General features: G+C 34.7%; 14 protein-coding genes, 2 long non-coding RNA genes and 1 pseudogene across 35 annotated transcripts; 9 read left to right on the plus strand and 8 right to left on the minus strand.

Moving 5' to 3' along the window:
* Positions 1-5840: 5840 nt before the first annotated feature.
* Positions 5841-9440, plus strand: LOC113718922 (G-type lectin S-receptor-like serine/threonine-protein kinase SD2-5). Its single transcript, XM_027243853.2, has one exon. It carries the CDS (start codon positions 6727-6729, stop codon positions 9181-9183), a length of 2457 nt encoding a protein of 818 aa, XP_027099654.1. The 5' UTR covers positions 5841-6726; the 3' UTR covers positions 9184-9440.
* Positions 9441-11519: 2079 nt separating this feature from the next.
* LOC140021349 (uncharacterized) lies at positions 11520-12458 on the minus strand. Its single transcript, XM_072072106.1, has one exon. The coding sequence runs from the start codon at positions 12456-12458 to the stop codon at positions 11520-11522; it is 939 nt and encodes a 312-aa protein (XP_071928207.1).
* A 22072-nt stretch (positions 12459-34530) lies between these two features.
* On the minus strand, positions 34531-38661 carry LOC140021754 (uncharacterized). Its single transcript, XR_011825726.1, has 2 exons — positions 38321-38661; positions 34531-37750 (listed from the first exon to the last, which is right to left on the minus strand). It is a non-coding gene; the product is annotated as an uncharacterized lncRNA (long non-coding RNA).
* A 1572-nt stretch (positions 38662-40233) lies between these two features.
* LOC113718395 (flavonol 7-O-beta-glucosyltransferase UGT74F1-like) lies at positions 40234-40590 on the plus strand. Its single transcript, XM_027243302.1, has one exon. It carries the CDS (start codon positions 40234-40236, stop codon positions 40588-40590), a length of 357 nt encoding a protein of 118 aa, XP_027099103.1.
* Positions 40591-40822: 232 nt separating this feature from the next.
* Positions 40823-42962, plus strand: LOC140021351 (UDP-glycosyltransferase 74C1-like). Its single transcript, XM_072072107.1, has 3 exons — positions 40823-41029; positions 42230-42393; positions 42479-42962. Exons 1-3 carry the CDS (start codon positions 40823-40825, stop codon positions 42960-42962), a joined length of 855 nt encoding a protein of 284 aa, XP_071928208.1.
* A 2677-nt stretch (positions 42963-45639) lies between these two features.
* On the plus strand, positions 45640-50729 carry LOC113719119 (flavonol 7-O-beta-glucosyltransferase UGT74F1). Of its 5 annotated transcripts, none has more exons than XM_072072964.1 (4): positions 45641-45999; positions 47405-48089; positions 48745-49443; positions 50623-50729. In XM_072072964.1, exons 2-4 carry the CDS (start codon positions 47451-47453, stop codon positions 50653-50655), a joined length of 1371 nt encoding a protein of 456 aa, XP_071929065.1. In that variant the 5' UTR covers positions 45641-45999; positions 47405-47450; the 3' UTR covers positions 50656-50729. The 5 variants fall into 5 exon arrangements, with proteins under 5 accessions (XP_071929064.1, XP_071929065.1, XP_027099980.1 ...); XM_027244183.2 differs by lacking the exon at positions 50623-50729 and having other exon boundaries at positions 45646-45999; positions 47405-47749; positions 47845-48089; positions 48745-49529; XM_072072963.1 differs by lacking the exon at positions 50623-50729 and having other exon boundaries at positions 45640-45999; positions 47410-48089; positions 48745-49529.
* A 3412-nt stretch (positions 50730-54141) lies between these two features.
* LOC113718798 (UDP-glycosyltransferase 74F2-like) lies at positions 54142-70035 on the plus strand. 4 transcript variants are annotated; one of them, XM_072072988.1, is made up of 3 exons: positions 54142-54267; positions 67673-68338; positions 69212-70035. In XM_072072988.1, the coding sequence occupies exons 2-3, from the start codon at positions 67700-67702 to the stop codon at positions 69941-69943; spliced, it is 1371 nt and encodes a 456-aa protein (XP_071929089.1). In that variant the 5' UTR covers positions 54142-54267; positions 67673-67699; the 3' UTR covers positions 69944-70035. The 4 variants fall into 4 exon arrangements, with proteins under 4 accessions (XP_071929089.1, XP_071929091.1, XP_071929090.1 ...); XM_072072990.1 differs by lacking the exon at positions 54142-54267 and adding an exon at positions 65298-65440; XM_072072989.1 differs by lacking the exon at positions 54142-54267 and adding an exon at positions 65299-65428 and having other exon boundaries at positions 67588-68338.
* Positions 56829-57458, plus strand: LOC113718396 (flavonol 7-O-beta-glucosyltransferase UGT74F1-like). Its single transcript, XM_027243303.2, has one exon. The coding sequence runs from the start codon at positions 56829-56831 to the stop codon at positions 57456-57458; it is 630 nt and encodes a 209-aa protein (XP_027099104.2).
* LOC140003895 (UDP-glycosyltransferase 74C1-like) lies at positions 58882-63575 on the plus strand. 5 transcript variants are annotated; one of them, XM_027244184.2, is made up of 4 exons: positions 58890-59021; positions 61343-61656; positions 61752-61996; positions 62659-63575. In XM_027244184.2, coding segments are annotated over exons 2-4 (978 nt in total). In that variant the 5' UTR covers positions 58890-59021; positions 61343-61655; the 3' UTR covers positions 63391-63575. The 5 variants fall into 5 exon arrangements, with proteins under 5 accessions (XP_071928765.1, XP_027099985.2, XP_027099981.2 ...); XM_027244185.2 differs by having other exon boundaries at positions 58907-59021; positions 61317-61656; XM_072072664.1 differs by having other exon boundaries at positions 58882-59021; positions 61312-61996.
* Positions 70036-78420: 8385 nt separating the features above from the next.
* On the plus strand, positions 78421-81302 carry LOC113718397 (disease resistance protein RPM1-like; annotated as a pseudogene).
* Positions 81303-82774: 1472 nt separating this feature from the next.
* LOC113718398 (putative late blight resistance protein homolog R1A-3) lies at positions 82775-85570 on the minus strand. The gene has a single exon (XM_027243305.2). The coding sequence runs from the start codon at positions 85568-85570 to the stop codon at positions 82775-82777; it is 2796 nt and encodes a 931-aa protein (XP_027099106.2).
* Positions 85571-110924: 25354 nt separating this feature from the next.
* On the minus strand, positions 110925-112019 carry LOC113718399 (F-box protein At2g26160-like). Its single transcript, XM_027243306.1, has one exon. The coding sequence runs from the start codon at positions 112017-112019 to the stop codon at positions 110925-110927; it is 1095 nt and encodes a 364-aa protein (XP_027099107.1).
* A 3001-nt stretch (positions 112020-115020) lies between these two features.
* On the plus strand, positions 115021-117405 carry LOC113719671 (transmembrane 9 superfamily member 2). Its single transcript, XM_027244941.2, has 5 exons — positions 115021-115442; positions 115594-115725; positions 115828-115949; positions 116085-116469; positions 117255-117405. The coding sequence occupies exons 1-5, from the start codon at positions 115021-115023 to the stop codon at positions 117403-117405; spliced, it is 1212 nt and encodes a 403-aa protein (XP_027100742.2).
* Positions 117406-117896: 491 nt separating this feature from the next.
* Positions 117897-123415, minus strand: LOC113719669 (transmembrane 9 superfamily member 2-like). Of its 9 annotated transcripts, XM_027244933.2 has the most exons (10): positions 123011-123415; positions 121931-121963; positions 121546-121743; positions 121290-121470; positions 120702-120742; positions 120009-120585; positions 119774-119911; positions 119520-119676; positions 118927-119411; positions 117897-118342 (listed from the first exon to the last, which is right to left on the minus strand). In XM_027244933.2, exons 3-10 carry the CDS (start codon positions 121550-121552, stop codon positions 118126-118128), a joined length of 1803 nt encoding a protein of 600 aa, XP_027100734.1. In that variant the 5' UTR covers positions 121553-121743; positions 121931-121963; positions 123011-123415; the 3' UTR covers positions 117897-118125. The 9 variants fall into 9 exon arrangements, with proteins under 9 accessions (XP_027100734.1, XP_027100732.1, XP_027100738.1 ...); XM_027244931.2 differs by lacking the exon at positions 121931-121963; XM_027244937.2 differs by lacking the exon at positions 121931-121963 and having other exon boundaries at positions 121290-121442; positions 123011-123414.
* Positions 123416-123657: 242 nt separating this feature from the next.
* On the minus strand, positions 123658-125045 carry LOC113717692 (uncharacterized). Its single transcript, XR_003454483.2, has 3 exons — positions 124394-125045; positions 124190-124302; positions 123658-124103 (listed from the first exon to the last, which is right to left on the minus strand). It is a non-coding gene; the product is annotated as an uncharacterized lncRNA (long non-coding RNA).
* A 2563-nt stretch (positions 125046-127608) lies between these two features.
* LOC140021353 (uncharacterized) lies at positions 127609-128544 on the minus strand. Its single transcript, XM_072072108.1, has 2 exons — positions 128375-128544; positions 127609-128251 (listed from the first exon to the last, which is right to left on the minus strand). The coding sequence occupies exons 1-2, from the start codon at positions 128542-128544 to the stop codon at positions 127609-127611; spliced, it is 813 nt and encodes a 270-aa protein (XP_071928209.1).
* A 10343-nt stretch (positions 128545-138887) lies between these two features.
* Positions 138888-140777, minus strand: LOC140021354 (receptor-like protein EIX1). The gene has a single exon (XM_072072109.1). The coding sequence runs from the start codon at positions 140775-140777 to the stop codon at positions 138888-138890; it is 1890 nt and encodes a 629-aa protein (XP_071928210.1).
* Positions 140778-143888: the final 3111 nt, after the last annotated feature.

Raw genomic sequence — 143888 nt, forward strand, 5'->3', positions numbered from 1 at the left:
AAGCTTGTTCTTTACTTATCAACTTACTATTTACAGTTTTTACAAGTAACAAACTAACATAGTTTCCAATTAACAAATCTCCATAAAAATCTTAACAAAACTACTTGCTAACAAATTGACATAATTTTCTATTTAACAAATCCTAGCAAAAAAATTTGTTAACAACTGCATTTACAATAACTAACTAAATTATTCTATTACTAAATAAATGTAGAAAAATCTGCAAACATTGGCATATCTCAAATTTCTCACACTCTCACGAGACAAGCTTGATTGATGAATCAACAAGGTATATTCGAATTTTAATCTTTTTCTTTTCTCTACCTAAATCTTTGAATTGCAAAGATTAATTGTAGTTCTGGTAGTGGCACGTCCTTATAAGGGTGTGCTTCTAGATTTTCAAGATTTCATCAAAGGTATCTTTCTCTCTCTTCAACTTTTGAAAGTACTCATTTGATAGCTTGCATTTTGCATGCTTACTGGCGCCAATAAACTTAAGTGGTACCGTATAAGCCACAAAACCAATTTGTATCTTTTTTCTGAGTTTTTTCTTTATTTTTTATTTTTGGTTCAGTGCATTTCTCAAAGTTGGGACTGCATCTAAATCGGCATCATTTTTTTTCTAATGAGTGTTACAAGGTTTTTCCAATATTAAATAAATATTTATTTTCTATGAAAAGTTAATGATCTTAAAGTATTATAAGAAGGTATATAGTATATATTTTGTTAAAAAAATTAATAATCTTCTAGTTTTATTGGTGCTTCATGGTTTTGGGAATAGTCAATACAGAACTCAATTGGGATCAAGGATATTTGCCACTAACATATTTGTTACTAAGGTTGATGGTCTAGTGATGGCAATCAAATTGGGTTATCAAGGATAATTTATTTCATGTTAATATTTCTAATTCAAGAAATTTGGGATCAAGATTTTGAAGGATTGGAAAACTTACATATGTCAACAAGACTAGATAATGCAATTAGGCTAACCAATTGTGAACCAAACAACTACATGAGTACACATTTGGAGTTTTGGTGTTATTATTCTATATTTAGCTTTTGGGCTTGGCAAGATTATGTTAGATGAATGTATGATTTCTTGACAATTTTACACAATAATCAAGAAATGGTACTTGTCAAGCTATTCTGGTGGAAGAACCCCAAATGCAAAGAATATTTTGTGCTCCCTAAAAATGTCTTACAAAGAAAAACAATATTACAGAATTTATGCTAGCTTTCAGATACTAAAATGCTATGAATTCTCTATTTTTTGTTCACTTGTGATCTTAAATACCATATTATTACTAATAATATGTGTAAAATTAGTACAATTTTTAAAGATTATGGGATATTAATATCACTTTTAACACCTAGTATTATAAACATGTATATAATTACTACAATTTTTTTAAAAAAATTATACTACATTAATACCACTTTTAACTTTTACTCTTGTGTATTAGGCATTACATTTATTAAAACTTTGTCATCTGAATTTTAGTGCTATTTTGTGTATAACTAGAAAGATATATCATTATTATTATGTAATATTTTAAATTTTTTGAAAAGTTGAAGTACAATTCAAGAAGTATAATGCGCTAAAAGGTCATTGCATGTTTTATAAGGTTATGTGAAAAGTACAAGTATTTTTTGTACGTACCAAATATGGAAGTTTTTTCTTAGTTGTACTTTACAAACGTGTAGTAAATGCATATAGTACAATTACTTCCCGACTAAGAGAAACAATATATTCATATAATATTTCTGTTGGTTTTTTACTAGCAATTTTGAGTGCTACTTCTTAGTGAAAAACCTTGATATTTACATGTAATTAATTACTTTCCAAAGGATTTACATGTAGTAATTGTGCTGCACAGCAATAATTGAAGCATCCAGCAGGTTTAGTAGTAGTAACAGAAATTGACAATCAGTAACATGTAGTAATTCTTCAGACACTAGTACTTTTCTTTGTTATAGGCATGTATTAATTTGAAAGCTGATAAAGATTCTGGGCTGAATTTGTAATGTTTTTACATGTATATTATGCAGAATAAATGCTACCCTAATTCTCTTATCCCGGGACAGAATTTAATTTGCTTAATTTGTATAGAATTTAATTTGCTTCACTTGCAAATTTTTACTGTAATTGAAGGATAATGTAGAGTATATAAAAGTAAACATTGCGCTAGTATGTGGTGACTGGTGATGTTGTTCTCGACTTAATTTATCCCGACAAGTTTCTTTGGCTTCCTTGGCACTAAAACATAAAGCAGTGAATTCATATCAGATTATCTGTTTAGTAATCCTGAATATACGAGGTTTGAGGGAGACAAAAATTAACGTTATTTATTAACCTGTTTAATAATTCTTCTCTAGTAAAAGCTTTTGCAAATTTTTCTTGCATAATGTTTTAGCGACAAGTCTACCAGTACTGCTGGAAAACTATACAGGAAATACAGAGAATGGAAAGGCAAGGCACCCTTCAGTTACTTCTCATAAGTCGTAAACAAACCAGGTATGCGATTGTATGTGTTGGCTTGAGAAAGCTTAGAATGCAGCAGCATCTAAAGGTGAAGAGTTTAGTGAAATCAATAAAGAAAATAATCTGTTGAAAGATGAAATTAAGGTTTTAAGGTACCAACTTAATTGGTTTTCTGGTGGGATTTACATGTAGTGGTGCTATATGGCAGTACTGCTTCACGCAGCCAGGTGGTTTCCATTAGTAATCTCAAAATTAGGCAGATAGAAGAGTCGTCAAAGGATATAGACAATACTACTGTTTTTTTGTTATATACATCTGTCAGAACTTTTGCAAGCTCAGTTCGATTAATAAAAGCATCTGGACTCGTTAAGGGCTTTCACATTTATTTGGTATGCAATAATGCTCTGTTTTCCTTCCCCCATACACTAGTAAACTTGGACAGGTCTTCTCCCGTCCTACTATGGCAACCTAGAAGCGTCGCATCCAATTTTTAGGTCTTATTACTGTCCATCAATGTAGGGACTCCGACTGAAGGCTATAGTCAAGTCTGTCCACAAACTCAAGTAAAAGGGGAAATATTTAGGAGTTAGTTAAAACTCAGTTTAAAGTCAAGTTTGGCTTTTCATATTGATGGAGCAAAAGCTTTCTTTGATTTCAACTTTTGGGCATGTTCTAAATTTTTTATGTTTATCTTAAGTGAATTGTTATAGGCCAAAAAAGAAATTGTTTTACCCTGCAGATTTCTGTTGTTATTGAAGAATGATATGATATAGAACAAACTAAATCAAAAAAGGCTATTCGGAACTTTAGCCCTAAAAATCAATACATTAGGCTCTGTTTGTTGGGTATTCTAATAATAAAAAATGTCACATGTTTATTTTGAATTCAAACACAATAAATTACAAATTCTTTAATAAATTTTCAGCTATAAATTCAACCATTTAAAAGTATAATTTATGTTTTTAAAATAAGATTTATATCTTGAATTGTGTAACCTATGTAATGATTAGGTTTATGAATTCATTTAGTGAATTTTTACTGGTATACAATGCATATAGACCTTTTCAATTTGTAGATGAAAATATGAGTTATTTATTTCACTTAATATTGGTATTTTGATACTCCTAATTTCTCAGTCTGTAATAGAGGCTTCTATCAATCAAGTCTTACGCATGTTTTGCTATTTCTAAACAATCTTCTATTTTTCTTCCTCTCACTACTATTAGAGTTTATAAGGTAAAGAACGGTATTATATGAAATTTCTATCTTACTCAAATAGTGTAGATTGGAGTAGATTAGAGTGAGGAAAAGGCTGGGCTATTGTATCTTGGAGGCAACGTATTGAGACCTATTACACCAGAAAATACTTCGTAAGGCGCGAATCATATTAAAGAGAGCAACCTAATCTGCACCTCAACCCATGCCAATCGTATTTAATGGCATAAATTATTTGTATTTTTATATAATATTGAGATGAGGTGAATATTGTTAATTTCCTTGTTAAATTTAATTTGCCAAATATTTCTAACTAGTGTGATTATTTTAGCCCAGAACCAACACTGTTAATTAGTTTAATTTTGCTTAGCATATTTGTGATGTGGAACGCATTTTAGATGACTTTTGGGCCAAGATGAATCCTGAAAAGCATTCAGCCAAGGTTTTAGCTGATAGATTATCAGGCAGATACAAATTTCTCCTTTTGTTTGTCCAAACCCGTCTTTAGAGGCTTGGTTTGATGTCAACATGTTTCAACTGGTTAATAAACCGACGAGGTCTGTTGTTTATGCATAACAACTTGTGTGGGATTGGGCAGCGTTGGGAAAAGCGGATTGAGGAACTTGCTTGGACTTTGAAGGCTAGCCATTATTTTTTCTTATGGCTGGAAAAGGTATTTGAGAACCATTGGGCACTAGGTCGGGTTTAAACCCCGACCAGTGCCTCACAAGAAAGTATATTGCTTCCTTATTTTTTTTAAAAATTAGAGAATATAATAGCATACTTGTCTAATTTATTGATTTATCTTTCAACTCTCATATAAGTCTCTTTAGACTTCTCCTCCCCGATAATGTAGGAGTAGAATAAAATGTTATCGTAACAGAAAAAAAAAGGTATTTGAGGCAGAAAAATTGCTAGAAGTTATAAAAAACATTTAGTGGTTCACCTCTCAACCATATAAATCTTTTCAGATTCCCCCTCCCCCATAGAGTAGAAATAGAATAAATGTTGTCATAGCAGAGAAAAAAGAAAAGGATATTTGAGCCAGAAAATTTGCTAGAAGTCGTAAGAAACATTTGCTCAAGGCTTCGATTGCCGTAACGAGTCCACTGTTGGTATTACTATCCGCAAGACTTTAATATGCATTGGTCCACGGAGTCGTTAAATATCAACAATCAACAATTGAAGCATCGCGCTCAAATGCCAACTTTGTCAAGGACGTTTGGAGGGTTGACAGGAATAGTTAACGGAAATTCAGCACTGTACTCAGGAAGCATAGGAAGGAGAAAATGACATAAGCATGGATAAATTGACAGCAAAGGTGGAAGAGTCGGATAGAATTCTGAACAATGTTTTATAGATGGACTTGCATTCCCTCTAGCCCTTTATACAGCCCAATAGGATTTACTCGTTGTTGACAAATGATATTAAAAAAATGGACAAATTATACTTTATCCCCATGTGATTTAGTATTTTTCTACATAACTTTCATATAGTTTCAAAAGTTATACATAACTCCCTCATAGTTTGGATTAAAGTATTAAAATGACAGAAATAGTCATTCGTAACAGAACTTTTAAAAATATCGAAATTACCTTTATAAATACATGACACACTAATCTCATATGGATTTTTTTTTTTGGTTAGATAGGAGGGCTTTAGACCCATTACAAGGTAACTAAAGTAGGCGTATGGTTTTAATCTCATATGGATTTTATGTTTTACTGTATAACTCCCTTATGATTTAATGTTTTACCATTTAATCTCTTTATGATTTTTAAAATATACACATAACCCCCCTTGGTTAATAAATAATTTTTAACTTTACATAAGTGTATTTTTGATATTTTAGGTGACTCCGTTGCGAATGATCATTTTTGTTACTTTGACATTTTATTCTAAATTATGAGAGGGTTATCTATAATTTTTAAAATCATAAGGGAATTATATAAAAAAATACTAAATCATAGGAGGATAGAGTGTAATTTACCCTAAAAAAATACTCCACGGATCTTCCAACCCAATAGAGTAGGATAACATAGATAGTGATGATTGACCGAAAACAGCAAATCTCGTGTTACTACTATAATAGTAATAATAACACTCCTCAGGTGTCTGCACTTCCTTGACATAAGCCCGAAAAGTAGGTTCATTCAATCAAGAAAAGCTTGCCCACAAAACTTTCTTGTTTGCTTCTCCACGAGTCTTGAATCCTTCACGGCATGCCTTGCCCAACGAATAAATTCCTAGAGAATGTGAGTTTGTAATAAAGTAGGTAGTTTCTAAACCTTTTTCCAAAAGGTGAATAACGTATTCATCGAGTGTAATATTTCGTCAAAAGTTGCATTCAAAATGTGTTTTTTTGTTATTGTTTTAGGCATTTATTTCTCATAAATTACATTCACAGAACATGTTTTTTAAAGATTGCATTCACTAAATACGTTCTTTCAAAAGGCTCACTATTTGGGAACTTTTTTCCAAAAACCACCAACCCTTGGAAATGCTCCTTTTCCTGATGGTTGCTTACGTTTTCCAACTGAGTTCAATTTGATGGCTAGATAAATTCAGTAGTTAAACTACTCTTTTAGTGGTCTACGTTTCTGATGGTGTTTCTGGCATTGCAGTCAAATCGTTGTTAGTTAAATTTTCACTTTTTTCGAGTCCTTTGGCGATGATTTTCAGTCCGTGCATTATTTACCAAGAACTTGTGTTCTTGTTTAGTTCAGCTGGCAATTAGCTGAAGTTGGGTTTTTGGGCTGCCTGGATCTTGATTCTTCCCAAAACTGCCATCTTTGCTTTTTTTACTTGTAATTCAGTTCACATTTTACTTGTCTCTTCTAGCAGCTTTCTGCTTTAGGATTTTGAACTTTTCTGGCCAACCAAATTCCTGAATGTATTATTAATCCTTCCTTTTCATTTTTCCCTTGGCCTTTGGAAAAAATCGAAATTTCGTTCTTCATATATTTGCTTTCGATTCATATTCCTGAATTTCAATAGAGTTTCAAGTACTTGTTGATGAAGACGTAGTCATGGGAAAGTGGGAATTTCTGTCTATCAAAGTGGCTTTTTCCTTTTCTAGTCTGTTGTTGCTGCTTGAAACATGTATGGCCCGTATTCCGAATGTAGGCAGGCTGAATCTGGGATTTCAGGGGACGCTATTGAACTGGCTAGACTATGGGGGGCTGTTTCTTCTTTCCAACAATTCCGCTTTCGCATTGGGTTTCCGACCCAGTCAAGATGTCAATAAATTTCAACTTGTGGTTCTTCACAAGGGCAGCTCAACAATCATTTGGTCTGCTAATAGAAACAATCTGATTCAAAGTTCAGATTTCTTCACATTCGCTAGAAATGGGAATGCTTACTTGCAACGTGGTGGATCCACCATTTGGTCCACAGATACTGCTAACAAAGGAGTTGTAGCAATGGAATTGCTGGATTCAGGGAATTTGGTACTTGTTGGCAATGATAGCAGCATAATATGGCAGAGCTTTGGCCATCCCACTGATACCCTTGCGTCGAATCAGGAGTTCACTGAAGGAATGAAACTGGTAAGCAATCCCAACTCCAATAATTTGAGCTACTCTCTTGAGATGAAGTCTGGAGATATGATTCTATCAGCAAATTATCAGCCCCCACAGCCTTATTGGGCCATGGGAATGGATACCAGAAGAATCATTGACGCAGATGGAGGGAATGTTGTATCTGCAACTCTTGATGGCAATTCTTGGAAGTTTTATAATCAAGATAAAGTGTTACTTTGGCTTTTTGTTTTCTCTCATAATCATGATGAAAATACCATATGGGTGGCAGCTTTGGGAAATGATGGTTTCATCACTTTCAGCCTTCTTCCAGCTGATGGTAACTTCAGTGCCTCCTCGATACACATACCACAAGATCTGTGTAGTAGACCTGCAGCATGTGATCCGTATTTTGTTTGTGAGACAGGAAGCAGTTGCCTGTGCCCTTCGGCCCTTCACTCTTGCACGAAAAGTAGTTTCTCCTTCTGCGATAGGTCACAGGACTCTGTGGAGCTTGTTGATGCAGGGGACACTCTTAGTTACTCTGCTCTTGATATTATTCCACCCTCTTCTAAAACAGATTTAAATGGCTGCAAAGCCTCTTGCCAAGGAAACTGCTCTTGTTCTGTCATGTTCTTTCACCATTCAGGAAACTGTTTTTTGTTTGATCAGATAGGAAGTTTGCAGCACTCCAAAAATGGTACTCAATATGCTTCTTATATCAAAGTCTTGACCAATGCAAGCGGTGGGGCAAATCAAGGAGGTGGTGGAATTAACAAAACACGCTATGTGATTGTCATCGTGGTCATTATCTCCGCATTGCTCGCCATTTTTGGTCTCCTTTATGCAGGATATCAGCACCACCAGAAGAAAAACGAGGAATTGCCCGAATCCCCTGAAGAGTCTTCGGAGGAGCAAATTTTTTTGGAGAATTTATTGGGACTCCCAGTTCGTTTTAGCTACAATGATCTTCAGATTGCAACTAACAACTTCAACAAGAAGCTTGGTCAAGGTGGTTTTGGTTCAGTTTACCAGGGGATTCTCCCTGATGGAACTAGATTGGCTGTGAAGAAATTGGAAGGCATTGGTCAAGGGAAGAAAGAATTTCGAGCAGAAGTTAGCATTATTGGGAGCATTCATCATCTTCATTTGGTCAGGCTTAAAGGCTTCTGTGCTGAAGGAAATGACCGTCTTCTTGTGTACGAGTACATGGGAAATGGATCTCTTGATAGATGGCTTTTCCGGAAAAACAGAGGGGAATTCATGTTGGATTGGGAAACTAGATACCGCATTGCACTAGGAACAGCTAAAGGTCTGGCTTATCTCCATGAAGATTGTGATGTGAAGATAGTTCACTGTGACATAAAGCCTGAGAATGTACTTCTTGATGACCACTTTGTCGCAAAAGTCTCAGATTTTGGTCTTGCTAAGCTTATGACTCGAGAGGAGAGTAATGTTTTCACCACATTAAGGGGAACAAGGGGGTATCTTGCACCAGAATGGATCACAAACCGTGCCATATCAGAGAAGAGCGATGTTTACAGTTATGGCCTAGTGCTGCTTGAGATAATTGGTGGTAGAAAAGCCTTTGATCGCTCAGAGCCGTCAGAGAAATCCCATTTTCCTACTTATGCTTTTAAAATGATGGAAGAAGGAAAACTGAAGGACATCATTGATGGAAGTTTAAAGATAGATGAAAAGGACGACAGAGTTTCTACAGCAATTAAAGTTGCTTTCTGGTGCATACAGGATAAAATGTTCCTAAGACCATCAATGACCAAGGTAGTTCAGATGCTGGAAGGAATCTGCCCTGTCCCTCCGCCACCGCGCTGTTCGCAGCTAGGGTCACAACGTTATGCAGTTTTCTTCCGGTCAATGAGCAATGAGGGCGCTGGCGCCTCACCGGGGCCTCGAATGAGCAAAAATGATGCTCATCTTTTGGCTACAAGTCTTTCAGGGCCAAGATAGCAACCACAGAAGCTGAAGCAATTTCATTAAAATTGAGAGCACTAGTGGAGAAGCCTTCATATGTACACCATTTTCATGCTTTTCTTCCTCGTACATTCATTAGGTTTTGTTCATATTTGGAAGGTAGACATTTTGGTATTCTAGCATTCAGTAAAATTGATATGCTGTGTGCACATCTTGCCCTGCAGATCTACCAAACCTATCTTGAAGAATGTATACATGATTGGATTAGCAAAAATTTTTGTCATTGTCGTTGATGAACGGGCGTATGCACTGAAAAACATAATGCAATGACTCTCAATATTCTGATCACGGTTAGCCGAATCTTTTACTTTGGCTGCTGTCACCCTTTTCTTCTGGGACTAGGAAAATGCATGTGAAGATGAGTAATTCTTTCTAACCTTAATGTTTTGAACTTTTGAAATATACAAGTTGATGATTGATGTCACTCTAAGCAAGGAAAAAACAAAGCCATGAACTAAATGGGCTTAAAGTTGGACTGGTCCCATGATGTGGTCGTGTGAATAATCAAGAAAAGAAAGAAATCCGCTAATTTCTCTTAACATTGTCTCAACAAACATATCGCAAAAATGAGGAAAGTGGAGAGAGGTTTCTCTAGATAGATCACCCAATGTGTCTGGTAAAATAATTTTTGCGGTTATAGTGTATATAATGTCAGTGTATATAAGATCTTCCCTTAGACTATTTCCTGCATCGACTTTTGATGATCAAATTATTTTCATCTCAGTTTAACAACTCAGCTAATTAATCAGTATACCCGTGATCATTTCATTGAATTTTGCCCTTAATCTACAAAATAAACTAACATGTGCAAGTCAACTGTCAAAATTTAAGGGTAAATATGTCCACTGAGTTTCTTTTAACCAGTCAAATATATTTTTTTCAAGATAGTGATTGAACTCAAATATTCGGATCGTACATTTTGGCCAAAAGTTTCTTTTGTCAAAAGGAAACTCATTGATTTGAGTTCAATGACTATATTGATTTGAGTTGAATATAGTATGTATACTTTTGGCTAGAAGTGTGCTCAAATATTTTTTATTTCAATATAGTCATTGACGTCAAAACGATTTATTATATTGAAATCAAATCAATATAGTCATTCCGTCAAATGTTTCTGTTAATGTTAATAGAATGAGCACAATGTCCATTTCACATACCAAAAATAAGGACAATTTTGTAAGTCAATTTTTTAGATTTTTTCTAGCTAGAGTTTTAGATTTCTTAATTAGCAAATTATAGAATTTAAAATCTTTAATAGTTGCTTTAATATATTCTAATTTATAAGTTTTGACAAAAAATATAAATTATATACTCAAGTTCTTGTGATTTATTTCCAAGAACCCTGAAATTAAATGAAAATAGTACATCTAATGACAAAATTTGAATGAAAGCTCACTAACTTACTATTTTGCTGAGTTGAGTAGTCAATTTGAACGAAAGATCACTACAAAAATATATTGTTTGTACAATTCAATGGCTATTTAAGATTTTTGTCTCGTCTATTTAGACGAATTTATCTATGGTATTTGGCGTGTGCAGTGTAAATGCAACTCATTCCGTTAGATTTGACATTGAATTTGGACAGAATGGCTACTAATATACATATTTGTGAATTAAGTGGCCATTTTCAATCAAAAAATAATTGAGAGATTAAAGGTGTTCGATCATAACAGATTAGTAGTTGCTGAAATTTTTGATCTTCAAGTCGAGAGTTCAATGGACATATTTACTCTTAAATTTTGACACGTGATTTGCCCGTGTTAGGTTTATTTTGTAGATTAAGAGCAAAATCTGACGAAATGGCCACAGGTACACTGATTATTTAGTTGAGTGGCTGAATTGAGATAAAAAATAATTTGATGATCAAAAGTAGATACAGGAAATAGTTTAATAACTGTTGAGATTTTTTGCCTTTCTCGTAGGAACTATTTTGCAAGCCACCGTGCCTTTCTTCATTTTTTTTTTCCAGAAACGTTAGATAATTTCATTGATATGTTGTAAACTATACAATTGTTGAGCAAAGGTCCAAATAGACTTTACAAGTGCATCTTGGCACTAAGAGTGTAGCCATTCTTCATCAAAAGAAATGCTTAATGCATGCATACTAACTAAATCAACCCTTTCCTCCGTTAAGTTAGTGGACAAAACGAATGAGCATTCTATAAACGTTGAGCATAGATTTTTGATGTCCTCCAAGTGAGAGTGTATTGCCATGTCTTTAGAGTTACTAGTTTGGATCATTTTCAGCAACTGTTTCTGCTTAATCTTGATCTGAATCTTCTTCCATTCTTTCTCTCTTGCCATACATAAAGCTAATTTAGCAGCCACTGCTTGGTTCCTGAGTTTGTTACCATCAGAATTTGTTTGTTATCATCATCTGCTACTGTTCTAATCCCCATGTCCCAGCCTCCCATCCTCTGCTGTACTGCAATAGTTAGATAAATGGTGTCAGCACTCTCCTTCCTCTGTATCTGTGGTTCACCTGCTCTTGGTGTTTCCAGCATGCTCATCCTTCTCTCTTGATCCTTAGCTTCTTTGTATTCCATCCATTCATTCTGTGCTTTCTGTACTATCTTCAATGGATGTTGCTGCACATTGTTGAACATTCTGTCATTTCTTGCTTTCCAAGTCTGCCACAGGATATTAGCTATTAAGGTTATATGTTCCATACCCTCACTGCTGCACTTGGCTTCTGTTAGTGAGCTCCACCACTTCTTAAATTCTTCTCTCTGGTCTTCAATTCCATCCCAATGTAATTGAGCTAGATGCCATTTTTCTTTAGCTATCCTGCACTGGAAGAATAGGTGTTCAACAGTCTCAATACCTTCTCCACAACAATTACATATAGGTGATCCCGTTTTGATTCTACTATATATGATTTCATTCACAGGTAATGCAGTGCTTAAGCATTTCCACAAAAACATCTTTATCTTGTGTTTTAGATTGAGATTCCACAAGATTTTCCAGGGTTTGTTGTCTCTCAAACTTGTTCCTTCTTGCTGGCCTTCCCTTTGCTGATCATTCTTCACCAGTTCCTTATAGGCTGAGGCCACTGTATACTTCCTATTCCCATTGTGTGTCCAGAAGTGCCTATCTTCTTTATCAGCCAAATTGATGGGTATCCTCATAATTCTTTTAGCTTCTTCCTTCTTGAACAGCTTAAATAAGAAGGGTCTTTTCCATCTATAGTTTTGGATCAGCTCTTCCACTTTATTGACTATGCAGTGCTGTGGCTTTGCTGAAGTTGGCATTCCTTGGGAATTCCTTGGTATCTATTTGTCCTCCCATATCCTAGTGCTCTTGCCATTTCCAATTTTCCCAAAGGTTCCTTTTTCCACCAAGTCCCTTGCTCCCATCAGACTTTGACAAATCCAAGAAGAGTTTTGCTTGATTTTGCATCTGAATATTGACTCATATGGGTAATATTTGGCTTTTAGCACTTTAGATACTAGAGAATTAGGAGTTGTGACCATCCTCCATACTTGCTTTCCCAACAGAGCTCTATTGAAGCTTTGCAAGTTCTTAAATCCTAGCCCCTCTCTATCCTTTTGTTGTGTCATCTTCTTCCAGGAGCACTAGTGCATTTTCTTCTTCCCATTCTCTTCTCCCCATCAAAAGTTTGCCATCATAGTGCTCAATTCCTTGCATAATCTGACTGGCATCTTGAAGCAAGACATGGTATATGTAGGTAGTGCCATGGCCACTGCTTTGAGCAAAACTTCCTTCCCTGTAGTGCTGAGGAGATTATTCTTCCATTGCTTCATCCTTCTCTTACATTTATCCTTTATAAAACTAAAAATTTGCTGTTTTGTCCTTATGATGACCATCAAACCCCAAGTATTTCCCCTGAGTCACAATCTGTACACCACCAAGCTGTGAACTTATGCTTTCCTGTGTTTGTTGTGGTACATTCCTGCTAAAGAACACTGAAGATTTTTCCATATTGATCACCTGTCCTGAGCTTTTCTCATATCTTTTCAGAATCTATCTCAGCTCTTTTGCCTCCTTTGTGTCTGCCTTGCTGAAAATTAAGGTATCATCTGCAAAAAAGAGATGCATTATTGCTGGCCCTTGTCTACAGATCTTCAGTCCTATCATCCTTTTTTCCCTTTCTGCCTTCCTTAGTAGGTTGGAGAAGCCTTCAAAGCTCAGCAGAAACAGATAAGGAGATAATGGATCTCATTGTCTGATCTTCTTGTAGGTGTTACATAGCCTTTGAGGTCCCCATTGATGTTGAAAGAGTAGTTGACCGATGACACACAGCTCATTATCCATTTGATCCAAGTTTCGCAGAATCCCATCCTTCTCATGATTTCTTCCAAGAACTTCCACTCCACTCTATCATATGCTTTTGACATGTCTAACTTCAAGGCAAAAAATGCCTGGTCCTCTTGTCTCTTATTTTTTAGATAGTGCAAAAATTCATGAGAGATAATGACATTATCTATAATCTACCTAGTAGGTACAAAAGCAACCTAGTTCCTACTAATACAGACATTGAGGACTTTCTTAAGCCTGTTAGACAAGACTTTAGAGATGATTTTGTACAGGACTCTGCAAAGGCTTATAGGTCTGTACTGCTTCAAGTTGGTAGGGTTGTCCACTTTAGGAATTAAAGATCTGACAGTGTGGTTCAATGACCTGAGCATCAGACCCGTATGAAAGAAAGTTTGGATTGCTTGAACTATATCCCTTTTAATGATGTACCAGAATTTTTGAAAAAACAGAGGACTCATTCCGTCAATGCCAAGAGCTTTGTTAGGGTTCATAGAAAAGACAGTAGTTCTAATTTCCTCCTCCTCTACTCTCCTAGTTAGAGAGTCATTCATTTGTTGGGAGATGGTGTGTGGTATACATTCTAAAACATCCTCTAGCCCTTCTACCCCACAACTGTCAAACATTTGGACATAATAATTAGCTACTTCTTTTCGTATCTCATCTTCATCTCTTGTCCAAGAACCATCTTCTCTCTGTAGATTCTGGATTCTGTTCCTTTTCCTTCTCTCTTTAACACAAGGATGGAAGTATTGTGTATTTTTATCTGCCTCTCTAAGCCAGTTGCATCTTGCTTTTTGGCTCCAGTACAACTCTTCTTCTATATAAGCTTCTTTCAGCTTAGATTTTAGCTGCCTTAGCAGCTCTTTCCTATTTGCCTGAACAGTGTTCCCCACCTCTTCCATTTGCTGCTTGATATCATTGATCTTCTTCCTTGAATTGTTCTAAAATCTGTTTTTCCACTTAAGAAGAGCAGTTCTACAGTTAGCAATTTTCTTGGTGATCTTGAACATCCTTGAACCATCTACCTTAATGTCCCAAACATTTCTGATAACTTGGTGGATATCCTCATATTGCAACCATCTCTTGTCAAAGTAGAATAGCTTCTGTTTTCTCCTGCTCTCAGGGCTATTGTCAATCAGCAGCATGCTGTGATCTGAGCCATAGTTCTCCACATGCACACATTTTGCTTTGTCAAAAGTCTAGAACCAATCTAAGCTACTCATGTGCTCTATCTAGCCTTTGTCTCACCTCTCCTTCATTATCCCAATTGTTGCACCAGGACCATGGGTTCCCTTCAAACCCTATGTCTATGAGGTCATTTTCCTTAATGAAGTTCCTAAAGTCCCTAAAACTCCATTCCTCTCTTTCCTTACCTCCCCATTTCTCCTCATTGGAAGTAATATCGTTAAAGTCACCAGCAATCATCCATCTACTTCCCTATAAGGCTTTCCTCCTATTAATGACTTTCCATTGATTTCTTCTTATTATGTCCTGATAGCTTGCATAGATTCCTATCAACCACCAGTCCACCTGTGTTTCTGGATCAATGACATGTGCTTCAATGGTCAAAGCAGTCTGACAAATTTCCAAAATGTGGACCTCACTATTCCACATCAATGCCATTCCACCTAATCTTCCCACAGCATCCACAACAAAACATTCATCAAACTTCATCCTTTTTTTCACATTTTCCATAAAAGTGGTCCTGTTTTTTGTTTCACTCAAAAATATCATGTTGGGAGAGAGGAGGTTGCTAACCTCCTTCAACTGGGGAATTGTCAAGGGGCTCCCCACACCTTGACAATTCCACACTAGTATCACCTTGACAATTCCACACTAGTGTCCTCATATTGGATTTGGAGACCAAGTTGGGCTGGTCTCCACCCTCCCTTTCCTGCTGGCTCTCATATTATCCTGCTCCTCTACTTTATTCCTTTTCTGAATTTGATCCTCTACTTCGACTTCTACCTCTATCAAATCCTTATCTCTTAAGCTAAACTTCCTCTTCCTTTGTGCTTCCTGTTTGTTACCATTCTCATTTATCTCTTTCAGTGGCTGTCTATTTTTTGATGGGGATCTAATCAGCCTAGTCATCCTTCTTTCTTTTTCCTCACAGCCATCCTTACTTGTCCAGTATCTTCCCCATCTATCATTATCTTTTCTCTCTCTTCATCCTTACGTACCTCTTCCTTCCCTATTTGGTTTGCTTCACTTTCAACCTCTATATTAATTCTTCCCTGATTATGCTTATATTCCTGTTCCCTTCCCCTATCCTCACTTCCTGCAATATTGCTCCTAATATTCAAAACCTCTATTCCTTCCCAAATGAGACTTTTGCTAGATTTTTGTTTACCATTAGCCTCCTTTTGATTGGTCCCCTCATCTCTCTCCATTGATTGCTTCTGTTTCCCTTTCTTTTCCTATTTTCCTATTTTCCTATTCTCTCCTTTCCATCTGTAGAAGTAGTTGTCTCTTGCTTCTTTACAATCCTTTCGTTTACTGCTCCTTTCCTTATCTATCCTTTTTCACCTTGTCTTTCTTTCTCTAAAGGCTTTCTAGGCACTAGTTCCCCATCCTTAAAACCCCAAATTACTTTATCTTTATTATAAACACTTGCAGTTTGGGGCTTTTGGGGTGACTTTCTCCCTCCTACTCTCATCCAGGGGCCATATTGATTCTCTTGCTGTCCTCTTTCCACTATCAACTCCATCTTGCACCCTCTTTCACTGTGTCCAACAATACCACATTTATAGCAGAAATCAGGGCAATGTTCATATTTAAATTTAATCCATTTCATCACCCCATTGAGTTTCACTATTGTACCCCTCATTAATGGTTGTGATATGTTTGCCATCACCTATAGCTTTATATGTCTTCCTTCTTTTCCTTTGCTCTATGGGATGATGACTTCTTTAACTTCATTGAAGGCTGTCCCAATTTTCTTCCCCACCTCTTTTGACACCCAGTGGATTGGTAGGTTCCAAACTTGCACCCACCTCCTTTCTTCATGCTTTATTAGATTCTATCATTTCAAAGCTATGTTAAAGTGAATCTTGAATAGTGGAGTCTGGGTCAAGTGGGTAAGGAATCAAAGAAAGTGGGTAGAGCACGGAGGGCGGGAAAAAAAATTAAAAGCCGTTGCATCTGATAAACGCAGTGGCCGCCCAAAATGCACAATCTTGGCAAGCCGATACTTCCTTTTTCATGTTTTATCAGGGAAGCTATTATTAGCGGGGAAACTTTTTGGATAGTCATTAAACCATTTCCGTTGTATTGTTTTGGCCTTTCAACTATACATTGTCACAAACAACCGTTGAACAAAAAAAACATATTTAATTTAAGAACTTCCGTCAATTTTTATCGTCAGAGATGATAGAATTAGACGCCATTGACCAAACAAAAAAATTAACCCACGAAAACAATGTAAAAGATCTCATTGACTGATTATTTCATCAAATTAACGCTAGAGAAGGTAGAGGATGAAAGAAGAGGAAAAAACATTCAATTCTATGTTATTAGTTGACTTAGTATAGTTGATTTTCAATCAAATTGTAGGTTAGTTTTTCTAGTTGGTCAGTTTTGTCCCTAATTTTGTTACATTTAACACCTAAAATTGTTAGAAGTCCCTAAACTAAGTATTTTTTTTGTTCATGTGTTTATTTGCAACAATTTATAGTTGAGAGAGCAAAATCATGCAAAATGAATAGTTTAGGGGCCTATCAAAAAGTTTCCTCTCAGTTAGATTCTATTGTTTCAAAGCTATGATAAAGCGAATATGTAAAATTGGAGATGGGACAAGTGTTGTTAAACTCGAATCGAGCTAATTGGTCCGATCATGAACCAACCTTCTTCCCGATCTGGTTAGTAGTACAAAATTATTTTGGTCAAACACTAGTTAAAACCATCAAAAATCGGCCAAATCATTAAATCGATTCGACTACTTGACTCGGTTCTCAAATTTTCTTTGTTGTTTTTCCCAAACATAATTTGACTTACCTAAATTATAAATTTTCAATTATTAATAGGAATAAGGAAACACCACTCATTTAGTGTAAACATCAAAGTCAATCATTTTTCTAAATGATCTCTAAATCAAGAAGTTTTCATCTCTATCATTTCAGTAATATTATCATTAGTGATTCCAACTTGCAGTATAAAAGCCATATTCCCAACAAAAAGATCTCGAATTGAGTATGATTTGTTTTAATTTAGTTTTTCAAATAGTTTTAGAGAATGGACATATTTTAGACATGAATTCACAATTTTATATATAATTTTTATGTGTATATTTGATTGCAAACCTAATATTTTGGAACATTTTGTATGGTTAGTGGAATATAACTAAGAACTTAATTTCAATATTTCTGAAATTTATAAAAATATTAAATAATTATGACATTATGCTGAAATCAACGAAATTTTAAGAACGGTCGACTAATTCGACCAGTTAATCTCTAATCCAATAGTTTAGCCAAACTTGTTACCTAGTTCGAGTTTAACACTACTGTATGGGACCAACGCGTGCAATCATAATCTAGAAAGCTATGAGAATAGGAAGGGGAGATAGGGAATGTGGGGCCAAGGTGGAGAAACTTTTGATCACGGCCGTTCAGTAATGCCAAATTCTGGACACTGAAGGAGAGAAGGTTCAACCACTGCCGTTAGATTGTCAGTAGGGCCTACTATAAGGTTTTTGAAGTCATTCGTGACATGACGATTTAATATGTTCTATCATGTGTTCAATGCTTTAGGAATTTTAATGCGTGGTTAAAATGTAAAAAGTAAAAACAAAGAATAAACAAGGCCATGAAGTAAATGGGTGCTTAAAGTCGGACAGGTCCCACGATATGGTTGTGAGAATAATCAGGAAAAGAAAGAAATGCCGCTGCCAACTATGGCCATAGCTTATGGTTTAAAAGATGCAATTCACTAAGTCGATATTAAACCATCAAACTTCAAATTCTAAGCGAAAAGATCGAACTAAATTTTGCAAAGCCTTATTCTACTAACTAGTAAGGCTTGGTTGTGCGCAGTGCACACCTTGAAGGGTAGCAAAATTTGAAAGAATATTTTTGAATTGAGTGTCATGTGTAAATGTATACGTAAAATATATATATTACTAAAATGGAGAGAAATTGGATTATTAGCATTTAAAATGAACTTACTTTGCCACTTAATATATTATATGAGTTTCTTGTGAATTTTATTTTAATTCATTAATACATTAATATTTAGCGGAATTTTAAAATATTAGTGTCATTTAAACTTGTATAAACCAACTGAAATTACCACCAAACATGATATGAACTTTGCCTATCAAATTTTTTTTAATTCATTTATGAAGGCAATGAAACAGGAACAACGGTGCATGATCTATACACTGAACTTTTGATATTTTGGTCTTGGACTTGCAAGTTACAATTTGCTGGTATTGATTGACATAAAAATCTGTTGTTACATCCTTTATCAGCTGAGTGAAGAATTTTATTAACTTGTCTAATTCATTTTTTTTCTTTGTTTTGACTATCAAAATTTAGCTGATAATGAAATAGACATTCAATTAGCTTAGCTATCCGTCAAAGAAATAAGCAAGCATCTTCAACATGAACAATCTAAAAATGGTCACAAAAGCAAAAAAGCAGATCTAAATGGACTAAACAATTTCAAAGTTTGTTGCCAGAGTTTACAATCATAAGTCACACAGTATATATAATTCAATAGTAAGCAACTACCAGCAGTTTACTTACGAAACTTGGAAATATCAATTAAAGTTAACCAGCATTTATCAAAACATTATGTAGGCTAGTTATGAGTAATGTGACTAACCTGAAGTAAAGTGCTGGACAAAGAAAGTTTGTTGCTAGAGTTTACAATCATAAGTCACACAAAAAAATTGACAGGTGCCGAACCTGTACAATAATAAATACCTACTCGAGAAAAATACAGATTTTGTATATAGCGGTGAGTAGGGTCGAATCCACAGGGACTGGGGATAATTCGTTTCTTCTAGAGTTCAAAGTATGGGGGGTTTTGGATTAAATGCTAACTAAATAAATTAACTGCAGAAATAATTGATTAAGAGGAATAATTAAGGGAAAACTCTAGCTAAGGGTACACTTCAGAAATGGTTCAGGCACTGATCATTGATTCACAGATAATTCCACATTTATTAATAGATTAGTTATAGTTGTCATGCACGCGATAAACAACCAACCTTTCCTTAATTTCTCGATAGTTAAGGTACGACCGTTAACTATTTCTCTAACCCAAAAACAACCCTAGGTACGACCGTAGGATTTAATTTCTAGATTGCATTAATAATTAGAAAGGCACAATCCTAACTAACAAACACGCTACGAGGGTTTGTTTAAGCTAGATCGTATGCTCCCCTGACATAAATCCAATTACGCCAGTTGCTACTAAGATAGAGATAACGAACAATTACGGATTCAATTACCTCTATTTAGCAAAATAGCCTATATGAATAATTAATTATTGCGCACTAATCAATCATACATAAGGACTAAAACAATTAAAAACAGGAAACACATAAATACCAATAAATGAGGAAGCGATTAAAATAATTACGATCTCACAGTAATTGTTGAACCAAGTCTTCAGTTGTCCCCTTGACTAGAATTAAGAGGTTAGTCCTCCATTAATGGAGAACAACCATGCGAAAGAGCTAAGAAAAGAAATCTAAAACTATGCTAAAAGCCTAAACTAAAACTATTGATTGATAAGAGTTCTCTGTACGTTTGTCTCCTTTTTAAAGCCAACAATGACTAAAGCTTCTTATCCCTGTGGTCCCCGCTGGAATTGAGAATCAAACCAAAAGTGGGGCTCTACCGAATTCCTTGCTTTTAGTTTCCTATTGCCCGTAGGACTCCAATCTCCTAATCAGCAAAGGAAATGCAATCTCTTTGTAGCACCATGTGGGCCCGGTTGTTTGAAATCCCAATTATCTCCAAAAAGTCCCTCATTTTTGTAATTTTCTGTTTCACTTCCTGAAATTGAGTCCAATACCAAATATAAGTAAATATTAATAATTAAAAAAATATTTGGCAAGGATAAAGGGGAAAATTAACAATAAAATAACCAACAATTAACACCCTATCAGTCACACAGTATATATAATTCAATAGTAAGCAACTACCAGCAGTTTACTTACGAAACTTGGAAATATCAATTAAAGTTAACCAGCATTTATCAAAACATTATGTAGGCTAGTTATGAGTAATGTGACTAACCTGAAGTAAAGTGCTGGACAAAGCAAAAGTCTTGAATGCTGAAGGCAATGCTACAAAATCAAAACACAAATCATGTAAAAGAATCTATATCTTACTATAATAAGATATAAATGCATAGATATGGTGAAGAAAAAGCTAAGAAAAATAGTATTACCAAACGATGAGAAAGCAAGAAACTGAAGAAAGCTTTCTTTCTGCTATGTGGGAACGAAAAGCAAACAAAATAGCATGACAGTTGGTCGTGCATGTAGTAGTGTGTACAGTTGTTTATTGATAATAATTTCACTTAAAAGGTAGTCTATAAAAGCTAAGCTAATGTAATACTTTGTATTTCAATCTAATGGTTATGAAAAGATGAAGTACAACTGATAATTCATAAAAGGTTGACATTCTTGTGAAGGACAACCTAACTCTAAGGAAAAAGTAATTTTCTAATCTGATTAGGTAATTGTCAAAAAGTTGGAGTAGGTGAAGGATGCTTGCATCAATGGAAAGGAAAAATAGGAGAACCAAACAAACCGTAAGTTGCCTTGTTGAATAATCTAATAATACAACGGCTAAGAAAAATGTTATAATAAATAAGCTTATTAGATGGAACTTATAATAACTAAGCCTTATTGAATAATCTAATAATCTGATGGCAAAAAAAATAATGACAAAAATAAATGCAAATTTAACAGCTACCATTAAAATACAAAAAAAAAAAAAAAGAGAAGTGCATTTTAATGAAACATAATAAAGATATATATATATATATATTTGTTATTTAGGCGTTAATGCATTCCTTTGATTAATAAAGGAAAAAAACTTATAGTGATAAAAAGCAAATATTAATGTATAAATGAATTAAAAATAAAATTGATCCCAAAAATATATAATATCTTAAGTGACAATGTCAGTTCATTTCTATAACTTTAAATGCTAATAGAAATATGAATAAACAAAAAGTTAAAAGATACCAAATATTTTAATATGAACAAATTAAAATAAAATTTAAACAAAAAAATGCACATTGCATTAAGTAGCAATAATAATCTTTTTCTTTATAATAAGAAAATCTTTTGAAATAATCTTTTTCTTTAAATAATCTTTTGCATTACATTAACAAAATAGCAAAAAATCAAAAAATATAACATTTTGAAAAGATCAATGTAATTGTATAATTTTTAACAAGTGAATCTTATTTTGTCAAATATAATTTTAAATGATAATTCACATTGAAATAAATATAAATTCAAATAATAATAATAATAATGTTGTAGTTCGATTACATCTGACCAAGACATAAGTTAATTTGTCAAATATAGCCTCAAATGATAACATAAATAGTAATAAATGTAAATTCTAATTAAATTATATCTGTCCAAAGTGTTAAGATTGAAAAGTCAATTAAAAATAATTCAACCTTATGAAGGAATGCCAAATCCAGTCCAATTTAGGTCATTAAGTAGTGAAAGTTGCTGTAGTAACTTTAGACATTCAACCCATCCAAAGAGAAAGAAAAAATAAAAACTCAAAATTCACCCATATTACCACATGTCATTAAAGGAAGTTGCTATAGTAACTTTGGGCCTTATCTTATAATAAGACTAGAGGTACCTCGGCTGTGCAAGGCACAGCCAGGGCACTCTAGAACATTAGTTAAATATATAGTAACAAATGTTTTAGTACATAATGAATAGAAATATAGGAAAAAAATTAAGTATACAAACAATTAAAATTTGCTATGAAAAGAAATTCCATCTATAAAGTTAACCCCAATTTATTGTGATTTGGACAAAGAGATTTTAACCAATATTATGTGTTCGTAATGATACCAAAAAAGAAAAGAAAGCAAATCCATTATGAGTGCATTATCGGTTTAATAGCAGTATGGTTTTAGTTGTAATTAAATAACAAGTAGTCATAATGTTTCTAACATTTTAATAATTAGAAAAAATATAGAAAGCCACCAAAACCTATCACAATCTTCAACATCAATAAAAAACATACAAACTTGCATATTTTTCTTTCTTTTTTGAGAGAAAGAGTGAGTTAATCTATCCATTTAAATCATGCTTAATAGCATTACAAATAGATGAAAACATTATCTAACCAAATAGTTATAGAATACATATAGCAAGTTTAAATAAAAACATGAATTGCCATGTTTCTAAATCTACATATGCAAATTCAAAATCCAACAATTTGTTTGATTGCAAATATATCTTCTTAATCTAAATAGAATTTTCTAATAAAATTTTGTCGAGTGACACTCTAAGCTAAAAGCCTCAATGCTAACTTCCACCACCAAATGCATTCCTTTGACAACTGCAATCGTTTTAGCTAGTCAAATCGACAAAATATTATTAACTCTTTTAGCCAAATAGTAATGATATGTCCAGTTCCATGCCTAGCAATAATCTCAAACTCTAATTATATTATCTATCATTATGGGCAATAAAAAAGGATAAGGGTACAAAGTCATATAGAACCAGTTTAAGTAAAAGATTCTGAAATCTAATTTTACATTTCTTTTATTTTCAAGCTATCATTTGCTAAAATTAAAACCATGAAAATAAACTACCTATCATGGATACAAGCTAGTAATTCAAAATGTTGAATGAAGAGATACAAAATATTATCTTCACATTCTAAATTGCTAGCCCCAACAATTATTTTACACGTCATCCACATATCCAGTTTATAAGCACTTTTCACCATTAACAAACTTTATATAAATTAAAATATAATTACCTATCCATAAATTAAGAGATTCTGATTAATTTTTAATTTAATAGGCATCATTATTTTCTTCCTGATCATCGTTTACCTTGTATTTTCATTTATTAGATTTTTTCTCCTCTACTCTAGTACTATAACCCTATTATCAAATAACAATTTTAATAAATAAAAAACTAAAATTAGAATGAATCTGCATAATGGTGTTATTTATTTTATGGGGAAAAAGTAGCTACAATTCTTTCATTGTTAGCCTAAAAATTCTTCATGTAATCACCACCTGTCTTGTTATCAGCCTTAGGGAATTTTTTTTCCAAAAATAAAAAAATCAAAAAGTAGTTTTATAATAAATAAAATATAAAAAACTGAATAAAATGTTTCTTTAGATTTGGGGGAAAAATATTCACAGATCACATATCTCTTTTGGGCGGAAAAGAAAGTCAGATGAAGAAGGAAGAGGCGAGAAAAGCAATAAGCAAAGGTTTCTGATCAAGACGCAAAAAATGACAAAAAAAAATATCAAATAGTACATACCAAAGAGAGACAGTACAAGTAGAAGATCATGAATCATAATTATTGGACTATGGAAGAAAGGAAATATCAAACCCATTCTTGATCTCCGATAATGAAACCATTCATTTAGTTAATTATGGACAAAAATGAAAGAAAATGCATCAACTAATCCAATAGAGAAAAAATAGAATAGATGATTAGGATGATAGGGAAAAAAAAGAGTACAAAGTGGAAACTAAATAAGAAACCTGTAGTGTATATAAGGATTTGTTTAATTATGTTTAGCCAAAAAGGAGAAAGGAAATAAAGTGAACAAAAGAAAAAACAAAGCAAAATGAAGAAAAGAAAAGGAATGAACCACGTGTCAAAATGAGAGGAATCCACTTGGCAATCAGTGGCATTGCTATAGCAACTCCAATTTGAATTAAAATTAGAATGAATCTGCATAATGGTGTTATTTATTTTATAGGGGAAAAGTAGCTACAATTCTTTCATTGTTAGCCTAAAAATTCTTCATGTAATCACCACCTGTCTTGTTATCAGCCTTAGGGAATTTTTTTTCCAAAAATAAAAAGATCAAAAAGTAGTTTTAGAATAAATAAAATATTAAAAACTGAAAAAAAATGTTTCTTTAGATTTGGGGGAAAAATATTCACAGATCACATACCTCTTTTGGGCGGAAAAGAAAGTCAGATGAAGAAGGAAGAGGCGAGAAAAGCAATAAGCAAAGGTTTCTGATCAAGACGAAAAAAATGACAAAAAAAATATCAAATAGTACATACCAAAGAGAGACAGTAAAAGTAGAAGATCATGTATCATAATTATTGGACTATGGAAGAAAGGAAATATCAAACCCATTCTTGATCTCCGATAATTAAACCATTCATTTAGTTAATTATGGACAAAAATGAAAGGTAATGCATCAACTAATCCAATAGAGAAAAAATCGAATAAATGATTAGGATGATAGAGAAAAAAAAAAAGAGTACAAAGTGGAAACTAAATAAGAAACCTGCAGTGTATATGAGGATTTGTTTAATTATCTTTAGCCAAAAAGGAGAAAGGAAATAAAGTGAGCAAAAGAAAAAACAAAGCAAAATGAAGAAAAGAAAAGGAATGAACCACGTGTCAAAGTGAGAGGGATCCACTTGGAAATCATTGGCATTACTATAGCAACTCCACTTTCTTCTTATATAATAACAAAAGAAAAAACAAAGCAAAATGAAGAAAAGAAAAGGAATGAACCACGTGTCAAAGTGAGAGGGATCCACTTGGCAATCATTGGCATTGCTATAGCAACTCCACTTTCTTCTTATATAATAACAAACAAAAATGAAAGGTAATGTATCAACTAATCCAATAGAGAAAAAATAGAATAAATGATTAGGATGATAGAGAAAAAAAAAAGGAGTACAAAGTGGAAACTAAATAAGAAACCTGCAGTGTATATGAGGATTTGTTTAATTATCTTTAGCCAAAAAGGAGAAAGGAAATAAAGTGAGCAAAAGAAAAAACAAAGCAAAATGAAGAAAAGAAAAGGAATGAACCACGTGTCAAAGTGGAAGGGATCCACTTGGCAATCATTGGCATTGCTATAGCAACTCCACTTTCTTCTTATATAATAGGTAGATATCAAAGTTAGAGGAAATAATGAGAAGTTATGAATAATTACTTTTTTTTTTGACAATTCAAAGTGAAAAATTATGTATACACTGATAGACTATGTATTCATCAGTATTGCTATGTGTTATACTCACATATGTGAAAATTGAAGTTCAAATTTAAATTATATTGGGTGACATATATTCGTACCCTTCAAGTGTATACACTGCCCGTATACAAGAACAGCTATTTAAACATCTTATATTTCATTTTTGATTTATGCTGCCATTAACTCTGGTTTAGTGTAGAGAAAGAAAAAAAACAAAAGACCATTTACTTAGTTATCTTCTATTGTTTGATATCAATGAGACAACATGTAATTTTTTAACCGTGGCAGCTCATTACAAAATTACTAATTTTCCCAAATAATTTGTAAGATCCCACCGTAAATCCTGCCATAATTTATTACACCACCAACCCATAACTTAATGGCGAAGCTGGAGGTTTCATTGGCTCATACCTTCCCAGAAGCAAATGCTGTGGCGGATGCTTTAGTTTCATCGCAATTGTGTTCGGATGTCATCTTTTCATCTGAGATGGGACTTCCGTCTAAGGCCCGGTCCGCATTGCAATTGGATAGACTGTCAATTCCTTCTGTAAGGCTTTGTACTGTTGAGAAATAGTCCCACGTATATTAGTTTGATGCTGCATGTTTCCTTGGCTCTTTGTAATATTTGTCTTTGTTAGGTAATAAATTTTGGGACTGGCGTTTTCCCCTTAAACCTTAATATCGGCAAAGAATGTAAAATCCCATAACTTGTATTCTAGAGGTAGTTGTCCACCACATGTCTATTAAGGATTCAAATCTTATTTTTCATCAAAATTGCTATTTAATGTGACTTCTCTTAGATCTATATGGGTGCGTAATGTACCCGTATGGTCCGATAGCCCTATCGATTCCCGTGACCCTGTTGATCATCGCATGTCTGTTAAGGATTCAGACCGTACCTTCAATCAAAATTGCTACTTAATGTAACTTTTCTCAGATCTATATGAGTGCGTAATGCACCCGTATGGTTTGATGATGGTTTAGTTCCCATCGATTTCACGTGATCATGTTGGGTCACCCTCTTAGAATAGGTTAGAATAGGAGTAGGTATAGATGATGATAATTGACAAAAAAAAAAGAGCATGTTTTATCAATTGAGAATTTTATTGTAAATAAAAATTTAACCAATTCCGTCGAGGTGAAAATTACAAAACGATGTCAAATCTCAATTAAACTAATTCCGCCAGTGAAAATAGCCATATCGAAAGGACGAGGAAAATACAAAACCATGTCAAATCCGCATTATACAGGATCAATTTGGTCTGATGGCATAATTCTACTTCATAATACGAGGAGCCAAGTAAACATCATCATGTAATTCGAGAATGGCGACGTATTGACACGCGACAGCAATGTAAAAGAGCTACGTATTAGGCAATCTCTAAAATACTATATACTCCTTCCGCTGTGTTTGTTGTTTTTCGGAAATTCGACTTTTTAGGAATGACGTTTTAATTGTGATATTTGTACCTTTTTTTGGCAATGTTACTTCCTAAATTTCAAATTTTAAATTTGAATATAAAACATGTATAAATAAAGGAAAAGACAATATTGAAATTAAAATTTGAATATGAAATGTGTATAAATAGGCAAAAAGACATTATTGAAAATAGAGGTTGAAAATGATTTTGATTTTTGCAACATGATATCCCCAAATGAAATCAAGTGACAAAATTTTAAGTCAGACTAATCAATAGTTAACTATTCATCAATCATCTCCCGTCACTGTCACAACGGGGAATTTCAATTATTGATTATTGGGTTAAAAGCGTTAACCCTATGAATCTTATTCTCAATTACATTTTGCTTCCTCAACTTAATAAATAGACATTTTGACTCCTAATTTATATTTTAAGATAAAAGTATCTCTTTCATATTAATTATTATTTTATTTCTTTTTCTCCTTTTTTGCCATTTTCTACTTGTTCTTTTTCTTTATATGCTTAATTTTCCTCTCTTCTCTTAGTTGATCAACTATTTTTTTCTCTTTGCTATTATCATCAATAAATAAATAAAAGAAAGTAGTGGAAAAAGAAAATTATGGAAATGAATCAACAAATTAAACAAAACAAAATAGTAAAGGCACTTCTGTCTTAAAATATCAAATAGGGAGGCAAAGTACTTATCTAATTAGTTTAGCGGGCAAAGCAAAATTAAGGGTAAAGTTCAGGGTTGTTTAGTGCATTTAACCCATAATTTTATTTAACATCGTGTGCAAATCTGCTTTTCCATCCACGTGCCTTTAGCTTCTCAAAGGCCGACGAGCCGCAATTCTTTTGTCCAATCTTCGGATTTCATTCTCCTCTTTTGCCTTTTTCCAAAGTTGTATACCACATCTGCCTCGAAACACTCATACAAAAAACTGTGAGTTATGAAAGGGTATACCACATCTGCCTCGGATACCTTTATGGTAGGAACGCGTTGACCGTGCCTATGGTAGGAAGGCCTCCAGAGGCCGACACGTGTTGCAGGTGGATGGATTGCAAACGGAGATGTTAAATTGTTGGAGAACGCGTGAAGAGCAAATCTCAAATTTTGGTCTGTGGCCAGAAGCAAAAAAAGCACAAGTTCAGACTTCCGTTTTCCAAATCAGTAGGTTGGGGTAGGGAAGGGTAATTACACGTCAGAACCACTGGCATTTATGCATTTGCAGTTGTACCCGTTAGGAACGGAAAAATATTGGAAATGCCTTGGACAAAGAAATATGCGTAAAGAAGGTACTGAAGTTTTAACAAATAATAAATGTAAATGTCACATGTGTCAGGGATAATAACTTGAAAGAAGGAAAAGTGGAGCAGAGGTAAACGTAGTAGTTCAACAGCAACGCGAAACACAAAGATATTGAAGCCTTCATTATATTTATATACACATATAAATTTAGTACCCAAGGGTTCAGCTTAAGCATCCGGTAAAATGGTCTCATAACTATCGTTACGGTAAACAAAATAGTTTTAGACATGATGTAATTGGTTATAAAAATTTTAGCGACCATTTGATTACCCGTTAGACCTATCCACTTGAATAGGATTATAGGTAAAAATAAGGGATTAAATTTCTCATCTAAAATAGTAAATTAACGTAATAAATTAGTAAGTTTTGCAATCGAAAAGGTAAATTGTAAGTAATATGAAACATACTTTTTAAAGAGATAAATTACAAAAGTATATCGCAAATATACTTTTGAGGGTGTAAGTTTATTTGAAGTAAAAGTTTGTTTGTATACATAAATAGTGATTTTTACTGATAACATAGTTAATTTGATTAATGACAAAAATATGCTAATGTATGGCTAAAATATTGTATTATGCTTAAAAAACTTATACGAAGGCCATATTTTAGTGTTATTTGAAATAACACTAAAATGTATTATTAATGATTAAAACTGAGTACCTTACTTAGTATGTACTGTTAATATACTTGTATACATACTTGATCGTATATGAATAAATAAGTATTTTTGAAATTTGTAGGGAAATTAATTTTTTCTTTTGGAGTTTTAAAAGAAACAAAGCGAAAACATTTTTCCTCAGAGCACAAAAATCCACAAGTTAAAGTAGTTGGTATAAAAGGGAAAGAAACATTCTGAATATCATTATTTAAAGTACTCAATAAATGAGATGTAAAATGGTCGTTAAAAACAGGTGCATTGACATATAATAAAGGAAAGCCATAAAGAGCTAGCCATTTATAGGAAAAGTTATCATTCATAAAAATAGCAATGCTTCACGGTTTTCTTATCAGTCTTGCAACATATGAGCAAAGTGACAATAATTAAAATAGTATTTTTTTTCGATTTTTACATATTTAATTAATATTTTTTGCTTTTTAAAAAAATGAATGAAAATGTTCTATGAGAAAGCACATAAGTCAAAAGGAACGGTCTAAAAGGGAAAATAATAGTAGATACGTACAGTACTTGTAGTTCATGTTCGAAGGCTATAGTGCTGTTTTTAAAAAAATATCCCGAAAAATATCTAATCCAAACGGAACCGATTCTTCACTATTTTAAATGTCAAATCTGTGATTGTGTTTGAACTGTTATCCATTGGTATCATAAAGTATCATTTTTCCATCAAATACCACCTCTTTAACACCAATTTTCACATAAACAAATTTATTTATCGGATAAAAAGCATAAAAATTCGTTTTTGAATAAAACACTAGCTCTTTATGGCTTTGCTCCATTATAAGAACAGATTATCCATTTTTGCATAAACAAATTTATTTATCGGATGAAATAAAAATAAATCAATTTTTCAGTAAAATAGTAACTCATTATGGGTTTCCTCTATTATAAAAACAGAGTACCCATTTTAGCCCCTCTAAAATAAAATGTTGGCTTTGTCACTGACTGAAATGTTTGTAACTGAGATTTATCTATGGTGAATATATGAAACATAATTTTTTCACTGTATTGAAATTATATGATGAAAAATGAAATGGGTGAATTGGATTAGTGAGCATCAGTTTTGTAAATGATTGTGAGAGTAAACTATATTATGACTATAAAATACGTTGAATTGTGAAAATTATAATTGAAACATGCTCCTAAATTTTGGATATGTGACTTTCCTAGTTACGAATTTCTTAAATTAACAGTTAGTTATTACTATGAGTATTGTGGTAAGTGTGAGATGTGAATGTCAGTAATAACTGTTAGTTATTAGTCTCAGTAAAATCAGCAGTAAATGTGAGACATTAATTGGAATTTGCAGATATTATTTTACATGGGTAGTTATTATCTGTTAGTTAAAATTTAGGAGTTTTAATTTTATGGGTTAGGAGGGAAAACGTGAGGGAAATGTGGGACAAACATGAGCATGATTATAGGATTTGTACGACCAGTTATAGGATTAGTTGTTAGGTAAACATTTCTTAATTTTAGAAATGTAAAATTGTAATAAAATAGTATTCATACAACATGACAATTTGGAAAGCTCCTTATCCAAAATTCCTTCTGCAATACATATATATTAGTATTTTGACCCATGCTATGCACGGGATTATATTTCAAATTAAAATAATATTGTATATATTTATATATTGTGGTACAGAATAATATATATATATATATATATAGACTAAAAAGTTTAAAGAAGTGTATGTTTAACATGTTGAAAAAATTTTAATTTATAATGATTTATATGATAGAGAAATTGTTAACGCATTTAAGGAGAGGGTTAGGTTGGGTGGTAAGGTGAAAAGAGTTTTCTAAAAAAAAATCAATTTATCAGTACCCAACAAAACATATTATATCATACCCATATATCAAAATTTATAATATAAAAAAATAAATTATAACCAATTTATTTTCTTCCATTTTTAGAAAAAAAAATCTTTCTCCTGTCTTGTACCTCTAAAATTGTTGACTGCATTTAGATTAGCATTTTTTTTATAAACTTTAACGTATATTTAAAAATGTTAGGAAATTGGTTTAATTTCTTTTAAGTAGAATTCTTATTTTGTGTGGAAGTAACTAGTTTCCTAATTGGTTTTAGTTACTTGAAGTAGTAGCCAAGAAATATTCTATTTAGTTTAGAATTAGAAGTTATTCTATGTAAGTTTAGGAAATAGTATTGGTTTCCAATTGTTATTTGATTTTTTGGCAGTAATGTTCCCTATAAATAGATGGGTTGGCATACTACACAGAGAAACACACAAAAGAAACACACAAGGAGACACGAGGGGCATCATATAGCCTTATACATGGGGTGTGAGAGAGAATTCTTGGGAGATGAGAGATGGTATACAAGGGTTGGGATTGGTTCAAGTTGTATTCTTGTATAGGGTTTTCCTCTCATAATAAAGAACAGGTTTCTCTCCGTGGACGTAGGCTCAATGGTGGAGCCGAACCACGTTAAATATTGTGTGTCGTTTATCTTTCATGCTTGTGGCTTATTTGCCATTAAATTGTTGTGCACTTGATATCTCAATAGTTATTTATTCCGTGTTTGGATCCTAACAAAAAAAATCTCTGTAATATATATTTTAGAGTTCTCAAAATTATTAAAAATCACCATCATATCTCTCTTTTCTTATCCGTCAGCTAGTCATAAGATGCCTTCTACGACTTTCGTATCTTCTATCATGGTACCACTCTCTCTATTTTTTTTTTTTTGTCATTTCTGTCATATCCCTGCAATCCCCTTTCTTATTCTCTCCCTACTCTGCCCATCCTTGTAACCCACATTTCTTCTTCAACTTTTCTCGCCACTTTTCAACTCCTCACCATTTTCTTCCCTCCCTTCTCCTCCCATACCCAACTTCTAAATTCATATCTATGCACCCAATATATTTAACTTTACCTATCATAATGAAAATATAAAATTGAAAATTGATTACAATGGTTGCAATTATTAGTATCTAAAAATGGAAATGAAAAACTGATAATATCTATAATATTCTCAAGTACTACAATCAATATATATATATTTAACATAGCAAATACATATTTACATATGAAGACGGTAATAAGAATACATAAAATAATTAATGATACCAAAAGTTATCCTTAGTGTTTGGGTTTTACATTCTTATTCAAATCTAATCAGGGTCAAATTTGGGTTAGATATATACAAATTAAGTAGTATTTTAGAGTCGAATGTTCTATATTTTTTTCTTAAACTATAATGTTACTTTTTTTAAAAATTTTTGGTAGAATTGGTGTTGTTATTATCATATTTATCAAAAAAAAATTTCCACGTTAAAAGGCCAGTAGTACTTTTTTTTTAATTTAGTGATTTCATAATTTAGATTTCATGAATGGTACCATTCTTGATTTTTTAAATCCACGACATTATTTCCTTTTGTTTTCTGTATAATTTTGCTATTTTACTTAGGATTACTAAGTTAAAAGATAAAATATTATTTTTTACTTTTTTACTTTTACTAAGTTTGGTAATGTTTTCTCTTTATTTACCTTCCCACTAATAAATTTCAAACCAAATTCCTATATAAGTGGAGCCACTTCTTACTTATTTAAATTAGAAAGGCATGGAAGGCACTTCTTATTTAGAAAAATGTTATTTGCACTCCATTTTTTATTATTTGTAATTCCACCATTTGTTTTATCATATAGTCTAATTAATGAAAACTATATGATCAAAATGATTATTGAAGTGTGAATAACAAAAATATAGTGTAAATAATCTTACTTATTTAAATTAATAAGAAAGCATGAAAGGATGTCATATTTGTTATCTCTTGTTATGGTCTTATAGAAGTTTTAATTGGAGTAGAATCATAAATAACGCAAGGTAATCGAAAACGTGATAGGTTGAAGTACAAATAAGATAACATGCACATTAACCAACAATTTGAAATGAAATGATTTTAAAAAGTAACTAACAATTTCAAATGTGAAGAGTAGATGTGGAAGTTAAGAGAAATATATTTTATAAATTAAATTAAATGTGAAATGCTAGAAAAATAGAATTGGTAGTGGGAAGACGTGTGAAGGTTTGTTGCTAAAAATTCTTTCTCAAATTTATATAGATATAGATAGATATAGATGTCTTTTTTTTAGTGGTTCAATCTCATATTCGTGAACTATCTGTAGAAAAAAAAATTCTGGACTATACTAATTTTGTTATACCAACTCTGTTATTCTTATTAGTGTATTAATTGTTACGCTATTTCAGGATCTATTTTTATTTTATCCGATAAATAAAATTTTTGTATGCAAAAAATGGGTACTCTATTCTTATAATGGAGGAAAGTCAGGAAAAGCTAGTATTTTATAGAAAAATGTGTTTATTTTTAGTTTAGCCGATAAATAAAATTTTTTATTTATAGAAAAATGGGTACCCTGTTCTTATAATGGAAAAAAGTCATAAAAAGCTAGTGTTTTATTGAAAAACGGGTTTATTTTTATTTGATCCGATAAATAAAATTTTTTATGAGAAAAACGGGCACTGTGTTCTTATAATGGAGGAAAGTCATAAAGAGCTAGTGTTTTATTGAAAAATGGGTTTATGCAGAATTTTATTTTATCCATAAATTTTTTTTATGGAAAAATGTGTACTCTATTCTTATAATGGCGGAAAGCCATAAAGAGCTAGTGTTGTATTCAAAAACAGGTTTATTTTTATTTTATCCGATAAATAAATTTTTGTATGAATGTCTAGATAAAATTTATTGATCAGATTAAAAGAAAATTTATTTTAACACTCATTTTTTCAAAAACAAATTTTTTTTTCGAAAAAAAAAGAAAATAAGCCCGTTTTCTAATAAAACAGTCGCTGTTTATGGCTTTTCTGCATTATAAGGAAAGAGTACCCATTTTCTCAAAAACAAATTTATTTCTCGAAATAAAATAAACATAAAGGCGTTTTACAGTTAACCACCCACTATTTACGGCTTGCCTCCATAAATTATCCACTTCACTATTTTTCATAAGTTAATTTACTAGTTGGATAAAATTGGAATAAAATTAGGTTGAACAGCAAATTACCCTTTAGGATAAAATTGAAATATAGGAAAGTAACCTATAAAATTGTAATCAAATTGTTTTTGCAAACGCAAGAAGAATAATTCATAAAGTCTCAAGAAACCTTTACAACCGTTATGCAAAAGCAACTTATTCATTCTAAAATTTTAGCATCAATTTGATTACCTATTGGACGTATCAACGTCAATAAGATAATATGTATTTTCTGATACACGAGACATAATAAGAATTAAACTTGCATTAATGTAGACCTAACAAAATGAGAAAAGTGGCGTAACTAATAATACAATAATAAGAATAACATATTTGGTATAACAAATTTAGTATAGTCTAAAATTTTATTTTTTTTCTGCAGATAGTTCACGTATATAAGGTGCAACCACTAAAAAGAATGACATGCATATGTAATGTAAAAATGAATATAAAATGAATGTAGTTACATTGTGTCATCCGGTATTCGGGTCCATAGTGGAAGCCGAACTTCAATAATGGAAAGCCAAAGTTGAAGCTTACTTCAAACGCTATGGGGAAGAAGTGGGGTCACCAAATATTTGGTACAAAGGAAAGACTTGCAATAACATAGTACGGAAGTCAGTTTTCTGTTTGCTTCCATCTGTACACGCTTCTACTTGAATCCCTGTGCACGCGCTCTCCAACAATTTAACGTCTCCGTTTGGATCGTTTTGCCCCCAACACGTGTCGCTCTCAGCCGGCATTCCTACCATAGGCAGGTTCCTACCATAAAGGTTTCCCATCTATCTGGCTCTCCCTCCTTTGACTCAGCATCACTCAAACAGTCCATCAAATCAACAGCCATCAGAAGCCAGCTGAGCTCCAATGTAAGTATTTCTTTTATTATTTTAATTTGTGCGCGCGCGCGCGTGTGTGGTATTTAAGTAGCTTTTTCTGCTCCATGCAAGATTTCTTCTCCTTTTCTCCGTTGGTATCATCAATATCTCCTCTGTCCTTTTTGTAACTCTACCAATTTCATAGGGATAATTGTCACTTTGGTGTCCGATCACTTAGGGTACAATTTACAAACCATGGCTTTAGAAAACTAGCTTGGCCCAACAGTTAAACCCACATCTCCTCTGCCTTCCAATCTTACCAAGTGTATAATTGATAAGGTGAAAAATTGTTCGATTTTGATAAACTCAGAAGACCAAATTCGTAAAATTTGCCGAAATTACTCTCCGTTGCACGAATGACTAAGTTTGAATTACTTGCCTTACAATTGCACGCTTGTCTTCCACTAATTAAAGACACAGTTATTTCATTTATCTCACATCTCTCCTGTCGCGCCCCATTTTTTCGCGATGGAAAAGAAAGTGTTTATAAAGAAAGATGTGATTTATTAATAATAAATGAAAAAGGACCTAAAATGGGACTTAAAAGAATGCGACAATTTAGGTCCCAAAATTTAGTCTAAAAGGGTTTTTAAGAAAAAATAGGAGTCGCCACTTGGTATGGAGTTTTGGTGTACCAAGTCACCCAAAAAATATTTTTTGACAAAAATAAAATAAATCAAAACCCTTTTTGACAACTCCAGGTCTTTGAAAACAAGAGAAAATAGGTTCGGGAGTCACGGTTGAAGAAAGGGAAGGCAAAGGTTTAATTGACTCAAACCTAAGGCACCCTTTCAACCTAGTCTAAGTTAGTTGCGAGGTTTAGTCAAAATTTTCCTAATCTAACCCTTAATTTTATCATATTTGGATGTTTCCTACATGGATGCAAATCTAAATTTATAAAAACATCGAAAGGGACAAAATGTTCATTCAAGGGTTTGATTGAACCAATCGCATTAATTGCGAAGGCCAAAATAACTCCTTGAAGGTGTCACGAATATGCAAATGATGAATTTAAAGTAAAGAAAAGAAATTAGATTATATACATATATAAGTGATCAAAGAAAAAGGGAATGCAACATAAAGGGTACGGGAGGCAAAACTCGTGACATAATTTTCTTATACATGGATTAATAGGGTATTTAAACTAAAAAGTTATAATCACCCATTTCCCATGTTTGAAAAATAATTATCCTAACATAAACAAGCAAATGAACTAGCTTAAATGAGATGCAATTCTAAATGGCATGATTAGCACCTATAGCGGGTAAGAGATAATATAATAGGGAATATCATACAAATGAGAAAAGATCCTAAAAATAAAAACATGCATGGAAATGTAGTGAATAGCACACAAAGATGAATCTAGCGCAAGACAACCTAAATGGTCTAGCGTTGGACTAGCCCATTTCTAAAAATCCTTACTAGCGTTGGACTAGCAAGTAAATAGAGGGAAAAGCCACAACTAGCGTTGGACTAGTGTGGTGACGTCATGCATTAACAATTCATAGTGAAACAAATAAAACATAAATTAAAACAAATAAACACGTAAGAGCACGTAGCACATAACACGTAAACATAATATCTAGATGCCAAAATCCTAAGAAAAGCGGATAAAACACATAACACATAAGCCACATAAACACGCAACCTATCTATTACATCGGGGAATCTAACTACAATCTAAAATGGGAAAAATATGACAAAATAAAATTAGTTATCCTATCTATTACATTTTGAGGTATTTAAATGTCTCTCGAATCATTATAAAAATTAACTAAACAAATATAATATAAGAAAATTTAAATGAACATTTAAATGCAATAAATAAAACATATAAAAATATATAAACACATAGGAACACATAGGAGCACATAGGAGCACGTAATTGACATTGAAATAATAAAAATAGGGGTACCTCCCGTTTGAAATGGTGACTAAATGGAGTCAAATTGTCCTATTTATACTCACAATGAACAAAAGAATCATGGCACCACTTTAATTGAAGAAAATAATAATGTTAAAATACTAAATTCACATTAACATGTCAAACGCAAAGAAATTTAAGAAACATCTAAAAATTGCAAGTTAAATATATTCAAAAGTAACATAATTAGCTATTAAAGAAAAGAAACAATCACAATAAAAAGAGACAAAATTCACTAGGGACTGGATTGCAAAAATTGAAAAAAAACTTTTGGGGACAAAATTTATATTTTTCCAAAGTTCAGAGGTCAAAATTAAATAAAAGATAAAATTCAGGGACCAAAGTGCAATTACTATAAGGACCTACATGAAAGAAATTTAAAATGTTTTGAACCACAGTAAAACTACTCTAAAGATCAGGGGCTAAAGTGCAAGTTCGTTTCTGATTTGGGCAAGAAAAGGGCATCGGGCCTCCCTTGTTATTTTACTTGGGCCGAACCTACCTAAACCCAACTGAAAGCCCAAGCCAAAACACACAGGCCAGCCCGTCTTTTATCACTCAAACCCAGCCAAAAAAATACATAGGCTCCAACCTCCTAACCCAACCGAAACCCAAAAGAAAAATAAACCAAAGCCCATCCCCCAAAACCTAACAAAATAACCACAAACCCACCTTAAAAAACTCACCTTAGCCCAAACACCTTTTTTCTTTCTTTCTTTCTTTCCTTCTTTTCTTTTCTTCCTCCACTTCCAGCCGTTTCTTTTTTTCTTCTTCTTCGGCCAGCTGCTCCGGCGACCTCTCCGGTCACCAAAAATTTCTCAAAATACACCTCCCCACTCCATTTTTCGCCTAGATTCCATTTCCGGAGTTAGTTTTTACGAAAAATGAGCCAAAAATGGTCAAAATGCCAAGAAATCAGTTCAGTTTTTATTTTTTTAAAACCCTCACATCTTCACCAAAAATCATAAAAATTATGCCAAAACCTTCTTGATAACTTCTACAATACAACTATAATCTTAGTTTGACAAGTAAACAACAACAAAAGGATGCATTAAATCAAAACAGCCCCAAAAATGAAGAAAATTATTCTAATGCTTTTAAGGCTCAAAAACTCCCAAAATTTTGGATAACCAAGCATTTTCAGATCTTTGCTAGCTAATGGTCTTCCATTTAAGCAAAACATACACGCCAAATTCACTTCTTTGATTCATTTTTTCATTTAGACATTTTTTCAAACATTTGGCATGCATTCACAGCACCGTTTCTTTTTTTCTAATTTTGTTCAGTGACCCATCCCAAAATTTCATCCATACAACACCAGCAAAAACCAGCAAAAATAAGCAATAAAAAAGGTAACCACACATACATTCAATCTAGTTAATTAAAAAAAGAAAAGCTGGAAAAAAGGGAGATAAATACCTCAATGAAGAGTTTGGTCCCTTTGCCAAGATTTTTGATGAAATTGCCAAGCTCCAATCCAACCGAGTGCTCCCTTGTTGTGTGCAAATATGTTGGAAAAAATTTGGGAGAGAGGAGAGCCGAGAGGGAGAGAGGAGTTTTTCTCTCTTTTTTTTCCCTTCTTCTTTTCGGTCCAGCCCAGAGAGAGCCGAGAACCTCTTTTTTTTTGTGTCTTTTTTTTCTCCTTTTTTCAAGAGAGAGCCGAGAGGGACTTGTAACCAAAATGGAGCTTGTGTGTAGGATCTTTTTTCAAATGATGGCTTCTGCCAATGAAAAGAAAGGTGCATGGCAATTGAGTATGGAATGGGTTAATAGGGGTTTTGGTAGAGAAAATGATTATGATGATTTTATTATTTTTTTTTGTTTGTTTTTTTTTGTTGTTTTTGTTTGTTTGTTTTTCTTTTTCTTTTTTTTCCCTTTTTTTTTTAAAGCAAACCTGCAAAAATGAGAAAAATGCACATTAAAATGCTAGAAAATAAATAATTCATTAAATAGAAAAATCTTGAGAAAATATTAAAAATTGACAAAAATTTGGTGTCTACATCTCCCATGAATTCTTTACTTTCTTAAAAATCACTTAAACATTTAATTGTTTTTTCTAGTTTTCTGTCTAACCTGTCTTTTACCTTTCGGTAAGTAAAGCTACATCTATTTATTTTTTTTTAACAAATTTATTGCCTTTGCTGAGTTTGACCAATTGAATTCTAAGTACATATTTGGAAACATTGGAGTTATGTTATGTCTACTTGTCCTATCATTTTAGTCAAACAAGCTTTTCACAATGTTTTAAAAATCGGACCGTTAATTGAATCGGTGAAGTGAAAGGGTCGAGATTCAACCGGTCGGACCGGTTCAACCCCGATTCAATAAATTTTTAAAAAAATAATTTATATAAATATATATATGCACAAAATAAGACATGTAATGGACTAATTTAATACTTTATATGATGAAAAGTTTACTATTTTTTAATAACTTGGCTTTTTAAAAATAAATTTTTTAAATTATAAGTTAAAACAATAAATTTCATTTCAATTTCAATTATATCTAAATCCAACCCAAAAATATCACAATATTTTGAAATTATACAAAATTCACGTCTATGAGAATTTAGATATTGTGAACTTAAATTTTAATTTACGTTTTAGGATTTAGAGATTGCAATTTAAAAAAAGGAAGTTTGGAGTTCGAAGGAAGTCAAGAAAATCGAAAATAGAAATGTAAACTTGATAAGAAACAAAAATGAGATAAAAGTGAGTGGTTATGGCATTAAATAATTTGGGTTAAAGAAAAATAATTCTTTTTTAACTTTTTTCAATTTAATGGACAAAAACAAAATTAAAAGATGGAAGAAAACATCAATAAATTAAAAATAAAGAGGTTTGATTAAAAAGGGAGTCATAAAAGAAAAGAGGATAGAGAGAGAGAGATAGAGAGAGAAAGAGAGTTGAAGATTAAAAAGAAAGAGCCATGAGAGGATGAGATTTTGTAAGAAAAATGGAAAAAAGAAATATGAGTGTTTGTTTTATATAAATAAGTTATAAAAAAAAACTAATAAGATGTGATGGTGCAACGGTTGATACATTGGTTTTCTATTACAAAGGTTTTGAGTTCGAATCTTGATAGCTGCATTTTGCAAAACTTTATTAAAAAAAAAGGGGGGGAAGTTGAAAACCGGGAAACTGCCGGTTCAATCCGGTTCAGCGGTTTTCACGGTTCAACCGAGTTTTGACTGGTTTTCTGGCAAAATCAACAATGGCATAGAACTGGACCGGTGTCATGACCAGTTCGCGATTCAATCGATCGAACCGGTCGGTCCGGTCCGATTTTCAAAACATTGGCTTTTCAGTGCAAAAAGGTGAACAGCGAAGGAGATGGGAAACGGAGAGAAACAATACAAAGCTCATCTTTTGGCTATTCCATATCAAAGTGTGGGCCGCATAAATCCTATGCTTCAGTTATGTAAGAAACTCGTACGCAAAGGGCTGAATGCCACACTAGCCATCACCTCCAAAGTTTCGTATCCAAAATCAGACATAGTCCAGATTGACATAATATCCGATGGCTATGATGAAGGTGGCTTCTTCATAGCTGACCCTGTCCCAATCTCCATGGCTCGCTTTAAAGAAGTTGGCTCACAATCAATTCTTGAACCCCTGAAGAAGTATGAATCCTTAGGGACTCCAATTGATTTCATCATCTACGATTCATTGACACTGTTTGGATTGTAAATTATTTGCCAAAATTTATTTGCTTATATCATCATTACAATTTCCAACACACATTTTTATCTTCCCAATTACCTTTTTATCTCACATACATCACATCACAAAAGGTAGCTCTGTTTGGATTGTAAATTATTTGAGATATTTTTACTTGCTACCTTTTGTGCTTGATTTTTGTAAAGAAATTGGTTTACCTGGAGTGGCTTCCTTCACTCATCAATGTGGTGTTAACTACATAATGCACCAGTTTTATCATGGAAAGTTGACTAATCGGGTCACTGAGTTTCCAGTCTCGAGTCAAGGATTGCCGACACTTGAACATCAAGATCTTCCTCATTTTGGTAGTAATATACCATATCATTTTGCGTATGTGGCTGAGCAGTTTTCAAATGTGGATCAGGCGGATTATGTCCTTGTCAACACATTTTATGAGCTGGAAAAGGAGGTGCGTCTTTGGTTCAGTTTCTTTGGACTTACATTTGTATCTCTCTGTGGCTCCATCACTTCTTTTCTAAGATGTCCTGTTTCCATTTTACCAGTAAATTACCTTTTACCTCCCTATGCTTTAGTGCTTTATCACATAACCTTTCTATGGTTTAAAAACCTATATATAACTTCCTTATGGTTTAGGTTAAAGTATCACCTTTAATTTTTTTTCATTGAAACTAATTGTCAATGGTAAAAAGTCAAAATCAAACTAATAAATTGACAAATTTACTCTTTTATTACTTCTTTTTTCCCCCTCCAAACATAAGAAATAAGAAATTGAAATAAAAAATAGATAAATAAGAACTAGAAAATACCATCAATAATTTGGTTTAAAAACCTATAATGATATTTGCGGTCAAAAAACATTTGGAATTTTTTATTTCTTATTTATTTGTTTTATATTGTCCTTCCATTTTTTTTTGCTTAAAAAAAGAGAGAAAGAAACGGGCTGAAAAGGAAAAAAAAAGTAGTGAAAGGGTGAATTTGTCAATTTATTAGTTTAATTTTGATTTTTTACCGTTAACGGTTAGTTTTAATGAAAAAAATTAATGGTGACACTTTAGCCCATATCAGGAGGGGTTTTATGTAGGTTTTTAAACCATAGGGGGTACTCATGAATATTTTGGTTTATACATGTCTCCGTGTATGAACTAAGTTTCAGTATTTCTCATAAGATAAACTAAATATTCAGAACAAAACCATTTGTCTGTTAACAAAGACATGTACTTTGTTGAATTTTTCCAATATGAACGGCGGGCTTGATTTATTTTTGTACTGGAAATAGCACAAGGCAGCTCCAGAAAAATGCAGGTGGGCTTTTTACTGCTTTTCAATGAGTTCCTAGTTAGACCATAAACAGAATCTTTTGACTAGTTGAAGCCGCTAACTGGTACTACTTAGTGAGGAGGTCCATTAAGTGAAAATTTTGCAACTAAAATCATAATTTTCAGACATACTATATCAAGCACAGGACGCAGATCGTTGGTAGAGTTAGTGATGAATTTGTGATTTTGATTTAACTTAGCTTCACGGAATGAAGATGTATGAATGGTTTGACATTATCCTTCATCGCTCATCTAACTCATTTAACGCAGAATAATGTTGAAGCTACAAATATTTGTAAAATTTGATCACCTCTCTGTTTTATTTGGCACAGGTGGTGGATGAATTTTCCAAGCACTTGCCAGTTCTGACAGTAGGACCAACAATTCCCACTTTCTACCTGGATAGGAGAGTTGTGGATGACAAAGAATATGGAATCATTTCAGCAGACAATGACCCCTCAACATGTTTAAATTGGCTAAATAATAAACCAGCCAGGTCAGTTGTTTACGCATCGTTAAGTTGTGTGATTTTTGCCAGTTTTGACGAAAAGCAATTAGAGGAACTTGCTTTGGCTTTGAAGAACAGCAACTACTACCTCTTTTGGTCTGTCAAATCTTTTGAGGCTGAAAAGTTGCCAAAAAATTTTTAAAGATGAAGCATCTGATAAAGGCCTCGTTGTACCATGGACTCCACAATTGGAAGTACTATCGAGCGAGGCTGTAGGATGCATTTTTTCACATTGTGGTTGGAATTCAACACTTGAAGCCTTGAGCCTAGGAGTGCCAATAGTGGCAATGCCACAATTTGCTGATCAACAACCACATGCTAAGTTTATCCAGGATGTTTGGAAGGTGGGGATTAGAGTGAAGCATGATAAGAATGGACTCGCAACAAAGGAAGAAATTGGACGATGCATTAAGGAGGTAATGGAAGGAGAAACAGGCAAAGAAATAAAGGAAAATGCTATGAAGGTTTCCAATTTGGCTAAAGCGGCAGTTAGTGAGGGTGGAAGTTCAGATACAAGTCTCGATTACTTTATAAGCAAGATAACAAGTTCCTCTTGATCATCTTGTCCTTGAGAACCCTATGTTGGTTGTGTTGTTTGTCCTCTAGTTGTGTTGTTTGTTTTCTAGTTATATGAAGAAGCAAAACGATAGAAGGGGGTGGCATTATCGAGCTCTGAGTTTTAGGGGAATTACCAAAAGTGTGTGCGAGGCTGTGAGTTTCTTTGAGTATTGTTGTACGTTCAATAAGTTAGCAAATTAAGTATTTCTTCCGTCCAATGGAAGTGTTATATTTTTCTTTAAGTAAGTATTATTGTATGTTCAATAAGTTAGCAAATTAAGTACTCCCTCTCTTTCCGATAGAAGTGTCATATTTTTTATTTTGAGATGTCTCAAAACATTTGTCATGTTGAAAAAGTTAAAACACTTTTTAATCTCTCTTTCCAATATAGTCATTTTTTTCTAATCATATATATGTTACCATTCAAATTTAAATTTTGAATTTATGGAGGTAAAATTGAAAAAAAGAAAAAGAAAAAAGCACAAGCATCACAATCAAACCACTATTCTTAAAAAGTTGGATTTTCGGAACATGACTAAATAATTGGGATGAAGAGTAATATATCTTCTACTTAAAATTTTGTGTACAAGTTTACTCGGTCTTGTTCTATTCAAATATAAGCAAATTCTGTTGTCAAACTAGTTTAATAGGAAAAAAAACCACTTGATACATTATTCTTAAGTATTTGATGAGACGTGGTTATCAACATCTCTAAATTTGGAAATTTACACTAATCCAAAACACAGTAGTAACATGAATACATGGATAATCTAAAACTTGATACTTTTTATGGGATAGGTAGACAATAGAGTTATCAATGGATCAGATCTTGGCCTAAACCCGATTTGTTTTTCCAGATTCAAAATTGGTAGTAGATCCGTTTACGGGATGCGTGGACAATAGAGTAATCAATGGATTGGGTCTTGATCTAAACCCGATCTATTTTTCCAAATTCGGAACAGGTAATAGATCCATTTACTTCAATTGGTTTTATTTATAAGCTAAATGGACAGGATATGAATATATATGTTGTCACCCGTTTGGATCTGGATTCAATTAGTATAAATATTTAATTAAAAAATTATAACATTCATTAAAATTTATTAATAATCCACTCATTTATTTACTGAAAGAGATTTTCTATAAAGCAAATAATTATTAGAATTAATCCAATCGTATTGTTAATGTTGTGCTAATAAAGTTTATGTTGAAATAAAACCTTGAAATTATATGAAATTAATTTCAAAATCTAGATACACTGGACCTGGATCTGGATCTAGCCAAGTACAGATCCTAAATTATATATCGAGACCCGTCTATATCCAGCTCCAGCTCCACATCGTTTTATTACATGTTGAAATCGAGTCCGAAATTACGTCACGAACTAAAACTATTAGCTAAGAAAAGTGCAGAAATGAATTATCTGGATTTGTTAGTAGAATAAAGGGAAAGAATTATGAAGATGAATAAGAAGAGCAATAGGGAGAAGGGGAAAAGAAAAGACCTGGAAAAGAGACAGGAATTTGGTATTGAAGATCGGGAAGAAAGATGCAAATTCGGTTACAACTTCGCTATCCTTTCCTACCAACTGACAATGGGTATTTAAAGACCAATCCCATAACTACACGTGGTTTCTTCCACTAATAACTATTATAATGATCAAAACGCATCCCTTATTACTCCAAACGACACCCTCTCCTTCTAATTTATGACAAATTATTAATTCCGACTCGAATCCAACCCTTGACATCCCTAATAGGCAGTAAATCACTAGATCCTTAAAAAATACCAAACAATTTAAAGAGTGGCTTGTTCTATTCTGTACCCTTAAGACACAATATAAAACAATTTAAAGAGGTGGGATTGAGCGTTGTTCGAAAAAGTTTAAAATTTTTTAGCTAAGGTTTCCTGAATTTAGAGGGAGATAATAATGTTTAAAATTTAAAGTGAATTCATTATTTATACTTTGTATGCTTATCCTATGCCCTAAAAGTAGATAACAGAAAAACCTTAAAGAGTTAAACTAACCATACTAAAATAATAACATCTCTAATTTCCATGATTCATGAAACATTAGTATCTCTTTCTTCTATTTTAATTAAACGATATTAACATCTCTAATCTCTATGCTTTCACTTTCTTTGTTTCGAAGTAAATACTCCCTCCGTCCCGTTTTGTTAGTCTTGGTTTTTTTTTCACACAGATTAAGAAAGTGTAATTAATTTGGTTGGAAACATAAATTTAGATTAATAATTTCCTAAAATACCCTTATGCTAATCACGAAGAGTGCCAATTAATATCAGTTACAGCTAATGGTGCCAATAAATATCAGTTACCGCCAATAGTGCACCCTGATTGTTTCAATTACCGCCAATAGTGCCAATAAATAACAAAGATAGACTTTTCATTTATCTATGTATTGGAAAAGCTCAATGTATTCAATGTAGTAGGTTAGTATTTAATAACAATGTATTAATAACAAGATATTTAATAAGGGTATTTTAGACAATTTGAAAGATTACTTCATTCCTTAATGGGAAAGTGGATTACAATTTGGGACAAACAAAAAAGAAAAACAAGACTAACAAAACGGGACGGAGGGAGTATTATTTAACTCGAGAATGATGACGCATAGGTATGCGAGAGCAAACCAAAAGAGCTGTTAATCAATCTCTAAAAATACTATATAGTACCTCTAATCTCTGGGATTTATTTATTTAACTATATCGTGCCTCTCTTTCTAATTAGTCAAACTAATCAGCCGTTAAAAATTCATCAGCCATCTGATTGGAAATCGTGTGAAAATTTGATTCTGAAACCCCCACAAATCACATCTCGTTTCTTCTGTCAAATGACTCTAATCTTCTTATTCCAATCTTCCCAACTTTTGCTATAAATACCACATCTCCCAAAACCCGCCACCCGGGCCCCCCGGAGTCTTATCTTCATCACTGGAAGACCGATCCAACTCACAAGCCTGAGACAAAAGGAGTTGCTGATTTCCACCCATCAAAAGCTAGCCAGCTGAGCTCCGATGTAAGTCTTTTCCGGTGTTCATTTTTTGTTTTTTGGTGTGGTATTTTACGTTGCTGCATGGAAGATTATTTCTCCTTTTCTCCTTTTTAAATTTTCCGCTAAATTTATGGAAGATGCGCTATTTTTGGCCGAATCTGCTGTTTCTGTTTTTAGTAATTTGTATTGGTGAATAAAGGAGAAGGGCAGAGTTAGTTTTAGGCTAAGAATAGAAAAGCATTGCGGCAGTTGAGTTGAATTGAGTTGAGTCAGATTGTTGGCGGTCCGGGTTGGGTTGTGGTTCACCTGAAATGATCTGAACTGTTTATCTAAGCTGCTATATATTTGAATAGAATCCGGTTTGATAAGAGTTAATCCAAATTTAATTCGGTGACTAATTAAACCAAAATTAAATAGAACTTTGTGTTTGGTAAACTTTCAAATTCCTTGAGCTTGATTTTATTGGCATAAAATAGAATTTACAAGTAAAAATTACAAGTTACTTGAGTTTGATTTAATAAGAGTTTGATTTGAAAAACATTTTAAAATAATCAAACAAACTTGAATATTATTCTGTTCCACTTTAGATAAATCTACAGGTGAGTTATGTGGCTATGTTAAAACCTTAGAGGAGGCCATCTAGCATATGTAAAGTCATAGGAGGTACAAGTAATTTACCCAAAATTTAATGATTTCATTTTCGTTTACTGATCACTAGGTAATTAGGTATAGGTATCCTTAATTTTAATATACACTGTCGATCCTTAGACCCATTTACCAAAATGAACAATCTTGCTTCCAGCTCAAAATGAGCAACCTTTGTTGGTATCATCATTATTATGTCCTTTGCCCTTCTGTAACTCTACCAAATTTTTTCAAATAATTGTTATTTTGGACTCCAATCATTTGGGGTGCAAACCCTGGTTTGGAACCTAGCTTGGCCCAACCAGTTAAACCCTCAACTCCTCTGCCTTGAAAAATTGTTCATCAATTTTGGTAAACTCGGAAGAACCGCTGCTGGTTCAGCTGTTAACCTGATTGAACCGAGATGATTTGTAGTGAATTAATCAGGTCAATGGCCCAATGCAATGAAGAAAAAATTCCTTAAAATTTGCTGAAATTACTCTTCGTTGCATGAATGACTAAGTTTGAATTGTATGCCTTACCGGTGCATGCTTGTCTTCCACTAATTAAGGACACAATTATTTAGTTTACCTTACCATTTCTCCCAGGAATTCTCTACCTAGAAATCGCTTGAACTTTTCTTTGTTTTTTCAAATTTCTATCTAACTTGTCCTTTACTTTTAGGTAAGTAAATACATCTATTGATTTTTGTTAATTTATTCCCTTTGCTTGTTTTTCAATTTTGACCAATTGAAATCTACATATTTGACAACATTGGAGTTATGTTATTTTCTGCTTGTTCCAGTTTAGTCAAATAGCTTTTGCGTGCAAAAGAGTGAATTGCAAAGGAGATGGAAAACAGAGAGAAACAGTACAAAGCTCATGTTTTGGCTATTCCATTTCAAACTGCGGGCCACATAAATCCTATGCTTCAGTTATGTAATAAACTCGTACGTAAAGGGCTGAAAGCCACACTAGCCGTCACCAAACACACCTCCAAAGTTAGGTGTCCAAAATCGGACAAAGTCCAGATTGACATAATATCCGATGGCTATGATGAAGGTGGCTTCTTCATAGTTGACCCTGTCCCAGTCTCCATGGCTCGCTTTAAAGAAGTTGGCTCACAATCAATTCTTGAACTCCTGAAGAAGTATGAATCCTTAGGGACTCCAATTGATTTCATCATCTATGATTCACAGCTACCTTTTGTGCTTGATCTTTGTAAAGAAATTGGTTTACCTGCAGTGGCTTCCTTCACTCATCAATGTGGTGTAAACTACATAATGCACCAGTTCACTCATGGAAAGCTGACTAATCCAGTCACAGAGTTTCCAGTCTTGATTCCAGGATTGCCACCACTTGAACATCAAGATCTTCCTTATTTTGGCAGTAATATACCATATCAGTTTGCACACATATGTACGCAGTTCTCAAATGTAAACCAGGCGGATTATGTTCTTGTCAACACATTTTATGAGCTGGAAAAGGAGGTGAGTCTTGTAATCAGAAATTTTGTTTGATTCAGGTTCCTTTGTACTTGTATTTGTATCTCTCTGTGGCTCCATCACTTTCTTTTCTTCTGTATGTTGAAACATAAATGTCTGCTTGTTGTCTTCTTTAAGGTAACCAATCTTAGATGTCTCGGTGTATGAACTAAATTCAGTATTTCTCATGAGAAAGACTAAATATTCAGAACAAAACCATTTGTGGCTTAACAAAGACATGTACTTTGTTGAATTTCTTCAATCTGAAGGGTGTGCTTGATTTATTTCTGTACTGGAAATTGCACAAGGCAGTTCCAGAGAAATGCAGGTGGGCTTTTTTACTGCTTTTCAATGGGTTCCTAGTTAGGCCGTAAACAGAATCTTTTGACTAGTTGAAGCCGCTGACTGATACTACTTACTAAGGAGGTTCATTAAGTGAAAATTTTGCAACTAAAATCAGACAAAGTTTTCAGACATACTATATCAAGCATAGGACGCAGATCATTGGTAGTCTTTAGAGTATCCAGAAGTTCATGGAATGATGATGTATGAATGGTCTGACATTATCCTTCGTCGCTCATCTAACTCATTTAATGTGGAATAAGGTTGAAGCTACAAATAATTGTAAAATTTGATCACCTCTCTGTATTATTTGGCGCAGGTGGTGGATGAATTTTCCAAACACTTGCCAGTTCTGACAGTAGGGCCAACAGTTCCCACTTTCTACCTGGATAGGAGAGTTGTAGATGACAAAGAATATGGAATCGCTCCAGCAGACAATGACCCCTCAATATGTTTAAATTGGCTAAATAGCAAACCAGCCAGGTCAGTTATTTACGCATCGTTAAGTAGTATAAGGTCTGCCAGTTTTGGCGAAAAGCAATTAGAGGAACTTGCTTTGGCTTTGAAGAACAGCAACTACTACTTCTTATGGGGTGTCAAACATTTTGAGGCTGAAAAGTTGCCAAAAAATTTTAAAGAAGAAGCATCTGATACAGGCCTTCTCGTCCCATGGACTCCGCAATTGGAAGTACTTTCGAGCGAGGCTGTGGGGTGCATTCTCTCACATTGTGGTTGGAACTCAACACTTGAAGCTATAAGCCTAGGAGTGCCAATAGTGGCAATGCCACAATTTTTAGATCAACAACCAAATGCTAAGTTTATCCAGGATGTTTGGAAGGTGGGGATCAGAGTGAAGCATGATAGGAATGGACTTGCAACAAGGGAAGAAATTGGACGATGCATCAAGGAGGTAATGGAAGGAGAGACGGGAAAAGAAATAAAGGAAAATGCTATGAAGTTTTCCAATTTGGCTAAAGCGGCAGTTAGTGAGGGTGGAAGTTCAGATGCAAATCTCAATTACTTTGTAGGAATAATTGCAGAAATCTCCCCTGAGATTTCTAACATTTGCACTGACCTCCCCTATCAATTTTGAAATTGCATTAACCTCCCCTAGAAAAAGTTGGAACTAATTTAAAAGGTAAAAGTGTGTGAAATTACTAGAGTACCCCTATTGGATTTGACTTTACAAGATGAAAGGTTTGAGTACTTTCGTCAAAACCAATGTTTAATTTGTTAAATAAATTAAACTAATCAAACTATTTTTGCATACTTAAATTAATTATCTAATTATCTAATTAACTAATTATCTAATTAACTAATTATCTAATTAATTAATTATCTAATTAACTAATCAAACTATTTCTTCATAGTTAAACTAATAACTAATTATCTAATTGTTAATAGTTATTAACTAATCAAACTATTTCTGCATAGTTAAACTAATTAACTATTAACTAATTATCTAATTAACTATTAACTAATTAATTAATTAATTAATTAACTAATTTTTATTTATCTAATTAACTAATTTCTATTTATCTAATTAACTAATTAAATAATTATCTAATTAACTAAAGCTGTTGTCTGTCCGAAACTAACAAACTATTTGCATGTTAAACTAATTAACTAATTAACTGCTTAACTAATTAACTAACTAATTATCTAATTAATTAATTAACTAATTTTTGTTTATCTAATTAACTAATTGTCTAATTATCTAATTAACTAAAGCTGTTGTCTATCCGAAACTAATAAACTATTCGCATGTTAAACTAATTAACTAATTAACTGCTTAACTAATTAACTAACTAATTATCTAATTAATTAATTAACTAATTAACTAATTTCTATTTATCTAATTTACTAATTATCTAATTAACTAATTAACTAAAACTGTTGTTTGTCTGAAACTAACAAACTATTTGCATGATAAACTAATTAACTAATTAACTGCTTAACTAATTAACTAACTAACTGATTAACAGACTATTTGCATGTTAAATTATATGCAGTACGCATTACCTATTTAAAGTATCGGCTCTTTATGGGTATTTTACTTTCAAACATTTAATTTATGATAAAAATATCAATATTTGTAAGTAAAATTCAAAAAGTGTTACAGTAATATTCTTACAAAAAGGGAGGGGAGGTCAGTGCAAATGTCAGAAATCTCAGGGGAGGTTTCTGCAATTATCCCTACTTTGTAAGCAAGATGACGAGTTCCTCTTGATCATCTTGTCCTTGAGAACCCTATGTTGGTTGTATTGTTTATCTATTTAATCTTCATTGACTTGTATTTCGTGATATTTACTATGAATGAATTTTAGCTATCATTTTTGTCGGACTAGCAATGAGCATCTGCATTGCACATGTTAGTCAAGACATAATGCGCAACAGGTCTTTTGTCTTATTTCTGTTTTATTTTTTGTCTCACTTTTTATTATATTGCTATTTTTCCTTCATAAATATCGTATTTTAATTCTTTTTTTATTTTCTTAATATTCAATAACTGTTAACTGAGCAATGAGATTTTTTTATAAATTTAACAAAATTAAAAAATCGAAATGCACAGAAAAATGAGATTTTTTTAATGATTTTTTTGCTGTATTTTGTGATTTCCTATTATATATTTGCTTTTTAGAAATCATTGTATTTTTTTACTGTGTTAGCAGTTATTTGATAATAAGAAAACAAAAAAAAATGATATTTATGAAAGCGAAATACCAATATACTAAAAAGCGGGATACAGAGCGGATACAAAGTGAGATAGAAGATTCATTACACAATATCAAGAGTTGAATTTTAGGGGAATTACCAAAGGTGTGTGAAAGCTTTTTTGAGCGAGTATTATTGTACATTCAACAATTTAACAAATCAAATATACCTTCCACTTAAAATTTTGTACACAAATTGAGTCAGTCATATTGTAATCAAATGTAAGCAAATTTAATTATGAATCCAGTCTAACCAAAAAAAAAAAGCACTGAACATTATCTCTAAGTATTTAATGAGGTTATCAAACACCTCTAAATTTTGAAGTTTTCACTGTAATCCAAAACACAAGTTAGTAGTAATATGAATACATGGATAGTATACTCTAAAACATGATGCTTTTATGAGATGCATGGGCTGTAAGACTGTCAACAGATTGGGCCTTAACTTAGATTCGATCCGTTTTTTAGGTTATAAATAGATAGTACATCCATTTACTCGAACTTGTTTTGTTTATAAGTTGAACGCGCAGGTTATGGATTTATATATTTCGATCCATTTTGAATCAGGATTCGATCAGTATAAATATTTTAATTAAAATACTATATATTAATTAAATTTTATTACTAATCCACTCATTTTTTCTAAAAAAGATTTTCTAGAAATCGAATAATTGTTAGAATTAATCCGATTGTATTGTTTATATTTAAATAAAACTTTAAAATTATTAAAGAATTATTGTATTAAATTAATCTAAAAATCCAAAAATGCCTAACCTAGATCCTGATCCAGCCAAGTTTGAATTCTAAACTATATATTGAGAATTGTCTTGGTTTGGTTCCCAATCATTTTATTACATGTCGGATCCAAATGTGGAATTACCAATTTCAACTTGAATCCGACCCCTTGACACCTTTAGTGGGTAAAAATCAATATATCCTTAAATAATGCCAAAAAAAATTATAAAAGTAAATTAACGATAGTAAAATAATAACATCTCTAATCTCCATGATTCGTAAAATATTAGTATCTCTCTTTTTAAAAAAAAAAATTGAACAATATTAACATCTCTAATATCCATCATTTTATTCGAGAATGATGACTCATTGGCATGTGAGAGCATACTAAAAGAGCTACTATTAGTCAATCTCTAAAATCCTAGATACTTAACTATCTATACTCTTTTGGATTTAACTATTATTGGCCCCTGTCGGGGTTTCTATCCCACATCGGCTTTGGGGGGGTTGGGATTTGGGTAGTTAAGTCCCTGGGAGCAATCCAAGAGTTGCCGGCTTTTGGGCAATGTTTTAAAACCCGGACCGTCAATTGAATCGGTGAGGTGAAAGGGTCGAGGTTCAACCGGTCGGACCGGTTCAACCTCGATTCAATGAATTTTTTTAAAAATAATTTATATAAATATATATATGCACAAAATAAGACATGCAATGGACTAATTTAAAACTTTATATGATGAAAAGTTCACTATTTTTGAATAATTTGGATTTTCAAAAATAAATTATTTAAATTATAAGTTAAAATAAATAAATTTCATCTCAATTTCAATTATATCTATCAAAAAAATCTTAAATCCAACCCAAAAATATCACAATATTTTGAAATTATACAAATTCACGTCTATGAGAATTTGATATTGTGAACTTAAATTTTAATTTACGTCTTTGAGATTTAAAGATTGTAATTTAAAAAAGAAAGTTTGGAGTTCGAAAGAAGTTAAGAGAATTGAAAATAGAAATGCAAACTTGATAAGAAACAAAAAATGAGATAAAAGTGAGTGGTTGTGGCATTAAATAATTTGGGTTAAAGAAAAATAATTCTTTTTTAACTTTTTCCAATTTAATGGGCAAAAACAAAATTAAAAGATAGAAGAAAACATCAATAAATTAGAACTAATGAGGTTTGATTAAAAATGGAGTGACAAAAGAAAAGATGAGGGAGAAAAGAAAGAGTTGAAGATTAAAAAGAAATAGTCATGAGAGGATGAGATTTTGTAAGAAAAATGGAAAAATGAAATATAGATGTTTGTTTTATATAAATAAGTTATCAAAAAAAGCAAATAAGATGTGATGGTGCAATGGTTACTACATTGGTCTTCTATTACAAAGGTTTTGAGTTCAAATCTTGATAGAAGCATTTTGCAAAAAGTAAAAAAAATAAAATAAAATAAAATAAAATAAAAATAGGAAAACTCAAAAACCGGTTCGATCCGGTTCAACACGGTTCACCGGTTTTCCCGATTTTTACCGGGTTTGACCGGTTCTCTGGCAAAGTCAACCAGAGCATAGAACCGGACCGGTGCCATGGCCGGTTCGCGGTTCAACCGGTCGAACCGGCCGGTCCGGTCCGGTTTTCAAAACATTGCTTTTGGGTTGACTTCTGGGATTAGGTTTAATTAGTCAAATTTTCGTTTCTCGAAAGAAGGATTTAACTATTATTTTCTCGAAGTATAGGTCACTTATATCGGGTCTCTTTCTAATTAATCAAACTAATCAATTGTTAAAAAAATCATCAGCCATCACCTTCACAGTAGGCTCCACTGACTGTTGATGATTCAAAATCGTGTGCAAATTTGATTCTAAAAGCCCCACCAATCACATTTCTTCTGTGGCCACTGGCCATTTGGTCCGATGGTCATCACCCTCTTTGGTGATGCTGGAGGTCAAGGATTCAACCCCTGCCTCTCACAAATTTGCCACTTTATGTGGCTGGTCTTCTGCCCCCACGGGATAGCTCGAGCGGTCCGCTCCCCCTCCTTAGGGTATGGCGACCTTCCTGGTTTGTCCAGGATTCGAGTCTCGCTGTTAACGTGCTCAGTGTGGAGTGGGACCTCCTCTCCCGGGTCGCAGGGGATTAGTCGAACCCCGTAAGAATTGACCCGGACACCCTGTGTTGACAAAAAATAAATAAATAAAAAATCACATTTCTTCTGTCAAATGACACTAATCTTCTGATTCCATTCTTCCCAACTTTTCCTTTAGATACCACATCATCTCCCCGCCTCTCTCCCCTGAGTCTTCATCACTGAAAAACCCGATCCAAACTCACAAGGCTGAGACAAAAAAGGAGTTGCTGTATTGTTTTCACAACCATCAGAAGCTAGCTGAGCTCCGATGTAAGTCTTTATATAGCTCAATGGAAGATTACTTCTTTTCTTTTCTTCCCTTTAAATATTCTGCTAAATTTATGGAAGATGCTATTTTTGGTCGAAGCTGCCGTTTCTGGTTTTAGTAATTTGTGTTGGTGAAGAAAGGAGAAGAGCAGATTTTTGTTTTAGGCTAAGAATAGAAAAGGTACAGGTATTGCGACAGTTGAGTTAGTTTGCGTCAGATTGTTGGCGGTCCGGATTGGGCTGTGGTTCACGCGAAAAAACAAAAAATTCTGAACCATTTATCTTTTGTTTTCGGTGGGGGTTAAAAAAATGAGTTAAGTTACTCCATATTTGAATCGAGTTCGATTTAATAAGAATTAGTTTGAATTTGGTTTGTTAATTAATTAAACCAAACTTACATAATGTTTTGTGTTTTATAAATTTTCAAACTCGATTCGAACTTGATTTTATTAGCATTTTTATGCTAATTTTATTAACATGAAATGATAATTTATAAGTAAAAATTACAAGCTACTTGAGCTCAATTTGATCTCGATTCGATAAAAGCTGGTCCAAGTTTGGTTTGAAAAATTAATAAGCTAAACTTGAACACATTTTCAACATTATTAGAATAATCAAACAAATTTAAATATTAAATTGTTGTACATGGTTAGACTCAGTTGTAGTGCTACATTTGAGAGTCATCTAAGTTGGGCCACATTTGGTGCGACCCATTTAGGCCCAGATCAGAGTGATCTGGAGGTTTTTATATTTTTTCGTCTCCCTAAGACCGGATTCTATTTAGCTTTGGGCCACTTTTGGCTAAGTCTTGACATACAGACAACGCTTGAAAGTTCAATTCTCCTATTCCTAATATTTTGATTAGTCCTTATTAGGTGTTTGGTTCGTATTTCGGAATCAAAATTGGAGCCTCAATTATAAACCTCATCATGGATGTGGTTTTTGTTCATCTGCCCTCACGATTTGGCATTGGAATGGGTTTCATTCCACTGAAGAGTTTATCAACTTTTTTATTTCGAAGCAAGAGTTAATCAACTTGAAGCGCAAGTGGGACACGATAAAAGATAAAATCTATTACTTTCATTACCATTTAATGATTTCCATTTTGGTCTACCGAACAATAGGCATAGGTATCCTTAACTTTAATATATACCGATAGAGATAGCAATTAGGGCGGGTGCCCATTGAGGGCTAATGGAGCAGGGGCGAATTTTTTCCCAATTTAGAAATGGGCCCGGGGGGGGGGGGAGTATACCCCCATCCTATCCCCCACCCAGCCATCAGTTTAAAAAATTAATAAATACACATATATGTATATAATTATATATAATATTTAACTTAATTAGTTACAAACTTATAATAATGATATTATTAGTTATATGCATTATATATTGTATATTAGTATTTGTAATATAATTGATATTAGTAATTATACTAATAATTATACATGTCTACTAATAGAAATTATTAAGTAGCTATAATAAATTTATTAATACATTTATATTAAATTCCTAATTACACTTGACACAATAACACTTTTTCTTAAAAAAATACAATAATGATTTAGTGATTGTATTTATATCAAAAGTGAAAACTTGACTACTTTGGTTGTATTTATTCTATCATGTTGGATTGTATTCAAATAACTTTTGTTTGATTATTTTTATGAGTTTCAATTGTGAAATTATAATAGATCATAACTTTGTGATGTGTTAATATCTTAGTACTTGATTATTTGTTAAAATTTGACTGTAATAAAATTATATAACAAATTTTTATTAGCTCCATGGAGAAAGTAAGACTAGACGGGGAGAGCGGGGGATGGGGGCGAGGGGAACTAATGGGCAGCGGGGAGGGTGGCGGGGGAGGGATCCCCCACCCGAACCCCGCCCGATTGCCATCCCTAATTATCGACACTTAGACTAATTTACCAAAATGAGCACTCTTAATTCCAGTACAATTTTGTCCTTTTGTAACTTTACCAATTTTTAGGGATAATTGTTTATATTGGACTCCAATCATTTGGGCTGCAAACCATGGTTGGGAGCCTCGCTTGGTCCAACCAGTTAAACCCTCAACTCCTCTGCCTTCCAGTCTTGGTAAGTACAAAACCTGATGGGGTTAAAAATTGTTCAATTTGGGTAAACTCAGAAGGACCGGTGCTAGTTCAGCCATTAACCTATTGAACCAAGATTATTTGTAATGAATTTGGTATTGATCCCATTAAGTTTAAGTCGGAATTATATGCCTTACCAGTGGATGCTTGTCGTCCACTAATTAAAAAGACAATCATTTTATTTATCTTGTGATTTCTCTCGCGAATTCTTTACGTCGCTAGAAATCGTTTAAACTTTTATTTGTCTTTTTTAGTTTTCAATCTAGCTTGTCTTTTACTTTTTAAGTGGGTAAAGATACATCTATTTATTTTTACTAATTTATTTCCTTTGCTTGTTATTCAGTTTTGACCAATTGCAATCTACACATTTGACTACATTGGACTTGTGTTAGACCTATTTATCCTAACATTCCAGTCATTACTTACAAAAAAGTGAACAGCACAAGAGATGGAAAACAGGGAGAAAGACTACAAAGCTCATGTTTTGGCTATTCCATTTCAAAGTCCGGGCCACATAAATCCTATGCTTCAGTTACGTAAGAAATTCATACGTAAAGGTCTGAAAGCCACACTAGCCATCACCAAATTCACCTCCAACGTTATGTATACAAAATCAGACATAGTCCAGATTGACATAATATCAGATGGCTATGATGAAGGTGGCTTCTTTGTCGCTGACCCTGTCCCAATCTCCATGGCTCGCTTTAAAGAAGTTGGCTCACGATCAATCATTGAACTCATGACGAAGTATGAATCCTTAGGGACTCCAATTGACTTCATCGTTTATGATTCCTTGCTACCTTTTGTGCTTGAATTCTGTAAAGAAGTTGGTTTACCTGGAGTGGCTTTCTTGACTCAACAATGTGGTGTTAACTACATAATGCACCAGTTTTATCATGGAAAGTTGTCTAATCCGGTGTCTGAGTTTCCAATCTCGATTCAAGGATTGCCGCCAATTGAATCTGCAGATCTTCCTTATTTTGAGCTGGAAAAAGAGGTAACCATTCTTAGATGCTTTGTTTTCTTGTTATTGACCACTGCAAAGTTTAGTTCATTGACAATAAACTGGTACTCATGAGTATTTTGGTGCATATGTGTCTCGGTGTATGAACTAAGTTCAGTATTTCTTGTTAAATAAACAAAATATTCAGAGCAAAAACAATTTTGGGGGTAAACAATTTTTCTCATACAAGCTGGATCTAGCCAAGTACAGATCCTAAATTACATATCGAGACCCGTCTATATCCATCTCCTAATCGTTTTATTATTGAGTCCGAAATTATGTCATGAACTAAATCTATTAGCTAAGGAAAGTGCAGAAATGAATTATCTGGATTTGTTAGTAGGAGAAAGGGAAATAATTATGAAGATGAATAAGAAGAACAATAGGGAGAAGTAGAAAAGATCTGGAAAAGAGACGGGAATTTGTTATTGAAGATCAGGAAGAAAGATACCAATTCGGTTACAACTTCCCTATCCTTTCGGAACAATATGACTTGATTCGAGCCGAGCTCGTGCTCGAAAAAAATAAAAAATAAAAATTGTTTTTTAAAAAATAAATAAAATAATATTTTTTTATTAATAAATAATAAAATAATAAGGATATATATGTAATTTTACTATTAAAATTTAAAAAATAAAAAATATATATATAATTATAATAAAAAAAATAAAAAAATAAAAAATATATATACTTAAAATAAAAAAATAAAAAATATATATACTCGTGCTCGCGAGCCTAACGAGCTTAATATTTTGAGCTCAAGTTCGAGATCGATTTCGACTCGAGCCAGCTCGAACTCGACTCGAGCTGGTCGCGAGCGGCTCGATTCATTTGCAGCCCTAGTTATTCTATTCTGTACTCTTAAGGCATAATATAAAACAATTTAAAGAGGTGGAATTGGTTGTTCAGAAAAGTTAAAAATTTTTTTTTTTGGCTAAAGTTTCCCGAATTTAGAGGGAGATGATAATGTTCAAAATTTAAGCTCAGTCAATTTCTTATATTTTGTATGCTTATCATGTGTCCTAAGAGGACATAATACGAAAAAAACCTTCAAGAATTAAACTAACCATACTAAAATAATAACATCTCTAATTTCCATGATTCATGAAACATTAGTATCTCTCTCTTCTATTTTAATTAAACAATATTAACATCTCCAATCTCTATGCTTTCACTTTCTTTCTTTCGAAATAAATATTATTTAACTCGAGAATGATGACGCATAGGCATGCGAGAGCAAACCAAAAGAGCTGTTAATCAATCTCTAAAAATACTATATAGTACCTCTAATCTCTGGGATTTATTTATTTAACTATGTCGTGTCTCTCTTTCTAATTAGTCAAACTAATCAGCTGTTAAAAATTCATCAGCCATCTGATTGGAAATCGTGTGAAAATTTGATTCTGAAACCCCCACAAATCACATCTCGTTTCTTCTGTCAAATGACTCTAATCTTCTTATTCCAATCTTCCCAACTTTTGCTATAAATACCACATCTCCCAAAGGCCAAAACCCACCACCCGGGCCCCCCGGGAGTCTTATCTTCATCACTGGAAGAAGACCGATCCAACTCACAAGCCTAAGACAAAAGGAGTTGCTGTTTTCCACCCATCAAAAGCTAGCCAGCTGAGCTCCGATGTAAGTCTTTTCCGGTGTTCATTTTTTGTTTTTTTGGTGTGGTATTTTACATGGCTCCATGGAAGATTACTTCTCCTTTTCTTCTTCTTAAATTTTCCGCTAATTTTATCGAAGATGCTATTTTTGGCCGAATCTGCTGTTTCTGTTTTTAGTAATTTGTATTGGTGAATAAAGGAGAAGGGCAGATTTTAGTTTTAGGGTAAGAATAGAAAAAGCATTGCGGCAGTTGAGTTGAGTTGAGTTAGTTTGCGTCAGATTGTTGGCGGTCCGGGTTGGGTTGTGGTTCACCTGATATGATCTGAACCGTTTATCTAAGCTACTCTATATTTGAATAGAATCCGGTTTGATAAGAATTAATCCAAATGTAGTTCGCTAACTAATTAAACCAAAATTAAATAGAACTTTGTGTTTGGTAAACTTTCAAATTCCTTGAGCTTGATTTTATTGGCATAAAATAGAATTTACAAGTAAAAATTACAAGTTACTAGAGCTTGGTTCAATCTCGATTCAATAAGAGTTTGATTCGAGTTTGATTTCACAAAATTTTAAAATAATCAAACAAACTTAAATATTAGGATGTTGAATTTGACTAGGCTTGTTTATAGCTCTAATTATAAGAGTTATCTGGGTTGGGCCACTTAGGTTCGCCCCATTTTAGGCACAGATCGGATTACTTAATGCTTATTGTTGGTTTGTGAATTTTAGTGTAAAGAGTGATCTGGAGTTTTTTTTTTTTTTTTTGTGCCTCCTTTGGACCAGATCCTATTTATGTTTGGTACACATATGGTTAAGGCTTGATGGGTTATTTTCTTATGTGGAAAAAAATAATGGGTATCCTATTCCTAATATTTTGATTAGTCCTAAATACGGGTTTGCTTTGTTTCTTCGGAATCAAAATTGGAACCTGAATTCTAAACCTCATTATGGATATGGTCTTTCGTCATCTCCCCTCATTTGTTTGGTTTGGCATTGGAATGGATTTCATTCTATTGAAGAGTTAAATCAAGTTGAAACATAAGTGGGAAATGATAAGGGATAAAATTCAAGGGTAAATTACATATAATCCCCTTATGGTTTCGTCTATTACCATGTAATCCCCCTAATGTTTCAAAATATCCACTTCACTTCCCTATGATTTTATATAAAGTGGAAAATTAACAAAAAAATAGCCTATGTAATATCATTAATTGAAATATCAATAGTGTCTTTACTTAAATGCTAGATCAATCGATGGTTTAACTATCTTGTATAAAAGTATAGGAGGATTATGTGGATAAATGCAAAAATTACAGAGGGATAAAGTGGATATTTATACAAAATCATAAGAGGGGCTACAAGGAGATTAAGATTTTACCACACATGCTTTTAGAGCGTATTTAATATAAATGTCGTAACTGATTATGCATTCTGTCCATTTTTCACTTTACATAAATCTATAGGTGAGTTATGTGGCTATTTTAAAACCTTAAAGGAGGCCATCTAGCATTATGTAAAATCGTAGGAGGTATAAGTAATTTACCCAAAATTTAATGATTTCATTTTGGTTTACCGATCACTAGGTAATTAGGTATAGGAATCCTTAATTTTAATATACACTGTCGATCCTTAGACCCTAAATGAACAATCTTGCTTCCAGCTCAAAATGAGCAACCTTTGTTGGTATCATCATTATTATGTCCTTTGCCCTGCTGTAACTCTACCAATTTTTTTCAAATAATTGTTATTTTGGACGCCAATCATTTGGGGTGCAAACCATGGTTTGGAACCTAGCTTGGCCCAACCAGTTAAACCCTCAACTCCTTTGCCTTCCAATCTTGGGAAGTGTAAAACCTGATATGGTGAAAAATTGTTCATCAATTTTGGTAAACTAGGAAGAACCGCTGCTGGTTCAGCGGTTAACCTGATTGAACCGAGATGATTTGTAGTGAATTAATCAGGTCAATGGCCCAATGCAATTAGTTCCTTAAAAATTGGCTGAAATTACTCTTCATTGCATGAATGACTAAGTTTGAATTGTATACCTTACCGGTGGATGCTTGTCTTCCACTAATTAAAGACACAATTATTTAGTTTACCATACCATTTCTCCTGTGAATTCTCTACCTAGAAATCGCTTGAACTTTTCTTTGTTTTTTCAAATTTTCTATCTAACTTGTCCTTTACTTTTAGGTAAGTAAATACATCTATTGATTTTTGTTAATTTATTCCCTTTGCTTGTTTTTCAATTTTGACCAATTGAAATCTACATATTTGACAACATTGGAGTTATGTTATTTTCTGCTTGTTCCAGTTTAGTCAAATAGCTTTTGCGTGCAAAAGAGTGAACTGCAAAGGAGATGGAAAACAGAGAGAAACAGTACAAAGCTCATGTTTTGGCTATTCCATTTCAAAGTGCGGGCCACATAAATCCTATGCTTCAGTTATGTAAGAAACTCGTACGTAAAGGGCTGAAAGCCACACTAGCCATCACCAAATTCACCTCCAAAGTTTCGTTTCCAAAATCAGACAAAGTCCAGATTGACATAATATCAGATGGCTATGATGAAGGTGGCTTCTTTTTCACTGACCCTGTCCCAATCTCCATGGCTCGCTTTAAAGAAGTTGGCTCACAATCAATTCTTGAACTCCTGAAGAAGTATGAATCCTTGGGGACTCCAATTGATTTCATCATCTATGATTCATTGCTACCTTTTGTGCTTGATCTTTGTAAAGAAATTGGTTTACCTGCAGTGGCTTCCTTCACTCATCAATGTGGTGTAAACTACATAATGCACCAGTTTTCTCATGGAAAGCTGACTAATCCAGTCACTGAGTTTCCAGTCTTGATTCCAGGATTGCCGCCACTTGAACATCAAGATCTTCCTTATTTTGGCAGTAATATACCATATCATTTTGCATACGTATGTACGCAGTTCTCAAATGTAAATCAGGCGGATTATGTCCTTGTCAACACATTTTATGAGCTGGAAAAGAAGGTGAGTCTTGTAATCAGAAATTTTGTTTGATTGAGGTTCCTTTGTACTTGTATTTGTATCTCTCTGTGGCTCCATCACTTTCTTTTCTACTTTATGTTAAACACTTTCTTAGATGTCTCGGTGTATGAACTAAATTCAGCATTTCTCATGAGATAGACTAAATACTCAGAACAAAACAATTTGTGGCTTAACAAAGACATGTTCTTTGTTGAATTTCTTCAATCTGATGGGTGTGCTTGATTTATTTCTGTACTGGAAATTGCACAAGGCAGTTCCAGAGAAATGCAGGTGGGCTTTTTACTGCTTTTCAATGGGTTCCTAGTTAGGCCATAAACAGAATCTTTTGACTAGTTGAAGCTGCTGACGGATACTACTTACTAAGGAGGTTCATTAAGTGAAAATTTTGCAACTAAAATCAGACAAAGTTTTCAAACATACTATGTCAAGCATAGGACGCAGATCATTCATAGTCTTTAGAGTATCCAGAAGTTCATCTAGACTGATGAATTTGTGATTTTGATATTCCTTAGCTTCATGGAATGATGATGTATGAATGGTTTGACATTATCCTTCGTTGCTTATCTAACTCATTCAACGCAGAATCATGTTGAAGCTACAAATAATTGTAAAATTTGATCCCCCCTCTGTTTTATTTGGCACAGGTGGTGGATGAATTTTCCAAACACTTGCCAGTTCTGACAGTAGGGCCAACAGTTCCCACTTTCTACCTGGACAGGAGAGTTGTAGATGACAAAGAATATGGAATCGCTTCAGCAGACAATGACCCCTCAACATGTTTAAATTGGCTAAATAGCAAACCAGCCAGGTCAGTTATTTACGCATCGTTAAGTAGCGTGAGGTCTGCCAGTTTCGGCGAAAAGCAATTAGAGGAACTTGCTTTGGCTTTGAAGAACAGCAACTACTACTTCTTATGGGGTGTCAAACATTTTGAGGCTGAAAAGTTGCCAAAAAATTTCAAAGAAGAAGCATCTGATACAGGCCTTCTCGTCCCATGGACTCCGCAATTGGAAGTACTTTCGAGCGAGGCTGTGGGGTGCATTCTCTCACATTGTGGTTGGAACTCAACACTTGAAGCTATAAGCCTAGGAGTGCCAATAGTGGCAATGCCACAATTTATAGATCAACAACCAAATGCTAAGTTTATCCAGGATGTTTGGAAGGTGGGGATCAGAGTGAAGCATGATAGCAATGGACTTGCAACACGGGAAGAAATTGGACGATGCATTAAGGAGGTAATGGAAGGAGAGACAGGAAAAGAAATAAAGGAAAATGCTATGAAGTTTTCCAATTTGGCTAAAGCGGCAGTTAGTGAGGGTGGAAGTTCAGATACAAATCTCAATTACTTTGTAAGCAAGATGACGAGTTCCTCTTGATCATCTTGTCCTTGAGAACCCTATGTGGGTTGTATTGTTTATCTATTTAATCTTCATTGACTTGTATTTCGTGATATTTACTATGAATGAATTTTAGCTAGCATTTTTGTCGGACTAGCAATGAGCATGTGCATTGCCATGTTAGTCAAGGCATAATGCGCAATGGGTCTTCTGCTTTACTCTTATTCCATTCTTTGTCTCATTTTTTGTTATATTGCGAGGTTTTCTTTATAAACATCATATTTTAATTCTTTTTTATTTTATTAAGATCCAATAATTGTTAACTGAGTAGTGAAATTTTTTTAATGAATTTAACAAAGTTAAAAAATCAAATTACACAAAAAAAATGAGTTTTTTAAAGCATTTTCTGCTATATTTTGTGATTTCCTATTATATATTGCCTTTTGAAACCGTTGTATTTTTTTACTGTGTTAGTAGTTATTTGATAATAAAATAACAAAACAGAATTAAAATATGATATTTATGAAAGAGAAATACCAATATACTATAAAAAAGTAGGACATAGAATGGAATACGAAGTGAGATAGAAGATCCATTACACATCATCAAGAGCTGAATTTTAGGGGAATCACGAAAGGTGTGTGAGAGCTTTTTTGAGCGAATATTATTGTATGTTCAACAATTTAGCAAATTAAATATACCTTCCACTTAAAATTTTGTATACAAATTGAGTCAGTCATATATTGTAATCAAATGTAAGCAAATTCGATTATGAATCCAATCTAACCAAAAAAAAAAAAAAAAAATCACTGAATGCATTACGTCTAAGTATTTAATGAGATTATCAAACACTTCTAAATTTTGAAATTTTCACTTTAATCCAAAACACAAGTTAGTAGTAATATGAATACATGGATAGTATACTCTAAAACTTGATGCTTTTTATGAGATGCATGGGCTGTAAGGCTATCAACAGATTGGGCCTTAACCTAGATTCGATCCCTTTTTTTAGGTTACAAATAGGTAGCATATCCATTTACTCGAATTTGTTTTGTTTATAAGCTGAATGCGCTGGTTATGGATTTATATATTCCGATTTATTTTGAATCAGGATTCGATTAGTATAAATATTTTAATTAAAATACTATGTATTAATTAATTTTTATTACTAATCCACTCATTTTTTCTAAAAAAGATTTCTATAAATCAAATAATTGTTTGAATTAATCCGATTGTATTGCTTATATTTAAATAAAACTTTAAAATTATTAAAGAATTATTGCATTAAATTAATTTCAAAATCCGAAAATACCTAACCTGAATCCCGATCAAGCCAAGTTTGAATTCTAAACTATATATTGAGACTTGTGTTGGTTTGGTTCCCAATCATTTTATTACATGTCGGATCCAAATTTGGAATTACCAATTTCAACTTGAATCCGACCCCTTGACACCTTTAGTGGGTAAAAATCAATATATCCTTAAATAATGCCAAAAAAATTATAAAAGTAAATTAACGATAGTAAAATAATAACATCTCTAATCTCCATGATTCGTAAAATATTAGTATCTCTCTTTTTTAAAAAAAAAAAAAATTGAACAATATTAACATCTCTAATATCCATCATTTTATTCGAGAATGATGACTCATTGGCATGTGAGAGCATACTAAAAGAGCTACTATTAGTCAATCTCTAAAATCCTAGATACTTAACTATCTATACTCTTTTGGATTTAACTATTGTTTTCTCGAAGTATAGGTCACTTATATCGGGTCTCTTTCTAATTAATCAAATTGTTAAAAAAATCATCAGCCATCACCTTCACAGTGGAGTCCGCTGACCATTGATGATTCAAAATCGCGTGCAAATTTGATCTAAAAGCCCCACCAATCACATTTCTTCTGTCAAATGACACTAATCTTCTGATTCCATTCTTCCCAACTTTTCCTTTAAATACCACATCATCTTCCCGACTCTCTCCCCTGACTCTTCATCACTGAATAAACCGATCCAAACTCACAAGGCTGAGACAAAAAGGGAGTTGCTGAATTGTTTTCACAACCATCAGAAGCTAGGTGAGCTCCGATGTAAGTCTTTATATAGCTCAATGGAAGATTACTTCTCCTTTTCTTTTCTTCCTTTTAAATATTCTGCTAAATTTATGGAAGATGCTATTTTTGGCCGAAGCTGCTGTTTCTGTTTTTACTACTAATTTGTGTTGGTGAATAAAAGAGGAGCAGATTTTAGTTTTAGGCTAAGAATAGAAAAGGTATTGCGACAGTTTGTCGGCGGTCCGGATTGGGTTGTGGTTCACGCGAAAAAAAAAAATGAACCATTTATCTTTTGTTTTAGGTGGGGGTTAAAAAATTGAGTTAAGTTACTCCATATTTGAATCGAGTTCGATTTAATAAGAATTAATTTGAATTTGATTTGCTAATTAATCAAACCAAACTTACATAATGTTTTGTATTTTATAAATTTTCGAATTCGACTCGAGCTTGATTTTATTAGCATTTTTATGCTAATTTTATTAACATGAAATGAGAATTTATAAGTAAAAATTACAAGTTACTTGAGCTCGATTTGATCTCGATAAAAGTTGGTCTAAGTTTGGTTTGAAAAATTAATAAGCTAAACTTGAACACATTTTCAACATTATTAGAATAATCAAATAAATTTATACATTAAATTGTTGTACTTGGTTGGTTAGACTCATTTATAGTGCTACTTTTGAGAGTCATCTAAGTTGGGCCACATTTGGTGCGACCGATTTTAGGCCCAGATCAGATTGATCTGGAGGTTTTTATATTTTTTCGTCTCCCTAAGACGGGATTCTATTGAGCTTTGGGCCACATTTGGCTAAGTCTTGATAACCATAATGGGTATCTGCGTACAGACAATGCTTGAAAGTCCCATTATCCTATTCCTAATATTTTGATTAGTCCTTATTAGAGTGTTTGGTTTGTATTTCGGAATCCTATTCCCAATGGGGCAGGGGCGAATTGTTTCCCCCGTTTAGAAATGGGGCCGGGGCCCTATCCCCCACCCAGCCACCAGTTTAAAAAATTAATAAATATACATATATGTATATAATTATATATAATATTTAACTTAATTAGTTACAAACTTATAATAATGATATTATTAGTTATATGCATTATATATTGTATATTAGTATCTGTAATATAATTGATATTAGTAATTATACTAATAATTATACATGTCTACTAATAGAAATTATTAAGTAGTTATAATAAATTTACTAATACATTTATATTAAATTCCTAATTACACTTGACACAATAACACTTTTTTTTTAAAAAATACAATAATGATTTAGTGATTGTATTTATATCAAAAGTGAAAACTTGACTACTTTAGTTGTATTTGTTTTGTCATGTTGGATTGTATTCAAATAACTTTTGTTTGATTGTTTTTATAGTTTCAATTGTGAAATTATAATAGATAATAACTTTGTGATGTGTTAATATTTTAGTACTTGATTATTTGTTAAAATTTAACTGTAATAAAATTATATAACAAATTTTTATTAGCCCCGCGGTGAAAGCAGGGCTAGACGGGGAGAGCAGGGGATGGGGGTGAGGGGAATTAATGGGCAGCGAGGAGGGTGGCGGGGGAGGGGTCCCCCACCCGAACCCCGCCCGATTGCCATCCCTAATTATCGACCCTTAGACTAATTTACCAAAATGAGCACTCTTAATTCCAGTACAATTTTGTCCCTGTGTAACTTTACCAATTTTTAGGGATAATTGTTTATATTGGACTCCAATCATTTGGGCTGCAAACCATGGTTGGGAGCCTCCCTTGGTCCAACCAGTTAAACCCTCAACTCCGCTGCCTTCCAGTCTTGGTAAGTACAAAACCTGATAGGGTTAAAAATTGTTCAATTTGGGTAAACTCAGAAGGACTGTTGCTAGTTCAGCCATTAACCTATTGAACCAAGATTATTTGTAATGAATTTGGTATTGAACGTCTGATCCCATTAAGTTTAAGTCGGAATTATATGCCTTACCAGTGCATGCTTGTCTTCCACTAATCAAAAAGACAATTATTTTATTTATCTTGTGATTTCTCTTGCAAATTCTCTACACTAAAAATCGCTTAAACTTTTATTTGTCTTTTTCAGTTTTCAATCTAGCTTTTCTTTTACTTTAAGTGTATAAAGATACATCTATTTATTTTTACTAATTTATTTCCTTTGCTTGTTTTTCAGTTTTGACCAATTGAAATCTAAACATTTGACTACATTGGACTTGTGTTAGACCTACTTATCCTAACATTCCAGTCATTACTTTTAGAGTACAAAAAAGTGAACAGCAAAGGAGATGGAAAACAGGGAGAAAGACTACAAAGCTCATGTTTTGGCTATTCCATTTCAAAGTCCGGGCCACATAAATCCTATGCTTCAGTTATGTAAGAAATTCATACGTAAAGGTCTGAAAACCACACTAGCCATCACCAAATTCACCTCCAACGTTATGTATACAAAATCAGACAAAGTCCAGATTGACATAATATCAGATGGCTATGATGAAGGTGGCTTCTTTGTCGCTGACCCTGTCCCAATCTCCATGGCTCGCTTTAAAGAAGTTGGCTCACGATCAATCATTGAACTCATGACGAAGTATGAATCCTTAGGGACTCCAATTGACTTCATCGTTTATGATTCCCTGCTACCTTTTGTGCTTGAATTCTGTAAAGAAGTTGGTTTACCTGGAGTGGCTTTCTTGACTCAACAATGTGGTGTTAACTACATAATGCACCAGTTTTATCATGGAAAGTTGTCTAATCCGGTGTCTGAGTTTCCAATCTCGATTCAAGGATTGCCGCCAATTGAATCTGCAGATCTTCCTTATTTTGGTAGTAATGTACCATACCATTTTGCATTGGTAGCTGCGCAGTTCTCAAATATAACTCAGGCAGATTGTGTCCTTGTCAACACATACTATGAGCTGGAAAAGGAGGTGAATCTTGTAATCAGAATTTTTGTTTGATTCAGGTTCTTTTGTGCTTGCGTTTTTGTCTCTCTGTGGCTCCATCACTTCTTTTCTTCTTTAATACTAATCATAAATGTCTTTTTGTTTTCTGTTTTAAGGTAACCATTCTTAGATGCTTTGTTTTCTTGTTGTTGACCACTGCAAAGTTTAGTTCATTGACAATAAACTGGTACTCATGAGTATTTTGGCGCATATACGTCTCGGTGTATGAACTAAGTTCAGTATTTCTCGTTAAATAAACAAAATATTCAGAGCAAAAAACAATTTGTGGCTTAACACAGAAAGGTACTTTGTCGAATTTACATCAATAAGAAGGGCTTGCTTGATTTAATTCTGTACTGGGAATTAATATTCAGAGAAACAACAATTTGTGGCTTAACACAGAAAGGTACTTTGTTGAATTTATATCAACAAGAAGGGCTTGCTTGATTTAATTCTGTACTGGGAATAGCACAAGGCAGTTCCAGAAAAATGCAGGCAGGCTTTTTACTGCTTTTCAATGAGTTCCTAGTTAGGCCATGAACAGAATCTTTTGACTAATTGAAGCTGCCAACTGGTACTACTTACTGAGGAGGTTCATTTAGTGAAAAATTTGTGATTTTTCAGATATATTTTTCAGACATACTACATCAAGCATGGGACGCAGATTGTTTGTAGTTTATAGAGTATCCAGAACTTTATCCAGACTGATCAATTAGTGATTTTGTTTTTCCTTACCTTCATGAAATGAAGATGTATGGATGGTTTAACATTATCCTTCCTCCCTTTTTTAACGCAGAACAATGTTAAAGCTACAAACAAGTGTACAATTTGATTACTTCCCTGTTTTATTTGGCACAGGTGGTGGATGAATTTTCCAAACACTGTCCGGTTCTCACAGTAGGACCAACAGTTCCTACTTTCTACCTGGATAGGAGAGTTGTAGATGACAAAGAATATGGAGTCCTTTCAACACAGAATGACCCGTCAACATGTTTAAATTGGCTAAGTAGCAAACCAACCAGGTCAGTTATTTACGCATCGTTAAGTAGTGTGAGGTCTGCCAGTTTTGGCGAAAAGCAATTACAGGAACTTGCTTTGGCTTTGAAGAACAGCAATTACTATTTCTTATGGTCTGTCAAATCTTTTGAGGCTGAAAAGTTGCCAAAAAATTTTAAAGAAGAAACATTTGATAGAGGCCTTCTCGTCCAATGGACTCCGCAATTGGAAGTACTATCGAGTGAGGCAGTAGGATGCATTCTTTCACATTGTGGTTGGAATTCAACACTCGAAGCCCTGAGCCTAGGAATGCCAATAGTGGCAATGCCACAATTTGCAGATCAACAGCCAAATGCTAAGTTTATCCAGGACGTTTGGAAGGTGGGGATTAGAGTGAAGCATGATAAGAATGGACTTGCGACTAAGGAAGAAATTGGACGATGCATTAAGGAAGTAATGGAAGGAGAAACAGGCAAAGGAATAAAGGAAAATGCTACGAAGTTTTCCAATTTGGCTAAAGCGGCAGTTAGTGAAGGTGGAAGTTCAGAGACAAATCTCAATTACTTTGTAAGCAAGATAACGAGTTCCTCTTGATCATCTTGTTCTTGAGAACCTTATGTTGATTGTGTTGTTTGTCTATCTAATCTTCACTGACTTGTATTTCGTGATATTAATTACCAACAAAATTGAAATAGCTTTTTTTTTTTCCCAAGCTGGCAATGAGCACTTGTATTGCACATGTTAGTCATGACAAAATATATTATTTTCTTAGACTTAACTGAAGGGTTAAAAGATTTATGTAGAGTTTTAGGTGCATGACAAAATTATAAGTATGGATGTTATATCTTCTACAAGATTCATCTTTTTGTTGTACACTTAAATGTTTGCATTATAAACAATGTTGACCCATATGTTCTTGAGTACCCCCTAATTTGAATGAAAGAGTCTCAGTGTGAAACTCAGTTATAGCCCAAATTTGACATTACCAATAACATATTCTGTCTATATTAAGTAGGTACTAATATATTTGATAGTAAGAATCTACCAACTCAACTATGCTTTTTCACTATAGGGGCCACAAATTCATTAAAAGTTGGTCACTTAAATCAATCTGCTGGTTTAGAGCATTAGCCTCAGTCATTTGTTTAGTCCCAGGACATTTAGGTACTATTCAGTACAAACCTATGTTTTCAGAACCGGACCGGATAGCGACTCGCCCGAGGTCAGGGGTCAGGGGTCAATGGGTTCGACCGGGGGTCGATAGGGGTCGAACCGGATGACGTCATAAATAAAAATTATTTAAAAATTAAAATATTATATATATAATATCTAATAATATATTGATATTAATAAAGGTATATTCATATATATTTGATGTTTCAAATATATTTAACAAGAAAATACAAAGAAATTAGAACAATCAAGTAGCAATTTATATTATTTAATAAATATTAACAAGTTTAGAATTAAAATTATGAATTTAATTGAAAAATAACATCAAATTTTAGGACAATATTTATAAAGTATCAAATATTTGAGGCATATCAATAAGTTTTAACAATTTAGGGGGTCAAAACATAATATTAAAAAGTTTGAATTTTTTTAAAAAAATTACTGTTGAACCAGAAAAACCGGTTTTTGCCCGGTCAAACCGGGTCAAACCCGGTTTTTGACCGGCTTTGACCGGATTTTAAATTTTCGATTTTTTAATATGGCTCGGACCGGCTACCTGGCCGGTTCTCGGTTCGACCGGCCGGTCCGGTCCGAGTTTCAAAACAGAGGTACAAACTATTAAGCTTTCATGGCCACGAATAAAATATTGCCGATAACCCTTGAGCAGCTCATTAATTCTTAGAATATTCAATAGTTTTTTAAAAAAACGAAAACGCCATTCAAAAAGGGCTTAAGAGAAAATTTCCGTTTGTTGTATTCTATATGATCAATTATTAGCTTAGGAACCTTTACATCCATAGAATGAACTATAGGCATACATTCTAGTATTGACTAAAAGTATTAAAACACTCCTACCCTTTATTAGCAGTTAAATTAGAATGGTGTGGCTATAAACTTTTAGATCTGAAAATAAATTAAGGTCCTATTTGATAATGCAATTCAGTACTTGAACTTAATATATTGAGACGCGTTTAATAACGAAAAATTGAACCTCTGAATTTTATTGAATTTTTTAGGTAAAACTTGTTTTAAAAAATAAGTGATAAACTATTCACTTATCACTGAATGTGATATACTCTCAAATGTATTTGATTTAATACTCAACAAGTCAATAATTTAATAGATTCAGATTTCAAATTTCAGATTTTAAATTTCAATTTTCAGATTTCAGTTTTATCAAATGCACCCTAAGTGTCTTAAAGCGAAACCGTCAAAAGCTAGCTAGAAATACTAGGGTGTGAGAACTATTTGCTTGTAAGGTAGTACATCAAAAACATGAAACTTGACTATTCTCAACGGATTTAGTTCTTCAAACTATCTAATTAAGAAATATGTGTATGATGACCGTCTCTTTATTGATCTAATAAGAACGCGTAGAAGTCATATTTTATGTCAAAACCCTCACGTTTTTGTGTGTACGTGATGGTATGGGCATCAAAATCAAGGCATCCATGTCAAACACAAAATTTATAAAAAATTAAAAACTAAAAATACAATTTCAAGCAATCAAAGGAGCATATTTACCATAAAGGCTTTCATATGTTTTCCACAGTGTGATTCTTTTCAAACTTACCATATTTGTATAGGGGTCGCACAATGATCTGTTACTCATTATTACTCACATATACTCTTAAGAGTTAGAACAATCACTCGGATTGAAAGACGGGCCAAATTACTCTATACTTAAATCGAACTCGATTTAGTAAGCGCTTGTTCAAGTTTGGTTCGCCAACTAATTAAACTAAACTTGAATAGTAATTTCTATTTGATAAATTTTTAAGTTTAACTTGAGTTCGGCTCGATTAGCATAGAAGAGACATTTACATGTAAAATATTTAAACCATTCGACCTTGACTCGATAAAAGTTCATGTGCTCTCGATTGGAGAATTAAACAAGTTAAAGTTAAATAAAATTTGAAATTCATCAAAATAATCAAACAAGTTCCAATACTAAAATGTTCGATTTGTTTAGACTTAGCTATACCCTCGCAGTCAGGGGATCGTAAGAGGCATGCTCTCCCATGCAGCTGTAGTATATCTCGTGTTGTCGGAAATTTTTTGAGTCAATGCTAGCTGCGTGAGGAGTAACTAATTGAATGAGACAATGATTGAGGCTGTGTAATTAATTAATTGGTTGCTAGCTCCTTTTCGAATTTGAGAACTTGTGCCTGTAATCTTTTGTGCCTAATTTTGTCTATCTTCCTTTTTGTCCCCCTTCTCCTTTCTCCTTATGCTTCCATCCGCTGTACTTAGGGGTGTTCATGAATCAGGTAATCAATTCATTGCAACTTATTTACATCAAGACAAATTTGTTTGAAATGAAACTTGTGACACCCCATTCCCGTAGTGGGGGCATTGGTGTTCTGCTAGCTAGAGCGTCAAACTTGGAAAGGCATCTGCATAACATGATAAGCAAATAATTGGACAGATATAGTTTATGTAAATCACGTTATTTAAATTTTATTACACTATCTCACCAATTCACAAATTTAAAATATAACAAAATTTGGATCACACGATCTGCAAAACAAAGTCTATCCAAGTTTTTGCCAACATTGAAGCGGGGAATATAATAAGACAAAGTAGACCATTCTCTTTTGAAGAAGGGGATGGAGTTTTGCCTTTAAGATTTGTTAAATTAGTACTCTAAAATAAGTTTGAGGCACCCCCACCATTTTTCTTCTATTCGTCAACACGTGCCGCCACATCTGACAATGGAGATGCCTGGAAAGTCAGAATGACATTTTTTTTTTTTTTATGGGAACAAAGAAAAACGCGTCTTTTTTTTTTGGGTATTGTTCGTTATGGAATTAGAAAACTTGAAAGTCACTTTGACTCAACAACCACAATTTGGGAATATTTGGTTCTATTATTCTTTTCGTATGTCAAAATGATGTGAACAGAGATTTTATGCCAACATTCCAGGACATTGAAGGATTCAAGTGTCTTCCAAATTCCAGCATAAAGTTCAAAAACTTGCATTTATTCATTCATTATTACACCAATTCATTATTATTACTATTCATTTACTATTTCAAAGCAAAAACTTGCATTTACTAATTCTTGGATGAGGACACTTTTCCTTTTTCAATTTGCTTTACTAATAACTAACGTGTGGTATCCAATTTTAAGTAGTGTCACACTCCTTAACAAATCATTTTTTGTCATGTTATTATGCATTACTCCCTCCGTCCCATTTTATTGGAATAGAAAAGAGATTTTGGCTAAAACAATCTACTTTGCAAAAGAACATTTTTTTGCTGCCATTATTTCTCTCTAGTATTATTATTGATTGTTATATCAAAAGTTCCTTTCGTGTTTTTTTTTTTGTTATTTGCAATTTTATGCATGGTGTTCTCCTTACTTTGTACATTTAAAAAAGTTTGCAAAAATTCAAATTCTTTGACACATGAGTAAGCATTTCAAGATACATAATGACCATAGTTTATCTAACTATAAAACTTCCACTGGAAAGCAAAAAAAAAATTTTAAAAATAATTCTCTTGCAATTTTTAACGCATCAAAAGAGAATGCAACCCTTTAAAAAGAGAGAGAGAGAGAGAATATGGCTAGATCATTATTAGTACCAAAATTAATAATTATATCTTTACATAAATTACAACAACAATATTGATTTTGCACCATTCAAGCCATAAATTAAAGTAATTATTAGCTTAGACAGCTTGTATTCACTGATAATAAAGTACATTAACTAAGACTATTTTAAAAAAATTAAAAATTAATTATATTCTTTGATCGGAAAGTAAATTATAATTTGAGACAGATGAAAAAAATAAAACTATCAATATAGAACGAAGAGAGTACTATTAGTTATGCAATTTTGGTTAACTCATCCTGAATTTTAGATGGTTGGCCGGTTTAATCCCTGAATATCTGGCAGTAATTTATTACTGGGGCAGAAATGACGTCGGAATGTTGCATAGTTGCCTTGGGAAGCTTTGAGAGGTGCCGTTATTGACTTGCCTCTGGCGGACAGGAAGATGGGGCAGCCAGGCAGCGTAGTTAATAAAAACCACCCATAAAAAGTCATTTATTGATAGCTTTGATTTACTCGGTTTGAGATCATAAGCTTAACATTAGTTAGCTTACCATTTATCGCTGACATGGAATCAATTGACCGAATAATTTGTTACTCCTTCCCCCGTGTTAAAAATATCATACTTTCTATTTTAAAATATTTATCATGATAAAAAAATTAAAATATTTTTTAGTCTTTTATTTCAATACAATCCTTCCCTTTAATCATATGTATGTCGCTATTTAAATTTAAATTTTGAATTAGTGGAGGCAAGAGTGAAAAGAAAAGCACAAATATTACAATCAAATTACTATTATTAAAAAATTGAATTTCTAAAATATGATAAAATAATTGAGACGGAGGAAGTATAATTTATTACGTATAGAATGTAGCCATACATCCTTGTAAGCGTGTAATGTAGATCCCTCATTTGGTACCCATAAGACGTGATAAAATATGATATGGTTAAAATACGCCATGTAGCAATGCCATGTGGTATATTAAATCAGTCATGTCTCATTAAATAACTAAATCAAATATTGTCAAGTGTGTATTAGACATGAACAATCCACTTTACTTGGTGGGATAAAATTCAGGGGTGGATCTACTCTGACCAAAGAAAAATTTCATTTCTATGCACAAAATTTTTAACAATTTTTTTATCTTATTAATTTATAAATATGCTCCAAACACACAATACTGAAAGCAGAGTCCATCACTTTAATAGTGACTAAATGTAGAGTTGTCAACAGTATATGGAATTTAGTCTATTGATATTTTTTCTATACACAAAAAAATTTGTCTTCTAATTTAGTAGCTTCCTTACATCCTAGTGTCTTCTTTGTTTTTCCTTTTATTAATAATGTGTACCGCTATACGTAAATCTTATACACACTAATATATATATATATATATATACTATCACCATTTAATCCATGATATATGTGTAAAAGTTGAATTTTAAATTTAAATTTTACATAAATACATTTATCCAACGCTGACAGTATATACATTATTGGTGTAAGAAAGATTAATCCATTTCAAATTACTAATTTTGCCTATAAATGATTGTCCAAGACTATTTACAAAAAACTGAGTTTGTTTGGATAGAGAGAATTTGGTTTGCAAAATTTATCCTCACAAATCCCAATCACCTTTTTATCTTCCCAATCACCTTTTTATCTCACATACATCACATCACAAAAAATGGTACAGTAAATATCTCAAATAAATCATCCAAATTCTCTCTATCCAAACAAATTTGTTTTTGATTGTGCCCCTACTGAAAATTTCTCCTAGCTCTGTCATTGATATTGGTAAACCACATGGTACTGTCACATGGCATACCATGATTAATACCTTCTCGACACTAGACCTGGGAAAAGGCTGGTGGCCACAAAAAAATGCCACGTTTACGTGGTTTGCTTCAAAAAAATCCAGATAGGTGTGTTGTGCACTCGTTTGATTCGATGGTGGTTCAATTTCCTCCGGTTATCCCTGGGCCTTCTTAGATCTGCCTCTTCCCCTTTAGTGTAGGATAGATTAGGTTATACATTTGTCCTTTTTGGAAAAAAAAAAAAAAAAAAAAAAAGACACTAGACCTGGAAGGATATAGTAGTTGATTTTGGGTGATGGTTTGAACTTTGATGGCATAGATAGGGCTTAAACATAAATTGACACCGGCTAATACACAAATAAATTAATATGCCGATTCGTTGGCAAATATGTCAGGTAGTACGTAGACTATTTTTTTATGACCTTCACAGTTCACGCAATCTTAATAGTCTTTTGATTTGGTAGGCTCCAATTCCAACTCCGTTTTTGTTGCTATCACTTTTGTTCTGCATACAGATCAATCACTAATCTGCTAGGTGATCAGATGGGGCAGACTGCTTCTTCTAGCTCAGCATATGGTTCTGATCGCTATGTGTCTGCCTGTCTTGAGGTGTTTGCAAGACTACAAAATCTGGAGGAACAATTTAAGAACAAGAAATTCAATCTTGCCTTCCTTCTAGAGCAACCCAATGGTGATATGTTCAGCAGTGTCAAGGATCAAATGAAGACCTTTGCAGACGAGTATCATTTCTTGACCATGTTTATCAAATGCTTCTGCAAGTTCAGCTATGAAGGCAGGAAGGAAATGGAATCCCAATTTGCCAAAGTTGCAGCTGAGTATCAAGAGATTGGAAATGAGATAGTCTCTGTTCGTGGATTTGTTAAGGTTTCGAAACTGGCTGATGTGTTTCCCAACTTGTTGGAAAAGATTCAGGTTTTGAAGCCAGAGATCGCGGAAATCTGTGATTACCTGTGGAGACACTCAGTTGAACCGGAATCTAGCTCAGATTCTAATGATCTGCCATTCAATGAGTTACTATATAGTCTGCAGATACTCTTGACGAAAGCTGACCTGATTGATCCTCCCAAAGGACAAATCAAATCCCTCTCAAACAAGCTAAGCAACCTTGTTGACTTTCTCAAAAATTGGAAATTTGATGATTTCGAGCTGCAATATCTTCTTATTCGTGCTAGAGTTATATCTTTCCAGGGATTGAATCTCTGTTGTTTGTGCTGGCTCAAGAAAACGGATCCAAACGTGACGGGAGAAATTGGAATTGCTTTTTCAAATTTGAAACAGAAGATTGATCCAGCTAATCTGGAGTTCTTGGATATGATGATCAGGATCCTGGACCATAAGCCCGACAAGGTGAACGTGAGAACATTCATTTATCATCTTATTCAGTTAAACTTTGATGTATATTTACTTCCCGAGAAGCTGAGATACCTGATATTAGCCTTTTTCGAGCTAAGCAAGGATCCTGTATATTCACCAGTAGGCTTGCCAGATATTGCTGCAGTTCTTGGGGAAGTTGAATCTCTGGTGGACTCACCGAGTAAAGGAAGCGGAACTGACTTTCTGGCTTTCAAGATTGCTGCAAGGATTTGTCTTCTTCGTGAAGAGATTTTCTTCATCCAACAACTTAGTCGCACCAGCAGGTCTGAGTTCCATGAGATCGACTCTTCTGCTAGGTCATACTTTCTCAACGACACCACACATCGTGTGGAAGCCATTCATCAGACTTTGGAATTTGTTAGATTGAATATGTGTTCTCATATGCTTGACCCATTTCCTTGGTTATGCCCAATATGCTTTTCGTTGCAAGTAGGCAAACATTTCATTTTTTTAATTACAATTACTTTATGTTACTTTGCAAGGGTCAAAGTGTCAATTTCAAGAATGATCTTCTTCGAAATTGGTATCATTTTTGGATTGGCTATATTATGTAACACGCATCCTTTATAGCCCTAAAAATATATTTTTTTTCCAAGGCTTCTAAGTGGAAAGAAATAAAAAGAAGGCATAAAAGTCAAATCAGAGATCTTATGTTCACCTGATTATCGTTTCTACCAATTAAGATAGCATATTCTTTTTTCAATCTAGTAGTTTTACTTAGAATCATGGCTAGCCTATTCTTTCTAGAGCAAATTAAGAAAACATTAGAAGGGAACTGAACGCTATCTGAAGATTGTTAAATTTCACAAGACAAATACCTTCCTTTCCAACTTAAACTATCTAAAGAAATCCAAAAAATTCTCTATGCCTTTCTTAGTCCAACAGAATGGTTATTCTTTACCTATTTCTTAGATTAGACTCTACATGCTTTTTCTTCCAGGTAGACTGACATTTCACTTTTTCACTACAACAACTTTTGGTACGTGCTACAAAAGGCCAAATAAAACTCATCGTCTATACTACAAAAGGCAAAAAAAACATATGTTCCCAAATTCATATGCTATTCTTTCAAATTCATATCATTCTAGAATTTGCTAGCTCATATAAAACGCATCCTCTATACTACAAAAGAAAAAAAAAGAAAAAGAAAATAGCATAGTTTCTGAAATTTGCAACTCAAAGTCTTCTGGACAAGAAAACCGACTCTTGAGAAATTTGATTGAGCATTAAGGCAGAGAGTGTTGTAGGCTTCTTGATTAACCAGCTCTCAACCTTAATTGCCCAAGAGACCACACTTTTGGGGCGGCTTAAACCAGATGTTCAATTTATCAAAGATGAACTCAGCAGTATGAAAGCTTTCCTCAGAGAAGCTGAAGCAAAGGAAGACAATGATTCTCAACTCCAAGAATGGGTAAAGCAGGTTCGAGAAGTTGCTTATGATACAGAGGACGTTCTCGATGATTTTACCTTCCGCTTTGATCATGGTTGTGCGGACGGATTCTGTGGCCAGGTTGAAAAGATCTATAACTCAATAAAGAATCTGAAAGCTAGCCATCGAATTTCTTTGGAGATAAAAGACATCAAGGCCAGAGTTGGAGAGATTTCAGCAAGGCATCAGAGGTACCAGTCCCTATATGGTACTCAAGAAAGAAGCTTCAGCACTTCTCGTCAGGCGAATGCAGATTTTGACATTCGTGCTCAGTCACTCTTCATTGAAGAAGCTCAACTTGTTGGGATTGACAAGCCAAAAGCAGGTCTCATCTCAAAAATCCTTGATGATCATTCCCAATTGAAAGTAGTTTCGGTTGTGGGAATGGGAGGGCTCGGGAAGACTACCCTAGTGAAAAAAGTCTATGATGACTCTGCAGTGAAGAAACAATTTCAAAGCCATGCCTGGATAACTGTTTCTCAAAATTTTCAGTTCAATATCATCATCAAGGACCTGATCCAACAATTGTACAACGAAATCAAACAACCAATCCCTCCCCAAGTGGAATCCATGAATGTTATTATGCTGAGTGAATTTGTCAAAGACTTCCTCCGAGAAAGAAGGTACATCCTTGTCCTTGATGATATGTGGAGTATAGATGCTTGGGAAGCTATCAAATGTGTATTGCCTGACTGCAATACTGCTAGTAGTGTTGTATTGACAACACGAATAGCTGACGTAGCTTCTGCATCTTGTTTAGGATCACTTGACTTCGTCTATAAGATGAAGCCTCTTTCTGATAAAGAGTCTTGGACTCTTTTTTTGCAATAGAACATTTCAGAGCAATGACTGTCCTCCAAATCTAGAAGAAGTTTCTAAAAAAATAATGAAAAAATGTGAGGGCTTACCTCTTGCAATTGTTGCAATGGGTGGTCTTTTGGCTTTGAAGGATAAGGGAAAGACAGATGAATGGGAGATAATTCTTAGTGGCTTTGGTAGCGAAGCAGATGGTAGTGGTAAGTTTGACAAAATTAGAAAGGTACTCTTCCTTAGCTACAATGATTTGCCTCACAATCTCAAAAGCTGCCTATTATATCTAAGCATCTATCCTGAAAATTATTCAATTATTGTGGATGATATACTTCTGAAATGGATAGCACTAGGATTTGTAGAAGGGAAAGAAGGAATGACATCCACTGATATCGCTATGAAATATCTGAAAGAACTTATCAATAGAAGCTTAATCCAAGCTCAACAGATACGGGAAGATGGCAAATTGCAGAGATGTGGTGTTCATGATTTTCTGCGTGAAGTCATTATCTCAAAATCTAAAGAACAAAGCTTCACAACCATAGCCACTGGATATTACACAAGATGGCCTGACAAAGTTCGACACCTAGCAATCCACAAATTCACTGATAATCCACAAGACTTTGGCAGCTTGAAGTGTCTTTGGTTTGTGGAAATATTTGGGTATGAAGATCCTCTCACAACTTCATTTTTATCCAAGTTTTTACGTGGTGGCCCTATGCTGCTAAAGGTGTTGGATTTAGATGGAGCTGAATTGGACAACATCCCAAAGGAAGTCTTCAAACTATTTCAACTCAAGTGTCTTGGTCTTTGTAGAACCAAAATTAAAATTATTCCAAAGTCTATTAGGAAGCTTAAAAACCTTGAAGTTTTAGCTCTGATGGAAACCAGCATAAAAGAGTTGCCTGTGGAGATTGTAAAGCTAAGAAAACTACGTTCGCTTTCCTTAGGCGGAAGTGGTGATTATTCAAATAACTTTGCAGCCCGGGGTGGTAAATCTCCAGATGGAATTGGAAAGCTTCTTTCCTTGGAGGATTTGAATACCATAGAAGCAGACAGTGATAAAACAGCAAGGGAGATTGGCAAGCTCATGCAGCTACGGCGATTATCCATCACAAAGTTGAGGGGAAAAGATGGAAAGGAGTTGCTCTCCTCCCCTCTGAGGCTGACCAACCTTCAAGAATTGTGCATCTCTTGCTTTAAAGAAGATGAGACCCTTGATTTCCAACATTCTATCTCTCCGAAACTTGGATTCCTTACATTACTATGGTTGAATGGGCGTTTGGAGGGAGTACCACAATGGGTGATATCACTTCAATCCTTGAGCATCTTACGCTTGTACAATAGTGGGTTCAGAGAAAATGAGAATGCAATAGGCTCCCTTGGATATTTGCCTAGTCTAGTAACACTTAGTCTCATTTTTGCTTATGATGGGGAGACACTGTGTTTCAAGAATGGAGGATTTCAAAAACTCCAGACTTTAGAGCTTATGCAATTCAAAAGATTAAAATGGATGAGAGTGGAAGAGGAATCAATGCCTAGTCTCAAAAAATTGAACTTAGTTGGTTGTAAGCTGCTGCAGGAGTTGCATTCGGGCATCCAAAACTTGACCACACTTCAATGTCTTGGATTTTATGATATGTCTGGTGAGCTAATGCACAGAGTACAGAATTTGGATAAACAAAGTGAAGATTATCAGACAATTGCTCATATCCCTGAAGTTTGCACTGGTTACTGGATTGATGGTCGATGGGAAAAAAAGTTCCTCTAAGAGAAGAGAAGCTAGAAACCAACTCTTATAGTTTTCAACATTCATTGATATCCAGTTCAGTCATCTCTTCTATCGGCCTTAGGTAGCATACTAGCTTTTCCTTCTATTTCATTGAGTTCTCGTTTTCCTTTTCCCTTCTACTACTTGTTATATTTGTATAAAATCATATCACGAAATTTCAATAATCAACCTCAATTCCTCAAAATATGTACATGTACATTTATGGATTTATATTTTCTTTTCAAAGTTACCTCCATCAAACATGTTCTGGTTATGGTGCTTGTATAAATTCTATTTCATCATGATATGAGACATTTATTTAATTTTATCCCAAACAATGTGTTTGAGAACACGTCATTAAATGCTGGGATGTTTTCCAATTTTTTTTTTTTCAATAGCAATGAACACGGTTTAGAACCTATTTCAATTCATGCGATTCAGATACCACAGGCCACCTAAACTGATGGAAGAGTTGCCTTTGGATTCTATGATATGTCTATTGAGCTAACGCACAATGTACAGGATTTAGATAGATAAAATGAAGATAAACACAATTTCTCAGCATACCCTGGAAGACAAACACAATGTACAGGATTAGGGTAATGGTGGCAACTGATCCCAAACCTCAATGGACCGACACGAAATCTAGGCAGGATGGATTCAATATCTATATGAAATTGAGTGTAGATGGGACAAAACCCAACAATACCCAATAAGAAATGAGAATACACACATAGGTATTACATGGAAGTTCCATGGACCCAATCTATTGAGTTTTTTGTTAATAAATAATTTTATTTCTGAAAATTTTTTCTTGAATAAACATATATTTGAATTATATGTTCAATGTACGTGAATTTCCATGGTAGAACTTTATTTACGAGGCAAGATGTTGGGCTATCAAACCAGCAAAAATAAAATTTCTACTCTAAAAAGTGATTCCGCTCACATTAGATGGAGCAACAATTCTTCTTTCTAATAAGTGGTTCATCATAAGAACAATCAGAATGGGAGAAGCCCCCAAAACATCGCATTAAAAGTTCAATAAAGAATAGCAAACTAACAAAACTATTATGAACTTCCATGCATATATGTACAGGTATAGAAAAATATAGATATGGATACGTCTTCCTAGATTTAGCCTTTCAACTTCTTTAAGAATGTTATTTTTAATCGTTGTCTTCAAATTGATTTACTTTACTCCCTTGGCAGACCAGACAAGAGTAGCTAATTGAAATAAGATTACAAAATTAAGCATAACAAATCAAAATATGGCATGGAGAGAGACCAAAGTTAAGAAACAGAAATCAGAAGCAGTTTTCAGAATTACAAATTGCTAAGTAATCATGAGGTAATGAATGCGATACGTATCAAGCGAGCAACTTTGCCAAAACTGGCTGCCTTGAGTGTCAGGAGATACCTACATGGCCGCTTGAGTGTCTCCTGTCCACATTAACAACTGGAGGGCTAGACTAGCAGTCCTCAAAATGGTGGAAGATAAAGACCTTCAAATCATAATTACCAATGTCAATATTTGATTCATGAATTTGCCTGGCTGACTCCATGGTAGACTCTGATGATCGATATACCTGAATAGTCTGCAATGTAGGAATTTCTCCTATCTCATATGGGATTTCCTTCAACTCTAAGCAGCCATTTAAGACTAATTTCTGAAGATTAGGGAAGTGACTACTTGAGGAAATCCATTCCCGAAGATCCGTATGTGACAGTTTCAAGAACTTCAGGCAAGGAAACCCGTGATCACTTGTTTCCCATTGAGGTCCATTGAAGAAATTATCTTTGATTTTGAGAACCTCAAGGCTTGGTAGCAATTCCAAGATTGACAGTTCATTCCAGTTTACATGGCTACCGATCAGAGTAAGCTTTTTAAGACTTGGTGGGAACATATGTGGATGAGGAAAGCTCCAAGCAACCATACCAAGGGTTTGATATTTGAATTTCAGTGCTTCAAGATGATTTAATTGTGAAAGATCAGGAAATGAAAAATTATCATTGCCCTTTGAGAAAGTCATATGAAGTCCCAACTTTCTAAGATTTGGAGTCCTTTCCAAAACTCTGTTGATAAAACCTGCAGGACATAGTTGCGAAAGCGATTGCAAATTTTCAAGGATACCATCTTGTCTCCAAGGCAAACTGGCAGCAATTTCCATCAGACTATTCCTAGAACTTGAAGGACGATCACGATCTTCCATTATCCCCATACCAGTGATCTCATGTTGCTGGGACAGTTTTGTTTGAAAGCATTGTAGACGTATAGCCGACCGTCCCCCAGTGGAACACTTCCTTGGGTCTTTCAAATGTAGTTCCCCTGAAACTTTTAGATGCCTCAGCTTTTCCATCTTAAAAATAGCGCAGGGTAAGATAACTTTCCCCCCTCTTTCTCCATCAAGAATGCAGGTTTCTAGGTTCCAAAGTTTGAACAGTGTTGAAGGTAGGGCCTCGAGCCTCCTAAGATGAAGTGCCAAGTCCCTCAAGTGAAGCAGGTCATTCAATATTCGGTCAGGGAAGTGGTCGAGTATAATGTGCCTTAAATCCAAGGTGTTGAGATATCTGTATACTGCCAAAGTATCCCGATTGAACACTGCATCTTCTGAGACATAATGAGATTTGTATGTATGGAAGTATTGACAATGTGAAAAATGAGGAAAATGTCCCTGATACATAAGAAAGCGTTCATAGTCACTAAAGGGAGCAGCATTCAGTCCACACTCACATTTTGGCAGCACAAATTTCTTTTCGTTAGTTTTTTTAAGGCACAATTCCCTCAACACGTCATGCATATTACATGATTTTATTCCACCATCAGACCTTTTCTTTGCTACTGTAACAAGACTTCTATTAACAAGATCCATTAGGTAATCCTCTGCTACATCCTCTAGTCTCTTTCCTTCAGTTTCCTGAATAAAGCCCTCTGCAATCCATGATTGGAATAGCCTCGTCACAAGGATATCAGAAATTTCAGGAAGTGATCCTAGATACAGAAAGCAGGATTTCAGCTCAGATGGCAGGTGCTTGTAACTCAATTCTAATGTATCCATGAATTCCTTCGAGCTACTACTGATGATGGACCCCATATTTTCATGAACCTTCCTCCAATATTTTTCATTGTTCTTCTCCCTGACAAGAATTCCTGCTATAACAACAATTGCAAGAGGTAGACCATTACATTTTGCAACTATTCGATTCGCTATTTCCACCAATTCCTCGGGGCAGCTGCTGTCACCAAATAGTTTACAGTTAAATAGATCCCAACTTTCTTTTTCATTCCGTGCACGTAGACAGTGGATGAAACTATTTTCTTTTACTCTCACAGCCTTCTTAATTCTACTGGTCATTAAGATCCTACTAAAATTTTTATCCTCTGGAAAATATATCTTCAATTCATTCCAGACCTTAATGTCCCACACATCATCAATCACAATCAGATATCTATGCCCCTTTAAGCATTTATACAACTTCTGTCCCATATCTTCATCACTCATACGGAAAATTGGATCTTTACGACTCAGAATACAGCGTAAAATTCTACACAGTAAGTTTCTCATTTGAAATACTTGAGACGCACTAACCCATGCACGAGTATGAAAGTGGTATACAACTGACAAATCATTATACAATCTTCTAGCCAAAGTTGTCTTACCGATTCCTGGCATCCCAACAATGGAAATAACTTGACGTCGCTGTGGCCCGCGGGTCAGCTTGTCTTGCAGTTCTCTTGCCTCATCCTCAAATCCAATCACGATCTCACTGTCTATAATGGAATTTCCATCTATTCCGGACAAGTTTTCCTCCTCTTGTGAGTTCGTCAATCCAAGAAAGGTATCATCCCTGTGGCCGTGTACTTCAACAGATCTTATTCTTTCTACTAGATTACGAACAATATGCACCGGTAAGAACAAAGGAATGCAAAGATGAAAAGACGCATCTCTGATCATACCATCAACTTTAAGCAAGACCTTATCAATAGCTGGAACAATATCCATGGCTAAATCACGATCCTCTGGCGGTGGAAACAAAAATGGTGCATGGCCATCAGTGGAAGCTTCTTGCACTGATCTGAGGTAGCGTCCTATCAATTTGATATCTTCACCAAAAGAAACGTTGGTCTCGTTAGAAATGGATCCTCGGTCACAAAGCAGCTCCAGGTCCTCCAGGATGAACTGGACAGCCTTACAAGCCTTAGCAACACTGTCGAAACTGAAGTACAGCTTTTGAAAACTTAAGATCAGAGGCACCTCCCTATCCATTTGGTATCTTCACCGAAAGAAACGATGGTCTCGTTAGAAATGGATCCTTGGTCACAAAGCAGCTCCAGGTCCTCCAGGATGAACTGGACAGCCTTGCAAGCCTTGGCAGTTAGCAACACTTTCGAGACTGAAAGTGCGGCGCTTCAAGACTATAGATTCTGTTCCCGTCCCTTGAATTTCTTCTTTTTGTTTCCATTGACATGGGCTTGACTAAAAGAGTCGAGAAAAACTCAATATCAATTCTCTAACGCTTTGCAAGGAACTTAATTATGGAAATATCCATATCCATAATCCAACATTTTCCCGAGTCAGCCAAGGGGATGGGGCCTATATACTTTGCGCAGGGATTCCTGGAAATTGCGCCAAGTCAAAAATCAACTTCTGATACAATAACAAAAATAAAATAAAGATTCTAATAAGCAATCCATGTAGCGGTATAAAACTTCAGGAGCTAAGTCCATGCTCCTAAAAACAAAATTAACCTAAAATTTTCTGGATGCCTATGTCCAAAACTATTACGTTTGGTAGCGTACTCAAAAAATAAATATTGGGCGCCCACAAATGAAAGGGATAATTCCAGAAACCTCCCCTAATGTTTTTGATAGTTTCACTTGGCATCCTCAAACTTTGATAAATCTGAGTTGCCTCCCTTACTTTAAATTTTTTTGCATAATTTACAACCCATTTTAAACTATAATATTAAAAAATTCATTTTGAGAAAGTATATATAATCTCATTCCAAATTAACCTTTTTGTTGTCTTACATTTTATTACCAAAACAATGAGTATATTAATAATAAATGAAACAAAATATATGAAGGTTTATTCTGATTGGACAAAATATAGTGCATTTTTTAAATATCAAGAGTTTATATTTGAAAGTTTATTTGAAGTTTTTGCAAGTTGCAAAAAACAATTTTTTTATTGTAAAGTGTTTTGAGTTAATTTAAGAAATTTTATAAATCATTTAAATATTTTTGAATGTTTTAATTTTTTTTCAGATAGATGGCTTGAAAAGAAAAAACATACAATATGCTAGAATTCATATATAAACTTGTTTGTATTGTTTTTAAGCTGGTGCAAAAAAGTATTCTCATAGTTGTAAATCATTGCAAATTATTTTTAAGAGTAATGTAAATCATTCATAATTTGAAATAATTTAACATTTCTTGTTCAGACCAATGACACGAAAGATCTTGTTATCAACTTTTAAGCTTTCATTAAAGAACTACATCGATCAATTTATAAAAATTAAGGGATAAATTTGGTGTGTTATGATAATTAAGAAATCACAAGAAAAGAGCAAATTTGGAATGAAATTGTATTCTTTTCCCCAAAATCAGTTTTTCATTATTATATTTTGAAACGAGTTTCAAATATTATAAAAAGTTTAAAGTGGGAGAGCCAAGTGAGATTTTTTCAAAATCTGGAAGTGTCAAGTGAAACTGTCAAAAATCTCAAGAGAGGTTTCTAAAATTATCCCCAAATAAAAAGGTAGTAAAACAACTTATAGTTGAATCAGAGGCTGAAATTGTGTGTGATTTTTCCAATTTATGGCTCAGTGCTTTCAATTTTTCTTGGGGGACGGGGAGAATGAATATTTGCAGTTGGGTTACTGTGGTGGGCTTCCATGCTATTTCGGAAATGGGGTAGATATGGTTAGGAATAGATACAATTTGTGTGGTTGTTGTACTTTTTCAATAATTTGATATACGCTGACATAATTTTATTGTATTTCATGATTTAATGTAAAATCATTATTATCCGAACAATTAGCAAAACCTAGTGGGATAATTTCTTTTCCTGAATGTCTACTAATTGGACTGGCCCGGGAAAAAGCAGTGCACTTACTCGTTGTTTTTAAATGCTTTGCCATGACTTGACATCCTCTTTTTGAAGTTTGATGAACGTCTCCGCGTGAAATATTAAGCTCATGATTGATCACTTTGGGGGAGAGATGCCCTCGTCGTGCTTGCATCTCATAATTCATATCAACTTTTTCTGCAACTTTTTCACGAGTTGCAGAAATGTAGGACCCAATGTAAAAAATCAAGCAGACAACGAAAAGCAGAAGAGACTTCACTAAAGCAATTATGAGCTTTCTGGGCCATTTCAATAACGCTCTTTTGGGAAAGAGGAGGTGAAAGACGAAGGAATTAGTGTATGAGCTTGCCCCTACTGGCCATTAAGTAAATTGGATAATCTATTTTGAACCCATGTTTTCACTCGGAAGTTATTTTGCTCAACCCATCATGATTCGCCATATAAGCCGAGTCCGACACAACTCGTCTGAGTTATAATCGGAACGTAGAGACCAGTGTGACATCAATCCCTGAATCATGAATAATTTTATATCCACAGTAACTCGCTCTAATTCTACTGATATTAGTTGATACAAATCTATGATGCATGATATCGATAAAAATATCCAAGTCAATTCAGAGTTAACTTGAATATTTGTTCAGATTGTGTCTTTTTTGATATTTTCTAATTTTAGTACTTTTTTCAGATTTTTTGAAAATTTTTATGTGTTATAATGTGTGTATCACCCGATATCCAACAAATATGCTGCGACGGATGTGAAACAATCACGCAATCGCGACCCGCGATGGTGAACCATGCAATCCATGGATTCGAGACTTTACAATTCTTCCCTCTTAATGTTTAAGAGTGAGACTTTTCTTCCCTCTTTAAGTAATTTAATGAGAGTTTTATTTTCTTCTAAAATGTGAACGCAATAAAACTACCTAAGAAGCGCCATTGGTAGACGTCTGATATATATAGTCCTATGTGACCAGTAGCCCTGCAAAATGTAGAGGGTGTTTAGCCAAAACTTAACAGAAGACTTGTTATTTTGTTCCATGAATGCTTTTCTGAATATTACAGAAACATCATGGCTTTGCATACAGGCAAACCTTTTGACAAAGATTTTGGGTCCGTTTGTTTCGGGTGAAAACGTTTTCCAGGAAAATATTTTCATAATTTCCCGTGTTTGGTTGCACAAAAGTTACTGAAAACATTTTCCTATGTAAAATATTTTCACTCATCTTATGGAAAACAACTTCCCTTCCAAACTTACTAAAGTTGTTTTCCGAAATGCATGCATCCCGCCTGTAGTATGTTCCAAACTTACTGAAACCATCTTGTAGTATGTTTTTTTTTTTTTTTTAATGTAAACAGGAGGACTTGAACCCAAGATCTCTTCCTTACACTCCCTCCCCCGTACCATCCAACCCAACCCAACCCTCCCCCTAGTATATTCAAAATAAAAAAAAACCTCATCCTACTCATCCTATGCTAGTAATTAATTATGTATAATAGGGACATTCTTTTCTAGAGAAACTTTCAGCAATGAGAGTGCAAGATATATGTCACAATAAATATTGCATGTGATTGATATTTGACACTAAATGGCCAGCAATTTGTTTATTGCTTAAGGAGATATTTTTTATTCATATATATATTTCTCCAAGATTTTTTAAAGTTAAACAATGAGATAAATTTTCTTATTTTGCATGGGAAGAAGTATGTAGTTATAATGTGTAGAAAGTAAAGATAGAGATAAAAGTGAAAATATTTCAAAAGTTAAACAAACACCAGAAAAATGAAGTAAGAAAATATTTTCAATAAGCTAACCAAACACCTGAAAATGATGAAAAGGAAATGATTTTCATGAAAAATTACTTCCACGGAAAATATTTTCCCAAGGAAAACATTTTACTTCCAACCAAATAGACCCTTTAAGGATGAAGTTAGCATAGCCATCTTTAATGGATGCACAGTAAAGACATGTGCCACGAATTGTCCGATTTCTAATTGGAGCCGAGCAAAATACGTAATTGTGAATATATATATTATTAACACACATACAGGAATGATTATAAAATCTTGTATTTATAATGAAAGAAACAAATTAATTCCAAATCTTGCGAGTGTTACTACTACAACATAAGAGCTCTAAATCAAACTACAATCATACAGATACACGCTTACTCTAAGAATCCAACATATGGAAAGTATAGAAGCCTTGAGTAGTTTATCATGTTTCAGCAGAGCAAGAAGGATGAGAGAGGAGATATGGACATTCTTTTATCTATTAGAGTGGTGAATTTTTCCTAGCTTGCAATCACTTTTTTCTCTAGATTTTGGGTTTCCATTGCAGCAAATTAGGTTTATGAATTCCAAGTTTTTAATAGAAAGAAAATCAAGCAGTGGTTGAAGAAGGAAAGAGAGTGAAACAAAAGGTTGCACCCTCAAAATTTCGGGGTACCATTGCATACATACCTCCACGAATTCTTCTTTTTATCTGTTTCAGTATCTAACATGTCATTGCTGGACCACTACAAAACAGCAATTGAGGCAATTGTTCACACAAACTAAACCGCAACAAGAATAAGTTTGAAGCAAGAAATAAGAGAATTCTTTATCTGCTAAGCAAGAAAAAATTATGATAGCCAAGTGTATAAAGAAACCAGACATTGAATTTATCTATTTTTTGCTTGCAATTTTGACCCCGTGTTAGTATAATTTTAATTTTCTTCAACCATGTACATAGTATAGAAATTTTCAAGAAAAGAAAATACCAAAATGATGCAACAATATCTGAAAAATCAAAGGACGTACCTCATACTGCGTATATCGTTTATGAGTTCCAAATCTCGTCGAAAAGTATTCTCCTAAAACCAGAGAGATAGAAAACCGGCCGGACAGAAAGCTGTGAAGCGGAGAAATTGGTTAAATAGCAGGGGAATATTAGAGAGGGGAGGGGAAAGCCGAGGGGAATGGAGGAGGAAGGAAAAGATCTTTATCAAAGTGACCTCGCACGAATTTAAACTTCTGCTCTGCTAATCTTGAATTCAAAAAAAGAGAGAGAAATTAAAATCAGAAAAATTCTTCATTGCTAAGTACAAATAGAAATTAATTCCATTAATGACTCCAGATAGAGTTACGTGGCATTCAAAAAATATTACACTATTCGGGATGGTTGTCATTGACACTACTCAACTACTTATGATTGTCATTGACAACTGCTCCGTGATCCTTTCTAACCCTCTCCTTACATAATATTAATGACAAACCAAGACGGTTCAGATATTAGTTAAGCTAAATAGATAGTACCTCACCATCGGCACTAAACTCACGAATAATCCCTATTGAAGAAACCAAAAAAAAAATCTTTATTTTTTACTTAGGAATCAAATTGTAACATCATGGCTTTTCTTCTTCAAGGATGTGTACGGATTTGATAGATGACTAGTAGAGGTCATTAATAATAATAATAATAATAAAGCATTAAAAATTTAGTGAATAATAAGGATTCTTGAAGGGGCGATAGCAGAGTACATCGGACAAATGGTGCTAGTCAAACTAGGGGGTGCTTGTTTCATGCTCTCGAATTGGAATTGGAATTGGAGATGGAATAATATACAAAAAATCAGTATGGGTTTTGAACCCTGGTATCATTCCACAGACCGATGCTTGGTACAAGCATAGTTGGAATGACATCAAAATTAATTTTTCTTTTTTTTTAATTATTATTCTCATCTCTCACAGCTTTATACGAAACCTACTTAGATTCCTCATCCACCTCAGACATCTTCCTCCCAACAAACCTCTTCACAGAGAAAAACTTGTTTTCAAGATTCACCACAGCCTGTCTTTTTGCAATCTGCCCAACCAATCTATCCCCGTTTTTGGTATAGGCCACCACAGAAGGCATCGTTCTTTGCCCTTCAGCATTAGTAACTATAGTAGGCTTCTCTCCTTCCATGGCAGCCACTGCTGAATTCGTTGTCCCCAAATCAATCCCAACAACCTTTTCATTCACTACACTCAAAGACCTGTAGAATTGAGGTTTATAAAAATGGAGTTTTATAATGCAAAAATGGGTTCTGAAATTGGGTTGCTGCTGCTGCTGATGAAGACGCCATTTTTATCAAATTTCAGGCTGATTTTTGGGCCAAAAGATAAACTTTATTGGTGAATAATTTGAGCAAAATCGAGGGAACAGATTGGTTCTTAATTTTTTTAATTTTTCTCTTCACAGAGAGAAGAGAACATAAGAGATCGATTATAATGGGGAGGACGATTTGATGGCGAGAGAGGAGAGGAAAGGGTCTACTGGAGAAGAGAGGAAATGTTTTATCTTTTATTTGTACTGTTGGAAATGAAACGGAGGATTTGAGTGATTCCTCCCAATTTACTCAGGAATCATGAATCCCCAAAATTTTAGGTATGATTCCAATATTTTAATTCCCATTACAGTACACCAGGCACCAAGTATTGGAATCATCGTCATTCCCCATACCAAAACCCTCTAACCAAGCAGCCCCTAATTAGATTTCAACAAATCTCTCCATCAGATTAGATGATGTCAACAACCCCAAACCTTGATTTGGCATCATTTTTTCTGTCACATGGTTTCTCGGTGTACCTAAGAATATACCGATAAATTCTCATAAAGGCCCCAGAAAAACTATCCCTAATACGATATCAAATTTTACTCCAATCACTTGGATAAGTATCTTCTTTATTTGTTCAATATACTTACGCCAATTAAGCTTGTAATTTAAAAAAATAAATAAAAACTAAAAGCCAAACAAAATATGGGCTTAGTAGTTAATAGTCAAATAATCAATAATCACCAAAATAGTAGTAGTATACAATGCTGCTTTAATTCTCAGTTATTACTGTTAATTAACTAAATAACAATTGTGCCCCTAGTTTTGATTGTCAATTTTGACTCTTGCGGATCACAGAAATAAGTTATTAAAGAATAAGGACTCTTGCGTGGGCAAAAGGATAGTATATTGGAATGATGGTGCTATCCAGATTGATCATTAAGGACTCTCAACAGGGTACAAGCAGAGTCAATTGGAACGATGGTGCTACCAAAACTGGTCGACTAATCAAACTAGTTAAGACATAGCATGCTAATGTCTTACAAGTGCTTGGCCTTTGAGAGATGATCAACAAATTGGGGCATGCAAAAAATCTGAAGGATGGAACTTCTAATTGGAGGAAAGAAGTAATAATAAAGTGTGCTACTCTTAATAAAGTCTTCCAAGAAACCTAGTTGGTTCTGGAGCGGGGCAAGGACAGTTGATATCAACCGTTCTTAAACGGTGTAATATTTTTTAAACGTTTTGTGACTCTATGAATAATATAACATTTTTTGAACGTTGTGTAATTTTATGTAAATTTCTTGTAAGTGTGATATTTACCATTTATGTAGGTCTCATATGTAATAATTGTATTTCTATTGTTAAATTTTACAAGTAGTTCATGTAGAGTAAAACATTATATCATTCAAAATGATTGTTATTAATAACTGTTAATTGGTATTTCGGGAGAAAAACATCTAGTCACCTTATTATGAGTGACCAACTAGTATTTATAAGAATACAAAATACAAACCTAACCAACTATTTACAAGAATACCCTTACTAATTTATTATTTACAAGAATACTAATATTCTCCTAACACTCCCCCTCAAGTTGGAGTATATATATCATAAGCACCCAACTTGTTACAAATGTACTTCACCCTAGAACCCCCTAAACTCTTGGTAAACAAATCAACCAATTGATCTACAGACGGTATATGAGATGTTTTGATGACTCCGTCAAGCAATTTCTCTCGAATAAAATGACAATCAACTTCAATATATTTTGTCCTTTCATGAAACACTGGATTAGAAGCAATATGGACAGCCGCCTGATTATCACATACTAAATTCATAGGCTGTTTATGCTCAAACCCAATTTCAAGTAACATGCTCTTCAACCAAACCAACTCACACACAGTGTGAGCCATAGCGCGGTATTCAGATTCTGCACTTGATCTGGAGACAACTGTTTGCTTCTTACTCTTCCACGATACTAAATTACCACCAACAAATACACAATATCCTGTGGTCGATCTTCGATCTGAGGCAGAACCAACCCAATCTGCATCACTATATCCTTCAATATCAGTGTGTCCATGATTTTGATACAGTAACCTTTTTCCAGGAGCACTCTTAAGATACCTGAGAATCCGTATAACAGGATCCCAATGACTAGTACGAGGGGTATCAAGAAATTGACTCACAACACTCACTGCAAACGAAATGTCAGGTCTTGTTACAGTGAGATAATTTAATTTACCCACAAGTCTTCGATATTGTTTAGGATCATCGAGTAATGTACCTTGATCTCCTACTAATTTCACATTGGGATCCATAAGAGTATCCATAGGTCGGCAACCTAACATCCCAACTCACTCAACATATCGAGTACATATTTTCTTTGACATAAATAAATTCTATCTTTAGATCGAGCTACCTCAATTCCCAGAAAGTACTGTAGATGACCTAAATCATTTGTTTGAAAGTTTGCCTGCAGATTGGATTTAAGTTTCTGAATCTCCACAACATCATCATCTGTAATCACAATATCATTCACATAAACAACTAATAAAATTCTACCAGCATTAGAATGCCGATAAAAGACAGAGTGATCTACTCCACATCTTGTCAGACCGAACTCCATGACAACACTACTAAACTGGCCAAACCAAGCCCTCGGAGACTGTTTCAATCCATACAAGGATTTTTTCAAACAACAAACCAATTGCGAATTCTCTTCCTGAACAACAAATCCAGGAGGTTGTTTCATATATACCTCTTCTTCCAAATCTCCATACAAAAATGCATTTTTCACATCCAACTGATGCAATGGCCAATTATAAGTTGCTGCCAAAGAGATAAGAAGACAACAGAGGTAATCTTTGCAACAGGAGAAAATATTTCGAAGTAGTCGATTCCATACACCTGAGCAAATCCCTTAGCTACCAAACGAGCATTCAATCTATCAATAGAACCATTAGATTGTACTTTTATAGTGTACACCCATTTACAACCAACAACCGATTTATCAGAAGGAAGAGGAACAAGATCCCAAGTACCATTTTTCTCTAAAGCAAGCATGTCTTCTTGCATAGCTAATCTTCAACCATGATCATTGAGAGCATGAGTAATAGACTTAGGAATGGATACCGAATCAAGGGAAGCAAATGACAGAGAGAGACGAGAATAAGAGACAAAATTAGAAATAAGATGAGAAGTACACTGTCTCTTACCTTTACGTAAAGCAATAGGAAGATTTAACTCACAGGAGGGCGTCATATCTGGATTTAAAGATTGAGAGTTAATTGGTGAAGTGTGTAACATATCAGGAGCTTTCTCAACCATGGAGCGACGAGAATAAACTTGAAAATTAGGATGAGATAACCGAGTTGTGGAATCTAGTGAACTAGATAACTCAAGTAATAAGGATGAAGGGACTGATAAAACAGGAGAAGGAAAAGAGAAACACTGGTCTAACTCACAAGACGTACCTTGCTTTATAAAATAAGGTGTAGATTCAAAGAAAGTAACATCAGCACAAGTGAAAAAATGATTTAAAACTGGACTGTAACATCTATACCCTTTTTGTGCTCGCGCGTATTCTAAGAAGATACACTTAATGGCACGAGGATCCAATTTATCCATCCCAAAAGCAAGCTGATGAACAAAACACACACACCCAAAAATACGAGGAGGTAATTTAAATATAGGGTCATGAGGAAAAAGAATTGAGTGAGGTAACTGGCCTCCAAGAATATTGGATGGCATGCGATTAATTAAATAACATGCAGTTAAAACTGCATCACTCCAAAACTGTTTGGGCACATTCATGTGCAACAAAAGTGTCCGAACAACTTCGATTAAATGTCCAATTTTTCTTTCAGCAACTCCATTCTGTTGTGGAGTGTGAGGACAAGAGGATTGATGAAGAATGCCGGACTTAGTCATAAAGGTATCAAAAGGAGTGGAAAAATACTCTTTCGCATTATCACTGCGAAGTATACGTACGGACACACCAAATTGATTCTTTATTTCTGTAACAAATGCACAAAAAATGGAATATAGTTCCTAACGATCTTTCATTAAATAAAGCCATGTAACTCTGAAAAAATCATCAACAAAGATTACAAAGTATTTAAACCCTAACTTTGAAGTGACTCGACTAGGACCCCAAACATCAGAATGAACTAACAAAAAGGATTCCAAAACCCGTTTATTGACCCTAGGGGCAAAAGAAACACGATGATACTTTTCTAATTGACAAGACTCGCATTCTAATGAAGACAACTGACTCAAGGTAGGAACCAATTTCTTCAAATTTTGTAGAGACGGATGACCCAAACGACAGTGAATTTCAAGAGAAGAAACAGTAGCAGGGCATGCAATCGGACCATTAGAGTTGAGCAAATAAAGACCATTATGCTCATGTCCTCCACCAATCGTCCTCTTTGTCTTCAAATTCTGAATGACAACAAAATCAGGAGAAAAAGTAACTGAACACTGTAGAGATTTAGTAAATTTACTAACGGACATTAGATTGAAAGGCAAATTGGGAACGTAAAGAACAGAAGGCAGCGGAAGAGATGAGTTAATTTCTACAGTGTCTAATCCTTTAACTTTAGTTGTAGATCCATCAGTTAAAGTAACATGAGGAAAAGAAGTAGACTCTTGAAAATTAGAAAAAGTTCTGGAGGTACCTGACATATGATCAATAGTTCCGGAATCAATGATCTATGAGTCAAAATTAGATGATGTGGAGAGACAAGCCATAGCATTACCTTTTTGTTCTAAAGAAGTCGAGAGAAGAGATGCATGATTTGCAGTTTGGAACTGCAGAAATTTGACATAATTTTTCTCAGATATGGTAAAGGTCTTCTGGGACTCTTGTGCTGAAGAGCTTGATTCAGCTTGGTCAGTGGTAACCGTATTAACAAACCGAGGTGATTTTCCATGTAAATCCCAACAAGTATCACGAGTATGATTCTTTAAACCACAATGATTGCACTCACGGGTGCCTCGACCTCTACGACCTCCTCTACTTCTTCCTCCACGAGAGCCGCGTCCAAAATTAAGTTGCTCTATCCGATTGTTGTTAGCAATTAAAGCAGATTTGTCATTAATTAGAGCACCATCACCCTGTGCATTGTCCTTAGATGCATACCGTAAGACCCGAGCATACGTCTCTACAAAGGATGGTAATTGTTCACCTGCTAAAATTTGAGATTTGATTGGTTCGAATTCTGGCTTGAGACCAGCCAAGAATTTGAGCACAAGCATTTGTTCTCTTTGCCTCTGCATAACCGTAATATCACTTGAGAGAGGCATTACAGCATTTAATTCTTCCGAGACTCGCTTAAGATCAGCAAAATATTCAGTTACTGTCTTGTTATCTTGTTGCAACTGAAAATACTCCAAAGAAATATCATACATCCGTGAGAGATTACTGCAATATAATAACTGGATATAATCCCAAACTGCTTTGGTTGTCTCACAATGAGAACACATGACGCAATTCGTGGCTCCATAGAATTCCATATTGCTCTAAGAATTTGGGCATCCTCTTGAATCCACATTAGTCTCTTGTTGTCCTCCGTAGGAGAGTCATCTGTGAGATATTGTTGTTTTCCTAAACCTGTCAGATAAATCTTAACGGCTTTTGACCACTGTTGATAATTGGTGTCATTCAACTTTCAATTTGTGATTTGAGACATCACCATTGGCATAATATTAGTGGACGTCACAATACTTTTTGATAAACATTCAGCCATAGCGAATTGCACTTTAAACCAAAGAAATAGTCAAAAGTCGAGATGAACAGTACCGTGAACAGTACGCATGAACAGTGCACGAAACAGTGCCGCGATAAACGGTGCTGCGGAACAGTACTTCACTAGATGTTTAACCCTAACTCTAGGACTTTTGCTCTGATACCATGTTAACTGGTATTTCGGGAGAAAAACATCTAGTCACCTTATTATGAGTGACCAACTAGTATTTATAGGAATACAAAATACAAATCTAACCAACTATTTACAAGAATACCCTTACTAATTTATTACTTACAAGAATACTAATATTCTTCTAACATAACCGTTGGTGCCCTTGATCCAATTGGTTCAATGGGTTCTACCCAAACTAGTGGGTCATCAAAAGGTTCAATCTGTCCATCTTCAACATCGTGGACACTACCCATGTCCTTCCCACCCCTTTTGCATTCCAGGCCTCTATCCCATCATCAGTGAAGTAGATGCAATTTGGCTTGACTATACTAGGAAATCTAGTGGCATCAATCGAGAATGCACCATCATGCCCAACAAAAATGACCATATGCCCCAAATTACCAACCTTTTCCATCCCCCAAATCCATCTGCATAACTTGAAAATCATTAACAGATAGAGCTTCATCATTTGCAACTATGAGTGATTCGCCTGCTGATTCTAGTAGACGTGTCTGTCGAAAGTTGATCAGTGCCCTACTAACGTGACAACAATATTGAGCTACTGGAGGATCTAACATATCCCATACCCGAATACGTCCTCCATAGGAGATTGCATATATTTTTCCTTTGTAATAAACAGCCTGGCTGAAGTACACTGCAATTTGCGTTTCTATTCTTGTCCAAGTCGTGTCTCCAGGTCCCCATAACGAGAGAAATGGACCAGCACCTCCAACCACAACCACCGCAAAATCTTTTGTCTCCGAAGGACTTGCTGATGAAACAGCACTCACTACATTCAAGAAAAGGAGAATCATTGAATTTATGTAGAGGGAATTTTGATTGATTATGGAGTCCAATTTGAGCCCGTGAATAAGGGTGCAACAAGCTCTTGTCTCCTGAACGTGATATTGTGATCAGTCATCCTCTTGACTTGATGCATTTTTTGCCTTCTGCTTCGGGTAGTGGCATTCTTCTCCAAATCTTGCCTCTGAATAGCCTGTATAGTTTGAGATCATCAATGAGCAATGGAACTGGAGGCCATGACTTCAGAAAATCATCAACACTTGCAGCTGATCGCCATGAAGTACAGGCACCTCTGAAAGCCATTAAGTCTTAAATCAGTTGTAATGTATCCGTCTGGCATCACCTCGGGTCCGATCAATATGAAATTTTCATGTTTATTTCTTTTACCTTGGCTCCAAAAACATTGACGATGAGTTAAAGATCGTGCACTTTTATCAAGTTACAGATTCCTACGTGGTGAAATTGTAAAGCCACACAGATGCCATTAGATTCTCTTAAGAAAACACTCTAATTAAGTTCGATTTATAACCTAACAGACTTCTTGACTAAGAAACTAGTTGTCTAAACCAAATAAAACACCAACTCCTAACTCACACAACCACTAAAAATCTAACTCCAATTAAACTAATAAATAAATAAGTAAAAACTTTTAGACTTGGTTTATTTTGCCAACAGAAATTAGGTAGGGATTAGGTTATAAAATTTATAATGTTATAGTAATTTGGTAGTTAGATTAGGGTGATTATGAGTAGTTATAAAAGCAAAATATGATTAGATGATAAATGTAAAAATTAATTGTTGGTAAGGGTGAAATTGAAAGTTCAAAAAATTATCAAAATTGTTTATATCAACTGCTATCCCTCTGATTTTATATATCATATGAATATCAATTGAGTATATCTAAGTTATCAATTGCATGGTGCAAATGCTTTGATTTCATCTAACCCCTTCCCATGTATATACTTGCAAGTTGCATCTCACCGGACTGGACTACAAAATCTCCAGTCGTGTTTCTGTCGTAGTAGAGTAGAGAATGGAGATGGCCGACATGGTGAATTGTTCAAATGGTTTTCTTCTTGCTGCTGCTGGCACACTTGACAATGGAGATGCCTGGAAAGTCAGAATGAAAACATTTTTAATGGGAATGAAAAAAGTTTTAATGTGAATAAAAAAAAAGGTCTATTTTTAATGGGTTTATAGATCATCTTAGTTCGTTATGGATTGAGAAAACTTGAAAATCACTTTGACTCAACAGCCACCACTTGGGAATATTTGGTGCTATATATTATTCTTTTCGTATGTCAAAATGATGTTGATAGGAATATAATTATGCATTTTATTTGTGGTTATTTGGTCTTAATTTTGGCAGTTTAGTATGCAAAGTATTGGATTTCTGCTCATAATTAGTATTTGTGTTAATTACAGGCAATTAGTGTTGAAAGTGACAAAAGGGAGACAAAATCCAGAAGACTCTTGCTTCTAAGGCGTGCCCACGCCAGACAACACAGAGCTGCGTGAAAAAGTCGGATCGCGGGCCCAATCCCTGGAACAACCATTCTGATTGGAAGATACCTTTTTACCAAGCGTGAGATCATGCGTGAGATCAGGAAACCTTAAAAACAAGAAGTTTTTTGGCAACAAACAACCAAGAAAGTAAGAAAAAGGAATCCTTTTGGAAAACACAGGAGAATTGGAAACCAATTGGAATTGGAAAGCAAGTGCCGCGAAAACCTTTAAGTAGCAGAGGAAATAGAATTCGAAGAGGACTTTTGGTAACAATCCAACGGGGGAATAAAGGAAGCAGAATGTTTGAAGAAACCCACCTATTATTTCGGCTAGCAAAAAGGAAGCAGCGGCACAAACAATAAAAAGAAGACAGCAATAGACTAGGGGGATCATCTTCTGTCTTGGACTTGTCTCTTTGTTCTTTTCTTCTTTTTCCTTTTGAACGCAAGTAGCAAATAGCAGTCGACATCTTTTACTACTTCCTCAATCGACAAAAAAAACTCCATGAAAACTCTGAATTGCTTCAAGATTATGCGGCAAGGCTAGTTCGTTTATCTAGTTGAGGAATAAATCAAGGATCGGGGCACCATAACTGTGAGATCGTTTTAATTGTTTTATTTTTAATTTATATGTTCATGGGTATTTAATTATTCTCTATTTTTCCCTGAGTTATTATTGTTTAGATTTATTGGATAATTAGGCCTGTTATTCGATTGTCTAAATAATTGATAGCCAATTAGGATGTTGGCGCGTCGCCTTTAAGCATCTTGATTAGTGGCAAACGAGACAATTTCACCGCCTCGCAAGCGGTTTAATTTGGATCGTGGGGATAATTATTCTAGCCTAAATAAACCCGCATGTGTGTTTGTCATCTAGAATTGGGTCTTTCTAATTTCTAATGTTGTGGCTACATTAAATCCTGTGAGCGTTTCTGGGGTTGTCTAGTCACAAGAGGGTAGTTTATGAGCGTCTCTTGACTACCATAAAATTAAGGAAAGATTGGTGGTTGGGCGCGTCGCTTGACCACTATAACCAGTTTATTCGTGAGTATATGAATTGTCCCTTGTATCTGTGATCAGTTGTGTGCTTCGGTGCCAAGATTAATTCCTTGACTATGTTGTTTTAATTAATTGTTATTTGTGTAATCTGGTTCCTGCTATCTTACTCAACTTTAAATTTCATTTGTTATCTTTTTTTAATTAGTTGGTACTACTGCTAAAAATCCCCCCCATTTTCCTGTGTGATTTGCTTACCTGTTCCCTGAGGAGACGATCCTACTCACCACTATACTCATTCAGTTTTGGTAGTAGGTCTAATATAAATTTTATTTTTGGTGATTTGACACCCACCAAATTTTGGCGCCGTTGCCGGGGAACTGGTGTTTAAAGTGACTTATTGCACAGGCTTTAGTTTTTATTTTTATTTTTATTTTATGCCTCGATCTTCTCGTACAGGAGAATTAGAATTTGATCCAGAGATCGAGAAGACTGCAAGAAGGTTGACCAAGGAGGCAAAGTTGCGTAAGCAACAAGATTCAACGTCACTTTCAGAATCTGAGCAAGAGTTCATTTCCAGTGATTCATCAAGTGAATCTGAAGAAGAAGAAGTGCATATCCCCCGAGTAGCAATGGCAGCCCCAAAAACTTTGAGGGAGTTGGCAACCCCTAACGTGAACCAACAGCCATTATGCATTACATTTCCTAACACGGAAGAGGCATTTGAGCTTAAGTCTGGTCTTATTCACTTACTTCCTACTTTTCGTGGTATCGCAGGTGAAGATCCACATAAACACTTGAAAGAATTTCATGTGGTGTGCTCCACAATGAGACCTCAAGGAGTCACAGAGGACCACATCAAGTTAAGAGCCTTCCCTTTCTCTTTGGCAGATAAGGCTAAAGATTGGTTATTTTACCTGCTATCAGGATCCATCACTACGTGAGAAGAATTGAAGAGAAAATTTCTTGAGAAATTTTTCCCTGCCTCTAGAGCCGCCAATATAAGGAAAGAAATATGTGGAGTTAGGCAGGCGAATGGGGAACTCTATATGAGTACTGGGAGCGCTTTAAACAACTGTGTGCCAGCTGCCCGCATCATCAAATCCCTGACCAGTTCTTAATACAATATTTCTACGAGGGATTATCACCCATGGATAGGAGCATGTTAGATGCAGCCAGTGGCGGTGCTCTGGTTAACAAGACCACAGACGAAGCCACGTTATTGATCTCCACCATGGCTGAAAATTCCCAACAATTTGGAGTGAGAGCTGATGGAGCAATAAGAAGGGTCAATGAAGTGAATCATTCTGACTTAGAGGGTAAACTATCTGAGCTTACCTCTCTGGTGCGTCAAATGGCAAGGGGGCAATTACAATCTGTGAAGACTTGTGGTATCTGTGCTGCTCCCGGACACATGACTGACATGTGCCCAACTCTCCAGGAGGATTCACCTGAACAAGCCAACATAGTGGGAGATTTTTCTGGACCACCTCCACGAAGGAATGATCCTTTTGCATCCAATTACAACCCAGGGTGGCAAAATCATCCTAACTTTAGCTATGCTCCAAAACTCCCTGGTCTTCAACAACATTTCCAACCACGGCCACCAGTGCAACAACCATCCACTTCCAGTTCAAACATGTCTCTTGAAGATATGGTAAAATCACTGGCCCAAAGCACGAGTCAATTACAGCAAGAGGCTCAAAGATCTCAACAGGAATCTCACATATTTCAACAAGAGACTCGTGCTAGCATTAGAAATTTGGAAGCACAGATGTCCCAATTGGCAACTTCCATGAGCAACCTGAAAAATAGCAATAGAGGGAAGTTACCATCTCAAGTAATTCCTAATCCCAAGGAGAATGCCAGTGCAATGCAATTACGGAGTGGCAAGGAGGTACAGTCTCCTAGGCGTGCCCACGCCAGAGAAGAAGAAGTGCCCAGGAAGGTGGAAGAGGAAGAAAAGAAACAATCCGCTGAAGTCTCAAAGAAAGTTGACATTCCTCCTCCTTTTCCTGGCAGGTTTACAAAAGCTAAAAAGAAAGAATCTGAGTAAGAGATTTTGGACACCTTCAGGAAAGTGGAGATTAATATTCCTTTGTTGGATGCTATTAGGCAATTGCCTAAATATGCTAAATTTTTGAAGGGCTTATGCACTAATCGCAATAAGTTGAGTTTGGATGACAAGGTGAAGGTGGGGGAGAATGTCTCAGCGATGTTTCAAAGGAAGTTGCCCCAGAAATGCAAAGATCCAGGTATGTTTACTATACCATGCATAATTGGCAATCAAAGAATTGAAAAAAGCATGCTTGACTTAGGTGCTTCAATAAATGTCATGCCTCTTTCAATTTTTAAAGTTTTAAATTTAGGACCCCTCAAAGAAACTAGGGTAATCATTCAACTAGCAGATAGGTCGAATGTCTACCCTGAGGGCCTAGTTGAAGATGTTCTAGTAAAGGTCAATGAATTCATTTTTCCTGTAGATTTTTACATTGTTGATATGAATGATGAATACTCTACTGATTCAGCAGTGATTCTTTTGGGTAGACCCTTCATGAGTACAGCAAGGACTAAAATAGATGTGCATGAAGGGACTTTATCTGTGGAATTTGATGGAGAGAAGGTCACTTTCAATATTTTTGATGCAATGAAGCATCCTGTGGATACTGAGTCTGTAAATTTTGTTGGCATGATTAACACCATTGTGCAAGAGAATTTTGAACAGAATTTCATGGGGGACAAGTTGGACTTTGTCTTACAACAAGGCAAGACCAATTTGGAAGTGGACGACATGGAGGAGGAGGAAGTCAAAGAAGCTATCATGTCCTTACATTCACTACATCCGCTTCCAGGCAGGTTTGAGAATTCTTTTCTACCATTACCCACTTCTAATGAAAGGATTCTACCTTCTGTTCAACAGGCACCTAATGTGGAATTGAAGGAACTGCCCGAGCATTTGAAATATGCTTACTTGGGAGATAACAAGACTTTGCATGTAATCATTGCCAATGATTTAACTGCGTTGCAAGAAGAGAGGCTCTTACGGGTCTTACGGGAATTTAAACCAGCAATTGGATGGACGTTAGCAGACATCAAAGGCATCAATCCATCCATTTGCATGCATCACATCCTTTTGGAGTCGGACGTAAAACCCGTGAGAGAGCATCAACGCAAGCTCAATCCCGCAATGAAAGAAGTGGTGATGAAAGAGATTCTCAAACTCTTAGAATTAGGAATTATTTTTTCTATTTCTGATAGTCAGTGGGTAAGTCCAGTCCATGTTGTTCCCAAGAAGACTGGAATCACATTGGTGAAAAATGAGAAGAATGAGTTAGTGCCAATGAGATTGCAAAATGGGTGGAGAATGTGCATTGATTTTAGGAAGTTAAATGCTGCAACTAGGAAAGACCACTTTCCACTCCCATTTATTGATGAAATGCTTGAGAGATTGGCAGGTAAGTGTTTCTTTTGCTTTTTAGATGGTTACTCTGGATATTATCAAATTATTGTTGCTCAAGAGGACCAACACAAAACCACCTTTACCTGCCCTTTTGGAACTTTTGCATATCGCCGTATGCCTTTTGGTTTGTGTAATGCTCCTGGAACATTTCAAAGATGCATGATGAGTATTTTCTCTGATATGATTGATAATTGCATTGAAATTTTCATGGATGATTTTACAGTATACGGTGATTCTTTTGATCAGTGCCTAGACCATTTAACAAAGGTTTTGAAAAGATGCATTGAAACAAACTTGGTTCTTAATTATGAAAAATGTCATTTCATGGTTAAGAAAGGCATAGTTTTGGGCCATGTTGTTTCATCAAGGGGTATTGAGCTAGATAAGGCTAAAATTGATTTGATCACTAGTCTACCTTATCCTACTAATGTCAAGGATATTCGTAGTTTCCTAGGCCATGCAGGTTTTTACAGGCGTTTCATAAAAGATTTTTCAAAAATTGCTCAACCGTTGTCTCGCCTGCTTCAAAAGGAGGTGCCATTCAACTTTGGAGATGATTGCAAATTGTCCTTTGACACACTCAAGGGTATGTTGACCACGACACCAATCATCCAACCCCCAGACTGGAAGCTATCCTTTGAGCTCATGTGTGACGCCAGTCAGTATGCCGTAGGAGCTGTGCTTGGACAACGGAGTGGAAAGTGTAGTCACGTGATATACTATGCGTCAAAAACATTGACACCAGCTCAATGCAACTACACCACCATGGAGAAGGAGCTTCTAGCCATTGTTTTCGCTTTTGAGAAATTTAGATCATATCTATTGGGGTCAAAAGTAACGATTTACTCTGATCATGCAGCTTTGAAGTATCTCCTGTCAAAAAAGGAGTCCAAGCCAAGACTCATTCGTTGGGTGCTCTTGCTGCAAGAATTTGACTGGGAGATCAAGGATCGGAGAGGGGTGGATAATTCAGTAGCTGACCATTTGAGCAGGTTGATAAGAGAAGAGGAAGCAGTTCCCATATCTGAGGTATTTCCTGATGAACATCTTTTCTATCTCAAAGGTAAGGAACCTTGGTATGCAGATATTGTGAACTTTTTGGTCAGTCATAAATTCCCTATTGGCATGAGTAAGAGTAAGAGAGATAAGATAGTCCATGATTTTCGATACTATATTTGGGACGAGCCATATCTGTGGAAAATAGGCTCTGATCAAATTATTCGTAGATGTGTATCTGAAAGTGAAACTCCTTCTATCCTTGCTCATTGTCATAATTATGCATGTGGTGGCCATTTTGGACCTAAGAGAACTGCTAGAAAAATCCTTGATTGTGGCTTTTATTGGGAAACATTGTTTCGTGATGCTTATGCATTTTGTAAAAGTTGTGAAAAATGTCAAAAATTTGGGAGTTTGTCTCGTAGGGATGAAATGCCTCAAGTGCCTATGTTATTTTGTGAAGTGTTTGATGTTTGGGGTATGGACTTTATGAGACCTTTTCCTAACTCTTTTGGATTTTTGTACATTCTGTTAGCAGTTGACTATGTATCGAAATGGGTAGAAGCGAAGGCTACCCGAACTAATGATTCTCAAGTTGTTGTAGGATTTCTCAAATCCCACATTTTTAGTAGGTTCGGGGTGCCGAGAGCCATCATCAGTGATCAAGGTACCCACTTCTGCAATCGCACCATTGCAGCTCTCATGAGAAAATATGGAGTGCACCATCGTGTGAGTACAACATATCATCCTCAAACCAATGGGCAAGCTGAGGTCTCCAATCGAGAGATCAAGAGCATATTGGAGAAAACGGTTAACCCCAATCGTAAGGATTGGAGCTTGCGATTGGATGATGCTTTGTGGGCATATCGAACGGCGTATAAAACGCCCATTGGAATGTCCCCATATAGGTTGGTATTTGGTAAGATGTGTCATTTACCTGTGGCTATTGAGCATCGTGCATTCTGGGCAGTCAAGCAATGCAATTTGCATGCGGATAGAGATGGCAAAGAAAGAAAGCTCCAACTCCAGGAGTTAGAGGAAATTCGTCTTGAAGCATATGACAATGCACGTTTGTACAAAGAGCGTACCAAACAGTTTCATGACCGCCTATTGCGTACGAAACACTTTTCTCCAGGACAAAAGGTACTCTTGTTCAATTCACGGTTGAAATTCATGCCAGGTAAGTTAAAATCTCGTTGGATTGGACCATATGTAGTAGTCAATATTTTTCCCAATGGTGTGGTTGAAATCCAGAGTTTAGAGACTAATAAGAGTTTTACGGTTAATGGTCATCGTTTAAAACCGTTTGTTGATGTTTCAGACATTGGCACTGTGGAAGAGGTACACTTGATAGATCATATCTATGCCTAATTGCTCACTGTGGAGTCGTCTAGCCAAAGACGTTAAAGAAAGGCGCTTCTTGGGAGGCAACCCAAGACCTCCATTTTTTGTTATAGTTCTCTTTCGTTTTTCGTTGATTTTTGGTTGTTTTGTTTCATTGCCAGTGTTTTTGGTGTTGGGCAGGAGACTTGGATTTACAAGGCATGCCCACGCCCTATAAGTGCTGCTCTTGAACATCGTAGAAATGCTTGGGCAGAAGACTCTGCCTTGTAAGGCGTGGTCACGCCTTACAGCAACTCTAGTCAACTCTGGGGACACAGGCTTGGATTGAAGACTTCCGCTTCCATCTGAAGCAACGCTACACCACACTACCATCAGAGGCTCCACGCTGCCAGTCCTTGACACCTCCTCTACCATGGTGTTTTGCTGCAGTTTTTATTCATTCAGGGAAGTTTTTTGCTCCCTTCACTTGACTTCAACTTGTCGTTCTTACATTGAGGACAATGCAGACTTCAGGTGTGGGGGGAGTAGTCTAGCTTTTCCTTCTTACTGCTTTTCCTTGTGCAAAAAAAAAAAAAAAAAAAAACCTTTACCATGCCTTTTGGATTTTTATGGTTAGCCCTGATAAGCAATGGCTAGATTTTCAAATTTAACTATTGTTACGGTTTTAGATGATAATATGTTAAGTATGATATGATAACATTTTAGGATGTTTCTCTGGTAAATATTTGAGATTTTGTGACTCTTGCAATTTCGTTTGGTTAACTTTTCTAGGCATTGTAAATATTTTTCTGACATTTTTGTGTGAACTGGTTCAACTATTAATCTTAGTTCTCCATGTTAAGGAAATGAAGCAGGCTTGCATGGTTTTAATTTTACTTGGGTGTTTATTTGTGAATAACATTCGGCTATACTCCGCTGGTTATCATTGACTAGTAACCGGGGGTCTTCACCTAAAGTGTCGATTTTCGCGTCAAAAAGCAGCGATAACTATGAGTATGTGGTCTTTAAGCGGTTAAAGTTGAGTAACCGGGTTCCTTCATTGGAGAGATGTCGGAGTTCGCGTCAAAAGACTTGAATGGCTCAAGACTAAGCACTTCCTTCAAAAAAAAAAAAAAAAAAAAGGGGGAAAAGAAACAGAAAAAAAAATGAAAATGATGAAAAAAAAAAAAGAGTATACAAGCATGAAAGTATGCGAATAATTGTATTGCCTGCGGATCCATGAGTCTTTATGTTGAGATTTTGCTTAATGGTTGGACCAGTTATTAAAGAATGTTGGTTAGATATTTTCTATTCTTAGATTGGTTAGTCTGGATTTGAAAGAGTCATTGGTTTTAAAAGCTAGTTAGAGAGTTATCTCGTAAAATTTGTCATCAGTACTTGACAGTTATCTAAATCATACATTGGCAATAGTTGCTTTGATTAATAGCCATTGTTTTGAATTCAACTGCTGCAAAATGTTTGCTCGCTTGGTTGTATATTTAAAGTTTGAAATGCTTGAGGACAAGCATTGTCTTGGTGTGGGGGAATTTGATAGGAATATAATTATGCATTTTATTTGTGATTATTTGGTCTTAATTTTGGCAGTTTAGTATGCAAAGTATTGGATTTCTGCTCATAATTAGTATTTGTGTTAATTACAGGCAATTAGTGTTGAAAGTGACAAAAGGGAGGCGAAATCCAGAAGACTCTTGCTTCTAAGGCGTGCCCACGCCAGACAACACAGAGCTGCGTGAAAAAGCCGGATCGCGGGCCCAATCCCTGGAACAACCATTCTGATTGGAAGATACCTTTTTACCATGCGTGAGATCAGGAAACCTTAAAAACAAGAAGTCTTTTGGCAACAAACAACTAAGAAAGTAAGAAAAAGGAATCCTTTTGGGAAACACAGGAGAATTGGAAACCAATTGGAATTGGAAAGCAAGTGCCGCGAAGACCTTTAAGTAGCAGAGGAAATAGAATTCGAAGAGGACTTTTGGTAACAATCCAACGGGGGAATAAAGGAAGCAGAATGTTTGAAGAAACCCACCTATTATTTCGGCTAGCAAAAAGGAAGCAGCGGCACAAACAATAAAAAGAAGACAGCAATAGACTAGGGGGATCATCTTCTGTCTTGGACTTGTCTCTTTGTTCTTTTCTTCTTTTTCCTTTTGAACGCAAGTAGCAAATAGCAGTCGACATCTTTTACTACTTCCTCAATCGACAAAAAAAACTCCATGAAAACTCTGAATTGCTTCAAGATTATGCGGCAAGGCTAGTTCGTTTATCTAGTTGAGGAATAAATCAAGGATCGGGGCACCATAACTGTGAGATCGTTTTAATTGTTTTATTTTTAATTTATATGTTCATGGGTATTTAATTATTCTCTATTTTTCCCTGAGTTATTATTGTTTAGATTTATTGGATAATTAGGCCTGTTATTCGATTGTCTAAATAATTGATAGCCAATTAGGATGTTGGCGCGTCGCCTTTAAGCATCTTGATTAGTGGCAAACGAGACAATTTCACCGTCTCGCAAGCGGTTTAATTTGGATCGTGGGGATAATTATTCTAGCCTAAATAAACCCGCATGTGTGTTTGTCATCTAGAATTGGGTCTTTCTAATTTCTAATGTTGTGGCTACATTAAATCCTGTGAGCGTTTCTGGGGTTGTCTAGTCACAAGAGGGTAGTTTATGAGCGTCTCTTGACTACCATAAAATTAAGGAAAGATTGGTGGTTGGGCGCGTCGCTTGACCACTATAACCAGTTTATTCGTGAGTATATGAATTGTCCCTTGTATCTGTGATCAGTTGTGTGCTTCGGTGCCAAGATTAATTCCTTGACTAGGTTGTTTTAATTAATTGTTATTTGTGTAATCTGGTTCCTGCTATCTTACTCAACTTTAAATTTCATTTGTTATCTTTTTTTAATTAGTTGGTACTACTGCTAAAAATCCCCCCCATTTTCCTGTGTGCTTTGCTTACCTGTTCCCTGAGGAGACGATCCTACTCACCACTATACTCATTCAGTTTTGGTAGTAGGTCTAATATAAATTTTATTTTTGGTGGTTTGACACCCACCAGATGTGAACCGAGATTTTACGCTCAAATGCTCCTGGAGAATAAAAGATTCAAGTATTCCAAATTCCAGCATAAAGTTTCAAATATCTTAACCTTGGATGCAAAATTAAACGCGAATATGATCAAAAAATTTTAAAACAGCATAGATTAACATAGATTATCTTGAAATTGTCATTCCCCATTTATCTCTTTGAACTTATTCTTCTTTTTTTGTTTAATTTTTCTAACAGGGGAGGGGTAGGACTTAAAAAGCAAGGAGTATGGAGATTTGAACTCATGACCTCTAATTCCTGTTTTCTTTTTCTTGTTCCTAGTTGATTTCAATTTCAGACCATAATACTAGCTGTTCTCAGAGCTTGTGATTCGTGGCCAAAGGCACCCGAATGAAGGGTATCGAAAAGCCGCTTCGTAAACAGGATGAAAGAATTCGGGGTATTCTTGATTCTCTAGCTGCTGACAGACATTTTTTGGAAGAGAAATTGGAAGCTTATAGGTTAGCATTGAAGATACTCATAGATGCCAATATTCTGAAGTGAAGGAACTCTTGGATGCAATAGCTAAGGTACGAAGTCACTCATGGCTGCAGTAACTGAGCAATTCAACAATTTTGTGCGTCGCATGCAAGGTGGACAAAGTAATTCTTAGCTTGATCTGCACAAAGAATTTTTGTATGAACTAATCCTAGAAAAGTTGTAAAACTATTAGTTTCTGAAATTAAGCGACCCGAGTTTTTTTGCTGCAAATGTTGTAACCTTGTCGACTCAAAGTCGTGATATAGACAACGAAGCACAATCTAGTTGATAAGATATTTCACCTCACAGGTTCGAGTCATCAAGAAGTATGTGGGGAATTACAATTGACTAACAGAAATCAATAAAATAAATAAATAATGATAAATCATTAGAGAAAATTTCTGAACAATAAAGTTCTGAGAGGGGTAAAGGCAGAGTACATCGGAAAGCCGGTGCTACCCAAACTGGTGAACAAATCAAACTAATTTCTCCATAGCATGCAAATGTCGACAAAAAATTTGAAATGTGCGAGACAAAGGTAGTAGAATATATGCACTACTCTTAGTAAAGTCTTCAAGAAAATCTAATTTGTTAAAGGAAAACATGAAGATTCCTTTGACAGCTACAGACGGCTATAAAGCATTGATAGTGTTGTAATATAAATCAATATCTCAATCTAATTCCTAATTTCTCAAAATCTTTGGTGTTCATAAAAAAACCACAGCGCCTATGATTAGGATGACATGTTTATTGTTTTAGGATGTATGGAGACAGAGTTGGTTCAAACTCATATGATAAATCTCTTCTTCCTCAAGGTGTCTGCTGGCTGGGATTTGACAGATGATAAGTACATCAAAAAGATGGTGCTACCCATACTGGTGGGCTGATCAAGCTAAAAGATTGGATATCATCAAATCGTTCAATATGTCCATCTTCAAGATTGTAGACACCCATGTCCTTTCCACCCCCTTCTTCAGTGCAAGTATAGGCTTCTATCGCATCATCAGTGAAGTAGATACAATTCGGCTTGATTATACTCGGAAATCTAGTGGCATCAAGCGAGAATCCGCCATTATGCCCGACAAAAATAGCCATATCTCCCAAATTATCAATCTCTTTCCATTCCCTCTTGATCAAATCTAGCTGCACAACTCGAAAATTCATAACACCGTAAGTTTGCTCATCGTCATCATATTCAGCCCCGTCCCTTGCAACTACAAATAACTTACCTGCTGATTCCACTAGACGTGACCGTCGAAAGTCGATCAATTCCCTATTTATCGTAAAACAATATTGAGCTTCTGGAGGATCTAACATATCCCATACCCAAATATGTCCTCCATATGTGATGGCATAAATTTTTCCTTTGTAGAAATAAACATCATTGAAGGCACCATACTGTGCTGATTCTATTCTTGTCCAGGACATGTCTCCAGGCCTCCATAACAAGAGAAAACGACCACCACCTCCAACTATAACCACAACAAAATCTGATGTCTCTGATGGACTGGCTGATAAAACAGCACTCGTTACATTAAAGAAAGGATCAGGATTAATATCATGTTCAGGGAATGTTGATTGATTTGGGAGTTCAATTTGAGCCCGCGAAAAGGGATGCAACAAGCTCATATCTCCTGAACTTGATATTGTGATCAGCCATCCTCTTGACTCGATGCATTTTTTGCCTTTTGCTTCGGGTAGTGGCATTCTTCTCCAAATCTTGCCCCTAGATAGACTGTAGAATTCGCGATAATCAGTGTCTTTCTTTTCTGCTAGCATGACCAATGGAACTGTAGGCCATGACTTGACAAAATTATCAACACTTGCAGCAGCTCGCCAAGAGGTACAGACGCCTCTGAAAGCCATAAAATCTTCCATCAGTTGTATCCGTCTGGCTATCATGATCAACAAATCAGGTAGAAGCTCCGACCAATCTGAAATTTCCATGTTTATTGGTTACGTTGGCTCTAGAAAAGATGACTAAAAGATCGTGCAGTTTTATCCCGTTACCGAGTTAGTACAAGTTGTTAATAATGAGTTACAACTTTTTGTGAATTTTGTACGCCGATCATTCAAGAATATATTCACCCCCGCGAGGTTCCTACCCGAAACTAGGTCTGTATTAGTTTTTATACATAACCGGTGGAATGTAAAAATCAGTTGTTAAATTTAAGTATGCTTGGATTTGGAAGTCAAGGAATCTCAACTAAATTAGACAAGGATTCAGATTTCCAAATATTTTTGGAGACAGAGAATAGGGAAATAGTTTTCTTAATTTGGTTTTTTTTTAGTCTTTTCACTTTTCTAAACCTTTAGCTAGTTGGATTTTGACGTCTCTATATTTTTCCATATATATATATATATATCAATCCTTTTGAATGGATCAGTGTTTGATTTCGAGAACTTTTGTGAACTGAACCAATGAATAGGTAAATTGTAAGCAAAACAGAGAGAAAGCAATAGAGGAACAAAAATAAATTAATGAAATGGGGCGGGTGCTAAACATGAAATTTAATTATTTCCGATCCTGAGTCTTTTGCAATTGTCAGTTAATTGAATTGAAACACAAATATAGACACTAATATAATCTTATATACACTGTCAATATATACACTATCACTATTAGATATATAATATATGTGCAAAATTTGAATTTGAAATTCAAAATTTGCTCACGTATTATCTATTCAATCGTGATAGTGTATACACTAATAGTGTATATAAAATTTACTCAATAAGTTAGTGTATAAAATTTACACTGACTGTATATAAAATTTACTCATATAATAAATGTATACGCTAACATCATAATGTGCAAAGATACAACAAATATATCTTATTCACATAAATTCTAATTAAACACAGGTAAACCATTGGTGGGTATCAAACCACCAAAAATAAAATTTATATTAGACCTACTACCAAAACTGAATGAGTATAGTGGAGAGTAGGGTCATCTCCTCAGGGAACCAGTGGATTTATCAAATACAGGCAATTAGGGGGTTTTTGGAAGGGAGATAAAAGAAACAAATTAAAGATGTAAGAGTACTAAATTTCTAAAGATGTCAGTGCATGCTAGCATGCATGTGTGTGCATATATATAGCAAGATATTTCTTCGCTCCAAGGAATGATTTCCGTTATGCAAGCCTGAATGTTAGGAAAAAGTCAATTGCATCATTTAAGGGTGATCAATCCAGTGGTTCAAGTTCATAAGCAATTTAAACCGAGATTTGTTATACTTAGGCTCAATGGATAGTCTCTTAATCTGCCGTTTTGGATTTTAGGACCATGAAAATGGAAAACAGATTTGTGACCAGTTGTTTTAGGGATGTCTGAGGATGAGAATAGCCACAGACTAGGATTTTACTTGTTTTAGAGTTAGTTTTCGTACTCACAATTGCTTGCACATTTTGTTCATCAAGAACAGCAAAATGGCAAAGGAACAAAATGGCTATATCTTTGACTTCCACAAAAAATGCAGAAGATACCAATTGTCTGATGGTCATCTTTATCAGATAAAAGGTTCCTGTGATAGACATGCTGAATTATATGCCTCATGATTTAGGCTCTTCTATGATGAAAACGGACTTCTGGATATAAAACTTTAAGGAAAGTCTTCTTGAAATAGCCAGCAAAATCATGATTTGATTTATTTTATAATGACAAAGGACCTAATACTGAAATCACGTTTTGCTTGTTGCTCATACGCTGAATTGCTTGTTTCAACTGTTCGCTTCGATTGATTGAGCATGATTTCCTCCCTATGTATGCCATTTGTTTTCTCGGTCATTACAATAAACTTTGTGTACTTGCAGCCATATCTAATGCTATCTCCAACTGATTGCACTTGACATAATTCACTAACTCTACCTCTAACTAACGGATCTGTGTCATCAAGTTGTTCACTTCCTCAGAAGGACTCTGTCCCACTGTCCTGATTTGTGATCGGTATGCTTCTACATATATACCTTCGGCTGTTCCTAATGGATGCTCTTATCTCTCCCTCTACTTACAATGATTTTCTTATGTCAATAGCTTAGCCTTGACACTCTTGGGCTCAAAAAATTGTTGCTTTAGATACTTCTTCTATTCAAGTTTTTGGGGCCATAATATGTTGCTTTTACATTGTCTGACATTATATGAAACATTGTGTCTCACATGTTCTATTCTTCTTCCTCCTGCAATAAGATACTTCTAATTTTTGCATGATATGCCAAACTTATCATGTATAATAGGCTGGAGAAAGTAGATTTTTTGTATCTTCTGGAAAAAGTAAGGAGAATGGCCAGGGCTGTGCAAATGATTGTCATCATTATCATTCTCTAAGTTTCAAGGAGAATGGTTATTTGGAACCCTGCTGGAGCAGACATCTCTAATCACCGGTATGAAAGTGGACATCCAGTTCCTCTCTATGTTAGCAAGATTGGTCCATATCTAAACCCAAGGCAATTGTCTTACTATGTTGCTCATCAGTTGCATTTTGTTCAAATGAAAATTTACACTTTGATCTCATTTCAGTCATTAGATTTTTGAGTTTTTTTTAATCCTTCGACCCATTTGGTCATTTGTGTTGATCTTCATATATTCAGAATTATAAGCCTAGCCTTTGAACATTACCATGGAATTTTACGATCTCAATCAACTTCTTAGTTTACTTCAAAAAATACTAAATGCTTTAATTAACCACTCTGAGCCCTACTGAACAATTCTAATCTCTCCTTAACTCAAAATTATTCCTCCAACTGGACAAGTTCTGACTGAAATGCTCCACCACCTCATTGATTTTGTATACATTTACTATGAGTCGCATTAGTTCTTCTTCTCTAATTCCTTTCTAACTACTGTTTTGTTCGGTTTAACACAGCGAAACTTTTAGATCATCTTATAGGTCTACAAAATTGACAGATCATGTGAAGGACAAGAAAGAATCCCTTGGCCTGGCAATGAATGGAGATCATCTTGTTTAAGCTCCTTATAAACTCGACTTCCTTGTGGACAAACAATGTCAAGTTTTGTGTAGAAAAAAATTTGACAAAAGAAGATATCTTTCAGTTTCAAACTGCTATTGCCGAAGAGTATGTTTACCAAATGTACTATGATGACTTTCCCCTTTGGGCTTTCGTAGGGATTGTTAATCGTGACAGAAAGCAATTTCTAATCACCCACATCCAATTTAAAATATGTTATAATGGGGATCGTGTGATTGAGATCAGAACCCAACCAGACCTATCACTTGTGGTTGAATTAACAGAGGAAAAGGACATTGATGTAGAAATTGAGTTCTTATATTCGGTGGAGTGGAAGGAAACAGCTACACTGTTTGAAAAGAGAAAGGAGAAATACAAGAAGCCTGCCGATTTTGTCCAACGGTTGTCAATTATGATCTCATTCATCTTAATGATTTATCTGGTGTCATTAGGTGGTCGAAGTTTTCTAATTAAGAAATAAATAATTCTTTGTTGCTTAGAATAGTAATATTTTTTTCTATCTATACACTTACTTGCCTTGAATCTTGTCAAGAGATGCAAATGATCAGGAAACAGGTCAAGTAGAGACAGGGTGGAAGATCCTCGGAGGTGATGTGTTTCGATGCCCAAAATACAAGTCTTTGTTTTCTGCAGCTCTTGGTTCTGGAATTCAGTTGCTTACAATGTTAGTACTTCCTGAGATGCATCTGATAAACTCAGATAAACCTGTCAAATCTTACCAAAGTGCTAATGTCTCCATATAGTAATTTCTTCTACGTTCTGGCAGTGGGGCTTCCATTATAACGTTAGGCCTTTTTGGCGTATTCCATCCATGTGATCAAGGAGTTATCTGGCGTTGCTGGATTTGTAGCAGTTTCATTCTATCGTCAACTTGCAGGAAGAAACTGGGTATGCACAAATAGTTTCTACCTCATTCTACCTTAAATTTTACAGCATAATAAACTTGAGGCAATTAATACTCCTTTCCTTTCCTTATGTTTTGTTTCTTAAATTCGGTTGCCATCTCATATAATTCAACTGCAGCTCTTCCTTTGAGCACACTTCAAGTGATCTTCTTTATGTGGATATTCTTGGCTTTGCCACTGCTTCTGTTGGGTGGAATATTAGGGAAATCCATGAAGTCTGAATTTCGTGCTCCTTGCCATACTTCAAAGATTGCACGAGAGATTCCATCAGCGCCTTGGCACAAAGGTTGTCTAGCACAAATGACATGGGCAGGATTTCTATCTTTCAGTATAATTCACACTGAGCTGTATTACATAATTTACAGCATCTGGGGTTATAAAACACATACAACTTGCGGGATTCTTTTCATTGTTTTCATTCTACTGGTAATTGTAACTGCTCTTGCATCTGTGGGTATGACAATCGCTCAACTTCTTCTTGTAAATCATGAATGGTGGTGGAGGTAAGTTATGTTTTGTATAACTAAACTTTGGTTAGTGGGCACAATCTTTTAAAAGTGACAATTAGTCCTAATTGTTATTGCTGTCAAACTAAACTATTTACCTTAAGTTTGCTAAAATGGTAATATGCCGTTCATATTGCACAATCAGTCAGTTTGGAACTTTGCAGCCTCGTATCACAATGCAAAACTTCATCTCCATTATCCTGCAACGTTCTAACTGACAATTAACTTTCCTTGTCTTCAGAGAGCTACATTTTCATCTCTAGCTCTTAATCTTTTAGTTGTAACAGTAATTGGTTTAGGTTTCTTGGCTTATGGTTGTGAAATATTTGATTCACTTTTTCGTTCTAGAGATTCTGTTGCTGATTTTCTTCCTTGTTGTTTTGCTTACAACTTAACATTGCATTCGGTGCGTTGGGATGTTTATTTAACGACTAGAATTAACACATAAAAGGCTAACTATGTTATAAAGCTACTGAAACCACCATTTTGAAACCAACTAATGACCTGACTCAGCATATATATGTCAAATCATGAAAGGTTTTCATACTATTCCCCAATACAATGTGATTCTGTTCCAATTGTCTGTCTTCTGTCAAATTTACTCACCTTTAGTACGGTTATATTCATGTCTATTGCTATCTCTAGACTTATTGTTCTTTACTTCCTTTAACTATTCAGTCTACAAAGATGGCTGCTACTTGAGTTTTCTTATTATACCTTTTGCTCCTTAATTGTGGCCTAGTACTCACCTAATTCTTTTTTTTTTTTTTTAATTTGAACAGGTCCTTTCTCTATGGTGGTTCAGTTGGCATTTATGTCTATGGATTCTGCCTGTACCATTACTTCCAAGATTCAGAAATGAGTGGTTTCCTGCAAACCTCATTTTTCTTTGGCTACATGGCCTGCATCTGTTATGGCCTTTTCTCATATTAGGCACAGTCGGTTTCTATGCTTCAATATGTATATGGTTCTACCATGAGGAAGACCTGGCTACTTAATTGTCTTGTATATTTTGTCAATGTGCTTCTCCTATGGCAATGTGCCTGCTTAGACATAGAACTCTGCTAAGAAGCTGTTTAGGAATGAAGCAAAGGTAATTTTTTGCTAAGAAGAAAAAGGAAAGATTGGGCAAAATAAGAATAACTTGCCAGATGTTTTTCATCCATTTCTCATTGTCTCTCTTTCTTTCTTTCCTTCTGTCTTTCTTTTTTGGGTACTTTGTTTTTTGGGCAAACAAGTTGCTTTTCCAAGATTACTACATGAAACCAGTTTTGCCCAAAAAAAGCCGTCAACTTGAGTTTTCTTTTCCTACAATCTGGTTGAAAAGGTAATAAAGTTGGTAGAAAGCAACTAAAACCTTTCCTGACCAACTTTTGGCTAGATTTTGATTTAGCTTTCAATTTTGAATTATCAACACATGAGTATGAGTTTGAGTCTAGACTGAAGAATTAACTTTGGAAACATTCAAATGGATGCAGGAAATGATACATTTCTTCTGGAAATAACTCTGATAATTCAAAGTGACTCTTATCCACTTGCTATATTTTCACTGATCTTCTAAGACAAGAACTTGAAACCTCTTTGTGTAACATTTAACTACAGACAGATATGACAAAGCAAAGATCGATCAGAAGCTTAACAGGACAAGAACAGCTACTCAAACTTGATAGAACTATATATATGACGAACAAAAATTAGAGAGGCGCGGAATCCCACGGTGCCTAGCAGGAGAAAGAGGCCAAAGCAGCTGCAAGTCATGTAGCCGAAGAAGAATGAGGTCTGTAAGAAACCACTCATTTCTGATTGAAAGTAGAAGAAGAAGCAATAGGCGTAGACATACAAGCCAGTTGAGCCACCACAAAGAAAGGACCTGCTCAAGTTGAAGCATTGGGGATCAGTTAATAATAATAAGTTTCTCAAAAGCTGATTTGAAAGTACCATCTGAATGATAATCAGCGTTGTCACAAGAGTTCTTAAGGAACAATGTCTTTTTCAGCGCAAAGTTATTAAAAAGCTATCAACCAGTTCGCCAAAGTCCAGAAAACACGGTGGATTTTACTAGGTTTGTGAAGAATGATGCCCACATCATCTATGAAAACAAAGGAAGAATGTTTGTGCATTCATTATCTTGCAGGTTTGAATGACAAATTCAAATATTGTCGTGCAGATTGAAAGTTGTCAAGAAGGTTAAAAAATCAAGCATATGAAAAACCTTGTACTGAGAAATTGCTGTCAGATCAGAAGAACGTTTAATAACACAAACATTATTCACACTCTTCAAATGCGGGGAAAAGATAATCATTGCCTGTTTTTCCTTTGATCTTTTTCCCTTTCGAGGTGTTTTCTAGACACTACCAAGACCTCAAACTTTGACAGTCACAAGAAAGCAAAAGAATTTCTCTTTAAAGAGAATACAATGCAAAAAATCTATTACGTTAAAAACTACATACTTACCTCCACCACCATTGATGGTCTTCGGCAGCAAGCTGAAGGTATGTCAAACCAATTGACACAAGAGCCGTAATAGTTACAAGGAAAATGAAAAAGACACAAAGTACTCCATACGCTGTGAACTCTTTGAAGCCCCAAATACTTGCAAAGATGGGATATAGCTCAATATAGAAAACACTAAATGGAAGAAATCCAGCAATTGCCATTTGAGGAAGAGCAGCCCTGTACCACCGCAGTGGTGGTATTTCTCTAGGACACTTTGTGGATCTGCAAGGAGCTTGAAACTCAGACTTTGTCATTTTCCCAAGAGTCCCACCCAACAAAAGCAATGGCAAAGCTATGAAAACCCATATAAGAAGAATCTTCACAATATTGCCCATGGAAATCTCTGCTGTGGATTCGTAGATACCAGCAACAGTGTTTAGGAAACAAAATGTAAGGAAAAGAGGACCACAGAATAGAGAGCCTGCTAGAAATAGATTCTTCGCCTGTAAAGTAAGAAAAAAAATTAGTGTATATAATTAGGCTCATTGAAAGTAATACATTCTCAAGGCATTGTCAAGTATCAACTGAGGATATAAACCACCAGTACTTACTGAGTAACTTCCTTCAAGTTGATGATAGAAAGAAACAGCAGTGAATCCAGCAATGACATTAGTTATTGCATAAATGATGACCGATGCAACCTTCTGAACTCCACGGTCATATGGATGAAATACACCAGCAACCCCCACTATGATAACGGACAGCACGCTGCAATATGCACAAGATACCATCAGAAATAACCACAAGATTACTCAACATGTCATATCTCATAATTTTTGGATATTGCCATCTCAGTTTTACTAACACTGCAAATAACTGTGTTCCACAACCAATAGCTGCAGCTAAGCAACACTTATATTTTGGGTAGCGGAACACGTCCCCATGGATGATCTTCCATCCTGTGTGTCCTTGATTATCAGCCAATTCCTCATCATTTTCATACCTTAAGTAAAACAGAAAATGTTAACAGAAAGAAAGAATTTGTTGCACTACAGAATAAAGAAGGCACAAGCCTGACTATCTCAGGTTTGATTTCTTACTCATTAAAATCTTTCCTGAGGACTCGCACATATAATGCAACCAGACAACCAACTAAGAGGATAATCGTCCAAAATGAATTTGTGATTGCAAACTGATGTTTTTTCATGTTCAGTGGAAAATGTGCAAACATTGTGTACTTCTGCATTCTTGTATCAAAAGGCAGGTCCGTTTCTTTCCAATTTACACTGTATAAGAACTCAATATCAATAACCTTGTCCTCTGTTAAATCAGCCAAGTTTGATGAGTCACTTGACATGTTGATTTCAATCACATGATCTCGGCTGTAGAAAATATCAAAGTGGACTTTTGTGAAGAGATAATATTTAAACGTGTCAACATTGTTTGTCTGAGCCACCCCAATGAATTGCCAAATTGGCAAGTCATCATAATACATTTGTAAGTAGTAGTCCTTAGCCACAGCAGTTTGGAACAGCGCAACCTCTTTCCTGGTCAGGTTTCTTCTACAAACAACTTGAGATTCCCTATCTAACCTGAAATTCAGCTTATATGGAGCAGAAACAAGACGATCTCCATTCAACACCTCACCAAGAGATTCCTCCTTCTCTTGCCAGAGATCTGCAATATTTCAACTCTAAAATCTTTCAACGTGAATGAAGTTATAAAGTGATAGAAGATATGAAGATCATATAATGCACAGGACAGTAGGATGATAAATAATGCACAAGACAAACCTGGTGGACAGAACGGAAAATCGTAATACGGATAAGTTTCACTGAAACGAACCACAAGCAAAAGGCAACCAGAAACTAAGAATTAGGAACACCAATTATATTGACTTGCCACTAAGTATTTAGGAAACTAAAAGACGCTCTGATTGCTAGTAAAAATCAAATTTGGAGCAAGCTAGCAAGAGAAATCATATGCAGCACACATTCAGAACAGGATGTTGATAGATCATGCTGACAGGGACAAACTCTGAAGGTATGAAGACTAGATTTGGTATCTGATCCAGAAATAGCTTACAGTGACGTTTGACAAAAAAAAAAAAAAAAAGAGAAATAGCTTACAGTGACAAATGAGAAAAAGGAAAAACAAATTAAGCACATGAAATATATGAAACCAACTAGGAAAACATCCTATTTTCATCAGGATGTTACAAAAGATTAAATAAGTGACTCTGCATGTAACCATGGCATGAATCTTTGCTACATGTAAATATCAAGCAAATTTAAAAGTTTTCATCAATAATTGTTTTCAAAATTTCCATTACCCAAGCAGAGAATGTTAATGATCTGCAATCAACATAAAAGAATGTTTACCTAGGATTGCAATATGGACCAACTTTGTTGACATACAGAGGCACTGGATCACCTTTATTATATTTGTGGTCAAAGGCATCTGATGTCACTTGGCTAAGAATTCCGATCACAACAAGAGTCCTCAGAAAACATTCAGCAGAGTTTGCCATTCTCCTGTTCCTTTCCGCAAAAAGAAAAAGAGCTAACAGAAATATCAAGTGGGGATTCCCAAAGAGAGTATAGAAAAAAGTATCAATGCAGAAAACATTTTACTCACAACACATATAGACGCAGTTGCAGTGCCTTTCCTCAGTATTTTGACCAAATGGATAATTCTCCCCGATCGTTTCCTTGAATAGCTAAAAACATGTTTGTTACGGATAACACTGGTCACCACTCACATCGTGCATTAATCTCATTGATGTAGTTGCTTTTGATCCAAAAGCAGTGGCAGCACAGATGTTAATAAAAGAAGCTGCAAACCAGGTAGGGAACATAATGAAGATAACAATGGAGAAATTGATTTTGGGCAGGTTAAGGAGCAAGCCAAATGTGTAAAAGCTTCAAGGCACTGCTGGTGGCTTAGGCAGATGGCAATGTTATAAAGAGAAAGCATGGAGGGAAAAGGAGAAAAACATCATTAAGCTATAAAAATTACTTACAATGAGAAGTAATGTTGCTGCTCTATTCCCCGACTGCAGAAGATGTTAGATCTCAAAGGAGCTAAAATGCTGAGCTAACAAATATGGAATAGGACAGTGATAGAATTGATTCAATGCATTCTTTCATTTAATACAAGCAGCAAGGAAGGCATTTATCATTCCCCCTAGAAGTTGGATCAAACAAGGCAGACTACGAGTATCAAATTTCTGTTGCACCCACATTTTTTGGTATATTACCACCCTTTTGTTATGTGAGACAAAGATACCAAGCAATTTGAAGAACAAAGATTCTCAATACCTCATCTAAACTCAACACTAGCTGGTAGACAAAATGATTCTACAGCTTTAACTCCTTCTGTTAATAACTAATGATACTGAATCTGCCAACTCTTTTCTACCCTGGAATTGAACCTAAGCTAAATGCCAGTGTAATTTCCATACAACACCCTTTACATTTATAAGTCAACAATCAAGACAATTATTGCATTTCCAATCCTAATTTTTTGAATGGAAAAAGAGGACAGTCACTTGAACTAGAGTTTCCCAAATCTAATTTCAATTATCAAAATTGAGTAGTTGAAATAATCCCAGTGCCAATATACACTATACAGTAATAAATACAAAACATAGACTGCATGAGCACTATGCAGTTGAGATCTTCATCTATCAAACTCACTTCTGTGACCATACTAGATAAGCAATATATCAAAAAGAAAAACTCAAAAGCAGGTTCTAATGAGAGAAATCAACGATCTTAATAGCAGACCATAAAAGGAAAAAAGGAACTATACAATGATCTGCCACACACTGAATGACAGTTCTTGACTAAAATATTTATGTTGTGCCTATACGATTTCTCTATACAACTAGTAAAGCGTGGGAATGAATTAACCAAATCCAATCCAAACAGAAAATCATGATAAACAAGAATCATAAAGTTCAAGAAAACAAGCAAAGCAGACAAACAAGAGATTAACATGCTCCCGAAAAGCTTAAAACTTAAAAGAACAAGAAGCACAGGAGTTTTTATTGCATTTAGTATAGCAAGTTAGCAGCAACAAAGAAGTCAAGAATTCTTACAGGAAGAGCAATGGAAGCCTACGCCCAACTCAACAAATACTTCAGAGGAGACTGTAAAAGAGAGACAGTTGGCGCTTTGACTGCTAAGCTAAGGCAAGGGAGATTATGGGAGGAAAGAAATAAAATAACTAGCACTGAAGTGTTGACTGTTCTGCCAAAGGTTTGACTTTGGGAGGGAAGACTTCTGCAGTTGACTTTGACGAGAAAACTAGACTTTGAACTGAAGGATAAAAATTGAGGAAAGAGTACGGGTCGGGTACGCTCGCTACAAGCCCGGATTGGTAACATTGCAAAGTAAAATTAGAAAAATGATTGGAGTGTTTGGATACCAAAATTATTCCAAATAATATTTCGCTTGCATCACAAACACATTTTCCAACCTACCTTTTTATATTCCCAATCACCTTTTTATCTCACATACATCATATTACAAAAAGTACTACAATAATTATTCCAAATAATATTTCAAATAATACACTATCCAAACATGTTTAGTTCGAAATCCGGTAGGTAAACACCAATCCATAAAGATAAGAAGCTATGTAGAGTTCAATATATATATATATATATATATATATATATATATATATATATATATATATATATATATATATATATATAACAGAAATATATTTAGAGTAGTTTTTATTAGGAAAAATGGCCATTTTCGTCTCTAAACTTTTTTTTCCCGTCAATTTAGTCCCTAATTTTTATTTTTGGCCAATTTAATACATGAATTTAATTTTTGGATCCAATTAAGTCCTTCTACGGCGGCGCCACCACCTTTAGCTCCTAATTTAACATTAAACAAGGGCATTTTGGAAAATGCAAATTATCTCTTCTCTGCTACTAATCTCTGCCACCAAAAACCCATCTCCTCCTTCATCTCTTCTCCTTCTCTTTCCATCCACCTTTGAGTTTACATTATAATTGAGAAAGTAGAAGAGGAAATCTGCAAATGTAGGTGAATGGTTCCCCAATATTTCAGCCCTTAAAGGTCTAGCTTTTTTATTTCTCTGGAGCATGACCTTGTAGCTTTAGGTCTCAACCATGCTGCTTTTTTGAAAAGGGGTTTTGCAGATGTGGCTAAAATCTGCAAAGCAAATGATAATAAGTATATTACACGCAAATTACTTCAGACCAATAAGAATAAACTGCTCTGAGTAACAGGAAAGCAACCTTTAACATCTTCACTCTCCAAAAGCTTTACAACAAGGTGGCCTCCAGGCAGCAGAATCCCACGATGCTCTGAATCAGAACCAGAGCCATCTGATTGTTCCTTTTGTTCAACACTATCATCAGATTGCACGAAGGAATTTTCTTATATATTCGGGTCAAATGCATCAAAGAGAACAAATTCAGCTTTGAGAGAGAGTCACTCACGATTTTGAGATTTCAAAGAGGGTTCAGCGGCAGCGGCGATGCCAATTACTTTGGAAGAGGGTTCAGCGGAGATTCATCTTTGTAAGTTTGCTCAAGGAAAGATGGCTTTACACGAGATGAACATCCGGCATTACACGAGGTGAAATTGGATTTCTAGGCATATGGTTGTTCAAACCACGCACATCCCATGAACTATATGGTGGAAAATTAAGAGGTCGGAAATAAGGCGCTTGAACTGGTAGTGGTGGTGCAATAGAAGGCCCAACAGTTGGTGCAGATATACGTGGAATGCTTCGTGGTCCAGAATGCAGCTCTGCTTCTAGCTTTCTGTACATCCACATCTGTTCAGCAGAACTTGAAACAACATGACCCCCTGAGCATGAACAAAATGGCAATTTTCCCAGTAAAATATTTTAGTGTTTATGTTTTACTGGTGTTGCTGGTATTCCAAAATCGCCGATCATGAAGGAAGAGATGGGATGTTGGTGGCAGAGGTTGGTAGCAGAGAAGAGATAATTTGCATTTCCTAAAATGCCCTTGTTTAATGTTAAATTAGGAGCTAAAGGTGGTGGCGCCGCCGTAGAAGGACTTGATTGGATCCAAAAATTAAATTCATGTATTAAATTGGCCAAAAATAAAAGTTAGGGACTAAATTGACGGGAAAAAAAAGTTTAGGGACGAAAATGGCCATTTTCCCTTTTTATTAAACTTGATCAATTCTAAGCCCTTGGGGGGTTGGTCTGGTGGTTGAGGTTACTGAAAATGGAGCCTCAGGTCCCTGGTTCGAACCTTGCTGCCAGGAAATTGTTGGGGGTGGTGAATAGTGTGCGGGGTCTACTCCCCACGGGACACACCTTAAAAGAAAAAAAAAAAACTTGATCAATTCTACTTTTGGAATCAGAATTCTATATCACTACTTGCAAAGATAATAGTAAAAAAAAAGGCTTTTTTTAATTCAATGCCGAATAATTTTATTATGGTGCACACTAACTATGGCAAGTGTAATAGTTGGTAGGGGTGGGCACGGGTCGGGTACCCGCCCCTAACATGATTTGGCTGACCCGACCCTAATATATCGGATCAGCCATTTTGCGACCCTAACCCGCTCCTAATATTTTCGGGTACCCGAATAGCGGGTACCCGAAAAAAAGGGGCGGGTCATAGGGTACCCGTCCCTAAAAAAAACTATTTTTCAATAAAAAAAATTTATTTTCTACTTAATATCAACATGTTTTTCAATAAAAAAACATGCTTTTCCAATTAATATTGGTAGAGATATTGTAATTAAAGTCCATACATCACCATTTTCACACATTTCATCCAATAATCAAATCGATCTCATAAATTTAGTACATATTAGAATATCTAATGGACAAAACGAAGTTTCATAATAATTTTGAGTACATCACCATTTTCACACATTTCATACTTCTACAACACAACAAACACAAGGATAATAAGTATTTGGTAACTTCCCCAAGGATATTATGGTATAAGACCGCATCTCAAATAAGTCAATTGTGAAATCAAGTTCGGAAAAGAATTGAATAGAACTAATTATTTTTGAAAAAAATATAACCAAAATAATGTTAAAAATCTTCCCCAACTTCTTTACATCTTTGGAATAGACCTTATGGTATTAAGGTGATGAAAAAGAAAAATAAATTTCTTACACTAAATAAAAGAGACAAATTTAAGAGATATAATTGCAAATGAATGACACAAATATTTTAATTATCTAGCTAACAGAAAATTGAGACTCCAAACAAAAATCTTTGATTGAATTGATGCAAGATTTGCAGGAAAGATCGATGGAGGTAGAATAAAAATAAAAAAGATGAAAGGGATGAACAATTTTTATAACAGAGTTTCACAAATTTTTTTTTTCATTTTGTTCATGTTTCACCGAGAATATTCACTTTCTTCAAAAAAAATGAGAAGAGTAGATCATATAGGATTAGAATATGAGGCTGCGAGCCACTTCACTTGCACTTAGGATTAAAAATTACAAAATTATAAAATGATCCCTACATTTTTAATATTTATAAAATATACCCTGCGGGTCGGGTACCCGCGGGTTTTTATTTTTCTGATCCGTATCCGTATCCGATTTTTCGGGTACCCGACCCTCATCTGCCCCGCTAAGAAAAATCGGATCGGGTATCCTATTTTTCGGATCGGATCGGATCGGGTTCATCGGGTTTTCGGATCGGCGGGTTTTTTTGCCCACCCCTAATAGTTGGTCTTTGGCTAATGAAATAGTCAATTAATTAAACAAAAACTTCACAATCTTATTTTAATTGTATTTAATGTAGAATTAGTTGAATATTAATTCAATTAGTCTCATTTATACTCCTACTTCAGTTAAAACACACAATAGTACTAGTAAAAAGCAACACAAAAAAGAAAATTTTTCTAAACTCCATTAATGCACTTTCACTCATCAACAATCTCCCAAACTATATCATTGTGGTTTAAAGAATTGACCTCCACCAAATTTTATCGTTTGCTATAATTATTTTTACCATACGACGTTTGATAATTCTGATGATGCATGTAATATTGCTAAAAAAGATGAACGGTGGGCCCTTTTTGAGGTATCACATACTTGTTTAATAATTACATAATTAGTTTTTAGAAAATAACAATATATTATTTTTAAGAGATAGAAAAAGATATATTGTTCAAACTCAGAAATTAATAATATTATTTTTTAGAAAATAAAAAATCTAAAAGGTAAAAAATTTAATGAAAGTTAATAATTTGTTTTTAAAAATAACAAAATTATTTAATTTATTTATGGGATATGAGTTGTGAATTATTAAAATAAATGTTTGATTTGATTGTGGACCCATATTATTATATCGTGTGAAGTATAATCCATTGTGAATAAGAGTATAATAAAAGAGAAGATGATAGAATGCTGACGTGGTACGTTCATTATACTCTACGCTGTAAATGGCCCAAGGCTTTAGAGGTACCAAAGGTGAAACCTTAGCGTGACCAATGACCATCAGTGCTGTCTATGATTTCTACCACACGACATTCACAATTTTGCAGCTCAGATAATGAAGATTCAGCATCCCATTTTCCGTACAGAGCCCAAACCTCTCCCACCTTGGGATACATTTCAACCCTGTTCTTACCAATGAAGTCTGCCTTCAACAAATGTGAAAAGGAGCAGGTTTCCAAGGGTTGAAGTTTAACACTTTTCACTACAAAATGCTCCACAAGCAGGCTGGGTGGCATTTTTCAGGCACCGAGGAAGATTCAAGCGCTGCAACGTACAACGTGAAAGGGGAACGTCCAATTTTCTTAATCTGACCATACATTTTAGGCAATTTATGCTCTGGCGCGTGGAGTGCCCATATCTGACCCTGTCTAAACTTCCCTTCAGATCTTTCCTCCTTGAAGTCGTGAAAATCTTCTGAAAATCCCCTCAGATCTAATTGCTTGTCGGATTTAGAAACTGAAACATCAGACTTCAACAGAAAAAACTCACTCCGACTTTTGCTTCCTTTACCATTCATAGGTATCACAGTTTCTGTTTGAAGGGACGCATTATTGGCACTGGCATGGATTCTCTCTTTCTCCGCAATCTTCAAACCTCTAGGTGACCAGCGAACTATACATGTCTCTCCAACAAAACTACTTTTCCTGTCCACAAACTTTTTGGGCTTGATCTCACTCTCAGATAATTTTAACTCATTTTTTTTGGGATGCTTCCGAACATGAACAGTTGGATTCAGTACTGAAATTTTTATCATCAACCTCAACTCCGAGAGGGTAACATATATCATCAGGATTTGAAGGTAGACATGCAGGATCAAGTTCAAAACACCCTTCTGGAACACCTTCCTTTTTCAGTACCACTCATTTTAAAAGAAGGAACACGATGGGAGAATCTGAATAGGTCACTGGACGGTATAAACAGAAATTGAGCCAGATTTCGGCTTCTTTGCTGAAACAAGCTTGCAAAACCTCTTACTTTCTCCTAAAAATGCAACTCTGATGCCAGCACCCTCCACGAAATCAGAAACATTCTGCACTATTTCATATTTGTATTTCTTATGATTACCTGCGTCAGTAATCGACTTACTATCCCAGTCCTTAAAGAGTGCCCAAGTCTCATCTTCTCTAGGATATATCATGAAACTTTATCCATGTGTTTATCACAAAGCACTTGATGGGAGAATGTAAGGCGACTCAGAATAACCTCTGGATTTCTGAGGCCACATACAACAGGGAACTGCTCTGCCCAATCAATCTGATGTGGATCATCTGGATCAGGCTCTAGCCAATTGATGAGTATTTTAAATCCAGGAGAGTGTACCTTCTTGATCTGAGCGCAAAATCTTGGCATGCCATCTACATCATCATAACAAGCCCAGAACTGATTAGCTGCAAAACAGCTCTCTTCTCTACCCTTGTCGAAATCATTGAACTCTGGATCGGGCAACTGAAAGAACTCTGGACATGAATCATCAATCATTTCAACCATTTCTGCACCTCCATGTGGTGCACCAGCAGCCTGCCCTGCAGCCTGATTTAGATCGAATCCCGTACCTGAATGACCTGAATCATCTGAATCTGATCCAATGGGATCAATGGCAGCATGTTGTTCTGAGTCATTCTCATATGCGCCCTTGTCTCCACTTTTCCTTCTTTTCTTTGCCCTTTCCTAGGATGGGATTGGATTTATTGAATCAGGCTTTTTAGAACAGCCTTCCTTGCTTTTTTGAGCAGAGTCAAGCTCTCTCTGTTTCAATTCAAGCGCCATTGTAATTCCAAAACTTTTTCAGCCTTTTGCATGTTGTGTTGGCTACTTAAGAAGACTCAACCATGTAACCAAAAATATTATTATTATTATTATTATTATTATTGCAGATTGCTAGTAGATTTAAGTTTTAACATGCTAGCCCCAGGTATTAGAGGTCTTGGATTCAAATACCTCTGCCCACTCTCCGCTTTTTAAGTTCCATCTCTCCCTTACTGGAGAAAAAAACAAAAGTTGCTACATACATCTTGTAGTAAGTACAAACTTATTAGTATCAAATAGATATATATTTTTTTTTTTACGAAGTACCAAATAGAAATTTGAAACCAAACTTGTTTAACGGACCATATGAAACAAAATTCCTGGTAACTTTCAAGACATCAAGAACATTACTAAGAGTAACAATATTTTGGCAAGTAAATTCCAACTTCAAATTCACCTATTCCTGCAGTGGGAGCCGTGGCTGAAATTCCCATGTAAATCATAGGTTCTATGTTGAGTTGGTTTCATAGATTTGAAGAATTCCTTATTTTTGCATACATTCTTTATAGCCCCACTATTAACCAACTAAGCAAAGTCATCTTCCATAAGGTTCACCTCGAAGGTCATTGCATTCAGCCCTTTACTTGCATTATTGAAAGTCTTTTACTCTCATTTTTAGCCTTCTTAAGAAGTCTACATTTGGATTTGCAGTGTGCAGGTTTGTTGCAATAGAAGCAGTTTCCTCTCTTCCTCATTTTGTTCATTTTCTCGATACTTTAGTGATTGTTGGACTGATCATCTTTCTTGCCTCGAGACTTGCTCGAAGTCCCTCTTCAATCGCATGTATTTTGGTAGAAGAATCTTCGTTCTCATCTTGTGTTTGAGAATCTTTCCTCTTGGCATGGGAAATTCCTCCTCAACTCCGAAGGACTTGGCAACACTTTCATGACAGATATATTTTTTCTTTATATTTCAAACTTTTCTTGAAATCTTTCTATGTTAGAAGCAACTTGTCTATTATGGAACTCACAACAATGATTTCATCTATATGCATATTGTATTAAGTTTAACGGTCAAAATTTTCTCAGAATTTCTGCAAATTGTGCCATAATAGGCCTAGTGATATGCCCTTGGAGTTCTCCACTAAAAGAGCTGCTCAAGGTCGTTTGAAAAAAGGATTTTATGGACTGAATTTTCCAGCTTATGTTTTTTATCAGTTAATGTCATTAGCTTAATCCATAGTTAAACATTATGCGGGGCTTGTGTAAGTCACTAGTTAAACGGTCCAGCCCTTCTGCTTGGATCCGTGACTTTAAGTTAGGTTATGGGCTAGGTTTCAAAATCCTCTAGTTGTGTCTTTTGGTTGGGCCTAGTTACGTTAATTATTGTTATGTCAAGACTCATTGAAATATCGTTGCTTTCTTTTTCGAAGGGAAACTACGACATTTTACAGAGCAATCATTCTTGAGAGATTTCTCTCTTGGCGCTACCTGCTTTTCTTGAACACCTTGATTGTGACGCCTTCTAATGTTTCTAGGGTTCGCTAATTTGTAGGATTATACATCGAAATTGTATCAAAGTTCCAATCACATAGGTCTGAATAGGAAAATTCCACCAATTCCAAACTTGTGATTATCACCATTAATCCGGGGTTCATTATCGCGAATCTCATAATCATCGGGATTCGTATCATCTTGCATCTATCATTTTATAATTATTAAAAAGAAGAAATAAGGAACTTCTAAATTATAGTATCCTCTTGCGTGTATTTGGATTCCAGTTGTCCCAAAATTCATTTATAGCTAATACCACGTGGTAAACATCAAAAAGTTCATTACCCATTTCATCAAGGATGTGGCCTCTACAACTTTAATAATCACTATCCCTTTCAGCTTCTCTTTAGTTTCTTTAAGAGTTTTTTTTGTCTCCTGATGTGCTAAATTTTGGTGTTGTCAAGACATGTGTAGGTATATTAAATCAAGGCTCAAAATTAGAAATTTTTATATTATTATTTAGTAGTGTTTTAGTAATTCTATTTGTTTCAAGTTATGGTATTTTTATTATTTAAGAATTAATATCTTATCAGGAAATTTCTTATGGTTGCACGACTTGTTTATCAAGTCATTTAGTCTATAAATAGAAAGTCATATTATTGTATTGGTTGAGAAAAGTGAAAGATTGATAGCCTTGTTCTTATGATGTGATTAATAGATTATTGTTCGTATTATTCCTTTTCTCCCACACATATTTTTATGTGTGTAAATTGCCTCTCCATATACATTGATTTCACGAAATTTATCTTCTGTGGCTTTTCGGTAGAAATTTTTGAGTTCTACAACATGTACAACCTTAACCCTTTTTGTCAATGTATGAAGTTTCCTCCATCTCCATACTCAAGATGTTGGTTGCCAACTCTTTCAAAAAAACTAGCCATGTTCAAGTTCTTCAAATGTAGTTTTAAGATTGCTGGAAGATAGAATAAAGGGAAATTTTTTAATATGGAAGAAAATTACAACCGAGTCATGTATTATATATACTTTTTTTAAGGCTATATTTATCACTTAACTAATGCAATATAAGGACAAATATCCTTGAGGATAAAATAGAGGGGTAATGCTTAAAAGAACTTGCACCTGTTTCTTAAACCTTAGAACAAAAAATCAGTGCACTTTTACAATATCAACTACGGATAATTTTAGAAACCTCAAGGCACTACATTCTCCTAAGGTTTCTAAAATATCATACGCCTCCCCTAAAATTAAGTAGGTGATAACAAATCTGGTCCAATTCAAAAACGCAAATAATATAAAAGTAGTATCAGGAGAGAGAAAACAAAAGGTTCCACAACTGCCCTCTAGTGTTACATTTGTGAGTTAATTATATATGAATAGTACATAGCTATTTGAACACTAAATAAAGTGGAGGGGGTGTAAGTAGAACTTATAGCAAAGGCAAGATTTCAACAAAAGTTTAGAAAATTGGAAACCAACGACTCTTTTTGCGGCCATTTCTAATGTCTATCTGTAACAGTAATTGCATGAGACTCTATATAACAACAAAATCAAGCTGCAAGAGAGAACAATTTAAGAGTCTGGTATTGGATGAGCTGAAGCAACACGTTTCTATGAATGAAATGAGCAGCTGCAACAATTAGGAACACACACAGATGACTTGTTCAAGCGATAGAGGAGAAAGTTGAAATTCACCAACATCATTTACAATTAGAAACAGATATTGCAACTTAAGCTAAACCTATTGGGGCCCTTTTTGTGATGACACATTAGAAATTAATTTAACTTCCAAATAGTAGTTAATTTAGTTAAGCCTATGTACTGATGCTTTAATTAATTCTGTCAACATAATTACAAAATATGTGATAAGTTGTGAGGGTAATTAAGTCATTTCAGTATGTAAAGTGTAAGATTTGGGCCCCAACAACCTAATAGGGGAGGTGTCCGATATTTCAGAAAGCTCAGGGGAAGGGCAATGAAACTGTCCGAAAACTCAGGGGAGGTTTTTAAAATTACCCCTATAAACTAAGTATAAAATAATAATTTTTGTAGGAAATTAAGACCCATTTGATCTTTATATAGAGATGGAAAACTTTGTTATTGAAGAACTGCGATACTTTTTGGTGGTTAGTAACTTGGGCTGCATTTGGCACCCATGTTTTCAGGGGTATTTTTATTGTACAAAATTTTTAATAATTTATCTATAATAACCTCTAAAAACACATAAAATTTTTAAAATGCAAAACCCAAAACATCTACAAACACACATCTATTTTGCCTCTTTTATCACCACTCTTCCACCTCAGTCCACCACTACTACCGCCACCTCGTCGTCGCCGTCGTCTCCCTTCTTCTTTCTCTCTCGCTCTCCTTCCTTTATCTCGTTCTCCTCTCTCTTCCCATCTCCCCTCCCATGACCTCTGGTTGCGCGACTAGAGGTTGCATGGGAAGGGGATGGGGTGGGGTGAGGGAGAGGGTGAGGCGGGGGAAAAGGGGGGTGGAGGGGGGAAGGGAGGCAGTAGCGGCCTGGAGGTGCCAACCGAAGGTAGCGGCCGGCAGTGGTAGGAGGAGTGGTGGTAGCAAGGAGGAAGAAAAAGAGAGGATTGAAAGGGAAAAAAGTCTCTAAATTATCACTTTATCTAACCTGCTAAAGAATCAAGTAATTGCAGACTCGGTCCTTGAATTTCTGAATCGACTAGGATTGGGTCTGTTTTTCATATTTTCCAACCCCTAGATAACATTGTTTGGGAGTTTAATGCATTAAATATCTTTTGAGAATTTTGTTAATAACAAAATTAAAATATTATATACAGTCACCATAAGTAATGTGTATCATCCCTCTTTCCAGGCGTGGAGTAGATAAATTAAATCAAAAAATAAACTTTTCTTCAAGAATGAAATCTTTTTTCAACTATTCATCCTTTGGAAGCATGTCTAGACACACATGTTAAATTAATATAAACAAATTGATAGTTAAGAGACAAACAACGATAAGAATTAATTCCACATATGAAATTTTAGTCACTAAGTTAACCAGAAGCTGAAACAAACTGAATTATAACACCATAAGGCCCTTAATAGATGCAATTGTCATCCCCATGTAAGAATTGTCACAAAACCTTGATATTCAATTAGTTGAATTATCATGTGGCTATTGATAAGCATTTTGATTAAGATAACAACACGTGAATTTCATTTTGTTTTGTTTTGTTTTTCTAATAAAGTCTCTTCTAAATTTTCTTAGTGAGAGTTTTCTACTTCTCCTAGGGATTCGTAGTGAGAATTTTCTATTCTTCTAAGGATTTTTATGGAGATTTTTGTGTTTTTTTCTTTTTCTTTTTTTGTTGTTAGATTTGAATTTATTTCAGATTTGATTGTCAAATTTGAAATTTTGTTGGATCTTGAATCTATTTTGATAGATCTCATCATCATTATTGGATCTTAAAATTGTTGATTAGTGGATCTAGCAATTGCTATATGACAAATGGGAGTAGCAACAATTTATCTATTAGAAAACAATTTTGAAATTTTTTGTACTTTTTAGATCTGCTCGTAATTTTTTGAATCTATTGTATCTGTTAAATTGTACATATGTGATTTATAGTGCATGTTTAACTTGCCTTGATGTAGATCAACTTGTGCTAGACAATTTCTAACAATTTATTAATAAAATTTGACATTACCAAAAAAAAATATCAATACATAAATAAAATTAAAAAAAATAAAAGTTCAAGGATAATTTTTTCCCCTTCCCTTTCATAGCAAGGGGCATATCATGGTTTTGGATCAGTCCCAAAACCAGCCACTTAATTTTTCAATGTAGAAGTTAAGATCTCTTTTATCATTTCACCGTTAAGCTGTGCAATCGAGTCATTGATGTCTTGCTAATTTTTCAAATCATATGAAATTACAAGAAGAAATTTCTTCAAACTAAATACAACAGATCAAACTATACCTGGTAATTGAGCGGATTGGACGTTTTTTGGATTAGTTGATATTGAATTTTCACTTAAATGAATTATACCCAACCTGCCTAACTTTAGATTAGGTTGATTTTAGATTAGGTTATATTGGGTCATCTCAAACCCATGACCCAACATCCTTATACTATATAAGAATAAGTTGTGATCAAAGAGAATTTGAATTTTAACCACATGGATAGGAGGTTTTTGGGAATGTGGAATGTTGTGTTATTTTTTTAAGGATTATTATCACTTTACCCCCTTAACATTTGATGCTACTATCAATTTCCCCATTAACGTTATCTTTTAGTCACTTTACCCCCAAAACTAACGGTCAAACTTAACGGAGTTTGTTAATTAAAGTGAAAAGACATATTTAACCCTTAAAATTATTATCACTTTACCTCCATAAAATATAGTTTCATTATCAATTTACCCCCTATAGTTATTTTTTAGACAATTTGTCTTACCATTAAACCAACTTAGCAGGTTAAAAAAATTTAGAAGAAAATACACTCCTCTTTACATAATAAAAATAATAAAAAATTTAGAGTGACTCTTCTCCTTTTTAGTATCAAGAAAAAAGTCAAAATATTAATTTTTTTCTTCTTGGCAATCTTATTAATATTGAAAAAAATAGAAAGATGGACAGGAGTAGGGGGAGGGGGAGGGGGAGAGGGAGAGAGAGAGCTCAATTCTTTTTTTTAAAAATTACAAATAAGAAAGAATTAAATACTTTTATTATTTTAAAATTATTTCACTTTTTTGTTTACCACCAAATTCCAATCCTAATCTCGACAACTTTAAAATAATATGATAATATTAGACTTTTCTTTATTTTCTTTTTTTTGCAAAATCTAATTTTTTGTCTCCTTCTTTCCTATCTCTTTTTCTTTTCCTAGTATTAATAAATGTGAAAAAAAGAAATTTGAGAAATTCTTTTATTTTTATGTTTTTCGATCTCTTAAAGTGAAAAAAAGAAAGAATAATCATTCCAACTTGTTTATTTTTAATTATATATAAAAAAGGATAAATATATTTAAAATTTTTTGACCATACTAGTTAGATTAACGACGAGATCAAATGCTTAGAAAATAATGTTAGGAACTAAACTGATTGTATTACTATAATCTAAACGAATAAAGTGATAATAACAATGTAGCAATGCTATAAAATAAAAGGGTATATTTGTCCAAAATTTCTTAATATGTTGAGTTGAATTACTCATGGGGGTAAAGTGGTTAAAAGATAACGTTATGGGGTAAACTGATAGTAGTGATATAGTTTAAGGGGGTAAAATGATAATAACCCTTTTTTTAAAGTTTTTGGTACAACTGAGGGCGGCATGTGTTTAGATATATTTATCGAAATGCCCTCATTTTGGAGATATTTGGGTATTTATTATTTGGGAATCCAAAATTTGAGTACTTTGGATTTGGAATACAGATAACTGAGATAAGCATTAAACATATAAATTATTTGAATTTGATATCATCAATTCTGTTGGGCCTACTTTAAGTTGACTTCTAACGTGGCCCAAGTCCAAGCCATTATTAATTGTGCACTTAACATTAAGCCCTATCAATCATTTATTTCTGACATCACAGAACAAATAGTGTGGTTCAAAACGAAATGTTTTCACATCTGTGATATATGTGAGGAACGATTGTTACAGTTCTCCCTTTTGAAAATCACCTACGCGTGCAAAACTGAGATCCTACCATCTCGAATTGGGGCAAAATTTCCTAATGGGTGAGATCGCATTAATTGCAATGTCCCAGACGACCTTGGCGGGGTCATGATAATGCAAATGAGAATAATAGAAAATAAAAAAAGTAAATAGAAGAATGGGTATAATGGCAAGAAAATGATAAAAAAAGGGATCTAAAATAAGAAAATGCATGAAAATATCATGAACACAGGTGATGGATGAAACTTGCGCAAAAAGTGCCTAATCGACTAGCGTTGGATTTTTCTCTTCTAAACTACATTGCTAGCGTTGGACTAGCAGGAAAAACAAGAAGTGTCCACAACTAGCGTTTATCTAATTTTGGAGTCACATGACATGCATCTTTGCATTGGATAAGAGCATAGACGAGAATGAGAGAAGGTAAAACAAAATTCCAAAATTTGTTTAAGCAAACAATTGAAACTTTGGTTTGACATAGAATTCACAGCTGTAGAAAGAGGGCTAATCCTCAGATTACATATTGAGATGCAAAACAAAACAGAAAAACACTGAATACTCGAAGCTTAAATACACGAAAACACAACAAAACTACTATTGCTTCTCGAGGCACTCTGGACAACAGCAGCAGCAACCACTCTGATAGTCGTAGGCCTACCATATTGAAAGATAACAAAGTACCAAAGTTAACAAATTTTCTCTAGTGAAGTGCCTATTTCAAAAAAAAAAATTAAAGTTCAAGATTTATAACTGTCTAGTCTGAAATACACAAATTGTCAAATCTTTACTCCTGGCAGTGGTGGAGGAGGTAGAAAACTAATCTAGTATGGAACTGTTCTAAAGCATATAAAACTACTGATGGAAAATTAGATCAATGAGCAAGATAAGCAATCTAAATTGCTCGACATAGAATATTTACTGCATTCAAATGCTAATGGTAAAATAATTATTCCACATGCTATTATCTTTATAATCAGGTGTAAATAAAAAAATTCAATAAAATTCATAATATGGAATTTAATGAAACATAGGAAAACAAAATGTAAATATGAATAATAGAAGAGAATTATTAGAATTCAAAATTTTGAGAGAGTTGAACCAATTGCCATTAGAAAGTAAGAACCTAGGTAAAGCAAATAAGGTTTTGTTGGGAAAAAAAATAGGTTATTCGGAAAAAAAATTTCTTTGAAAGCTAGCACTTTGACGTTAGAATCTTGTTGGTAAGCTATTCAGTATCAGGCATCTACTACTTTATACTCCTATCTATTAAAATTGGTATGTTATTCTTTTGTTGATATAACTTATTAAGATTCTTTGTTTGAAAAAAAAAACTTATTGAGCTATAATTTTCTTGTATTGGACAAACGCATAAAACAAATCTTTAGAAATATTTAGAAAAAAAATTACATATTACAATAGGTTGCAAATTATGAATGTTAAGTTCTAATTAGTTCTCTACTATCAGCATATAAAAGTAAAAAGAATAAGTTAGATGAGGAATGTCTACAAAAATGTGAATTTTTCAAAGAGCAAATTATCAAAGATAGTATGATATGGATGTTGTGGCTCCTTAGGGTGTGATATGAAAAACAGAGTTTAAGTGCTTTTATAGGAACTTACTCAACGGAAATTCCTCCTCAGGCGAGTAGTCTTTACCCAGATTTTGTCACAGGCACTTTCTATATACTTGAAGTATGCATAGCGCCATGATTTCTTGAAGAGAAGGATTCCCAAAACTCCCAAGAGCCCGACGGCAAAACCCGGTCCTGTACCAGCATAAAACCAAGACCAATCAGACTCACTGTGGCCTTCATCATCATCAATAGGCCCATTTTTGGTAGGCAATCTGTGTTCCCAGCAGTTGTTTGGGAGCGGTTTGCCACAAAGTCCACTGTTTCCTTCATAGATGGATGGATTGGTCAAGGTCTGAAGTTGATTTCCTGATGGTATTGGCCCGGAAAGTTTATTGTGTGACAAATTCAGGAAGTTCAATGAGTACAGATCAGATAAGCTTTCAGGGATTGCACCGAAGAGTGCATTCATTGATAGATCAAGTGTTTCAAGTTGCTTCAAGTTGCCAATCTTATCCGGGATCCTTCCAGTCAAATGATTTTGTGAAAGATTCAAAACTTGCAATTGAACCAGTTCCATTATCCCATCCGGGATCTTGCCAACTAAATTATTTGCTGAGAGGCTTACGGATTTAAGAAGCCGAAGGCTCGATGCGTAATACTCAAATTCTCTTCCTCCCTTAATGTCTTGAAGGCTTTCTTGTCCATAAATGCCGTAACCAATGTCAAATGCTGATACCATGGCACTAATGTTGTTAAAGCAGTGAGGAATAAATCCAGTCAAGTTATTATGTGCTAAGTTCAGCACTCGAAGATGCGAGAGTTGGCAGAGTGTATCAGAAATAGGTCCACGGAAGTTATTTGACTGAAATCTTAGAAACCTTAAATTTGATAACCTTTCCCCAATCCAAGCTGGTATAATATCCTTCAGTCCATTGTCTCCGAGATCAAGAGCTTCCAAATTTCTCAGATGCTGCATTGAGGCAGGGAGCTTCCCAACGAATTTATTTCCATTCAAATGCAAAGCATAAAGTTGCCAAGTTGCCCAGTGAACTCGGAATTTGACCGGATAGAGTGTTATTTGCCAAGTCTAGGATCCACAGGTCTCGCAAGTTTCCTAGACACAGAGGAACTCTTCCGGACAGAAGATTGTTGGATAGATCCAGAAAAGATAAATTTTCCAACTTGCACAAGTCTTCAGGGATAGTACCTGTGAAACGGTTATCATTCAGAAAGAGAAAACCCAGCATATGTACAACCGAAGTTTGACCATCTTCAAGCTGCGGAATATGTCCAGTAAGAAAATTGTGCGAAAGATCTAAATCTGAAATATCCAGCGGAAATGATTTGAGAGATCCGTCCAATTTGTTGGAGCTTAGAGATACTTCTCGAGAAGCATAACGACTATGCTTCAATTGTTTGAACTCCAAAGGATTTCCTGTCAGGCTGTTGCTGGAGAGATCTAATGACGTAATATTATCACAAAGCACTTGAAACCAGTTGGGTATGGCATCTGAGATGCTCGCGTTCTGCATGTTTAACACCTCAACCTCATTCTGCGTCCGAAGCCAAGCTGGAAACCTGGGTCCCACAATGATGGATCCCATCCCAATTTCTTGGAGTTGAAAAGGAGGAATCCACGAGGAGCTCACATTCAGAGCGAGTGAGTTTCCAGTTAGATCCAGTGACTTTAGCTCTCGGAGTTTCGCAAAATGGTCTTCAGATAGGACCCCAGTTAATGAATTGTTTCTAACGTCAAAATCTTGTAGCTTCGTCAGCTGCCAAAGATTGGTCGGTATGGCACCATTTAATTTATTAAAGGACAATAATAGGTTTGTTAGTTTTGAAAGCTGGCCTATTTTACTTGGAATTGGTCCTTGCAAAATATTCTCACTCAAATCCAAATAAGTAAGACTGCTTGCATTACAAAGTGATTTCAACGTTGAAGCATCAAAACGGTTTGAAGATAGATCAAAATGAACTAGAGAGGTCATTTGGTCAAATAGGCCATGAATTGGATCAGAAAGATTATTATAACCAAGATGAAGATCATGGAGGCCAGTAAGATTATGGAGCCAAGGAGGGACCGTGTAGTTGTTGAAATTATTTTCACCAAGGTCAAGGGAAGCAAGAGATGTGAAATTGACATGTGAAAGATGAGGATGGATGAAAAGATTACAACTATGCAAGTCTAGTGTTGTTAGCGAAGAAAGCATGTTAATTGACTGTAATCCATCTTGAGCGGCTGTAAGGTTCACCCCGAACAGGACTAGTCCTTGTAGAGAAGCGAGCCCAACAACCCACCCAAGATCCTTAGTGCTCAACAAATTCCATACTGGGGAGGAATAGGAATCCCCAAGATCCAAATGCTGTAAATGCGAGAGGTTTCCTAAATGGTGGGGAATTTCACCATGAAATCCTGCACCTGAGAGATTGAGGTATCTCAAGTTTTTCAACAATCCAAGGAATGTGGGAACTTGGAATGTTGAAAAATTATTCACACTCAAATCCAAGTATCGCAAATTGGTCAAATTGAACAAAGATGGAGTTAATTGGCCTCCCAAGCAATTTGTGCAGTGATAATCCTCATCAGAATAGAGTGGCACCGTGTTGCGCAGATCAAGTTTCAAAACACTACCAGTGATTTTATGGCAACCAATTCCTTCCCATGAACAATAACCTTCTCCAATCCAAGACGACAGACGATTTGATTCATCTTTTAACCCATGTTTGAGTTGAAGAAGGGCATGTCGTTCACTTTCAATACAGGTGACATTTGAATGATCATAAGCTTGTTTGCGGCTACCAAACGGGAATTGGCTAGTGATAGGAACAGAACTGAATAAGAAGAGTAGTAGTAAAGACGAAGAAGTACAAAGAAGATGATGCTCCATTGGATTTCTTTGGTATTATTGGTTTGTTTGATATGGGAAGCACAAATGGCCAGTTGGCCTTATTTATACGCTTACAAAAAGCATCACTTCAATGTTCTGTGTTTGTAGGAAGTAGGATGGAACTATACAAAGGTGACAAAATGACAACGACTTCAAGTCTTCGTGGGAGAAAAAAAAAAATTACGGACGCGGGTGAGGGGAAAGACAACGTTGAAAATCTTGCGTGATTGTGGGAAAAATCATTGGTGACATACAAATGGAAACATTGATTGACTTTTATTTGGATTGTAATTTGATTTGGATACATACGTTACCATAATATCATCAAATTATCAACTAATAATCCAAAAACATTTAGTGTTCGACTTTTTTCTCTCTTTTTTTTTGGGTAAGCAATATCCAAATCTTCATGGTTTGTAATCTATAAGACAAGTAACTGAACCATTTTCTTTTACGACAATTACAACCATCCAGACATGAGGGACAGAATTAGTCTTTTGGGAAGAATTGATAGTCATATTAGTCACAGCTGTATGCATGACTGAATGGCAATTATCCCTTAATAAATAAAGTCAATAACTTCGCTTATATGTCATATGGTTTAGTTTCTAAATTATTTTCACACCTCCCTGAGTTTGTGTCCATTTCAATTAGATGATTGGGGAATATCTACCAATGGAGAAAGAGAAAATACAGCATTTGGTAATATCTGAATTCTGACATCTTCAACAACATGTATAAGCATGTCCAAAAAAAAAAAAACTAAATAGATGGGAGTTGCCCTATTTATTCCGTTGTAATATTCCCCTAATAAAAATCCTTTTGTCCCTTAAAAATACTCTGATAAATCACTCTATATAATTCAGATGTTATAGCACAAATGACAACGTGACATACAGTCGAACGAAAAGAAATGTAATTAGCTAGAAACATTAGTGGAGTAATACTAAAAAATATCCCATTGGATTTTTTTTTCTTGGTGCCTATATGGGTTTGTTTGCTCACATTGGAAGTAATCTTTTTAAATTAACTCTTCGTAACATAAAATTGATTAAAGAACAATCTATTAGAAAATCAAAAAATTTAATATTTTCCCATGCATATTCTTATGATTCTTTATACAACAATATAAACTGGTTGTTCACTAATTATTATAACAAATAAGACAATCAGATAGAACTAGACAAAAAAAAAAAAAAAAATCCAACCCTGATTGTCCTACTCCAGCAGATGCATATTAAACAATGACAAAAAGGATGAAACCAGGTCTCAGTAACTTATATTACCAACAAACTTGCAGATTGGTAGCCTGTCACCTGTCTCCAAAATATTGGATGGGTAAAACCAACTCCTTTAAGGAGATAATATTAAATATTACTGGAATTGTTTATACCTTACTGTAAGTGATATAAGGTGCAGTATTGGAGAAGGATTGGATTGGATAGTAAACTCAAAAATATTGTAAATAGGTTTTGGATTTAAAATTTCTCATTTACAAATATATATATATAGATTAATTTTTTTATACTGACAATGTATACATTATCAATTTTGAATAACTTATAATTATGTAAATTTTAAATTTTAAATCTAACTTTTATATATGTATCATGAATTTAACGATAATAATATGTACACTGTCTGTACATATAAAATTTATCATATATATATATATATATATATACACGATGCCGTCCTGATAAGGCCGTTGACATTTGCGAGGCATGGCCTGCAATTGTGCCGTAGGAAAAGGCGAAAAGCACGATGACTTGGAAGTCTTTGTGGAGCACGATGGCTTCAGTGACCCTAAATGCACTTGAGATCCTCGGTGACATGTTTTCTATGCCAATCCAATACCATCAATAGTGTTGCGCCAAGTGTCATGTTATTATTTAAACTTGTATTAAACCAAGCCAAGTTGAATTATTAGAAAATTAAAGTGTAAATAATAACAAGACACTTGGCACAACACTATTGGTGGCATTGAGTTGGCATAGAAAACATGTCACCGAGGATCTCAAGTGCCCTAAATGAGACATCCATCACCATCTAAATCGGTATTGGTAGTTGAAGCACCGAACGATGTAAAATCATACATGATAGATATAACTATTAAAACAAAAAATGTAGATAGTACGATAATAACATGAGAAAACATAATAAATTTTATCACCCATTCAATCTATCTTTCTAATTTTGAACTAACTCGTTAGCCACCATCATATATTAACTATACTATGCAATCACTATTACGTATGATTACATAGAATCTAAATCCCTTAAGCAGTAGTATAGATTAGTTGGATGTTTAATATTATATGATACCATTATTTGGCAAGAAATAATTGCGAGTATTGTTGGAATAAGCAATCCAAGAATCAATCAAGCAAAATAGATTCAATTGCTATTCTTGTGGTTTTAGTTCATTTTTCTAAGGAATGTATAAGGTAACTTATCTAATTTGTTTAAAACAAGGCTAGAATTTGTGTCACAGCCAACTCCTTTCATATGTCATGAGCAACAATCCACCATGATTGGTGATTTGATTTATTTATCAAACTTTCTCTCAATTGAAGAAGAGCTTATCATTCACTTTCAGTATAGATGACATTTGAATAATAAGCTTTTTCAGTCAGTTCAATGGAATTTCCAACAACTATGGTTGAAAATTGCTGATAAGATGATAACGACTTAAAGTCCTCATGGAATGTCTCTTTGAGTGATGTATTCCTTCATCCATTTGTATTAGAATTATTGGCATGGTTGGCTTAGTCCACCACCAAGAACTAGTCAAATATTGATGACTCACAAATATAAGCAGATAATCTTGCAATTTTTCTCAGATGCTGCATTGAGGTAGGGAGCTTCCCAACGAATTTATTTCCATTCAAATGCAGAACATAAAGTTGCCACAAGTTACCCAGTGAACTCGGAATTTGACCGGATAAACTGTTATTTGCCAAGTTTAGGATCCCCAGGTCTCGCAAGTTTCCTAGACACGGAGGAACTCTTCCGGAGGGATGATTGTTGGATAGATCCAGATAAGATAAATTTTCCAACTTGCACAAGTCTTCAGGGATAGTACCTGTGAAACGGTTATCATTCAGAAAG

The sequence above is a fragment of the Coffea arabica genome, chromosome 11e (assembly GCF_036785885.1).
Source record: "Coffea arabica cultivar ET-39 chromosome 11e, Coffea Arabica ET-39 HiFi, whole genome shotgun sequence".
NCBI classification, from domain to species: Eukaryota; Viridiplantae; Streptophyta; class Magnoliopsida; order Gentianales; family Rubiaceae; genus Coffea; species Coffea arabica.

Bases quoted from the DNA above. Each gene is read 5' to 3' on its own strand.
- LOC113718922 (XM_027243853.2), top strand. From the start codon at position 6,727: ATGGGAAAGTGGGAATTTCTGTCTATCAAAGTGGCTTTTTCCTTTTCT.
- LOC140021349 (XM_072072106.1), bottom strand. From the start codon at position 12,458: ATGCCAACTTCAGCAAAGCCACAGCACTGCATAGTCAATAAAGTGGAA.
- LOC113718395 (XM_027243302.1), top strand. From the start codon at position 40,234: ATGGGAAACGGAGAGAAACAATACAAAGCTCATCTTTTGGCTATTCCA.
- LOC140021351 (XM_072072107.1), top strand. From the start codon at position 40,823: ATGCACCAGTTTTATCATGGAAAGTTGACTAATCGGGTCACTGAGTTT. The intron at 41,030-42,229 runs GTGCGTCTTTGG...TATTTGGCACAG, and splicing joins TTTATGAGCTGGAAAAGGAG to GTGGTGGATGAATTTTCCAA. The intron at 42,394-42,478 runs GTCAGTTGTTTA...TTGGCTTTGAAG, and splicing joins CTAAATAATAAACCAGCCAG to AACAGCAACTACTACCTCTT.
- LOC113719119 (XM_072072963.1), top strand. From the start codon at position 47,451: ATGGAAAACAGAGAGAAACAGTACAAAGCTCATGTTTTGGCTATTCCA. The intron at 48,090-48,744 runs GTGAGTCTTGTA...TATTTGGCGCAG, and splicing joins TTTATGAGCTGGAAAAGGAG to GTGGTGGATGAATTTTCCAA.
- LOC113718396 (XM_027243303.2), top strand. From the start codon at position 56,829: ATGGAAAACAGGGAGAAAGACTACAAAGCTCATGTTTTGGCTATTCCA.
- LOC140003895 (XM_072072664.1), top strand. From the start codon at position 61,358: ATGGAAAACAGAGAGAAACAGTACAAAGCTCATGTTTTGGCTATTCCA. The intron at 61,997-62,658 runs GTGAGTCTTGTA...TATTTGGCACAG, and splicing joins TTTATGAGCTGGAAAAGAAG to GTGGTGGATGAATTTTCCAA.
- LOC113718798 (XM_072072988.1), top strand. From the start codon at position 67,700: ATGGAAAACAGGGAGAAAGACTACAAAGCTCATGTTTTGGCTATTCCA. The intron at 68,339-69,211 runs GTGAATCTTGTA...TATTTGGCACAG, and splicing joins ACTATGAGCTGGAAAAGGAG to GTGGTGGATGAATTTTCCAA.
- LOC113718398 (XM_027243305.2), bottom strand. From the start codon at position 85,570: ATGGATAGGGAGGTGCCTCTGATCTTAAGTTTTCAAAAGCTGTACTTC.
- LOC113718399 (XM_027243306.1), bottom strand. From the start codon at position 112,019: ATGGAAATTTCAGATTGGTCGGAGCTTCTACCTGATTTGTTGATCATG.
- LOC113719671 (XM_027244941.2), top strand. From the start codon at position 115,021: ATGGAGATCATCTTGTTTAAGCTCCTTATAAACTCGACTTCCTTGTGG. The intron at 115,443-115,593 runs GTTGTCAATTAT...AATCTTGTCAAG, and splicing joins CCTGCCGATTTTGTCCAACG to AGATGCAAATGATCAGGAAA. The intron at 115,950-116,084 runs GTATGCACAAAT...ATTCAACTGCAG, and splicing joins AACTTGCAGGAAGAAACTGG to CTCTTCCTTTGAGCACACTT.
- LOC113719669 (XM_027244931.2), bottom strand. The intron at 119,912-120,008 runs GTAAGAAATCAA...GTTTTACTTAAG, and splicing joins CTCAGGAAAGATTTTAATGA to GTATGAAAATGATGAGGAAT. The intron at 118,343-118,926 runs GTAAGTATGTAG...CAACTTGAGCAG, and splicing joins GACCATCAATGGTGGTGGAG to GTCCTTTCTTTGTGGTGGCT.
- LOC140021353 (XM_072072108.1), bottom strand. From the start codon at position 128,544: ATGATATATCCTAGAGAAGATGAGACTTGGGCACTCTTTAAGGACTGG. The intron at 128,252-128,374 runs GTTTTGCAAGCT...GTACTGAAAAAG, and splicing joins TTTTTAGGAGAAAGTAAGAG to GAAGGTGTTCCAGAAGGGTG.
- LOC140021354 (XM_072072109.1), bottom strand. From the start codon at position 140,777: ATGGAGCATCATCTTCTTTGTACTTCTTCGTCTTTACTACTACTCTTC.